At 32.5% G+C, this 121,896-nt stretch overlaps 10 protein-coding genes and 1 non-coding gene across 20 annotated transcripts in view; 4 read left to right on the top strand and 7 right to left on the bottom strand.

The window, feature by feature from the left end:
* Positions 1 to 206: 206 nt before the first annotated feature.
* Positions 207 to 2,764, bottom strand: LOC125810113 (uncharacterized). The gene is made up of 2 exons (XM_049489642.1): positions 2,328 to 2,764; positions 207 to 786 (listed from the first exon to the last, which is right to left on the bottom strand). The coding sequence occupies exons 1-2, from the start codon at positions 2,762 to 2,764 to the stop codon at positions 207 to 209; spliced, it is 1,017 nt and encodes a 338-aa protein (XP_049345599.1).
* A 6,467-nt stretch (positions 2,765 to 9,231) lies between these two features.
* Positions 9,232 to 14,104, bottom strand: LOC125810096 (indole-3-acetic acid-amido synthetase GH3.10-like). Its single transcript, XM_049489617.1, has 5 exons — positions 13,754 to 14,104; positions 12,631 to 12,732; positions 12,160 to 12,551; positions 10,892 to 11,347; positions 9,232 to 9,780 (listed from the first exon to the last, which is right to left on the bottom strand). Exons 1-5 carry the CDS (start codon positions 14,071 to 14,073, stop codon positions 9,242 to 9,244), a joined length of 1,809 nt encoding a protein of 602 aa, XP_049345574.1. The 5' UTR covers positions 14,074 to 14,104; the 3' UTR covers positions 9,232 to 9,241.
* Positions 14,105 to 28,034: 13,930 nt separating this feature from the next.
* Positions 28,035 to 33,089, bottom strand: LOC125810107 (pentatricopeptide repeat-containing protein At1g03560, mitochondrial). 2 transcript variants are annotated; one of them, XM_049489635.1, is made up of 2 exons: positions 30,660 to 33,089; positions 28,035 to 28,475 (listed from the first exon to the last, which is right to left on the bottom strand). In XM_049489635.1, exon 1 carries the CDS (start codon positions 33,043 to 33,045, stop codon positions 30,910 to 30,912), a length of 2,136 nt encoding a protein of 711 aa, XP_049345592.1. In that variant the 5' UTR covers positions 33,046 to 33,089; the 3' UTR covers positions 28,035 to 28,475; positions 30,660 to 30,909. The 2 variants fall into 2 exon arrangements, with proteins under 2 accessions (XP_049345592.1, XP_049345593.1); XM_049489636.1 differs by having other exon boundaries at positions 28,035 to 28,359.
* A 467-nt stretch (positions 33,090 to 33,556) lies between these two features.
* TRNAQ-CUG (transfer RNA glutamine (anticodon CUG)) lies at positions 33,557 to 33,628 on the top strand. Its single transcript has one exon. It is a non-coding gene; the product is annotated as a tRNA-Gln (tRNA).
* Positions 33,629 to 34,254: 626 nt separating this feature from the next.
* LOC125810183 (protein SYM1-like) lies at positions 34,255 to 38,792 on the top strand. Its single transcript, XM_049489716.1, has 7 exons — positions 34,255 to 34,666; positions 35,604 to 35,744; positions 35,903 to 36,016; positions 36,105 to 36,278; positions 37,171 to 37,286; positions 38,434 to 38,518; positions 38,608 to 38,792. Exons 1-7 carry the CDS (start codon positions 34,295 to 34,297, stop codon positions 38,611 to 38,613), a joined length of 1,008 nt encoding a protein of 335 aa, XP_049345673.1. The 5' UTR covers positions 34,255 to 34,294; the 3' UTR covers positions 38,614 to 38,792.
* Positions 38,793 to 40,051: 1,259 nt separating this feature from the next.
* Positions 40,052 to 43,325, bottom strand: LOC125810185 (probable protein phosphatase 2C 1). The gene is made up of 5 exons (XM_049489717.1): positions 42,908 to 43,325; positions 42,482 to 42,826; positions 42,281 to 42,398; positions 41,974 to 42,197; positions 40,052 to 40,602 (listed from the first exon to the last, which is right to left on the bottom strand). Exons 1-5 carry the CDS (start codon positions 43,163 to 43,165, stop codon positions 40,135 to 40,137), a joined length of 1,413 nt encoding a protein of 470 aa, XP_049345674.1. The 5' UTR covers positions 43,166 to 43,325; the 3' UTR covers positions 40,052 to 40,134.
* Positions 43,326 to 65,786: 22,461 nt separating this feature from the next.
* Positions 65,787 to 66,431, bottom strand: LOC125810112 (uncharacterized). Its single transcript, XM_049489641.1, has one exon. The coding sequence runs from the start codon at positions 66,429 to 66,431 to the stop codon at positions 65,787 to 65,789; it is 645 nt and encodes a 214-aa protein (XP_049345598.1).
* Positions 66,432 to 95,390: 28,959 nt separating this feature from the next.
* On the top strand, positions 95,391 to 98,635 carry LOC125810151 (uncharacterized). The gene is made up of 6 exons (XM_049489671.1): positions 95,391 to 95,970; positions 96,063 to 96,283; positions 97,018 to 97,237; positions 97,743 to 97,828; positions 98,168 to 98,259; positions 98,396 to 98,635. Exons 1-6 carry the CDS (start codon positions 95,881 to 95,883, stop codon positions 98,632 to 98,634), a joined length of 948 nt encoding a protein of 315 aa, XP_049345628.1. The 5' UTR covers positions 95,391 to 95,880; the 3' UTR covers position 98,635.
* A 4,984-nt stretch (positions 98,636 to 103,619) lies between these two features.
* LOC125810103 (uncharacterized) lies at positions 103,620 to 109,681 on the bottom strand. Of its 8 annotated transcripts, XM_049489631.1 has the most exons (11): positions 109,459 to 109,583; positions 109,219 to 109,267; positions 107,468 to 107,570; positions 106,715 to 106,824; positions 106,442 to 106,510; positions 105,541 to 105,656; positions 105,146 to 105,200; positions 104,902 to 105,022; positions 104,252 to 104,299; positions 104,073 to 104,167; positions 103,620 to 103,740 (listed from the first exon to the last, which is right to left on the bottom strand). In XM_049489631.1, exons 1-11 carry the CDS (start codon positions 109,581 to 109,583, stop codon positions 103,645 to 103,647), a joined length of 987 nt encoding a protein of 328 aa, XP_049345588.1. In that variant the 3' UTR covers positions 103,620 to 103,644. The 8 variants fall into 8 exon arrangements, with proteins under 8 accessions (XP_049345588.1, XP_049345582.1, XP_049345583.1 ...); XM_049489625.1 differs by lacking the exon at positions 109,219 to 109,267 and having other exon boundaries at positions 103,628 to 103,740; positions 109,459 to 109,681; XM_049489626.1 differs by lacking the exon at positions 109,219 to 109,267 and having other exon boundaries at positions 103,628 to 103,740; positions 107,496 to 107,570; positions 109,459 to 109,681.
* An 8,526-nt stretch (positions 109,682 to 118,207) lies between these two features.
* LOC125810153 (uncharacterized) lies at positions 118,208 to 121,561 on the top strand. The gene is made up of 5 exons (XM_049489674.1): positions 118,208 to 118,324; positions 118,415 to 118,626; positions 118,742 to 118,912; positions 120,757 to 120,992; positions 121,176 to 121,561. The coding sequence occupies exons 1-5, from the start codon at positions 118,255 to 118,257 to the stop codon at positions 121,420 to 121,422; spliced, it is 936 nt and encodes a 311-aa protein (XP_049345631.1). The 5' UTR covers positions 118,208 to 118,254; the 3' UTR covers positions 121,423 to 121,561.
* Positions 121,553 to 121,896, bottom strand: part of LOC125810152 (lanC-like protein GCL2) — a 3,443-nt gene continuing 3,099 nt past the window's right edge. For both annotated transcript variants that reach the window (XR_007441846.1, XM_049489672.1), the window contains 2 exons: positions 121,689 to 121,896; positions 121,553 to 121,578 (listed from right to left, as the gene is read on the bottom strand). The exon at positions 121,689 to 121,896 is cut by the window's right edge. Coding sequence is in view for 1 of the 2 variants with exons in the window: in XM_049489672.1 (XP_049345629.1) it covers positions 121,738 to 121,896 (159 nt within the window). In the remaining variant the exon portion in view is untranslated. The remainder of the gene's footprint in view (positions 121,579 to 121,688) is intronic.

Here is a 121,896-nt window from a genome sequence, read left to right as displayed (position 1 = left end):
TAGACATGTCGGCAAGGTGTCAAATTAGCGTGTGGATTTTCTAGTAATCAAAACAATTTTAATTAGTTATGCAAGCTTTGAAAGAAAAGTCATTTGCCTTCAATGTATCGATTGTCAATTCTATTTTCTATAAGAAAATAATAGATACTTGAATTCATAATTTTGACGATTATGTAATAATAGTGCAAACAAGCCAAGATGAATAGTCAAGTATCCAATTTCATAAAACAAGAATGGCTACAAAGCTCTTTTCCCCCTTGTTCCTCTAATGGTTCAATTAAACTTCTCCATCCATTCCCATTTGTGGTTGTTTCAAAAACATGTACTTCACTTCTTGTTCTTGATATATAATTATCACCCAACATATTCCTATAACCAGCCAAAAAATACAACTTTGTTCCTATAGGAGACATAGTGCAAAACATTCTTTCCAAATTTGGCCAATTATTTTGTGTGTCATCTAATATAGAAATTGGTGAACTTGAATCATCCACTATGTACCATAAATTGTGTTTCCCATCATAGGACTCAATATGTCCCTTCCATGTGTTTAAGCAATCACCTGAGCTATAAAGCTTCCCATCAATATTCACTATTTGATTAGGTGGCACATCTAGGTCCCACATCCTCGCCATGTAATCCCATGTGTCGCGTTCTGGATCGTACACCTCAGCAGAACTTCTTTCCATAATATAGGGTCCTTGATGAGTGTCAGTGTTTTCTCTTCTGGCAAATCCCCCAACCACATAAAATTTCTCTTGCCATGACACACCAACACACTTGTACCTGTTAAGACATAATTTAATCAAGTAACCTTTTTAATAATAATCTTTTTGATAAGATGGTTACGCAATTCAACACGCATGATATCAAGATTTTCACTCACCTAGCGATAAGTACCATTTGTAACCATCGTGGTGCATGTATACTCATTGTATAACAAGTATATATAATGATTGTATACTATATATACATTGTTGATAATGTATATACACATTTTATGGAATGATTATACTGGCTAAAATTTGTAAAAAAAAAGAGAAAATACATAGAAACCCCCCTAAACTATGACCCTTTTTTGAAAAAGACACTTAAACTTTGTGGGGGTCCTAATACACCCCTAAACTAGTTTAAAGTGAAATTTTTAAACCCTTTTTCGACATTTAAGACAGAGAGTGTATATAACTTGCCTGAAGAGCGTGAAAACTAAAAAAAATAATTAAACTTTTTATTTTCAATATTTTTTATTAAATATATAAATAAAATTTATTTTAGAATTAAATTTTATTTTTTCTTTCTCCTTCCTAAGAGTTTCACCATTGAAAGAGATGGCAATGACTTCAAGGATTTTTTTTCTCTTTTTTTTTTTTCATTCTCTTTCAATGGCAACTAGTTGATTTCCTCTGCAATAGCAACGCCGACTGATTTTGCCGTTTCATCCTTAGATTTCTTTTCTTCCTTCTTCGCCAGCGAAAATCTTCTCCTCCTTTTTGACCAGCGAGGTGAGAAGTGCGGGAAGATGATGGCGACGTTAAAAAAAGAATCATCGGCGTTATTTCAAGTGACTCCTAATCAATTACGGGGCTGAAAATCGTCTTCACACCAAGAAAAAATTGTCCCATCCAAGCTCGGAGAAAGAATTTCCGTTTTTCCAGATACAACCGTGTTGATTGCAAAAATCAAAGGCAAAGTTCACAAAATAATATTTTGATAGAGATTTTAATTTAAGAAAAAAATCAATTTGCTAGCTGATTTGATTTTTCAAATTTAGGGTTTAATCTTGATTGATTGATAATAAACACAGTGAAAATGGTGTATAGCATGTCAGTGATGGTGAATTGAAAAAGGAAAAGAAAATAAAGAATTAAAATTTAAAAAAAAAACTGTAAATAAAAACAAAAAGTAGAAAATTATATAAAATTTACACATGGCAAGCAACAATTGGTGCGTGCTTTCACCTTCTTTCTTATAAGTGGGTTTGACCGAAAAATGGGGTATTTATATTACTTTCAAATTGTTCAGTGGGTATTAGGATCCTTGTAAAGTTTGAGTGTCTTTTTAAAAAAAGTGTTATAGTTGAATGGGGTAACTATGTATTTCCCCTAAAAAAAATAATGAAAGATTATATTGGTTTTTGTTATGGTCTTTGTTAGAACTTAGATATGTTGTGTAGTGAAACTCCAAAAAGTATTCCATTTGGTGTATCAAAAAAATTAGGTCTATACAAGGAGTGTTTTGAGTCAAAATATAACACAAGTAACTAAAAATATAGTCAGTTCGTAACAACTTAAGTCATTTGACGAGATAGTCACACACTTCAATCGTACCTCGTGGTGCTCATGTTAGGTAGTTGTTTCCATTCATCTTGGATAGGATCATAAACCTCAGCCAAAGAGGTACCCTTAGCACCATCAAATGTTGTTTGTCCACCAGCTACATAGATTTTGCCCTCTTTAGAAGTCATACATGCAAAATTAAACCTTGGAGTTTCTAAAGGTGCACATTTAGTCCAACAATCTTTACCAACATTGTACTTAAGGACCGAAGGAAGAATTTCTATATCAATTTCGTGAACGTTATTAGTTTCCGAACTACCAATTACATCCTTGTAACATTGTCGTCCTCCAATTACAAAAATTTCCTCACCAATAACCATCATCGCGAAATTCTTGAGGACATGATTCTCCAAAAGACCTGGAATCGATGTGACATAAGTATTCCATGAATTCGTTGAAGGGTAGTAACATGATATCCAATTCGACATGTTATCATTAGGATCAGTACTACAATTTTTCCCAAGAACGAGACATAAACACGATAGCAATTTATGTCATTTTGTGAATCATGAGAAGAAATGGAACTCATAGTGTTGTTCTTCATTTTTTATTTTTTTTGTACTATAAGACAATATTGGACTTAGGAAGTGGAGGAATTGTATATTGTGTAATGAAGTGGAATATATAGGTAAAAAATTTAATAAATTAAACGGAAAGTACTAAGATTTTGTAGGGGGGATTATTTCTATGGATTTTCTTGTTAACTATGAATCTCCAATGCTTTGAATATTCACTTTTTGATTTGTTTATTTCATTATTTTTTATTGTTCAACAAGGATATTTTTTTTGGTGAATCACGAGGTAAGTTTAATATTCATAAAATAATTCTTAATTTTTTTTAATAATTATGATAGCAAAGCACAAACTTTAGTATTTTTGAAATTCATTAATGTGGTAATAATATAACAAAAGTACATTATCTTAATCAAGATTTTGAAAACGATCAATAATAGCATCATCGCAGTGAAGTCTGTTGGAGGGTGGGGTAGACACAATCAACGTGAATGTCATTTGTCAAATTTGTTTTCCCTACTTTCACTAGAGAAGTCATTTTCTTCATCTTTAAAGAACATGACCACATATTATTTTCTGAGAAACTTGACCAATCGAACTTGAGAAAATTGAAAAAATATTTTTCTCCCTATCGAAAACACCACATATTATTTAAATCCATCATTATAATTTAACATGTTATACCAAATTACTTCCTATTTTTTTCGTTACCATTCAATTCTAATAGATATAATTACATATTAATTACTAATTAACTATGTAAACAACTTTTACACTATTACTTCATGAAAACAATTTTATGGTGGGATACAACACAACTAGATTTTGCATATGAATGGGGCCTAACCCATTTACAATAGTAGGGCTTCTTGAAAAAAAGTCAATATGAAAAGCCCAAATGTAAAATTAAACTCGATTTTCGATCTTGAAATCACAATTAAACTCGAAATTGAAGATTTTGAATAGTTTTTTAAGTGGGTGTGGTTAGGAATCACCGGGAGCACGAGGCTATATACAAACGTTAAGGAGCATTGCCGGAGATTTCGATGAGTATAGAGTCGAAATTTAGACCTAAATCGATCTGGAAAACATTACCTCGACAATGTATATTTGTAGATCATATATACATTTTAAATTGATATACACAAACATATACATGATATATATACGAAAATAACTTTAATACTTTTGTAGTGATCTAATTGTGAAAATAACTTTTACGTTGTTAGTGCATGAAAATAATTTTATAGTTACCCGTTACTAATATAGAACTTATAGTAGTTTAAATAATGTTTTTAATTATCTTAGTAAGTTGTATTACTTAAATCTAGAAAAATGAAAATAATTAATTTGGTCATGAAACACGACAAATAGTAATGTTTGATTATTACTCCTTTTTTTAACATCTAATTATACGAAAATATTCCAGCTGTATGATCAGATAACGAACATCATCATTATGAAATCTTATCAAATAATATGACAAAAATGTATTTAAAATCATTCAAAATCAATAAAGTTGTTTGTTGGTGATAAATCCTAGTTTTCAAGCATCAATGATTGAATTTTCTGTGTAAATTAAAACGAGTTTCACAGTGCAAGAATAACTATTCATTCTTTTTGTTTTTTTAAGAAAAAATTGATAGGATATGTGATACCAAATTGTCCACGTTTTCGTTTTTAATTTTTTTTTTTTTTGCATGGCTATGGATATTTTGTCGTGTAATATTTATTTATTTTTTAATTTCGAGTTCCGAGTATAAAAAATATTTAAATAAAGTGTATTATCTTTTCAACCATTGACATTTAATTGAAGTCTGATTAATTTGAATAGAGAGTGCTTTTTTTTCAATTTATATTAAAATTCAATTTATTTGAATTCATTAAAAAAAGTATATAAATAAATATAAAAAAATATAAATTTAACATCTACTATATATAAATAAATTAATTTTGACGTAACCGCTTACGCCTTCTAAATATGCACCGTCCATATCTTTAACAACGTGTACTTTTGTCTTTAATATTTTTTTCTCATTTTCTCCCTCATTTTAATGGTGAAGAATGATTGGATATTCAACTTTCATGAAAGGTTTTTTTTTTTTTTTTGGGAAAATTACGCTGTTAAATAAATTTAGATTATTTAATTAGTTATCATAATTATAATTTGCTATAATTACCATTCATGACTAACATTAACCATTAATTACGTGGGTTGACTTCGAGTTTGTATAATTAGTCGTGTTTGTATAATTCGACACATTTGTATAATTCTCAACTAATAATTCTTCTTTTGATTTGTATTTGTATACAATGGTTTGTATTTGTATATGACGATGATTTCCTTTGGTTTTTCAGTTTTATCACCATATACATTCAATCTTTTTGTGTATAACTTTTTTAAGTTTGTATAAACGTGTAGATTTTCGAATTTTGTACAATATAATTTATATAATGTAATTTGTATCATATAATTTGTATAACTGTTTAAAGTTCATATGTTTATGTCTGTATCAATTCATTATCTTGTGTTTTATCATATTTATATAATTCCAGACTTTATATTACTCAATTATACAAAAACACGCGAATTATACAAACGTACCCGCGAATTATACAAACGAGATGTGAATTATACAAATTATTGCACTCTCTCGCTCGCCTCTTTCCTCCCTCTCCCAATCTCGCTCGCCAGATATACAAATACATATGTATACCAGTTACATATAGACAATATCTAACCGATATACATATACAATTCACCTCTCTACCATTCTCTGCCCTCTCTCGCTTTCCTCTCTCCTCCCTCGCCCAATCTCGCTCGCCACTCTCCTCTCCATAACATGTAGCTACAAATTGTAATTAGCAAACTATAACTATAAAGCGTAATTAAGCTATTTTTGAGTGGTTATATGTGAAAGTTTCCCTTTTTTATTATATTTTTTATTTCTATTATTATGTTATTTCTTGTGTGTTTGAGTTCTATTATTATTAGTACTATTCTCGCATTATTGTATCGTTATTCTAGATTATTCTGATTATTATGTAATGTTTTTCTATTATTTATTATATCTGATCTACTTTTGTACTTTTCTTTTCAAATAGCTTTACTTTATTTGAAGCGAGCTCTATTTCTACAAGATATTAATAAGGTCTAAGTACAATTTAATTTTCTTAGACTTTATTTATAGAATAACATTAAATATATTATTATTATTATTATTATTATTATTTTTAATCTTAAACATAAATTTACATTAATTTTTTTTTTTGTAAAATTGTAATAAAAAATAGAGTTGATCCTTAAATATAAAAGTATAAAAAGTTTGATATTTAAAATTTTAAAAATAAAATTCATAAATTTTAAATTCGAAATTTACTCGACTTCATCATTTAACTGTTGGGACCTAGATGCGTTGGCAGCAACTAATTAAGTAGTTTGTGAATTCATTATTTCAAAAAGCAACTGTATGATTGACTTTTTTCATATTTGTATAGTTGTATTTATTGTATTTATATTAATTGGTCCTAACAACTTGTAATTGTGTTGTCATATTCATGCACCCTCCTTTAGTGTCGTATAATTTTTATATATGTTGTTATTTAATTGAATATTGAAAAATATAAATAATTTTGTTTTATCGTTTTTCATAAATTTATTTTCATTTTTTTTATATAAAAAGATATTCTTACACATAAAAGATCTTTGTAGGATTTTTTAAAATTCAAATTATAAAAAATCATGTTACACTCATTTCAGTAAAAAAAAAAAACTTATAAGGAAGTGCAACAAAATATAGATTCATGACATTTTTGTAGTAGTAGGCACCTAAGTACGTAGGTAGACATTGAAATTTACAGGATTTAAAATAATATTTTACGAGGTGAGTTAAATTTATTTTCAAATTTTAACGTCTTTTAGAATTTTTGAAGACTATTCTATTCTAATTAACTTAGATCACGCTATGTAAAGGGGTGCTCATTCTCTTAAAAAGATATCTTGAATATTTTGTTAAAATTGGACTTTCTTTAAAGAGATCAAGATATCAAATATCGTCTTTCTCACACTCGGATTAAAGTATTGTCTAATGTTCTTGGTGATCAAATACATCACAAGAAAGTTCAATGTTTGAAAAATATGCTACTAATTATAATGATCCTCAAATCTAAAAGAAAATTTAGAAAAGAAGAATCAAATGAGTATATAGATCTATTTCTTTTGTGATTGCAATACATTTTTTGTATTTATAAAAATTTATTGCAAATTATTCTATTTATACAATATAATTTTTAGACGAAAGAGATTCAATTGAACTACATCCTTAAATACTAGTTTCAACCTATAGTTAGAGATTCAGAATTTTCATTAAAAAGAGATTTGGAAAGTAAAAAAATATAGTGCATAGAGTTTGAACTTTAACACGTCAAGTAGATTTTGAAACCCCCTAAATCATTAAGATAACCTTTAATTTTGTCTATCTCCATGGAATTTAAAATCTATATACATACAATTTTATTTTTATTTATGATACTTTAAAATTTTAAAATTGATTACTATTATTTAAAATGTAGCTATTTAATACTATAAAAAAGTTTAATAAAATTCTTTAAATTTATTTTAAATTAGACAAATAAAATGAAGAATTTATTTTTAATATGTATAAAGTTTAAATAATATGAGATCAAGAAAGTACATGTGGTTCAAAGTTCAAACCAATTGTGGTAAGTGATGGATAAGCTTTTTGGGTCTACAATCCCTTTAAATGTTCACATTTAATTTGGTCCCATAATTGGTCCCATAATTAACAATGACATGTCCATCAAGATTGGACTATTCATATCACTTGTTGAGTACTCTCTCCGTCCATATTTACTTGTACACTATATTTTCTTTATTTTTATTTAGTTATCATTATTTTAAATTTTACGTCCTTAAAAAACTAGGTAAATTTATTATTGTACTCTTATTTAATGTTCTCTTGAAGTCAAATTTTCAATAAATGAACATGACTTAATTTATTTTGATTAATTAATTTGACCAATGAACATGAACTAATTTTATTTTTTTTATATTGGACAAATTTATACTTTCAAAACTAATACTCCCTCTGTCCCTAATTACTTGTCTACTTTTTCTTTTTAAGTGTCCCTAATTACTTGTCCATTTTGATAAGTCAAGAAAGGACAATTTTTTTTACCTATTATACCCCCAATTAATTACTTTGAAAAAGATAGATTTTCTTGAAAATTTTAAGTTTTTAATTCATCCACTTCATAATTAATAGGGGTAAAATGATAAACTCACTATGTTAATAATTGTTTTCTTAATGGTAAAATATGAAGAATAATGTCATTTATGCATTGATTTTGTGAAATGACAAATATTAAGGATCATCTATTTTTAGTAAGGACGACATATAAATACTGTCTCCGTTCACTTTTATTTGTCACTTATTCCTAAAGTAGATTTTCATTTTTACTTGTCATTTTTGACGTATCAAGAAAAGACAATTATTTCATGTTTTACCCTCAACATTAAATACTTATCCTCCAAATCATTTTCCAAGACCTAATGCTAAACATCATTTAGTAGGGATAGTGTGGTAAAATACATATATCAATAATTGTTTTCTTAATGGGTGTGTCAAGTCAAACAATGACAAGTAAAAATGAATGGAGGGTACTATTTTGGGTATTAAATCACGACAAATTAAAAAAAAAGATATATTTTTATATTTATGTGGTTCTCTTTTAGTTTTAAAATACAATAGAGTAGAGCTGGGCATTCGATAATTTGGTTCGATTTTCAATTTCTGAGATTGTTGTTCGAACACTGAACCGAATCAATTTGGTTTGGTTCGATTTTTTGTGAATCAGTTTAGTTTTTTGTAATTCGATTCGGTTTATTAAATCCGATTTTAATTGCCACTAAATATTTTTGCGGCAATAAATATTACCACAAAAAGAAAATCTATTGTCACTTAACTTAATGTCTCCTTTAATTTAGTTTAGTCGACAAGTAAAAGTGTACGAAGGTAGTACTTAGCTTGTCAAGTACAAACTAGTTAGTACTTCCTCTAGACAATTTTACTTGTCATATTTTTTATTTATACGTCCCTTAATTCATCTTCAATAGATAGAAAGAAAGTTAATCTAAACAATCACAATATTTAAGTATGTGTATGTGTTCTTCACTTAAATTTTCTACACTAATTAGTTAATGTTACTACTTTCAAGAATAATTATTACTAAGAGCAAAATGAGAAAAATGTACTCAATTAGATATATCTTGATTTTTTTAATAAGGCAACTGTTTTGAATCATTTATTTTTAATAAAAACGACAAGTAAAGTAGATATCAATGCAAATTCAATTATGTTACAAACATTCTATCACCCATAGGCTGTGCTATAAAACCTTTTAATGGTACATACATTAAGGATTCTTAATAGGACTTGGTTACTAGTGCATCTAGGAGTCTTAAATTGGCTCAATGCTGCTCCATTTCCAATAAAATGTTCCAAAATCTTCTTGAAAGTACCTCTTTCAACAATGCAAAGTTCCAATGGTCCAATTGAATTGGTCTTTCTTGATACAACATATCCATGATCAACAAAAGAAGCATCCATTTCCCTACAACACTCTCCAAGAACATTTTCATCAACATCTCCTTTGATTTCCCAATAGATCACATAATGGCCTGGTTTTTTTGATACATTTGCATGGCTTGTGAAGTCTACTAGCTCAGCTCTTGACTTGCTTATTAGTATTCGAGAACCTCTCTCCACCACTAACTGGAGGTCTTGTTCAGTATTCTTATCGATATTTACTGTTAATATCAACTTTCTCCTGCATATAAAGTTGAGTTTGGGGGTCTTCTTGTGAAAACCGGCAACTTCTACTACATCCCCTAGTCTATATCGATAAAGACCTACATATAAAGGTTTAGTTAGTTAAAAAAGATTAAATTTAAGGTATATGCACTGACATATGTGACATGATGAATCAGATTACTTGTCTTATTTGTTTTGTTACTATTCAAATTATTATGAACAATTATTTATAGTTATCATTTAGTGATTTTGTAATTTATTTCTCAAGTCCCCCCACCCCCACACAGTCACACACCCCCCACCCTCCTTTTTTTTTTATAGGGAAATTTTGTAATATGAAAAGGACAAGATAAATCCCTTGTTCTTGGAATCTCAGACACACCATGTTAGTATTTAACTGGATGATATACTCATTGCCCATGCCACTACAAATAATTGATGTATGGTGCTTGATGTAGTCTTAATTTAGAGTTCAAGTACTTCCATATATACTGACATTATAAAGAATTTTGTTATATCATCAAGTCTTCTAAAAAAATACAATAAGTTATTTAATTACTATAACATATTAAAGTAATTTATATATATATATATATAAAATAATTTAATTTATATTCAACAAAAAAGTCATCCAAATATCTAACTTATATGGTTGGTGGTAAGTAGAGAGATATTTTCATGACAATGACAAGCAAAAACGAATTAATGCTAAATGTATGGGGCATAAATAGTTAGAATATATTGGAAAAAGTTAACAATAAAAGTTGGTCACCATGTGTTACGATGGAATGTATAGAATATTTTCACCTTTATCAAAGGTTCAGGTTCTAGTCTTGAATGTAAAAAAAAGTATTGATGGAGAGTTATTTCCCTTTGATAGGCCTCATGTGATACGAATTTCATTAGTCAGAACCCTAAAATGGATACAGGGTAGACCAAAATGCACAAATATCCTATTTTAGTAAAATCACTTGAGTCATACTCACAAAGCATAGAATGTACAAGTTCACCAACTTCAAAACAAATCTAGACATTTTTGTCTGAAGTTAGGCTTGACTTCAGATACCACATATTTCAAAGTTGGTAAACACACAAAGATTTTAAAAAAGTGAGTATATGTTAAATAACAATGTTACAAATAATATACCCCACAAAACATTTTACCACAAGAAAAAAAAGAAGTAAAAGTTAAATATTAGAGTATAGTACCTGTGAAAGTAGTGAGGACAATTTCATAGTCTTGTCCTATCTTGACTTGAGATAAGGGAACAGGCTCATCTTCAATAAAATCATCATTGGCTAGAAGATTAGCATCTTTGTGGCTATTATTGAAACTTTGTGACTTACTTCTATGTAGTGGTATGAATTCAAAGTAAGAAAAAGTGGGTATAATTGCAAAAGTTACTTTCTCTGGTGGAGATGAAGGTTCCACATTCACTCCAATCCAACTCTCTGTGGACCCATAATCAGCACTAACCAAAGGCAAATCCCCACCATAATGTCTCAATTTGTTTAAGTATGGTTGCATTGAGCCAGTCATTATTGTGTAAACATATTTAACATTTGGCCATAATTTTGGGATTATACTAAACCAATCTTCCCTTTCTACTTCTTCACATATTGATTCAATTCTTGATGCCAACTCTGGATTAGGGACAATGATATCTGTTGAAGACATAATGAAGTAATTAAAAGCATATTTTTTTTTGGTAATACATTTTAACATTGATATCAGAGCAGATAGATGGTCTTCTGTTCAAGTCACACAATTACTCATTACTAAAAAATAATTTTCACGTGCTAGGCCAAAGAATAACGAGGTAGACATGTGAAGGATGTGTTGGAGACATAATGAAGTAATTAAATGTATGTGTCATCCTTAAAAGTTCAAGTTTTTAAATGAGATGGTAACGTATTCCAACACTATCATCAGAGTAGGCATATGGTATTTTGTTTAAGTTACACAATTACTCATTATTAACCAAAAAAATATATTCACGTGGTAGGCCAAAGAAAAAAGAGCCAAGGCACATGAAGGGCCGTGTTGAAGATATAGTGAAGTAATTAAAAATATACTCTTTCTAACCGTTAATTTTTTTTTAAATGAGATGATTACATACACACTTCAACATTAATATTGGAGTAGGCATAGGGTTTTCTGTTTAAGTTACACAGTTACTCAGGCCAAAGAAAAAAGAGTCAAGGCACATGAAAGGCCGTGTTGAAAACATAGTCAATTAATTAAAAATAAACACTTTCTAACAATTTTAAACTTTTAGATGAAAATTAATATCGGAGCAGACAAATCCAGAGAATCTGATATTCAAGTCTCACTACCGCTCATCACTAAAAGAACTTTCATGTGGTAGGCCCAAGAAAAGAAAAAAAAAAGAGTCAGGCTCACACGTGAGTTGGTGTGTGATGAAGTAATTAACTCTTTCAAACTGTATAAACTTTTAGATAAGATAGTAACATACCTAAGACGACTTTTTGAACTTTGGTTATGTTGATTCTTGAACTAAGTGTACCTTCTCTTATATCATGACACAATTCCTTCCACAACTCTTCAAATGATCTGAATGCTTGAACTGTACTATATGCAAAAGTTGATGTGACAAATTCAATTTCATCACAATAATATAAGCCAAGAAGGAGATGACAATATGTTGATTGTTTATAATCTCCACTTGAAATAACTTCCTCAGGGCTACAAGTAAAAGACTTTGTGTGTTGTTGTTTAATCTTGAATTCTTCACTAGCATAATAATGTGTTGTGGCTGTTCCTACTATTAATCCCCCTTTTGTTTTGTATTGTTTGCTGCTATATATAAATTCAAGAACTTTTCCACCTTCTCTTATTGAATAAATCCTGTTTTATTAAAACAGAGGAAATTTGTTATAAAAAAATAAAAAAAATTTGAATATTTTTCAAGATTTGAATTATATACCTTGATCTATAAGCTGCTGCCAATTTGAAAATTTGAAGAGTTGTTTGGGAACTATGGTGAGTAAATGGTACAAATTTCTGTCTTCCCTCTGTGGTTCCAGAACTAAAAAGAATAAAAAAAATAATCATTATGTCTCAATTCCGAACAAGTTGGATCCGATATATGAATCAACACTATCCATATCGCTTGACATTATTACATACATAAGATGAAAAAATATTCCGTACTATAAACTATTTCATTGCCAAAAGGGTGCTTCTTCAGTGCTATTCCAATATTTTTGAAAAATAAAGAAGAGTTTAACTTCTATACACTTAAGAAACTTAGAGACAGATTCAGAGTTTATCCTAACGGGTTAACTTTTAAATCTTACAATTTATACATTATATTTTTAAAATTATGAGTTCAAATTTAGTATCTTTTGACATCTAGTGATTTTTCATCTTACAAATTATGTACTAATAATATCCAAGATCTAATATATATATGTATAAAAAAAGTAATTTTTGACGTATGAACTGGTGTTTAGCCGACCACCTTTCGATTTATGTGGCTCCGTCACTACGTGCCGTAAATGATAGATTTAGTTAAAACAATCAAACACATGATACATCTGCCTCTATATACACTGATAATATAAAAAAAAATTCAATCAAAATTAGTGGAAAATATGGCTTATAGTGGAGTGTAGCTCAAATGATTAATATATATATATATATATATATATATATATATATATATATAAAGTAATTTCCGATACGGTGAACAAATATTTTACCAACCATCCTTCAATCTATATAGCTCCGCCACTGAGTCATCAGTGTCGGAAATGATATTGTTCCATTAAAACCATCAAACACAAGGTATATCTACCTCTATATACACTAACAATATAAAATAAATTCTATAGAGTCAAAAATTAGAAAAAGATGTGACTTGACATATAGTCTGATGTAGCTTAGTTGATGAGCTACCCACACCATCACTCTAGTGATAGTGATAGAGGTTCGAATCTCACTGTATCCACACACACCCCACACCCCACCCCCCCAAAAAAAAGAAAAAAAAGAAAAAAGAAGAGGAATGTATTGTGGTTTAAGAAACAAGAAGTATAGTACTTCACCTTAAGGATAAAGTTTTCATAGGGTCTTGAGTGAGTAAAGGAGCTTTTTCACCATCAGCAATTCTATGTATATAAGGCTCAAAATCTGCATGAGAAGCAAGAGGAACCATAGTAGCATAAAGTGATTCCATAGCATTTTCATCTTGAAGTCTAATATCTCCAAGCCATTTTTTTAGGTACTCAACACCATGGTTGAGTTCAAGAATCCGCCGAAGCGTCTGCCGCTGTACAGCGGCAGCATTTTCAGCGGATTTCTCGAACCAATTGATCATCTCATCAGTGTCAGTGTAATAATTGGACTTATCTACTGATGGTTCCATTTGCTAGGCTAAAAATGTAGTCACCACAAGATATATAATATATATATATATATATATATATATATATATATATGAAGTGTTTTGGGCTAATAGTTGGTGAGATTGATGTGTGGCTTTCATGTTAGAAAATGACACCTCATTGTGAGGTTCAAGTTATTTGTATGTCACAAGTATCTGGTTGTTGAGTCCAGTGGCGTACACATAATTTTTACATAAATAGTATTGATATTTGATGATGTGGACAAATTAATAAATTTACTGTAGTAACAAGTTGTGTTGTTTTCTCTATTTATAAATATACTAAATATTTACATTTTGCTTTGCTCCAATGGTAAGTACCTAACTCTCACCTTCAAATTCTAAGATTGTAGGTTCGAGTCATGGAGGGGGGGGGGGGGGGGGTTGTTTCCAAATTCGGTGTCTGATATCTGTAATGAAGTTTGATTAATGCAGATTTACATCAGGTTAGGCTTATTCGACAGTAACACTCCCTACCAAAAATATTTCCATACCAAGACGTAAAATGATCAAAATTTTTAATTAAAGAAAAAACAGTTTCATTCGCTATAAACAACGTATCCTTTGGTGGAGCCATGATATCAAAAAGTTAAGTATCCACCAAACTTTATCATACTATTTATTATTTCATCTAGTTCAAAACTTTTTCTTTTTTCAGTTCCTTCCGTCCAAGGAAAAAAACACGTTTTTTATATTTTTATATTTTTAAATTTCATACTTAATAGTAGTTAATATCATACTCTTATAACTATATCATTATTGTGCTTAAAATTACAATTTTTTTTAAGTATCTTTGATACAAACTAGAAAAAGTATTTCATGCATAACTAACTCTACTCTTATGAATTTTCATAATGTTGTAATAAGATACTGAGAATAAAATATTTCTCAATATTTTCAAATTAGTAAGTGTTTAACAAATTTTAAAATAATGGAACATGAATAACAATCACAAGTAAAATACAAAGAAATATATTTTTATTAACAAACATTGTAGGTACTATTTTATTACTCTCATAATTCTTGTTTTTGAATTAATTTCTCTATGATAATTGATAGGAGTGTTTTTCAGTTACATATTTCTTAGGATGATTGAACTTTTTTGAGATTTATTTGATTGAACTTCTTTGAGATTTATTTGATTTGATATAAAGAAAATTTTGTCGATCTTCTTGAAGTATTTGACTGTCAAGATATGTTTTTTTTGAGGGGGATTTCTTATTCGAAGTTCAGTATTTATGATGGAGTCCGATTAGTAGGGATTCGTGCCGAGTAACGCCCATTCAAGATAGCGTTCCTTACAAATGTTTTTTCCATATGACTAATACTTTTGATTAAGGGAGAAATAATTTCATCCACTACCCCAAACCTTTTGATAATACTATGTCACAACATCAAGTTAAGTATTTATCCAACTTTATCATGCCATTTATTTCATTTTATTCAAAGCCTTTCTTTTTGGGCCCTTCCCTAATCCCTCTTAAGGAAAGAAACATATTTTTTTATATTTGAATTTGATTTTCTTTTTTTAAAGGTTTTACACTTGATAGCTAATTGTTAGATTTGACAAGATTCAAAGATGAATTAATGTGAAGATTTGATAGCTAGGAAGATAATTCTTCATTGGTACAAAAGTCAAGATAACATCTTTTGTAGGTGAAATTTAGGTGAACCATAAAATGGTTTCACAAGGTAAATCTTGACATTTTGACACATTGTGATGTCATGGATGACATCAATAGGAAGAATTCACTCCTATAAATAGGTAGTTCCTAATTCATTTGTAACACACCTCTCACTTGCCTTCTCATCTTCAAAGACATTTGATCTTCTTTCTCTCTTGTAGTATTTTCACTTGTACTCTTTTGGAGTGAAATAAATATTGGTTGGTTGTGTCCGAGGAGTAGGCAAAAGAAAACAAAAATTTGCCGAACCTCGTTAATTCCTGGTGTTCTTTTTATAGTTGTCTCATCTACTATTTATTAGCTACCTTTAGATATAGCAGTTGTGATTTCATCACTCTATATATTCGGCTTCCGCAACAAAAATAACACTCTTATAACTATATAATCATTATTGTAACATGTCTAAACTCACAAGTTCTTTTAAGTATGTTTGATATGATTTATTGATTCGGTGCAGTTTATCAATTTTCCTTGAACATCTCTAATTTTTGGGACTGCCAAGTGAAATTTCATAAAAAATATTTGAAATTTATTTACTTCCAAATTAATCTAAAATTTGACTTTAACAAGCTTAATTCAAGTATACATGTCTAAAGCTAGATTTATGTTTGATCGATATTTTAAAAACTTTAAAATTTATGCGTTTGATGTAGATTTTAAAATGACTAAACTTGTAAAAATTTATGAATTTTTTACTATCTCTTAAAGATGATAATGAAATCGGCAATGCGAGCACTTCTCCTATTTTTTTTTAGTTTTATTCATTTTTCAGGACTTAAACTTGAGATTTCTATAAAGATATACAAAAAATATTTTAAAACTTCATCTTAGATTATCTTCCTAAACAAGTAGGTATAGTATAATTAACTAACACATATTTTTATCCCAATTTATTAATTAAAAGAAACTATGGCTTATAATCTATATATATAAACATCGAGTGTACTTAAATTTTGTCACAAGAAGAGTGATTTTAGTACGATGGTTTATACACCACACAAAGGTCTATCATCTATTAAGAGGAGACAGATAAAAGATAAAAGATAAAGAAATGAAAATCATTTTTTTTTTTTGTATTTGGTATGTAAGTGAGTAAAAAGTAGTATTAGGGAAAATTACAAGAATACACTATTTAAAACTTTAGTTAAATATACATATACTCTTTTTTATTTACAAAATTAAGTTTTTAATTACAAACATAACAAAATATTTAATTTTTTATTTGTTAAAAATATAGTTGGTATCCGTATCTATTATCTTTTTTAGGGGAGGTTATGTGCTAATTTTATGGGATTGGTAATTATTGTTTACATTTTTTTGACTTTTTCAACAACAGTTTTACTCTTTTACGTTACTTTGTTTTTCTATATATGATTTTCTCTCTCTTAATTTTTTATTCAATCAAATCATATTATTAATGGAAGCCTTCTCTCACATTTTTACCATTATTTTCATCTAGGTAAAAAACATGTAGGTTTCATCAAGTATGCATAGTGCTTTCACAATTATAACTGCATCATAGTTTCACCAAATATGCAACCATGTAATATATAAACATACATATATACCAATTATATAACCATCATTTTACCAATAATTATTTTACTACTATATATAAATATATTATTTTATACCAATAATTATTACTATTTTATACCTTTTAAATATACTACTATATATCAATAGATATTGCATAAATATTTTGAAAATCTTTATTACTGTAATAGGCTGAACAATAGTTTTCACCACGTTTGTTTTTGTATCCGATAGCAACAATTGCATGAGTATAAGAAATTTCATCATGTTGAAATTTTTCACAACTACATATGTCATAAACGTTTTAGCACGATCTGTAAATAAATGAAGATATTATTAATATAATTACTACAAAAATTCATATACAAAGTTCAATTTAACCATTACAAAGTCTTATTCACCAATATATACTCAAATATACATAAAACACTTTGGTGTATCTAAAGTTGATTTTTTGGTGTATTTTTCAAAACTATGAATCTTCAATGGTGGGAACGGATCAGTCACAACATATTTGAGTTCCAACTCAAAAATGATCGTGTCCACACCTAATTGAGAAGCAATAGTATTAATCAAGTCTTGGTAATTGGTGTCCACATCATATCACTCCTTCAATCTTGAAATTTAGATACTTTCCTGCGACATTACAAATATTTGTTAGTCAAAATTCAAAAAAAATTGGTGGCAGATAACAAAAATACTCATTAACAACATATGTCTAATACACCAATATAAATTGGACCAAAAAATACACCAACACATACATTAGGCTATAGCTTGGTGTCAATTCGTAGCAACAAACCATCATATGTACCAACATACCAATCCAATTTTTCAAATTGATACATACATCAGGCAATTAGTTTGGTGTCAGTTCGTAGCAACAAATATACCATCATATGTACCAGATCACATACAAATTCAAAATTTTTAATTTTATATTTTATTAGGATACCACCAATCAATATATGAACATTTTTTTCTAATTATTATATTATATACACCAACTTAATAACTATAATACGAACAATAATGTAACATACTTTCAAAACAAATCATATGAAACGTAAACTTTAATATAAAAAAAATTGACACTTCAGTTTACAACCAAATCATATGTAGTTATTGTAATTAAACCAAAATTTCGAGGATCCAGAACATAAACCAAATTAGATGAATTCAATTTCACCAAATTAGACAAACTAAACCAAACAAATAGCTCTCGAAAAGTACAAAATAGATATTTGTGATAAATCATATATAACCACGTAATAAAACACCATGCGAACTATTTTATACAATTACCTGATGAGTCCCATCGTCCGTTGTGTTGAATTGGAATTGAAAAATTATTGGTATTCATTTTTCGATAGTTATTCTTATCAGAGAAGGGGAGTTTTGTTTTGATAGGAAACCTCTATTGGAAGATAATATATAACAAATTTGAATAAATAAGGAAGGTAAAATAATTAGAGAAATTTATGGGAATATTGATAAGCGTGGCTGATTTGGAAATCTTTTTTTTTTAATTTAAATTCTACTTTTGAAAAAAAAAATTGCTATATGAATGAAAAAAAAAATGTTTCTATTTTGGTGTAAATACGATTCTTAATTTGTATACTAAAAAAATCGGCCCAAAGTATTATACTAAAAGAGATCGTATATAAACTTGGCAAATATTGTTGGGGGTGGGAATGGTGGGGATAGGGGTGAGGGTTACGGGAGCGAAGATGAAGATGAGGTTCAATTGAGGGTGTAAAGACACAATCAATACGTGACCTTAGTTGTGAAATTTATTTTATCTACTTCGACTTAAAAAGTTATTTTTCTGTTTGAGAAAATATATTTCTAAATTTTGATTATTAAAACATGAAAAATATTTTTCAAATGTTTTCGTGTACAAAATTGAATCGAAAATCAAATCAAACCGCAAATCGAGAAAAAAAATTCGACTAGTGGTTGGTTTGACTTGAAAAAAAAATCCGACTATATTTGGGTTGGTTTGATTTTAAATAAAAAAAATCAACCTGAGACCAAACCATCAGACATTATATATATAATTTTAAAATTTTATTTTATACATAAAAAAATTTACTTTGATATAATTTTTAAATAATTCTTATACTTTTTCATACTTTTTATCTTTTAATATATTATTTCAAGTTTGAAACTTAGAATTCTGAATGGTTCAATATTTGTTTTACATGATTTCATTATTATTATTATTTTTGTTCAATATTTTAGTGTCATTACCCATATCATATTTTGTGTTATTTTCCTAAGAAACACCTTAGATAGTTGTATTTTGGTAGGACTAAAGAAATATTTGAAGTACAAATAAATTATATGCTTGTATGAATACTTTACTGGAAAAACCCAAAAAAATCCGAAAAAACCCGAGGTTGAAAAACTCGAGTTTTATTGGTTTGGTTTGGTTTGGTTTATAGATTTAAAAATCCGACACAAATGTTTGATTTGATATTTGAATCTGAACTAACCCGATCATGTACACCCCTATGTTTTCCTATCATTTTCACCTTCTATTTTCAAGTATTTTTCACATCAATCATCTGCTGAGTTCAAACTCAAGTCATTTTACAAGAAAGACAAGCTTAAAGTAAAGGGAAAATTACCTTTCGTATAATGTACAAATTATAAGTAGATTATAAGTCTGAGTCATAAAATTCGTCACTAATATTTATATCGACATACATTGTCTATACTACACTCTCTTGAAATATAGACCTTTCCCGAACTAGATGCAGAGCGAAAAAGGGGGGTGGGGTACAAAATAAATCATAAAATAATCAAAAATCAAATTCCATAATATTTATTTATTTTTATTTCTTAAATTTTGTTGAATTGTAGTAAATTTAATTTCTATTGGTACAATAGTGTCAGGATAAGTTGGGACCTTTATTGATTGTTTTGCTAAAGAAAAGAACAAAACTCATTTGAGTTAAAAGAGAGACAATATGGATTAGGAAGAAGTTACCCTCACCATACATTGTGATATTCTAGAGATAAAAAGGGAAAATTGTCGTTTTTTTTTTAGCGAAAAAGGGGGGTGGGGTACAAAATAAATCCTAAAATAATCGAAAATCAAATTCCATAATATTTATCTATTTTTATTTCTTAAATTTTGTTGAATTGTAGTAAACTTAATTTCTATTGGTACCAATTGTGTCAGGATAAGTTGGGACCTTTATTGATTGTTTTGCTAAAGAAAAGAACAAAGCTCATTTGAGTTAAAAGAGAGACGATATGGATTAGGAAGGTTACCCTCACCATACATTGTGATATTCTAGAGATAAAAAGGGAAAATTGTCGCTTTTTTTAACGAAAAAGGGGGGGTGGGGTACAAAATAAATCCTAAAATAATCGAAAATCAAATTCCATAATATTTATCTATTTTTATTTCTTAAATTTTGTTGAATTTTAGTAAACTTAATTTCTATTGGTACCAATTGTGTCAGGATAAGTTGGGACCTTTATTGATTGTTTTGCTAAAGAAAAGAACAAAGCTCATTTGAGTTAAAAGAGAAAGACAATATGGATTATGAAGAAGTTACCCTCACCATACATTGTGATATTCTAGAGATAAAAAGGGAAAATTATAGCTTTTTTAAAAATAAATAACAATAGATATTTGTGTAGTTATAGATTATCGAGAGACGAGAGATTTTTTCTATATACACAAACTAGACCATAATTATACTCTCTCTGTCTATTTTTAATTGTTATATTGTACTTTTCGAAAGTCAATTTAACTAATTTTCAAAGTTAAATTAGATTACATTAATTCGATATTTTAAACAAAACATTTAGATATTCAAAAACTATACGAAAAGTACAATAAATTGCAATTTTTTCCATATTAATATGATGAAAAAATATATCATAAAAATATTAGTCAAAGTTCTTATCGTTTGACTCTAACAAGGAAAATTATGACAATTAAAAGTAGACGGAGGGAGTAAAATATAACAGGAGATGGAAACACTCAAATCTGCTACACTTAGTAAGTCTTATTATGTTTGGTATATATATACAGAGGCGTATCCAAGAATTCGTCAAGATGGGTGCACGAATACGAAAAAATGTATCTTAAAGATAAATTTGATAAATTTGACTTTTAGGTTATTAATATGAACCATTAAATTTTAAAAATTATAGGTCCAAAATATATAATACTATTAGTTTTAAATTTTAATATACACATTTGATTTAATTATATAAAAATCTTATAGTGCAAAGTTTTTAGGAACTTTCAATGTAAGGCACTTGAAAATTTTGAAAGATTAAAGGAAAAAAACAAAAGAAAAATTAGTTGAAACGTCAAAAGTATAATCGATAACCACTTGGGGAGGTGTTACTCAAAAGGGCAAGATAGATATAAGTAGAGTTGTCAAAAAGGGTCGGCCCAGCTCCACCTGGCCCAAGCCTCGCAGGCCAAGGAATTTGAAGGGTTGGGGCAGGCTGGCCCTTTATTTGAAAAGGCCTGAATATGCTCAATCCAACCCAACCCTTGAAGGGCTGAGGGCTGGGGCGGGCTAGCCCTTCTTTTTTTTCTTTTCAAACTTATAATTCTATAACATCAAGAAAATGAAAAGATTTTCAAATCAAATATGACAAACAATGGTGTTGTTTTAATAACACTAGCAAAAAATCTAGTGTAATTAGCATGTATCTCACATACCAGATACACGAGCGAGATAAGTAAGTGATAAGCAAGATTGGAGGGAGGCGAGGGTGTGAGATTTTGTCTATGCATCCTAAGATACATGCAGATCTACTTTGATAGAGTGTATCTATAACATATTAACCTAATTTTAAGTCCATATGTTCCGAGATATATGTATCTGGACCAACCAAAATCTGATAAGATTCATAATATTACAACATAGCGTGTATTTAAGTAATTAGATTATATACTAATTAGATTATTGTAAGTTACCCTAATAAAAAGTTTTGGCCCATGGGCCGACCCCAGCCCGGCCCCAATCAAGCCTCAAGGGCCAAGGGATTATATGGGTCGGGCTTATAAGCCCTTGTTTTAAAAGGGCTTGAAAAATTCTATCCCAACCCTACCCCAATAACGGGTTGGGTTGGGCCGGCTCCATGGGCTAAGCCCATTTTGACGACTCTAGATATAAGACTTAAATTTTTATCCTTACTTAGAGAGGTGCACTCAATCATTATTGTATTATTATATGATACTTTAAACGTGGATTTACACATCTATATTTAAATATTTTTTAAAAATATAACACTATTATATATGATCTAGAGAGGGGAGTATGGGTTCACGTGAACCCACGACACCCCCTCTAAATACGCTCCTATATATATATTTTTTTATATATATAGGGTTTTATTTAGTCATGAGGTATGTTTTTTCTAAATTATTTCAAAAATAAAATAAAAGCTTAAAAATCAATTTATTTATTATAAAAACATTACATCATTCTTTTTGATACAAAGGAAATATGACAAATAAATTAAAATAAAGGCAATAGTTAACAATCTTAGCTAAAAATAATTCTTTATATTTGATTAGGGAAAAAGAAAATTGCATCTTCTTTGAGGATATCGAAGTAAGTTTACCTATAGCATAGGTTGTAGTGCAATGAAGCCTTGGTGAAACTACTTTACCCTTAATCAAAAGTCTCAACCCTTAACCAAAAGTCTCAAGTTCGAGCTCTAAATATAGAGAAATCTTGTTGGAAGCATCATCCCTTAAATGGACCCTATATTACGTAATACACATTTAATCGGAGCTTCAATGCACACCAACTAATTGATTATGACTTCAATTCATTGTACTTGGAGCTGATAAATATGTCCCTCCATAAATAGGTTAGTGTGGGTAGATATTCTTTTCCTCTTTTCCCAATACGCAACGAGCTTCATCGAGAGTAGAAAAACTTATATGTACCCAATGTTTACACTATACTATATTAACTTATTATGACTATATAACAAAATGATGTGAGAATATATATTAACTAGTAAAATTACCCGCGCTTCGCGCGGGAATTTAATATCACAGAATTTATAAAATAATACTTAAAATCTATCAGGCATTAAAACTAAAACATTATATTATCTTACATACAAAATTACGTAGTAACACACATTAAAAATATAAAGGAAAATGAAAATTATTACAACTCATCATTTATCCTTAATAACATAAGCATAAATTAATGATTGTATAAATACATACCATAATCTGTAACATAAGTAATAGTGTCAGTGAGTCACTCAACAGAAACAAAGTACACAAATATTTATTTAATTGTGAAGAAGATGTTCAAAATTTTCGTTATTTTAAAATGAGAGGAAATCCCTCTATTTATAGACAACAAAAGGTAGTGTGAATAAAAATGTTTATTGTGCCTTATAAAAAAGGTTACAACTATTTGGAAAAGTTACAACCCTTCGGAAAGGTCATAACTTTTCATAAAAGTCGCAACTCTACTTTTTATAAAAATTACAACTTTTCATGAAAGTCACAACTCTTCATTAAAGTCGCAACTTTTCATAAAAATCACAACTTATCATATATATATATATATGATTAAAACGAGTTAATCGATAAAATTTTAGGTACAAACTCATGTCATGCAATTACTAGTGTGTACAAGCACATCTTTATTTTATGTGGGGTAGAAATAAGAAGAATGATTACTCATACTAGGGACCATGCACTTAACTCTTGCTGCACTAATTTCAGAACCACTAGGCTCAATTGTATTTCATTTACTAGAATACTCTAGAGATAAGGTCATGTATATCTGACGTTGAGAGGTCACACACACGACTGAACTTCATGCATATGTGGCTAAAACTCAGACATTTTTGCACGAACCTCAAGCACATATGACTGAAATTCAAGCAATTTTTTTGCATAAACTTTAGACATATACGACCGAATGAAGTTTAGGCGTTTATGTCTGATGTTTCAAATGGGCTCAAATTTGAGATATAAGTTTCAAATATCATAAAGAAACAAATCATAAATTATCAATTTGTCAAAACTAACTCATTTTGCAATAATGATGATTCCCCAAATGATATAAGTTTTTCCAACAACATCTACTTGATTTAAACTTAACTTTCATATTCAAGATTCAAGACCACTTCATCAAACTTCTTCAAAGCTTTATACTTCAATTGCCATAGATTCAAAAAAATTACTATTGAAGAAGAAGAAGTGTGTTTTCTGTGATGTTTGCCACAACTGTGTACACGTTAAATAATTCGAAAAAAAACTTAGGTGCAAACTGAGTACAACATGAAATTTTAACGCGGGAGTGAGCACAAAGAGGACGGAACAAATCCATGAAGATCCAAGTAGCTATTCAGGAGGAAGCAAATGACAAATGACTGTAAATCAATTTCAGGAGGTCACTGTCCAGAACAATACAATCAACTAAACATTGTCCCATACCATAAAGAACTAAAGAGATAAAATATACCAAAATATATACTAAAAGTAAGGTATTTCCCCATATATTCTTAACTCTTTTCTTTTTTATGACAAGGGAACCCGCAGTTTTCACTCCTGTGAAATAGTTAGCAAATCACACAGGAGAGGTAAACCATTTGTGCCCCCGTTATGGAAGTCCCAAGCCAAACCATTTGAGCCGGCCCGAAGGGTATATATTCTGAACTTTTATTTGGAAGTAATACTTCCAAATTATCACATTATCATGCAGCAAGATTTCAATATCCAGCAGAATCTGATAAGGATCAAATTATGTTGAGACTTAAAACGCAGTACTAAATCCTCTCTGTCTCTCCAACATTGGTTATTGAGGGGAGATTTTTTTTGTTTCTCCTTTGCCGACAATCAATGAGCTTTGTCCAGAAAAAAATACTTACCCACATGAAGTTATAATGACTTATTGCAGTTGTATGATACATAAATGACTATTCATAATAGGGACCATGCACTTACTCTTGCCAAAGCACTAGTTTCAGGACCACTGGGCTCAATTGTAATTCATTGACTAGTGACGAGTGTACTCTATGGAAAAGGAGTAGGGACGCAGCCCATCATTTCTGAGTTCCAAAGGTAGTTGTTGGTCCCAGACCGAGAAAAAACACAAGACTAGCATCTGCATAGTTCAAGTGGAGAACAACATTTACAGAAAAAATCATACTCCATATGTAGACGCTGCCTAATTACAACGTTCTCCCCATCCTAGAGGCAAATTAGAGCAGATGATATCCCCAATCATGTCTAGATTGTCCAGTAAATTCCCAAATATGCAACACTACACACAACAGGTAACACTTGCACAGACCCCGTCCCCCTTGAAGGAGTGGGGGTAAAACAAGAAGAAACAAATACATAAATATCTCTCTAAGTAGCTAATAAATTTATTCAGGAGGAAGCAAAAAGCAAATCTAAAAAAAATCTGCAAGTGGCCTATAAATCAATTTCAGGAGGTCACTATCCAGAACAAATGCACATATTTTTTTTAACATAAGACAGAGTAATCAACTTGCCATTGTCCACAAAAAACTAAAGAGATAAAAGATACCAAAATCTATACTAAAGGAAGGAATTTCCCCATACATTATGCATTTCTTTAGAGGTAACATCCAAATTATCATTCACCAAGATACAATGATCCAGCAGAATGTGAAAAAGATATCTGCTCTTTTCAAGATATATATGGTTTAGCTTTCACCACTATTGAAAATTTAGATACCGTATATTTCATTTTGTGATCCTAATAAAAAGTTAATTCACAAAACAGATACTCCTAATGATAAGCATCTTTCTTGATAATGAAATGTATCTATATAATAAATAAATACAGATCACGATGGCTCGTCCATGTTCCAATGTACTCCATACAGCAAGCACTTGACATGGACACATCTTTCTTGATAACAAGGAGCTTAAGGCCGTTAAAACATGCCCCTCCGTTTAAAAAAGAATGACCTACTTTCCTTTGTAGTATGTTTAAAAAAGAATGGCCCCTTCACTTTTTTAACACTTCAATTTCAATTTTTCACGTGACATGTTTAAGGCCACAAGATTAAAGGGTCTTTTGTACATTTGACTTAACTTTAATGTAGGACCACAAGATTGAAAAATCTTCTTTATTTTCTTAAACTCCGTGCCAAGTCAAACTAGGTCATTCTTCTTCAAATTGAGGGAGTATGAAATATCTGAAGTTGTGCTAAAAGATATATGCACACCTGAACTCATTACTTTTACCTATAAATCAAAATTGTCTTTGGGATCAAGGAATTTATGTTGCTCGGACTCTTCAAAAATATTTCCACGTGCATGTAGGATCCTCCAAAAGTAGTTCATTTTGGGAGGATTTGACACAGATGCAACCATTGTTCAGGAAAGTGAGCGCTTCCTCGCTTTAAGCGATGAAGCGAAGTGAGGGTGAAGCAAGGCATGTGAAAGAAGTGACCGCTTCTGGGCTTGAAGCGCGATGCACCAGAGGTGGTGAAGCGAGAAAAGCAACACTTTTATATTTTTTAAGTAATAAGTGATCGATTTTAAAGAATAAAAAGAGGCATGACTTACCTAGTTCTTCTTCTTCTTACTGGTGCAACTAGCCTCGAATTTTCCTTCTTTTTTTCCACTTTGTTTTTATTCTGTTTTCCTTTGCCCTGTTTAGCCTTGATTATTTAAATTATATATCGCTGATTATTTTTTTCCTCACAATGATTAAAATATACATTGCTGAATTGTTTTATTTCTTAACAATGACTAGAATGTAGTTGATTTTTTTCTTAATAGTGATAAAAATATAATGTTAGATTATTTTTCTTAAATCTTATCCGTGTTTACAAATGGCTGACCCGGCATGAGAATATGGGAAAAAAGTTAGTGTGACCAATAGGACAACAATTGTATGTCTATTTTGTGATAAGACAACTAAAGGGGAACCTTTTTCTAGTTTTTTAATATGTATTTTTGATTATATATTTTGTCTCTATTTATTTTGCACTTTTTTCTTTTAAATTGTGCTTCCCTTCAATGAAGAAAGCACTTCGCTTAAAGCGTGAAGCGGGACCTTGTCGCTTTTTAGCGCTTTGCACTCCCCTAAACACTGGATGCAACAACATTTTCAGAGAGTGTGAGCACATAGCAAGCAAGCAAATTTACGTTGTGATTACCAAATATTGTCTTTGGCATATCCCATCAAATAATAATTTCCATATGGTGTGGCTGAATAAATATGAATGGATCAGTGTTATCAAAAGCAAAAAGCACAAAATAAACTCTAAGGTCAGTTGAGGTTTTAAGCGCAAATATTTGAAAATAAATTACAATAAAGTAAAATATCAATTGTTTATGTCGTCTCTCAGAGAGGCGAATTGGAAAGAAAAAAATATGCATTAGAATCTTGATGACCACACTAAAGCGAACATTAAGCAAAGCAAAGCGCTCTACACGTTTTGAGCCTCACTTCAGGGCTTAAGCACGCCTTTGACAAAACTGGAATGGATAAGCAATAGAGGTATGTACCAACAAATGTCACAGATGGTAGAACATGCAAATTGGTCCTATTATAGTAACTGCAGTTGCACACGTGTTTAACTGAAAAGCAGCTCCTTCGAGTGATGCTAGTCGTTAGAACACGAAGATGACTGAGCACAGTGCAAAATTCTCTTTGCCACTCATCCCATGTACTAAAACAAACATACAGCAGTGTAAAAAGGACAACGTGCAGGCATTATTTTAAGTCTCAATTTCCTGCTGTTACTTCTGTATGACTGTCCCTCGTAATGTTCTCATATGTGCCAATAAATTTAATTAGCCATCCAAGATAAAAGATCTCAAGAACATTTTACCTCAGAAATGGCTTGGAAACAAACAAGTTGGTCACATTGCTCCAGTCTTCATAGGTGCACCAAGGGTCCACTCCAAGTTCCAAAAGAGAATGTATCTTTACTTGTTGTACAGGAAATGCCTGCTGAAAATATTAGCTACATCTGCTGCTGGGTTTTAGCTCCCACTTCCCTATCTCCATATCAAATGATTCTTCTTGCATGCGAGCATCTGTAAAGAAGCAAATTCTAGGTCATCCGTGTATGCGGACATCTTCCTGGGCCCAGCAATAAGTGATAAATAAATTTACAGCAACTGCAAGTACATATTCCCCAAAAGGCTACATCCTGATTGGAATTGAGACATTTAGATAAGTAGCTTCTAACATATAAGCAAGATTTCGATAAACAAAAGCATGGCTTGGCGAAGGAAGAAAAAATATAGCAACTAAAACATGAGTGTCAAAGTGCAACTAATTACACAATTGATGCCGTAAAGAAGCATAAAGACAACAGAATCAATTGCCTGCATATTATCAAATGGAGCCATTAATCAAAGTAAATGTTGAAACTAATCCCAAGGGTGTGGCCTAGCAGTCAATAAAGTGAGATGAAAACAATCGAAGACCAGTGTTCAAATTGCACCAGAAGCAAAAAAAAAGAAGGTGATTTCTTCACATCTACCCAAGCTTTACTAGCAGGTATACCGTGAAAAACGAATCGACATCTCGATGTGATAAATCCTTTCAATTTTAGTTGGGAAAGAACGGTGAATTACTTCAAGTGTGTGTAAGCTGACAAGGACACTACCCTTGTCAAAAAATAAATAAAATGAAGTGTTGAACAGCGAGTGCTGAAGAACAAGTGAATCAGCATTACAGAGAATCAAAGCCAGACACTACATTACTATAATTGTATAAAACAAAAATGTAGAGAAAGAAAATATGGAGGATACTAAATGGGACAATTCCAAATGATAATAAATCATATGTTGAAGCCACACTGATGTAGTTATCAATCATTTGTTGTAAAGAGGAAATAAACCACATATGTTTAGAAGACAAAGCTGACTCTGTACATAACTTGAATTCAAGTGCTTGTATGTAGTCACTATCTGATGTAATCTTCAGAATGTGTATGAAGTGGATACCTAGTGAGATTTCCGACCTCACTACAGGATTAGTTAGGACTACCTGACTGAGTCAGTTTTTGCACACTCCCATCATATCTTATAGCTGGTTTTTGTAATTAGTAATATTCTTGCTGAGTTATCAAGAAAAAATTTACATTGCTTCTGAGACCCCTATTGGAGAAGTGAATTTAGTCTTTTGTCTATGCCCATTACTCTTACCGGATATGAATATAATTTTACAGATAGTCAAGATGAGTATCCAACACACAGCTCACATCCTAGCCTTCAAAATTGATAAGTGAAAAATTGGAAAGGAAGGAATTATGCTCAAAATAGAAGAATCCATAGCGCTGCTAGGACACCCATTAAAAAAATGGTGCAACCACCTTTCTGAACTCCTGATTGTCAATTATTAACCCAATTCACAATAACGGAGCAAGAAACTGAGGCAAATATTGTTGCAATAGAAAAGCATTCTCTGATATTGACCAGAAATAGAGCCCCTTACTCCAGGCAAGTAAGCAGGTTTCTATTCCTTCTTCCGTGTTCTTTATTTCTTTGAATAGGTAGGTAAACATTTATCAAAAACAAAAGCAGAAGGAATCCTGCTCTACAAAAACCCATTCCTGTAAAGGTTCTATGAATTTTAACATGCTATGTTCATCCTTTGTATTATACATATTACACCAACAGCTACAAACATTTGAATTTCAGCATCTGTGTAGTATCTGGCAAGGTAGGATGTCCTTAAGTTCAATACACGGTTTAAGATTGTTCATCCTTTACATCATATATATTACACCAAAAAAGCCAGCAGCCATAAGCATTTGAATTTCATCTTCTGTGAAGTATCTGGCAAGGATGTCCTTAAGTTCCAATACATGGTTTAAGATTAAGGCACAGTTATTGTGTGTATGACTTACCACCTCCACGAAGAAACATAAGAATTCTACCAGCAGCTTATTACTTCAGCAACTGGAGCTTGGAACTGTGATAGTACTCTTTTAAAACAAATATGAGATAAGTTGTCTGGGAGTACCATATTTGAATTAATTGCAAGAACTGCTGAATCAACTGATAGAAAGCATAAGGTGTAGGCATAAATCTTATGAGAAGAATCTTTGAAAGATAGTAACTAATATGAGTGGTATATAATCCCATCCATCAATTTTAGTTGTCACGGAGTTTGATAAAATATTTAAAATCAACAGAGGGGGTCGACGTCTTCAAATATCGCTCAGGCTTAACCAGAATTACGGAAAAGATCGCACTTCAGAATTTGTGAGTTGACTGTCACGCTACTCTACACTACTTCCACTTTCAACAAAAAGAAGGCAGATCTAACGCAAGCAAGATGAATTGTCAGACACTCTATTGACAAAATTTTCAATCAACTTTACCTCTTGCTTTGCTTGTTAGAACTCCATAAAGTGGCAGATATGCATAGCTTTATCAAATGACATGTTCATTGCTTCTCTGGTCACGTCTTTGTCTATTTTGCTTCAGAATATTTCACTAATAACCAAACATGACAGCATAATAGCATACTTGAATGTCCCAATAGTAACCCCAATATCCAGCTTCCATCTCACCTTTCAACCAAAGCTCGAAACTTTACTCTCCTTTTAATGCTACCCTTTATCCAATGCCTCAGCTTTCAACCAAAACTCGAAACCTTACTCTCCTTTTAATGCTACCCATCCTGTCATATCCAATGCCAATCTTACTATGCATCAACTTCACTGCCAAATCAGCATTCCCTGTCTTCCTCAATGCATTAATCAAAACAGTACGAACTTTTCCAGGAATTTCTCGACCTCTATCCACAATCCCATCAGCTAATTTGCAAGCTTCTTTTATACGACCTGCCTTGCATAGAACATTTATCATATCTTCAAAAGCTGTCTCCAGGATAACACCCATTGGTGCCAGCTCATCCAATATTTTACATGCTCTTGCCACCTTGCCAGAAAGACAAAGGCCAGTTGAAAGGGCTCGAAAAGAAGCAGCATTTGGAGTTATACCCTTATCAATCATCATATGCCACAATTTAAGTGCTTCTTCATTTTGATGTTCTTTAAGCATGCCGCTGATCAATATTGTGTATGTATAAACTGTTTGATCACAACCTTCATCTTCCATTCTCTTAAAAAGCACCAAAGCTTCATCGATTTTCCCATTTTTGGCCAAGGCATCGATAAGCGCATTATAACAATAAGAATCACGTGTACATCCCTTCTCAGCCATCTCCTCAAAGAGTTCTCTCGCCTCATCAACTCTCCCTGCCTTTCCTAGACCATCAATAAGACTTGAATAAAACATGGCGTTGATAGCTACATTGTTATTTTTACAGTACTCAAGCCACTGCATGGCCTCATCCAACCTCTCACTCTTGCATAAACCATTTACAATAACCCCAAATGTTACCTCATCCGGTTCAAATCCTTCATTCTTCATTCTATCAAAAAGTCTCATAGCCTCATCCAAGTTTCCATGTTTCATGTATGAATCAATTAGAGCAGTATAAATTGACAGATTAGGTCTAAAACCTTTCTTGATCATATTTTCAAAAACAGTAAACCCTTCCAAAACCTTCCCCATTTTACAAAACCCTCCAATCACTAACGTATAAGCGTGTGGTGGAATATCTAAGTCCTTTTCCTCCATTTCGTGATAGAGTCCCAAACAAGAGTCAAAATCTCCCTCCGCGTAACACGTTTGCATCAGAGTCATGTAGGTAATCTTGTCAGGCTCCACTTTCCTAACCTCCATAGCTCTAAATTTCTCCATTGCTTTTTGAAGCTTCCCAGATCTGCAGTACCCCTTAATCATAGTATTATACGTAACAATATCCGGATTAACTTTCCCGCTTTCCATAACCTCAAAAACGCGTTCAGCAGATTCAATAAACATGGAATTCACCAGTCCATTCATCAAAAAGTTATAGGTATATAAACTAGGCTCAATACCATTTTCTTTCATTTGTCGCCACACAAATAATAATTCTTCAACCATCCCAAGTTCTCCAAAACTCCTAATCAAAGAATTAACAGCTGCCACATTCATCAAGAAACCTTTATGCTTAAATTCACTAAACACATGCTTAATCCTATCCAATTCACGTGAAGCAGATAAAATCTTAACTAAAAACACATAGCATTCACAATTATGAGCATACCCTTTTTGCTTACCAGCCCAATAAAAGAAACGAAACGCGATATCGGGTTTACCTGTAAGGTAATCTGACTTCAACACATATGCAACAAAACTAGGCGATAATTTGATGAGAAATTTGCAACAATAAACATCTAAATTCTGCTCCATCAATGGTGAATTGTCTAAAAGATTCAAAATTTGAGACACCCATGGCGACGGTTTGAGATCTTTGCGGTCTGTGACTAAGTCAGAAAGATCAATGAATGGCTGCACCCATTCTGGAGGTGGAAGGTTAGAACCAGTGTATACCCATTTGGGTTTTGAAGTGAAATTTACATAAAAATACAGTTTTTTGGATTTGGGAACTCGAAAAAGAGGAAAATTCACCCATTCTGGAGATGGAATGTTAGAATTAGTGAATACCCATTTGGGTTTTGAAGTGAAATTCAAGTAAATACATTGTTTTTCCGATATGGGTATTCGGAAAAGAGGAATCTTTTTAATGGAATGAGTCTGACTAGAGCGAAATGGATACAGAGGATTGATGTAATCGATCCCAACTTGTTTGAAACTGCGAAGTATTTGATTGAGTGATTGGTTGTGTGAAGGGTGAAAATTTGTTTGTGCCATTGCTGAGGTTAGTGGTGAATCTTGGAGTTGCAGCAATGGCAGAAAGGGGTTTTTTCTCACTTCTCAGTTTGGGGAAGATGAAGATTTTAACAATTTTAATTTCAATTTCAATTTCAACTACGCATCTTAACTTATTTAAAAGTTACTTTGTTTATATTCTAATTTTAAAAATTAAACAAATATTTTATTTTTTTTCCATCCAATGTTTGAAATCCACATTAGAGTTCCAAATAAATTCGAATCGCACATCGCAAGGTACATTTGAGGGTGGACTTGCCAATCGAATTTTCTCCATACAACACTCAAATCTGAGACCCCTTGTTAAGGTGAAACACTCCCATAAGTGCGAATGTGCGATTCTTCAAATACTTTTTTATTACATCTATGATTATCTATGTCAAGTTTGAAAATTTTATTTAAAAAATCAAAGTTAGAGATAAAAGTGTGCAATAAAACTATTTTGTCATGTGATTATTATTTGATAAAAATGTTATAATTTGTAGTCAAAAAGGGTTTTATGGTCTAGTGGTTAGGACATTGGACTCTGAATCCAATAGCCCGAGTTCAAGTCTCGGTAGAACCTAAATATTTTTTCCAATTTTTTTGGTGAAACACTATTGCATTTTTTTGCAAATAAATGTACATGAAATACTTATTTAGCATAATATATAAACTAAATCTCTTAATTTTTTAAAACTGGACAAGTAAACATATATTTTTAGTATTAAAGAAAATAGGGGCAAAGTTAAAATTTGAAATTTATAAATTTAATATACATATACTTGCTCTTTAACTTGGTTTTAGATGGCATGTATATTATCCAACTTTGAATGTGCATAAGTAGGTACTAGAACTTGTATGAAATTAAATAAGTAGACGCACACGTTCTATGTGGCAAAATATACATAGAACACCCAGTAAGATGTGAATTGCTACATAAGACACAATGCGTCCACTTAGTTAACTCTATATAAGTTTTAATACCTACTCCAAAGGCATAGATATCCGTTGACACCATGTTAAAGTACATATTTATGTATTAAATTTTGAATCTTAAAATTTTTAAGTAAATAATTTGTACATGATGAATAAATTTTTTTAAAAACAAATATATATGTTTGAGCTAAAACCTTATTACATTTTCTGGTTTTTTCTAGGAGTAACACCACCCCCCTCCCCCCAAATACCTACAAAGCAAATTATTTTTCCCTTTCAAACTTTTTTTTTCTTCTGCAATAACAAACCAATCATGTCAGCACTCAACAATTTTGCTACTCATATCCTCTCTTCTTCCTCAAAGAGATCCCTTCAAGAATCCAGAAAGACTCAAACTTTATCCATCAACTTTTCTCCAACTTTCACCATACAAAATATACCAAAAACTCCATCAAGAATAAGTCTTATTTGTCCAATAAATGCTGTGACAGAAGATAAAGAAGCAGAGGCCAACCAAGAAAATGAAAAGAAAGAATCAAATGGAACTGAAATTGAAGAAAAAATCAAGAATAGCTTCTTGTCCATTTTGTTGGATAAAGATAGATTTTTTAATGCTTCAATTGTACTTGGCGCTGGTACACTTGCCATCACAAGGTTACTCACCATAGATCATGAGTATTGGCATGTAAGTTCTATCATTTTGATCTTGTTTGCTTTTGGATATTTCATATCAGGAAGGGAAAAAAAAGGGGTGGGGGGTGGGGTGTGTGGGGGGAATTATTCAAGTGCCCCCCTTGTGATCAATTCAGAGTCGGAACTAGGATTTGAAGTTTATGTGGTCTGAATTTGCCACCGAACCCATAGCTTGTGTTTAGCTAGTTAGTGGATTTTAATTAAATATGTTTGTTTCGTTTTGACTTGACACGGAGTTTGATAAAATAAGTAAGACTTTTGAATCTTGTGGTCTTATACTAAAGATATGTAGATGGTATCAAAATGTCTTTCAATCTTGTGGTGTTAAATATGTCACGTAGAAAGAATTAAAGAGTTGATGAAGAAAAGAAAGAGCATTCATTTTGAAATGGACTAAAAAGGAAAGTATGCTAAACAAATTGAAAAGGAAAGATTATATATATTTTATGGATTTTCTGTATAAGCAAAAGTTACTCGGTTCGTCTGAACCGGGTACATAGTATTGTAGCTTTACCCCTGGTGATCATAAAGGTAATGGTAGGATTGGGTTTGTCACTGGGATAGATGATGATAAAAGGAATGAACTAAGTTGGATGGTCATTACTGAAGTGATAATTAAGTAAATAGAAGTTTATACTTCATAGCAATTTAAGCTTTTAGATGAAATAGTCACAAAATTCAACATGCTAACAAGGCTGGGTTGAGGTCCAAATCTCACCGCCACCCTTTATCGGAAACAACTTTTGCGTCCTTGAACCGTGGAGAAGAATCAGGTCTGGATGTGAGGGCGCGAGTTGAAGATATATAATTAAGTAAATAAAAGTGTAGTGTCTCTGACAACTTAATCTTTTAGTTGAAATGATCGCACAATTCAACATATAGCAGCCTGCTCCCCTGTATGGTTTTAATTTTCTTGATTGTGTACTCAGGGATGGACCCTTTACGAGATACTGAGGTATGCCCCGGAGCACAACTGGATTGCATATGAAGAAGCACTGAAAGCAAATCCTGTGTTAGCTAAAATGGCGATTAGTGGTATTGTCTACTCTGTAGGAGACTGGATCGCTCAAGTAAGTACCATCTGAATAGTTACGTGTAGTTATCTTTTAGGTGATTTGATAGTGTAAAACTTTTGTGTACCATTAGTTTATGGAAGTTAAACCTTCCAAAATATTGGTAGCTGTTTTCATTAGTCTAAATTGTTTCATTTTGTTCTGTTAATTTACAGTGCTATGAAGGAAAGCCTCTTCTTGAATTTGACCGGACTCGCATGTTTAGATCTGGTCTTGTTGGATTTTCACTTCATGGTTCCCTTTCCCACTACTATTACCAATTTTGTGAGGTGATATTTCTGGCTTGTATCTTGATTGATCAACCATATCTTTTGACATATTTTGATGAAACCTAAAAGGTTTAACTCTAATGTACAGGCTCTTTTCCCGTCCAACGATTGGTGGGTGGTTCCAGCTAAAGTTGCTTTTGACCAAACCATTTGGTCAGCAATTTGGAATAGCATCTATTTTGTGGTCCTTGGTTTCTTGCGTCTTGAATCTGCATCCAATATTTTTGGCGAACTCAGAGCCACGTTTTGGCCCATGTTAACAGTAAGGAATTCTTTCGGTCTATCTTAAAATGCTTGCAATATTTAATGATCTGAAGTTGAATATAGCTATAACGGGAATAACCGGGTATTAGCTCTAGATTTTGAGTTGGTTTTCACTGTTTCAGCGGAAGTTAGTCCATGTTTACTGTTTTATCTGTTAAAATTTGGTTCGATATGAAGCTGAATATATATCTTCAATGCCAATATATTGTTGTCTTTTTTTTTTTATGATTTATCCTTTTTAGCATTGCCATGTGGTACTGGAGATTCTAAGAATGATGATACTGATCAATGCTACTCGTGAGATCTAATAAGGCCTGCATGTTTCTAACAAAGAAAATGTTTCAGCGGCCTAATTTCCATCTTCCAATCCACCAAAAGGAGTAAAGTAAACTTTTACTACTCATAAAAGAAAGAAGAAGTTTGGCATCATGAGCACAGAAAGTACTCCATGTCTTTTCATTTACCTATATTAGTGTGTAAAGCTATTTAAATTTGAAGTTTTGGATCGATATATCATTTCAGCTGAACCACAAAACGTTTCAAGACTGTTCTTCTCTTAGACCTTGCGCCATTTCAAATGTGTTCTATACAGATTATAGTGGTGTCCTTCGAGGTCTATACCCGTCTTCCTTGAACTGTTTACGAACTTTCTTGAACTGTTATCAATTTGTGGACAATACATTATGAAAAACTAAACACTTGTGCACACGTTGGACTGGACAACACCGTCAATTAAGAGAGAGAGAGAGATTTGTATTTGTTAGACTATTTCACCAACTAATCATAAATTTCTTTTAATACAACTCTTTGTTGTTCTGGTACTTGTATAAATTCTAGTTTAGCAGAGATGATTTCTTTGAGAATACTAAATCAGTTCTTAATTCTTTCAGGCAGGGTGGAAACTTTGGCCATTTGCTCACCTAATAACTTATGGCGTTATTCCTCTTGAGCAAAGACTCCTTTGGGTGGACTGTGTCGAACTGGTTTGGGTTACTATTCTCTCAACGTGAGTTTCTGTTTCTTTTTTTTTTTTTTTAAATTTAAGCCATCACCATCACAGCTTAGAGCTATTAGGTGTGGGGAGTTTCTGATTCAACTTTACAATTTCTTTCATATAACCAGTGACAAAATTAGTTGTGGAAATTGTTTGTATTCTCATCCTTACCAATATTAAGGACGAACTTACAAGGACATTATATAGACACACCGTAGATGTTGCTTGTGTTTCTTTTCAACTTCATCTATGGACATTATATAGACACACCATAGATGTTGCTTGTGTTTCTTGTCAACTTCATCTATGGATTAGACAGTCGTCTGGGAAACTATGTATTATTTACCGGCATAATACATATTTGACACACTTGGCCTCAGCTGGCAAATAAGCACTCCAACTTTGAGAGTGCACATCTAGACACCTCAACTTAATCTCAACTCACAGCTAAACGTTCCAACTCGTCCCCATTGTGTCTCGTGGACACCTAATGCTGACGTGGTACATAAATTTTGTCTAAATGATCATTTTGTAAGTTGGAGTGTTTGACTGACACAGTAGAGATGAATTGAAGTGTCTAGATGTGCATACTCAAAGTTGGAGTGTTCACTTGCCAGTTGCAGCCAAGTTTGAGTGCCTGCGTATATATTATGCCTATTTTATTTGTCTTATTTGCCATATGTATAGACTGCTTGTGCTGCATTGGATCTTTCTGAAGTAGAAAACCTCTCGAAATAGTGTATGAGCAGAATGATGTATCATAGTTTTGTTTGCGGTATCCACCTCCTGTCCATCAGCGGAGGCATATATGTTGTTTTTTACAAGAGTCTGACATTATAGAACGATTTGCAGATAAATGGCTTTCAGGTTAAGCGCTAGAACTTAAGTCGGAATCTTCAATACTTTTCTGTGCTAAGGACCGAGTTTAAACTAGAGAAGGGAAGGGGTGGGAGAGAAGTGAGGACATCCATGAGGTAAAAAAATAAGATAATATGAATCTAGAAACAAGAAGTTCACAATTTTTTCCCCTCCTTTCCATTTCGATCATTGTTGATACTTCGCAATGCTAAATGTCTATACATGTCATATTATATACACTAAAACGTCATAGAAAAGACATATATAATATCTTCCTGACGCTTGAACTTCATATTTGCAGCTACTCAAATGAGAAATCAGAGGCGCGGATATCTGAAGAATTATCGGAAGCTAAATCTGATTCATCATCGAGTAAATTGCCCGAGGTACTAGTCCAAACTAAACTGCCCTCTTCAATCTTGAAGTTCCCTCACTTTTAATGCACTAAAGTTTATTCTTCTGTTTGCATTTGCAGGATTAATCAAGCTAAACAACTTAAGAGATTTAAGTTTTATTATCAAGTTATAGTAAATAATTAGCCAGCCTTTGAGAAAGCTATTTATTTAGGAAATTAAAAGTGTATATATATAGCCAGTATGTACTCTCCTTGGCCTTACCCCTTGGTGAATGGGGGAAGATATAAAAAGAGGAGTTTAGTGTGTGGAGAGTAACTCCATGTAATATAATTCAGTCAAAAGCATATTCATCATGTATACAAATTTATATTGCTTTCTTTTTTTCACCTGCTAAGGAATCTCTCTATCTTCACGAGGTAGGGGTAAGATTTGGTACTGCCTTCCTTTTTTACCTGTCGGTTAGCTGAGGGTTTTTGGAAACAACCTATCTAGCTTTACAAGGTAGGAGTAAGATGTGTGTTCACACTAAACACTACCTCTTCTTATTCAACTAGTGAAATTACACGAATTTGTTATTGTTGTTGTTTGAAGTCAACCAACTTGATTTTGGAAAATTAAAAAAGAAATATTTTCTAACTCTAAAAATTTTCAAAGGAAAAACAAAATTATTTAGAAGAGTTTCAAAAGAAACCAAAAAATGGTTTATCAAAAGTATTTCGATTTCGAGATTTCTGGTCAAGGATAAATTCAAGCCTACATGGTCTTGTTGTTACTAAGAACAAATATTTGGTCAACTCAACATTGAGGCGCGTTTTGAAGTATGAAAATCATGAAAAGGCCAGTGATATTTACTCTGTTATAATTTGTTTGTCTTACCTTTTTTTTTTTAATCCATAAATGTTCTTCATATATTCAAATTCCAGTAGATCTCTTGGTGTATTTGAGATTATTCTTTTATTGCTGTGATATGGCTATGAAATTTTGAAACTCAATTTATAACTATTATTATCATCTTCATGATCTTGTTAGTTAACCAAATATGAAGGATTGGTCTTATATCCATACTTGAACTATCACTTCTTTTTTTTGCATATTTAATTGAGCTCTGTATTTTTAATGCTAAGAACCTTAAGCTTAAGATTGAATTCATCAACTAAGAAAATTTAAAATTTTGAGGTGTATTTTGTCTCAAACAAAAATTTACAACTACTACAGTAATCCTTTTTCCACCATAACTATTACTTATAATGTACTATATATCTCAAATTAACATTTGAAACTTTCGGCTCAAGGGCAGTTCAGTGCACAAAGTATCTTGAGATGAAGCCAATTTAGTGAACGAAACAAAGCCACAAAAAACAACACAAACATGCTAAGATAAACATCGCTTACCCCGTGTATGAAAGTGATCTCTATCAGACCAAGAGTTGGAGGAGGGTGGACATATACACGATCTAGAATACAACAACAACGCTTCAATCCCAAATAAGTTGGCGTTAGCTATATGAATCCTCTATGTCTAGAATGTTGCAGCAAGAATATATTCGCATGGAATGTAGAGGATGGAACCAATGCTACTTTCTCTATCGACACTTTGAGACGAAAGAATTTGTATATAACAACAATCATGATTGAATAACACAAAGTTAAGGTCCTTGCCTCTCATCGGAAAATCTTGGAAGCTGAACCAGAGAGTTGACTCGCGTAACGCCTTCCAATCCTGACCATTTCTGATCTTCTGTCATTGCGGTTTCTTGATCTGCTTCAGCTACTGCTCGTTTATAGATATCGTTCTCTTCAGCTGATCTGACAGTAGTGTTTCTCTGTAGAGATGGCTCGGAGTTGTGCCCGTCATCCGATTCAGCAGCAATACCAGAATGGTTACTCTGAAGTGCAGCAGATGAGAGACATTGCTCCTCCTCATTGTCAGATTCCAAGTCCATCTTTCCATCCAAGAATAAGCAAACAACAGCACAATCATCCATTTTTGAAGTCGGATATTTGATTTTCCATTCGCGTGCAGCACAGTCAACTAGGATTCTGGCAGCTGATGACCGTGTAGGCGCTGATGACACTATGTCGACCACTTCCTCGTTGCTCAAGACATCCCAAACCTGCAATCAAGAGTTTACATTAAATCACTAGGAGTTCTTTTCCCATGATAATCTTTGTTTCATCAACTACAACAGCAATAACTATAAGGCAATCTTAACCAAGCTAGGTTGGCTATATGTATCCTCACTGATCATGTCGCTCTATTTAAGTTCATCTTAGACTAATATTATACAAAATCAAATAAAAATAGAAAAACTACTAGATGTTCTCTATATTGTCTACCAGTATACACATCTCTAACCGAACTAAAGGACTTATAAAAACATAAGACCTAAAGCAAACGTATTAACATGACTAAAACATATTCTAAACAGCTCACTGGTATCTCCTGTATAAATCGTTTTCTTCCATTGTGTCCTATTTTTGCTAGATTGCATAGATTTTAAGAGCATGTAGGTCTTTCGAGATAACTTCCTTTCATGTGCTTGTAGGTCTATCTCGTTCCCTTTTAACACTTCACTAAACATGGCTTCATACCCACGCACTGGTACATGTGGAGGTCGATGCATGAGATAGATAAACCATAGGCAGACAATGTAAAAATAAATGTCTCTGAAGCCAATCGTCACAGCCACTTGGAACAGACAGAAGGGTATGAAAGAATTAGAGTAACTATGCCATTAGCCTTAAGGAAACTGAGAGAAGTTCCTATTATCCTTCAAGGTGCGAATAACATGACTAGCACAACTCCATTATGTTAATATTGTAACACTCAATTCGAGCAACTATGTATTAGACTAGTGATGCATTTAACCATAGTGATAAAGAAATCAATAAAAGGTCTTTTGTCATGCTATAACGACTTGGCACACACAAGTTCTTCAAGCTAGCTTCAATTTATAGTTTCTTGTTAAGTACTAAAACAATGTTAATGATTATTAAGATCGACTATTATAGCAAGATCGGAGATGCAGAAAGTAACACTAATCAAATCCTCCTCCTCGGCACAGACATAAACACCTACTATTGGATCTTCCAGATGCATGACAACCTAAATGTCTTTCTAATCCCCAAACCTGGAAAGTTACATAATAGACAATCCACCGTAATAGTTTGACGGAATATCTTTTTTCAAGTACTTATGAAGAAAATACTTCACACCTAACTTCACAAGTGAAAATGATACTAGTTCTTTAGCCATGTGGTTACCAGTCAAAATTGATGCTTGGAACTCACATTGGTAGATTATTGTTAATGAGTACGTAATCTCCAAAATCTTAACAAGGAAGCAACAATAAGTGACCGTATATGATTAATCAACTTTCATGTTCATTCATGTAATTTAAGTGACCATTTCAGGCTGGCTTCAGCACTTCTACAAGTTAATTTAAGGTAGCAACTTATATAGAGATTCAGACAGCTTAACATACCCCGTCAGAAGCAAGAACAATGAACTTGTCCCTCTCTGTAAGAACCCGGTGAGAAAATTCTGGTACAGATATTACCCCATAGTCCTTCACACAAAAATCGCCAAATGCTCGAGCCATTGCTAATCCAGGGGCATTATCAAATGGCAACCAAACTCTCTGCACTTCTGGCTCATCTTGCAATGCAAAAACCCGACCTTTACACTGTTTTATCCTCTCAGCTTCCTCTGGCAACGAAAATACTAGATTATCTAATAGGGACTCTGAAATGGTTAAACGTTATGAAAGATTCACTATAAAAGAGACATACTAGGTAAATCAGGCTTCAGATCAACAGTCAACTGGACTGCGACCATCGAATCATTGTCATCCTTTGATGCCAAGATTGCCCGTGAATCACCAATATAGCCCATATAAAGGTTTGAACCCTTAAAACAGAAAAGAACAATAATAAGCTCAGAAATGGAAAAAATAGCATGAGGAAAGTAATGACTAATGTGACTCCACCTACCTGTTTTACTAGAGTAATAGCAGTGCTACCACTGCAAAAGCAATCTAAATTAGGTTGGGACCTCAATTCTTTGTCCATCGCCTTATACGATTGAAGAAAAGCTTCTCTCCGCTGAGTGTCCACTTTATCCGCGTTCACTTGATCCTTATCAGGATCCACAACTTCCGATCCTGGATTCTCATTGCAGCAATCGGCAGCAGAACCATTGCCCTTTGATTCAACTGACTGCAAAAAGGACATTAACTTCAGGGGCAGTGCATCCCTTACTTTGCGAGCAACAAGATGACCATGTGGACCATGGCCATCAAATACCCCACAAAAGGTCACATCTTCCGCCATGAAATCCTACATAGGGTACATTCATGTAAAATATCAGATTTTTGAAAGATGCAAAAAGGTAGTTCTATGCATATAAGCACGACTTACTTCCCACACAATCATCGCATCCTGGTTAATGCCTTTACGTCCTTGTTGTGTGTATATGCAAGAAGTGCGGCTCTTGCCATTAGTAAAGATCCGATTGGGAATTGAACTCAGATGCTTCAATGCAATGACATGATCAGAAAAAGTTCTTCTACTCCTTTTTCGGCTAAACATGCTTATTCCTAAACATTCAGGTGAAACTTTTTCTCCATTGCTCCTGCTACTACAAGTACTACTGCTCGTCGACACACAACCCCCCATTTTGCTCAGACTGACAAAGCGACCATCTGATTGACAGCAAAGCTAATAAAATGGATCTCACAGGATTCACAGATCAGATTTATGATCAAGCAAAGCAAAACAATGTTGAAATGACAAGATTCCAGCAATGCAAGAAAGGTGCTTTTGGACTTAATGGAGATAACTAAGCTCTCTGTGTCCTTGGTCAAATGTCAATGCAGTCAACTGAAAAAACAGCTAAACAAAAGAAGAAGAAGAAGAAAATATTACTTAATGCAATTGTTTATTTAAAAGTACATAAGAAGATGGAAATGCCAGCAAGTATAGAAACCAGACTAATCAACCAAATCATTGTTTAAAGGGAATTGCATGTGAGCTATGAATATTATACTCCCTCGGTTTCATTTGTTTGTCTTACTTTCCTTTTTAGTCCGTTTCAAAAAAAAAAAAAGTCTCGTTCCTTGTTTTGGTAGCTCTCTAATTCTATCTTTCCACATGACATGTTTATGATCAGAAGATTAAAGAATATTTTGGTACATTTGACATCTCTTTTTTATTTAAGATACAAGATATTTTCTTAAACTCCGTATCAACTATCTCTATTTATACAAGTCAAATTGATAGAAATTATGGACTCATTCATCAATAAAAAGACAATGAAGTTATGAAGACATAAAGCATGGAACTTTGAAAAAACATTAAAAAAGACAAGAAAAACAGGAAACAATATGCCCTCATAAGTTGTCAAGGCTTCACACTTTTCTATAGCTCAATTTCCAAAAAATGAGAAGTAAAAAGTCCTAAAGATAAGCTTGCATTTGGCCATAGATTTTGAGAGTAGATTTAAAATATTATCTTCAAATATTTGTCTGATCATGAAATTTCATCATATTACTTCAAATATTTTCATGTTCTCAAAAACTAGCTCAAACCAGTTTTCGGACTTTGTTGACTTCCACTCGTAAAACTTCAAATTGAATTTTTTTCAAATAAAATACATGTCCAAACAAACTTCAAAAACTCAAATTTTTAAGTTTACAACTTTAAAATCTACTGTCAAACGGGAGCTTAAGGAATGCTACTATAAAGAAGAGAAATATAGATTCTGTACACAAATGCAAAATTTTAGCCTTTTCAGATTGGGTAAAAACTAAAGAAAGTGAAAAATGTAAAGATAAAGAAAAGAAAACAGAATCTTTGGGAACACAAAAATGTCAAAAGCTCCAAAAGCAAAGGTACACTAAATTAATCAAAGCATTATAACAAACAAAACAAATACAAATAAATCTAATCTCAGCTACACATCACCAAAACCAAGTTGCTAAAAACCACAAAACAACATAAAATACAAAATCATTCATGGGATTTTACCACATTAAGCAAAAAGCATTGACACCCAAATTGTAAAAACTGGAAAATAGAGCATATAAAAGAGATAAAGGACCACAAAGTAACTTTTAATACAAAATCATTTCTGGGGTTTTGCAGATTAAGCAGAAAGAGTTGACACCCAAGTTGTAAAAACTGGTACAGATGAGAAACAAAGGTGAAAAAAGATGAGATTTTTAAACCTAACAAGCAAAATATGAGTGTACGCATTGAAAATTTGTGGCTGCAAGATGTGTTCAATTTTAGTTGGGATTCTACAAGGTTTATTCGATTTCAGTTAGTATTCTTGGAGGCTATTCAATCATAATCTGTAATTCATGTCTATATAAAGGGTAATACACATCTCGAATATTCCGCAAATTTATGAAGATCCAAATCATCCTCGTTCGAGAAATATCCATCTTTTATGACAGAACAATAAGGAGGAACAAAATTGTACTCACAATCTCGATCAATAAAATTATGTTTCTTAGTATTTTATTTATGATTGCAATTTATTTAGAAATTGAAGAAAATATGGATATATTAGTAATAGTAGTACCTTTTGAACTTGGTTCTGCTGAAAATTCAAGATTTCTGAAACATAGGGATTCAACAATGTAGTTCCAATTAGCATATGAATTCTCTCTTCTTCTTTTTTCTTTTTTAACAAAATTTTCAAAAAAGTATGGAGAACAGTAATATAATAATAGTAAGAAGCAAGAGAGCTGGCACATTAATTGCAAAAGTAGAAAGTAGGAGAGATTTTTAGCTCTCAATTTTCTTCACTTTCCACCAGGAAATTATGATTCAATCTTCCTCCAATTCCATTTTTGAGGGATATAACACTTTGTTATTATGTATTGTTTCATAATATATTGTATTATATTATATTATTTTATTGAATACAATGTTTGAATAGATTGTATCATTTTTCATCGTTAATTGGATGATGTTACATATTCATAATTTCAATGATAAATCTACAAAAAATTATAGTGTATGGAATAGAGATACTATGAAATGGCATGGTAAATGATAGTAAAATAGAATTATTTTTATAATAAGTAGAGACAAAATGAGAAGAAAATATTAATGTAACAACGCGATACCATTATATATGAGTCGTTATATAAAATGGATTTTTTCGTTGTTACGTAACGATGAATTTAAAAGATACGATACAATAGAATTTAAGTAACAATCAAAACAAATATTATATTTAGACTAACAATACAATATAATATAACGAGTAACAACCATCAAACAAGGTGTAATACTTCCTTCATTTTAATTTGATACAAAATTTAAGAAAAAATATTATGATTTTAAATTAAAATTATATAGAATATATTAAAATGTCTTAATCTTATATTTTTAAATATGTCGTATGAAAAGTCATAATTAAAAAGTTATGACATTTGAATTCATGCATTGTAGGATTTATTCTAGCTATCTCCGGATCTCATAGCTCTCAATCACTTTATTGATCATCAAGACATACCATGAATGTTGAGTGAAGGATTCTTAATTAATAAAACTTCAAAAAAAAAAATCCTTTTGAAAAAAACTAATCAAATATAAATATAAATATGATAGAAATGGATATGTGAATTTAGTCATGTAGCAATAATGACCTTCACAAGTATATATTTAATTTTTGGTCCAATTGACAAGTGTATTATTGTTTTTTTTTGGGTCCAATTCACATTCACAAGTATATTGTTGTCCAACCACAAACCCCAGAACTACTCTCCATCTATGAGCTGTGTCTATATATTTTCCGTCTCAAATTATTTATCATTTTAAAAATTTAAAACAAACTAATTATTTATTTTATTTTATTCTATTCCTAAAATTATTTACTCTTGAGTACTACAATCACTTCGATAAAATAAATATTTAATGAAGAAAAAATTTACTCTACTTAACTAAAATATAGTTTTAAAAAAATTTATTTAAGAAATATGTAAAAGAAAAATATAACATATAATTTGACACGAAAAGAGTAATATTAGTGTGACATTGGACAACTTGTAGCTGTCTAGCTGTGGCCATTTCTTGTGTGGACCAAAAAAAAATAAAAATCCACTTAATACATTCTTTTTTACGTTATTAAATCATGATAAGTTAAAATAATTTAGTATAAATACTGACAGATAATAAAAAAAATTATCGTTGTTATTGTTTTTATTAATCATTATCTCATAACAATCTCTCCCCGATCCAGAGCCTCAGAGCCGACCCAAGCAAAAACTAACACTTGATGAGGACCTGAGTTTTGGGCTTGCTTGGGATAGAAACTTGGAGCGATAGAGCCGATCCAAGTGAAGATCACCACTCGAAGCCCGGAGGTTTGAGGAGCAACCCGAAAAAGGGAAAGCCATGGAAATGATAAACTCGCTAAATATTACTGAGTCCCCAGAAAAAAAAAAAAAGGGGGGGGGGGGGGGGAGGGGACTAAATTGTTGGGCTTGCTTGTTACATATTGGACTGGACCAAGTTTTCATGCTTGGGCTAATTTCTTGATTTCCAGTCCAAAAAAAATTGATATCCAAACCTAATCCTAACATAATCTATAAGACCACTTACTCTTGAAAAATGCCTAATAAATAATGAGTTCAATCCATTCTGTTTAACAAAAATATGAATATTCCTTGCTCATTTGCAATGGAAAAATTAATTTTTATCATCCAACCCATGAATAATCATTTCTAGCTTTGCTCAACCTTATCTCTTCTAGAGACGTTTTAGTAACACATTCTATAGGAATCAAATAATCCTATCTGATCAAATATCTAGCGACAAATTTTTATATTATTTTAATTACGATATTCCTTGCATAGATTCTATTAAAACAGGTGTCGTAGCCAGAGTAGAGTTAAATTTATATGAAATTAAATATAAATAGAGAAAAGGGAGAAGAAAAAATTGGTCAAAAAGATGATGAAATAATTATACATTGGAACCCAAGATTTGTAAATTGGACTGATTCTATAGTCAAAATCTGATATCCAAACAATTACCTAACATAAATACATAATATGTAAGACCACTTCCCCTTGACTGGGAAACCTTCTCAAAAAACATTTTAAAAAATAAATAAATAAAAATAATAAAATAATATAGGAGATTTAATAAAATGAGAATCTTATTCCCTTAATCTAGTCAATAATCTTATCTTTTTCTTCAAGTTTCTATAGCAAGAATATTCTTGTTTTAATTGTCCTTTGCCTTTTAATTTATACGATATATTTTTCCTTTTATAGTTTATCTTTAAAAGAATGTTACTATATTATTTCACGTAGAAATAACTTAATTTTAACATAATAAATTTATAGTCACACAAATATTTATAACTGGTTTTAGATCATATATTTTAAGTCTTTATTTATTTTTCTTCAATGTCATGCTAGTATAGTACCATTACACACTACAATAATAAAGGATTTTACAACAATAATATAATTGCCGCCAATATTATATTTAGAAACAATAATAAATATAAATATTTATAATCAACACTTTATATAAATATAGTTAGAAGTTTTAGCGACTTTGGATGTAATGACATGCTCAAGTGTAATAATATGTAAGCCACACTAAACAAGTTTTGCGTGACCAGTTCGGACAAAAAAAATATGCAGGATATTTTTGAATCTGTGACCATTCAGGGGCGGACCCACGTGGGTTCCAAGGGGTTCACCCTAACCCCATCGACAAAAACTTACACTGCATATAAAAGGTAAATTTTCTATATTTATGTAGATATATTAGTTTTTAACCCTCTTATGAATAAAAAGCAAGTTGTAGCGTAGTGATAGATCTCTTTTTAAATTGACCCTTGCGTTCTTGGGTTCAAATCCCATTGTAAACATTTAATTTTTTTAGCGTCTCTTTATTTAGTTTCAGGATCAATCTTTCACATTTTTATTTTTTTTTAAATAATGTTTTTTTAAGCTTCTCTTCATTTAGTTTCAAGACTAATTTTTCACTTTTTTTTTTTGTAAAAAAAAAGTGCTAAAAGAGTAGATTTAAACCCAAAAAAATTCAAACATGCTAAAAGGTCTTTTGTAACGGAACTAACTTTTTGTACCTATAAACTATATACTACTACTTTTTTGGAATTGTGTTTTGTTGGCTTATTCACACATTTATACTTTTATTTTTTAAACCCCCTGAATGAAAATTCTGAATCCGCCTCTGCCATTGGTGACCCTCATTTGAGAGATTACATGTATGTTCAACCGACGCGATTACCCTTGCAAAAAATTATATTATGTATATAAGATTAAAAATTACCTCTATATACTACTAGATGAATCTATGGATGAAAGAATTATTGATTCATAATAGTCTTCCCTTGATAATTTTCTAGGACAACAAGTGTTCTAAAAATCATCAAAATATGAGATGCGCGAGAAGTAACCTAGATATCACTTATATTAGAATAAATACATTACGTAACGATAAATTCATAATTTTATAAGTTTAGAATTTTATGCTTTTTAAGTTACTTGTGATATTGAATTAATTATTCGTACACTTTAGGATTTGAATGGGTTACCTAAGACATTTTAGTATTAAAAACTAATACAACACATGCTAAAAATCTATCAAGTGGCATGTTAGTTAGGTTTAATAGTTAAATTATATGCAGTTAATTAAATGGAATTAGGACATCACCGCACCATGTTACATGTCCTATATTGAATTGTTTTCTTTATTTTTAATACAATCTTGAGCAATTTTTATCCACTATAAGGAAAAGAAAAAACTATAACATTCAATAATAACCTATCACTAAATAGTCTGTGAGGATGATAGAACTCTCGCATAATTTAAGTGTGTAATAGATAATTTCATCATAATAGTACTTATATGTTGTCTTCGTCTGGAGCTTTCCGTCCCATCTTCGGGGCATTAGTAGCGTAGAGGGACTATTGGGCGGGATTTTCTCAATCACAACTTCTCGCTTAATCAACTTCGCATGTTATATCAAAATTTCGTAAGGACATATCTCGGAAACTCTATAAAGATTGAACTGAATTTCAACGAATAAAAAAAAGTAATTATTAAAATTATCGTAGTTAAAATGGATAGAATTACTCAAAATTATCGTAAAAAAATATACTTTTTAAATTTTGAATCTATCTCAACACGTGATATACTGAAATCCTTTTAGGATATGATTCATGCACCTAAACAGTAGAGCTTCACAAGGAGTATATCCTATATAGCAGACAAATTAAAGTTTACATTTTATTATGTAATGCCAAAAATATGTCTCTGTGACTATAACTATATTTGGTAATTTTCAGCTTTAATTTGTAACATTTGTTTTCATTATTTTTCAGTATCTGTCAGAATCATCATGAATCATATAATAATACCAAAGTGGGTCTATGAGTCTTTATTTTTTTTTATTTTTTAAAAAAAAGTATTTTGTAAAATATACAAAGTATAGAATAGAAAAGGAAAAAAGAAACACATAATTAAATTAAGATCTTTCTAAATGCAATAATCCATAAGTGTCACTAACAAAAACAAAAAGAAAAAAATATTTTTGCTTCTAAACTGTTGTGTTATTTTACTTGTTTGTTTTGAAAGGTATTTCTTTTTTATTTTTCCATTTCCCCTTTCCAAAACCTTGCAATAGCCCCCACTGAACCATATTATAAAAAATTATAGATATATCGTGTGTGAAAATAAACGTGTTCTACAAATAGAAAAAAAAACAAAAATCAAAATATCTCCAAATTATTATAATACAACATGTATATATACCATTGTAAAATGACTACACAAAAGACAAGAATTCTCATGGCTGTAGTGGGACATACTTTTTCATTTTTAATCAAAAATTTCAGATTTATACATTATAAATTTGAATTCACATATCTTTTTACTTATTGAGCAGTTCAAATATATCATTATATATATTATATATATATAGAGAGAGATCCTTTTCTGGTCACCTAGAACTCTCATATAGCTCTATCAGATTAGTGAAGTTAGAATTTTTCATTAACGAAATTCAAAATACAAAAAAGTAAATATGCAAAAAATTTAAAGGATTCAACAATTACTATATATAGAGAGAGATAGATAATTTATTTATTTATTTTTGTACTTTTTGACCCCTAGCTTTTGCAATTAATAATATTGTCCCCTTATTATGTGAGGAAAAACGTGTTTTTACATATAGATAAGATCCTATTCCTTGCCAAGTCATTTTTATAGGTCCGTTTTGTACAAATCTCATGTTAAATCTTATGTACCAAAGAAAACAAATAGAGAAAACATATATAGTAATAATAATAATTATAGTGGGAGAATGGTCCCTAATTTAATTTGTCTCGACGTTCTAACACTTAATAATCACACATATATTTTAATCAGTTGGTACTAGTGATTTATTGTAAGCCATATGGATTTTTATAGTGACAAATTAATTATAATATTGTCGTAGGTACTGTTAAGTTTCTTATATCTTATTACCAAAAAAAAATGGTCTCTTATATCGATGATCAATGGATTTTTTTTGTCTATTTATGCGTGTAGACATTGAAATTTTGTGAGACTCTATAAGACATATTCAATTCGAATTGAGACTCTAGAAGGTGTGTTCAGTTTCAATTAGAATTCTTAGAGGCTACTCAATAAACCCTAGTTTATGCCTATATAAAGGGTATTAAATTCTCTTAAGAGGCATCTCGAAATATTCCACAAACTCTTGGGTATTTTTAGAGATCAAGATCTCAAATATTCCGCAAATTCATGAATATTTATAAAGCGATCAAATCCAAATCATCTTAATTCGAGAAGTTCGCCACTAACGGCCCTCGAATTATAGAAATCAAGTCCAAATCATTCAAATTCGAGAAATACGGCACTAACATCCATCGAATCATGGATAAATCTTAGGAGAGTAAAATCAAGGGATCAATAGAATTGTACCCGCAATCTTGATGAATAAAATTATGTTTCTTCATTTTTTGTGATTGTAATTTATTTTCTGTCACTTTAAATATATTGCAAACAAATTGGCACACCCAGTGGGACCAAATCTGCCCTTCATCTCTTCTCTCATAAATTAAATTTGAAAATCTGAAGTTGCAAAGGTGGAAGAATGAGTACTTCAAGCCTCGTCTCTAAGTTTCATCAAGTCTACACTCCGACAAGCCTGAAGCAGGGGGCATTTGTAGACATTGAAATTATATGGGACTTTACAAGACGTATTCAATTCGAATTGAGACTCTAGAAGGTGTGTTCAGTTTCAATTAGAATTCTTAGAGGCTACTCAATGTCGCAACCTATTTCGAACCAGTCGAAACAGTTCACAACATAATATGACTGTCACTCTGATTTTGAAAAAAAATTGTTTTTAGTTTTAGAGTCGCCACCTAAATTTTAAGGAAAATATTAGGAAAATCATTTTTTAAATATGTAAATGTAAACTCTGAGATTCTGAGTAAGAGTTTTGGTTACTCGAGGGGAAGGTGTTAAGCATCCCTCAGAGGCTATCCGAAGATAGTCCTTAAACTCAATTTAGGAAAATATGATTAGGAAAACTTGTTTATTTATTTTTTCTTTAAAAATCAATGGTAAGTAAATTTTATCATTTTAAGAAAAGAGTAAAATACAAGGTACGACGTATATATGTCTATAAAATTAATAGTAGTATGTTTATCATACGGTAATAAATAAATAAATAAATGTATGATAAATTCATATGTAAAAAAAAAAATAGTTGTATCATAATAAACTTATCCTAAAAATACATAGATGTTGAATTTGCAAAATATGTCGTCTTATTAAGACGTGAAATAAGATAGTAGTTGGGTGTAAATATGTAGTAATATGTGACGTGTAATTTGAATGAAAATATATAGAATGGAGTTTTCTAAAAAAAATAAACAAAAAATAAATGATACTAGATGTTAAAATATTATATAAAGGTTTGTGATCTTAAACATGTTTATTATAAAGTGTAGTATATATATGTAAAAGTTTAAAACATGTGAATGTTTATTATTTTTATTTACATGTAAGGATAAGTCAACGATAGATTAGATTTAGTAAAATAATATATGTAAAGTGTAGGAATAAATTATAAAAAAATAAATAAATAACATTCGGGATAGTAGATTAAAAAAATAGTAGATTATATAGAGAAAAATATAGAATATATACCTTTATGTGTATGACATATATATGTATGTACCTTGTATTTGAACCTGTTGTCATATCTAAAATTTTGAAATAGCATGTTAAAAGATTAAAATGTTTTTAGCAATGTTTGATTTAAAAAAGTGATTATAACATATATGTATATATATATTCATAAAGGGGTGATGTAGAGAATATAAAATAGGCCTAATTATTGGCGTCCCTGTAACACCCCAGAAAATTTTCGAACTAACACTCGAACCGTTCTTCGTAGTGAGTGAGATTTTACCAAGAAATTTAAAATTTCGTAAGTGTTAAGGTCACTAGATGTAGCACCTTGAGTTTCAAAAAGAATTAAATTGGAAATAGCAAAATCTGAAATTTTGCAAGATATGCTTAAGTATGAGTTTTGGGTCGACTTCAAGTGACCATAATTCCTAGCTCAGGATGAATTAGGTGTGCTACCAGATACCGTAGGGAAGATATTTGAATTATCTTTCCAACGCCGCTGAGTTTGCTAAGTTTCGAGGTCGGATGAGTGAGATATGACCTTTTGAAGTTAGGTTGTCCAGTTAAGGAAAGTTAGCCGAAAATAAAGAGGGGTATTTTGGTCTTTTCCTTACCCAACCAGATTTAATTCGTTTTTAATAATATTTCAAGGGTCTAATCCTATTAGGTTCAGTTTTTTAATCCTAAAATACGCCTAGGGTTTTAGTTGAGAATTCAAGAAGAGAAAAGAGGAGAAAAGAAAAAGGATGAAAGCGTTCGTCGAGATTCTTGCATCTTGTTGCGGATTTTCGCCATGGGTTTGATCCCTAAGAGGTATGTAAGCTTCCATAGTGTTGGGTTCTTTCACCCACACGCCAATCATGATTTATTCAGCGTAATTTCGTTCTTGAAATTTAAAGATTAGAGTTCTTGATGAGTTATTGATAAGTGTTCTTGAAGTTTCATTAAGTTTTGAAGTAAGATTCTGCTTAGGTCAACTTTAAACGACCATATCTCTTAAAATATTAAGAGTTACGTGAGCCATAGCCTATCCAATTAAAGGTAATTGAATCTACTTTCCAACCCCACCAGTTTCACGTCAATCCAATATATGAGTAAAAAGTTATGACTATTTTAGTAACCTATACAGTGCTGTTACGAATTAGCCGACGGGAAAATATTTAAAAGAGTCATTTTTGTCTTTTTACCTCCAAGAAACCATAAATGAAATTATTGACTAATAAAAGGCTCAAAACAGTCAGATTTACATCTTCATTCATGAAAATCATAATTTTTGGCTATAGAGATTTTAATAAACTAACTCGAGAATCTCAAGAAAGGTCTTCTTGATTGTTTACCTTCAAGCTAGGGTTTCAAGGCTTCTAATCAAGTTCTTCTTTAAGATTATTAAAGATTCTTCAAGAATCTTGTTCTTCTAGGTATGTAAGGCTATCATAGTGTTGGACTAGTTCGTCCTCACGCCCTACATCTACTTTCAGATCAGAAAAAGAGTAATCTAGGATACTTTCCCTAGATTGAGTATTCTTGAGATAAGTTGATTTTGAGTTCTTGAATTCATGTTTCTTTTAAAAGTTCTATTCCTAATTATCGAATATCTATATTGTTATTGATATCCTTCATATCATGAATCATAACTCTTAAATTCATAATTCAAATTCAAGAGAGAGTTAAGAGTAGAGTTCAAGAAAGCCTTTGAGTTCAATTGTGAATCCTTTGAGATCAACTATCGATTTGAACTAAGATTTGAGGAAGCAAGTCAGAGAATGAGAAGAGTCACATACATGAGTTTCATAATGTTATGTAGACTTACGAGTCAAGTCGTTCATGCCCAAAATTCCGCATGAACTCCAGAAGTTGAGTATCTTTGAGAGGAGTAGTATCTTCAAGTTCTAAGTCTTGAATATTGAGTTCCTAATCCCCTTTGAGATTATATTTCTAAGCATGGGACTATTACATGTTACCCATAAAGTCTTTGAGTTGAATTGTTCATGCCCATAATTCCGCATGAATCCTATAAGTCGAGCAGTCTTGAGAAGAGAAGTATCTTTGAGTCCTTGAGTTGAGTCGTTCATGCTCATAATTTCGCATGAACCCTCTGAGTTGAGCATTCTTGAAATTAGTAGTATCATTGAAGTTCTTGAGTTCCAAGTATTTGAGTTCTATCTATGGTTATTGAAAACCTTGCATTTAGTAGTTCATGTCCATAATTCGGTATGAACCATATTTTAAGAAGTCTTTTACAAACGTTTTAACTTTGTTTAAAGACTTAAGTTTTGAGTTCAGTAAAGAGTAAAGAGTAAAGTTTGAAGTCCTTTTCTTCAAAAGTATATGGGGACTAAGTATTCCCAAAGAGTTTATAAATGTTTTCACATTTAAATAAGAACGGAAACTGAGATTTCCAAAGGGCTTTCGGGCTAGTTTTCAGAAAAGAGTAATAGCTTTCTAAATGAAGCAAACAGGGAAACTGAGATTTCCAAGATAGCCTTTGAGCTAAGTTTTTGAGCAATTATCTCAAATCAGCAGAAAAAAAGTATGTTTTTAAAACATAAGAGCTAGTATATTTTGGGAGTAGTATTGAGCACCGATATGGGGGAGAGTTCAGACAACTCACAGCCCCCATAAACCATGTAGCCATCATGGGTAGAAAAGGGTCATACTTTTTAGATGAACCTTTTTCACATAGACTAGTGGATCCATTAGTAGTTCAGGTCCTATACCTTTGGCCGGGTATAGGATGCGCTGGCAGCGTGAGGTAGATCGTTGTATCATCACTATAGCTCTTATGTGATGGTTGTCGGTTAGAGAAACTCCCACAGAAGTTATTGTATTTTTATATACATCAGTTTATTGTATTTTTATATACATTTCAGAGTTATGTTGTATCCTTGCATACACACAGATTTGACAGCATGTTTTTAAACAGTTTATTTCTTTATATTGCACTTGTTTTAAATTGCTTTATATTGAAATGAGTTCAGTCATATTTAGTTGAGTATTCAAAGTTGAGTATCCAGAGTCGAATATCATATCTTTGAGTCGAATATTATATCCTTGAGTTGAGTATCTAATCTCGGAGTTGAGTATCTTATCCTTGAGTACTTCTGAGTTGAGTAAGTTTGAGTAGTTTTGAGTACCCTTGAGTATTCCTTGAGTTGAGTAAGTTTGAGAAGAGGTAAGTATGTTTCATTTCTATCAAGTTTCAAGCTTATGTTTATGTTTTAGAATTCCTCTTACATGCTCGTACATTCCACGTACTGAGCCATTTGGCCTGCATCTTTTCATGATGCAGACACATGTATTCAGGATCATCAACAGGAGCTTTGTTGATACATCTGAGAGTTCGTGTTAGCTATGGTGAGCCTCCTTGCTTTCAGAGGATTTCATTTACCTTTCAGTTATATCAGTTGTTAAGATGTCGTGGGTCTTGTCCCGACTTCCATCTTTATCAGTTAGAGGCTTCATAGATAGTCAGTACAGTTGAGAAGTCTGTATCATTTATTTTATTAAATGTTTTAAAGACTAAAGTTGCCTTTTTATGGCGAGTTGTATATATTTTATTATACAGAGTTTTCTTTGGACTTAAAGTTTATATTTAAGTTTTATGAACTTTTATTTCAGTTTTTAAGCTTTGTATGCTTGAATCAGTTTTCCGCTTGTAGTAAGCCAGGATGAGGGTTCGCTTGGGGACCAGCAATGGTCTTCGAGTGCCGGCCACGTCCAGGGTGTAGGCTCGGGTCGTGACAGTCCCATCCCCAAATCTTTATTCTTCTACCTTTAGTTTTAAAAGGAGGTAAAAAACTCGCCTAACCATTTCAAAGATAATGAATTAGTGCATCTAATATTAAATTAAATAATGCTAAAGTAACTCTTAATGGTCTATTTAAATTATGTAATTCTAGGCGAGAGATTTGGATTATCCTAAAGGGAAAGGTTAAGAATCCTTTAAGGAATTATTAAAACTAATAAATGTCAAACTTAGGTTAATAAAGATAACAAAATGAATAAATTTGTATAAGTTTTTTTTTTTCACGAGCCCTTTTTTTTAAAAAACCAAGAAAACAAGTTGGGAAATTTATAATAGCATGAAGAGCAATTGTGCTAAAAAAAAATGGAAATGAGTAGTGATAAGTAAGAAAAATATTCTTTTTTTTTGCGAATTTGAACTTGAAATACTTTGGTCCTACTTTTTAAAAAATGAGCTAAGTCGTATGTATCTTTAAGACAAAAGTAATAATTTTAACAAAACTATTAACATTTGTGTTGGCCCTTTCTAAAATAATGTTTCTTTTCCTTTTGAAAGTAATATTTTAAAAGGACTTTTTGGACCTAAACTAATGCACTTTTAAACTCTCAAAGTATGTATTTTTAAACTTAAACTTTAAACACTTAGTTTATAAAATAGGTATTTAATATTTGAAATATTACTCAAACTTAAACTTCTTTGAAAAAGTTATGCTTTTATAAATAAGAAAAAATATTAACGAATAACCTAATTGAAAAGTATCGTCTATGTTAAATAATTATCAAATGTATGAGGGGATATGAGAGATGTAAAAGAATATGAAATAGGCCTAACTAATGCAACTTAACTTATAATTTACATTATTTTTTTTTGGTTAATAAAATATAAGGGCCTACTTTCCTACTTGTTTTTTAAAAATATGTATTTTCAAGGGTAAATATCTTAGCCATGAATATATTTCTAAAGGGTAATTGCTTTAGCCTTTAAACTAGTTTCAAATTCATTTGGAGGTCTAAGCGATGAATTATGCCTAAACAAATATTAGTTTATCCCCTTTGAAACTTCATTTGGAAACTTTTAAACTATAAGCCCCCTCTTTTCAACTTAAAAGACCTGAAAGAATGTTATAAGTAAAAATGCTAACCCATTTTTTAAGAAAATATTTTTTGTATCATTTGTTCTAAAAGTGTTTCAGCTAAATCCATAAACAAATAATATTAGCTCACATAAGTAATCTTCAAAATAAAAGACAAGCAATATATCAAAAACTTGTAAGTAAATATTAGCCAACATATCAAAACAACATAAGTAGGACAATGAAAGAAAGACTAAGAAGACATTGGACTCCTAATTTGCGAGACTCCAAGCGTTACGATGATACTAATTGTTGTTGGCCTAATATCTTAGGCTAATAATGAGTTCCAAAGTAGAAACTCCAGCTCTCCCGTTGTACATGAAACATAAGAAGACGAAAAGAAGATAAATATTAGTGATCAATTAAATGGTGCAATAATGTGAATATACAAACAAACATGAATACACACAAGACAGTGATATCAACTTTTATAAGACCAACAGTTTCATAAACTTTAGAGACAACTCCACTAGATCCTTCGGAGTAAAAAGGGGCACATGACATTTAAACTGTTGAATCAAAATAAGTAAAGAAGGGGAAAGGGATGGAAAAGTCATTTAAATTTATTTTGACTAATACAACTAGGTGTAGGCTTAAGTATGGTCATAGTACTGGTTTTGTTTTACTATGTACATGTTTCCACTTTGGGATGGAAAGTAGCCAAAAACCAATATGAGACAAGTATCTCTGATTCAATTCACTCACTGTTTGAAATTGATTTGTTATACATACCATAAAGTTTCATATACCAAGTTCGTTAAATTTAAAGATATAGGCAGCCAAAAAAGATCATCCAAACACTCAATATAACATATTTAGAATGGAAAATCATAGCAACACCGCAACATGACTGCTGAGAATGTTAAACCAAATGACCACGAATTTAGAATAGACAGGAGAGTCGACTAAGAAAGTAAAAATATTAAAACTACAACATCAAACAAACGCTTTTCATAATCAAAATTAAACCAACACTTTTCGAATTTAGATTAGGCTATATTATGGTCGAGAAAGCTTAAATGATATTAACATTTCAGCCATCCATATATACCTATCATATCCAAATCAAAGCAACAACAAAGGTAATATATATATATATATATATATATATATATATATATATATATTAACGAAAGAAAAAAGAACTTCACTATACATAAAAGTAGGAGACAAGCAGATTAACAACCCATTTTTAATTGTCGAAAATCAACCCAAAAAAGGGAACCAATTGGAATCTGAAAAAAATAAGGGCGAGGTACAGTACCTTTCTGGGGGCAGCAAACAAGGGCTCTAACGTCAAGGATTCCGATCACTCTTCTCCGGACTCCAATTTAAGGTCGAAAGAGAAGGACCAAAAGATGAAAAAGTTTTGAACTCTAAAAAAAATTAAAGTATGTTTTAGCTCGATCGATTTTTGAATTATTTTTGGATAATTTCGGATCCCTTTTATGAGAACCAAATGGTTCCCTTTTCTAGCTAATTTGGGCTCCAAGAATTCAAATTTTGAATTCTTGGAAACGCAACTCTCAGAGGAAACAACAAAGAAATCATGCAGGGGGAGAAAAATCGATCTTTTCAGGTCGATTTGAGAGGGTTGAGTGACTGATGGGGGCATTTTTCCGACGGCCCAGAGACGTTCTCTGACGAAAGGGATGGGGGAGCACGTGGGGGCGGCCATGGAGAGGAACCTGGAGCATCCGATTTCTCGAAAAATGAAGATTGTTGAGGTGATCTTTGGGGAAGATGACAGGGGAGGGTGAACGTGATCTCTGGGCAAAATACAGAGTATATGAGGCAATTCTGGGAAAGAAGAAAGCATAGGGGCGGTGGAGTCTATTTTGGGAAGGCTAAAAGGTCTTGGTTATTTTGGGCCGTCTGATCGTTTGATCGGACGGTCAAAATTAATCGAGAGTTATATATATATATATATATATATATATATATATATATATATATAATAATAATAATAATAATAAATATATATATAAATGTTGAATTAAATTGGGCCCTTAGATTAAATCGGACGGATGAGATTGAATTTGAAGAAGCACAATCCATGTGTTTCTTATGTGGCATGCATGGATTGGCCGAATTAAAAGACTTGGATTGCTCAAAACTTGCTCAAATTAGGTCCATTTAAACTATAACCTCTTTTTATTAAATAGCCATAATTTATTAAATTAAAAAACAATAATTTTGCAAGACTAGCTTATTTGATAAAATTAGTGATTAAAAAAAATAAAATTAATATAAATTAGCAACTCATTAATTAATTAAGTCTTCCTAGTTTTGAAAAAAAAATATCGAAAAATATTTATCGCTATAATAGAAATTATATTTAATTAGAAAAGTCGAGTTTACCCTTAAAAAAACAATATTTATTTGACGTGAAATTTGAAAAATGAGAAAGTAAGTAGTAATATAATATTTAAATTTTTATATAAAAATAGTATTTATGAAATAAATTTATCAAATAAAATAAATAATTAAAAATCTTTTTTTTATTATTCCTACAAAAATTCATAGCGTGTGTGTGTGTATATATATATATATATATATATATCCTTGTGTAGTTCCAGAGTGCAGGAACATAGCAATTTTTTGTTAAAAAATTTACCTCAGTATCGAATTATGGTAATACAAAAATGTTTTGGTGGTGAGGTTTGAAGAGATTAACATGAATAGAGGGACGAGATATAGTTCTAAAGAACATGAATGAGAAATGCTCCGTAGCAATTTTTACTGGAGACTTATGGTAGAGGGATGAATTTTTAAAAGAATGCCCCAGTGTCAGGTTATAATGAAGTGAGACCTGAGAGAGTTATCTGAACTTTTGAAAATTGACTCGAGTTGAGTTTTGAAAGTGAATCCTTGACGTAGCTAGTGATGCTTGACATTGCACTAACTTGCCCTAGTTTGCTGCTTAGAGGGAGTTTCTTGTTGTAATGTGTTGTCCTGCAAAACATGTAAAAAGGTGAAAAGTACATATTGCGGTTCAAAAATTATAAATTGAAATTGGAATATAAAAAGTAGAGTGTAGATGTCCAAACGATTGTTGATGCCCCCGTTTTTTTGTGTTGTAAATGTGATGTAGGTAAAGTAACTTGTAATGTAAAGGCCCTTGACTGGCGGGGCTGTTGCAATGTAAAAGCCTGTATCCGGCTGTGTAAAACTTGTAATGTAGACCTCCGCTTGGCGGGGCTATTGTAAAGTAAAAGCCTGTATCCGGCTTTGTAAAGCTTGTAATGTAACATATTATTGTTAGTGTATAAAAGCCTCGTCGTTCTTGCATTCCCCCGGTCGGTGGAGCATTGGTGACGTCACAATGTTGTGGTCTCCGATTGACGGAGTGTTGCTTCTTTTGCTTTTATACAGGCTCCGATTGGCGGAATTCGATCGATGTTTGCTATGTATAGCCTCCGGTTGGCGGATTTTGATGATGTTTGCCATGTACAGCCTCCGATTGGCGGAGTTTGACGATGTTTGTTATGTACAGCCTCCGATTGGCGGAGTTTGACGATGTTTGCTATCTATAACCTTCGATTAGCGAAGTTTGACGATACAGTCTCCAATTGGTGGAGTTATTTTGACATAAAGCTAATTATTCTATTTTCCGACGAGGGGACCCTCTCTTTAATATTTGGTCTGGATCTTGAGTGTACCTGCAAAAAATGAAATGTTCTTAGATATAAGATGCAAGTTGAAGTACATTCGAGAAATAAAGTAGGGAAATAGTATTTTGGCTCATGATTGTAGAAGTCGAATGGCGACTTCGGTCGTGCCCCAAGACTTGATGTTATTTTCTTGATTCCTGTGTTCTTGCGCTCAAATAAAAATTTTAGTTTGGGAGGGGGTGTTGATTTGTATCGATTTTGCGGACTGAAGCCTCGTCACTGGAATCTTTCGACGTTTTCTTAGCCTACACATAGTTTCTTAACCTAGAGAATTGGTAGGTGGAAGAATAGAAAAATCTTTTGAAAAGAATTAGCTTGTTCTTTTTCTTTAGAAAATAAGTATATTACTTATATATTAGGTATATATATATATATATATGTAGTAATTCTCCAGCACTTTTTAGATTATGACATGTTCCGAAGTCCATCGAGCTTTCCATTTTGTTGACTATACCCAACATAGTCTTCTTGTAGGTTTTACCCTCATGATGAAGCTTGTCTAACTCTTTTGTAGACACTGCGACGATCGAGATTCTTCGTATTCTGAGGTTATGCTAACTATGAGGAAGTGTTTCCTATGGGTAAGAAAGAAAATGGAAATTCTGCAGTGCATTGATCGAGCCTGATTCAGGCTGCCTATGTATCCCCAAAGTAGGAATCAGATCGTAACATAGTTCGTGTAACACCCGATAATTTGGAATAACTATGAAGAGGCTTAGAATTGGAAATAGTCATTTTTGGAAGAATTCAAAATCTGGAAAATTTGGCTAAGTGTGGAAATCAGTGAGTTTTTGACCAAATTTGAGCAATCGTAACTCCTATCTCAGGATGAGTTAGGAGTAGTTCCAGTTATGGTTGTGAAGCTTGTGGAATGATCTTTCCAACGCCGCCAAGTTTACTCGATTCCGAGTTCGTATGAGCGAGTTATGCCCTTTGAAAGTTGGGCAGTTGGCAGGGAATCCGTCCGGAAATTTTAAGGGCATTTTGGTCTTTTCACTAACAAATTCCTTTGGTTATATTATTGTGTTAGGCTGAATTGTATATCATTTTTGTCCCATTTTAAAAGAGTAAGAGTTAGGGTTCTTAAGTGAAGAAGAGAAGAAGAGAGAAAGAAGAGAAGAAGAAGAGGAGATCAAGGAGTTTCCGTCAAAGATCATCATGGAAACCGTCGGGGGTGATCCGTAATAGGTATGTGAGTCTTTAGTGTTAGGTGATCCTTTCCCCCACACACAAAAATCATTTTTATTATTGAGGAAAGATTGGATTTGTTGTTGAAGTTGTTGAAGTTGTTAGTTATTGTTCTTGTTGAAGTTTATGGTTGTGTTGGTTGAAGTTTGTGGTTGTATTGTTGAAGTTTCTTGTGGGTTTGGTGTATGTTTCCGGTGGATTTTTTGAGTTGAATCTATGGTATATTGAGGGTTTTAATGATTCTAAGTGATTTGGGGAAGAAACCATTCGATTTTAGGTGAAATAAGGTGAGAAAACGAGAAAATGAACTTGCTGAAATTTTTGGGTTGGGGGCCTGGCACGATGCGCCTGCCAGAGCGCCCCAAACTCACCTCTGAAGTTTAGGGGCTGGCGCTCCGCGCCACCCATGGCGCCAGGGTCACTTGCCCCATCTATTTGTCGTCGGTTGCCCCGTTTGAGTTCATTTAAAGTGCACATTCACTCCTTTTCGATTCTAACTACTCTAAGCTACTTCTAAGCACCTAAAAGTCATTCCTAACATGATTAAAAATCTTGAATTCATAATTCAAATTCAAGGTGGAGTTGAGAGTTATGTTTTGAGAATTCTTTCGAATATTCTAAGGAAATCCCTTTGAGTCTTTTTTTAGGAGTCGGCTACAATTTCGGGTAACTTGTTTCAAGACTCGAGCAAGTGAGTAAGAAAATGAGAAGTGTCGTAAACATGAGATCATTACCCTTGAATCCATAATCCAATTCAAGGTGAGTTAGGATCAAAGTCAAGTGAAGTTAGAAGGCAAGTGAAGTTAGAAGTCAAGTGAAGTTAAGAGTTAAATTCAAGAGTTAAGATGCAAGTCAAGCAAGTCTTCAAAGTTATTCAAGAGTCTTCATTGAACGTTTTAACTTCATTCTAAGGCTCGAGTTCCAAGTTAAGTATAAGAGTTCCAAGTTAAGTATATAGAGTTCCAAGTTAAGTATAGAGTTTCAAGTCAAGCAAAGAGCATAGAGTTTCAAGTCGAGTAAAGAGTATCGAGTTTCCAGTTAAGTCAAGAGTTTCAAGTTAAGTCAAGAGTCAAGAGTTGAGTTCATTTCTCAAAAGTTATGAGGGAACTAAGTATTCCCAAAGAAGTTTATAAATGTTTTCACATATAAGTTAAGAGGAAACTGAGATTTCCTAAAGAGTTTTGAGTAGTTGAGTACTATCTCCTTTTGATAAAAGATGAGTTTTGCGAAAGAGCTTCTAAAACATGATTAGTATGACAAATTGAGTATGTCATCAATGTTTAAACAATATGGTCTCTAGATATACCATAAATGTTTAAGCAGTATGAATATCCCGAGTCATCAATGATCATATTAAAAATATGGTTTTGAGATGTTCTTTTTAGAAAGAGTTTTCAAGAGCCTTTGGGCTAAGTTTTGAGTAATTATCTCAACTAAAGAAAGAGGTGTTTAAAACACTAATGAGCTAAGGTATTTTTGGGAGTAGTCTTGAGTACCGCATTGGGGACACGAGTTCATATTAACTCAACTCTCCATAAGAGTCATGTAGCCAAACATGGGATTTCTCGGATCATACTTTTTAGATGATCACGAAAGTTAAGCTAGTGGATTCATTAAGCAAAAGCTAAAGTTAGCTTCCTATATCACGGCAAGGTATAGGATGGTCCTTGGGCAACGTGAGGTAAAACGTTGTATCACTACTTAAGCATGTAGTGGTGGTTATCGGTTAGAGAACTCCTACAGTAGAAAGATCTTGGTTCCTTGAGAAGTTCTGCTTAGTGTGGATAGGGGTATGAGACTTCATTCATGCATTACACAAGTAGACTTCGAAAGGAAGCATGGTATTTTCATGATATTATAAATATGATTTTTACGTCATGTTTTAATAGTTTTACAAGCTTTATATATTGCATGTGTCTTATTGCTTTATATATTGAGTTCAGTTATTCTTGAGTTAAACAGAGCCAAGGTAAGTTCTCTTTTGCATCTCTTTTCAGGCTTAAGTTGTTGTTTAGCGGTCCAGCTCGCATACTTGTACATTCCATGTACTGATGCCAGTTGGCCTGCATCGTCTTATGATGTAGACGCAGGTACCCAGGATCAGCATCCAGCACGCTGTTGATCCAGTTGAGCATTCCAGAGTCAGTGGTGAGCCTCCTTGCATTCCGGAGGACTCAGATATTTTGTGTTCCTAGTTTTGTTTTATTAAGATGTTGCGGGGTCTGTCCCAACATCCATCTCAGTATTTTAGAGGCTTCATAGACAGTCAGTCAGTCAGTCAGTCAGTTAGTTTGAGTCTCTCTTTTGTGTATATGTATAAATATTCTATTTTGAGACTCGAGTTGCCTTTTTGGCCAGTTCTTATCAGTTGGTTGTTTATAACCTTCCATTGCATTGAGTTATGCTTTTGAGTTAAGTTTCCGCTGAGTTAAGAAAGCCAGGCCAAGGGTTCGCTTGGGGCCAGCAATGGTCTCCGAGTGTTGGTCCCGCCCAGGGTGTAGGCTCGGGCCGTGACAGTTCGAATACAAGTGAGAGAAATAAAAGTATGTAATGCAATGACCGAGCTTGACTCAAGCTACCTACATATCCAAATAAAATCAGGTCATAACGTAGTTCAATTACAATAAAAGTCGGAAAAATATGAAGGAAAAGTAAGAAACATGTAATGTAATGACCGAGCCTAACTCAGGCTGCCTACGTATCCAAACGGAATCAGGTCAGGACATAGTTCAAATACAAAAGGAAAGTGATTAATATGAAATGCAATGACTGGGCCTGACTCAAGCTGCCTACTATCCAAGCAGAATCAGGTCTGACAAGGATTGCCTACGTATCCAAGCGGAATCAGGTCTGACAAGGATTGCCTACGTATCCCACCGAGGGAATACAGGTCGAGCGTAGTTCTGAATACATGGTAATGATTATTTTGGGTTTTCTAAGGGAGACTGAATTCGATGTAGGTTGCCTACGTACCCCGCAGTGGGAAGTCAGATCTAAACGTAGTTCTGTTACATAAAAAATGCAAAAGTACAAGAAATAAGCACTAATCTTGAGGTTTTCAGATGTAGTATTTCTTGATAGCGTCTAAGTTGATTGGCTTTGTGCTCACTCTGCCATCCATTTCTTCTAAGATTACCGCTCCTCCAGAGAGTACTCCATGAACCATGTAGGGTCCTTGCCAATTTGGTGCAAATTTTCCTTTGGCTTCTTCTTGGTGAGGAAAGATCTTCTTCAATACTAACTTTCCTGGTGTGAACTGTCGAGGTTTGACTTTCTTGTTGAATGCTTTGGTCATTCTGTTCTGATAGTGTTGTCCATGACAAACCACGTCCATCCTTTTTTCATCGATGAGCATCAATTGTTCATGCCTGCTAGTATCCATTTTGCATCATCTAGACCAACCTCTTGGATAATCCTTAAAGATGGTATTTCTACCTCGACAGGTATTACTGCTTCCAAAGCATAAACCAACATATAAGGAGTTACCCCAGTTGATGTTCTAATTGTGGTGCGATAACCGAGTAAAGCATATGGTAACTTCTCATGCCATTTCCTGTGACTGTCCACTATTTTTCTTAAAATCTTCTTGATATTCTTATTTGCAGCCTCAACTGCTCCATTCATCTGTGGCCGGTAAACTGTAGAATTTCGGTGAGTAATCTTGAACCTTTCACAAGTTTCCTTCATAAGATTGTTGTTGAGGTTGGCTGTATTATCGGTTATGATTGATTCTGGAATTTCAAACCGACAAACTATGTTGTTGTGAACAAAGTCTGCCACTACCTTCTTAGTCACTTCCTTGTATGTCGAAGCTTCGACCCATTTTGTGAAATAATCGACAGCTACCAGAATGAAACGATGTCCATTTAATGCGGGAGGCTCTATGGGTCCGATAACATCCATGCCCCAAGCGGCAAATGACCAAGGGGAACCCATCACATTGAGCTCATTCAGTGGGACCCGTATAAAATCTCCATGCACTTGACACTGATGACACATTTGCACATACCGGATGCTATCTCTCTCCACGGTCATCTAAAAATATCTAGCTCTTAAATCTTCTTTGCTAAAGTGAACCCATTCATGTGAGGTCCACATGTTCATGCATGTATTTCTTCCAAAAGCCTTGTCGCTTCTGCGACGTTGACACACCTCAGCAATCCTAAATCTGAAGTTCTCTTATATAGGATTTCTTCGTTAAGGAAGAAATAATTGGCATCCTCCTCAAAGTCCGTTTCTACTTGCTTGTAGCATTTTCAGGATATTCTTGTGCTTCTATTAATCTTCTAATATCATAGTACCAGGGTTTTCCATCCAATTCATCATCTACATGAAAACAGTAGGCATGTTGATCATGTAACTCTATATCGATAGGGTCGATGTAATTCTTGTCTGGATGTTGAATCATCGAGGATAATGTTGCTAAAGCATCGACAAACTCATTTTGAGCTCGAGGGACATGCTTGAACTTAATCCTTGTGAATCTTCTACTCAACTCTTTTATGTAATGCAAATAAGGAATGATCTTGACATTCTTAGTGGTCCATACTCCTTGCACTTGATGAACCAACAAGTCGGAGTCTCCTATCACCAAGAGTTCTTTGATATTCATGTCTATGGCCATTTTGAGTCCGAGAATACAAGCTTCATATTCTGCCATGTTATTGGTACAATATAACCTAATCTTAGTTGAGATTGGGTAATACTGACCTGTTTCCGAAATTAAGACTGTCCTATTCCAACTCTTATAGAGTTTGATGCCTCATCAAAGAACATTCTCCATCCATCATACAATTCTGATATTTCTTCTCCTACAAACAACACTTCTTCATCAAGGAAGTAGGTCGTGAGTGGCTTGTAATCCTGGTCCACCAGATTTTCTGCGAGGTGATCAGCCAAGGCTTGTCCTTTGATGGCATTCTGTGTCACATACACAATATCAAACTCGCTCAACAAAATTTGCCACTTTGCCAGTTTACCCGTAGGCATGGGCTTCTGAAAGAGTACTTTAGTGGATCTATTCTTGAGATCAAGTACGTGGTGTATGCAGGAATGTAATGCCAAAATTTTTGCGCAATCCAAGTCAAAGCACAACATGTTCGTTCCAACAAGGTGCACTGAAATGACCCAAAAAGTTCTTTAAAATGTGCTTCGGAAGTTACCGGAAACTTGTTTAGCTATATAAAAAAAAATCCGTTTCGTTTTTTGAAAATCCGACTTCATATTCTTGTTTAAGGGGTCAAATTGAGTGGGAAATGGGTCTAACCCAAATTTTAGAGCAACCGTATCAAAATCCAAAATTTCCAAGTGAAGCCTTTTTCGAGGGTCTACTTTGGAGGGTCATATCTCCTAGCACACAAATAATTGGGTGTCCCATAATATATCCATGGAAAGCCCTTTAAGTTAGCTACCTAACGCATTTCATTTCACCTCATTTGGAGTTCGGACGAAGAAGTTATGCTCATTTTCGTAAAATCTGTCCGGCAGGAAATGCAAATTTCCAGTGACCGAAATTACTGTTCACCCGCCTCATTTTTTTTTCTAAGTGTTGGACCATTTTTCCAAAGGACATATGTTATTTCCTATATACCATTAGTTCAATTCCCATCTCTAAAACATTTCTCAAAACATCTCTCCCATACTTAGACACATTTTTCCTCAAGAACCCTAATCCAAAACCTTCCTCAAGATTGAAGAGACTCTTGCTCCAAGTTCCAAGCTTCCATTGAAGACACTCTCAAGACCTTCATAAGAACTCAAGGTATGTGGTGTTGAACTCATGGGTCCTTCCACCCATAGTGCCTAGACTTTATTCTAGTCACTAATTCATTGTTTAAGTTAAGATTCATAAATTAGTCTTGTTCTTTGTAGTAATTTCCTGCACATTGAATTTTAAACATGAAAAGTGATTGTTTTGAGCATGTTGTGACTCTAGAACTTGAATCTAAATTTGGAATGGATGTGGATATTTTCATATGGTATTGTGGGTGTTAAAAAGGGTGTTGTTGTAAGTTGTTCATTGGTTTGGCTGCATAATTACTACCATATTTTTCATGCTCTTTGATTCCACTATATGCCTTCAAGGTGTTTGACAAAATGTTCAACTATGGAGAATTGATGAATCGATGCTTTAAAGCTTGAGCTATGAGATGTATGGAAATCCAGAGATGTGTTGATGACAAACTAAGCTTGTGTATATGTTCATTCCATACGTGAGATTGCATTAGAGCCTAATGGAAATTTCCTATATAAAGTGTTGCATGACCATGCCCGGTCCGGGGGAAAAGAACCGGACAACCATGTGAGAGGTTTATATCTCACCACCTAGGATGCTTGGGGTGTGACCAACATCAACCATGTGAGAGGTTTATATCTCACCACCTAGGATGCTTGGGGTGTGACCAACATCAATCATGTGAGAGGTTTATATCTCACCACCTAGGATGCTTGGGGTGTGACCAACATCAACTATGTGAGGGGTTTATACCTTGCCACCAGGGTGTTCGGGTGTGAACGGCATCCCCCATCCTAAGTTGGGGTTATAGATTGGTTGGATCATGCATACACATATGATATCTACTATTAGTATAGATTTACTTAAACATGTTTTGACTTCACTTTGATCATGCATCCTCATATTGTTATTCATAATGCCTATGAAACTATTTCTTGTATTTCGATTGTGTCCTTGTCTATTGTTGTGTTGCACCCCGCATACTTAGTACATTCTAAGTACTAACGCATATTTTGCCTACATGATGTCACCATGTAGGGACCGGAGCTACTCTTGATCCTTCTCTCCATTCACATGGCTAGTACGACGCTTATCCGAGTTTGTTGGTGAGTCCTCAATGATTCGAGGGCTATGTTATGTTTCCTACTCCTATGTTTTGAGACTTTAGCTTGCAATTGTATTTTAACTATGAGGGGAGCCGGTAATATGTCATGGCCCCCGTCCTATCTATGTATGTAGAGGTGTGCGTTGGACAAGTATTTTGTAAATGAGCTTGACTCTTGTTCTATGATGTCATTTTGAGATGGTTTGCCCTTAGTCCCTATTTCCCGTTAATTAATGTTGAATGTACTTTCGCGACCGATGAAGTGTGATGACAAGTTTGAGAGGCTTGTTTGGGGTCCCTTCGGGTTCCTCATTCGTCATGTCACGTCTAGGCCCTAGGCTTGGGTCGTGACATGTACCTTGCCTCGTATGGTGTGAACTTTTTGCTCAAATAGTATATAGTTTGCTCTTTTCTACTCGTCTCATCATGCTGCCCCAATACACATCCAAATGCATTATCCATGACAGATAGATACAATAACAAAGGGTTTTCAGGCTCTGGTGGGACCAATACTAGTGGGTTGGACAAGTATTCTTTGATTCTATCAAAAGCCCTTTAGCATTCCTCGGTCCATTTCGTGGCATCATCCTTCTTCAGTAACTTGAATATGGGTTCACAGATCACCATGGCTTGAGCTATGAATCGACTGATGTAATTCAGTCTTTCCAAGAAACTTATCACGTCCTTTTTGGTCTTGGGTGGAGGTAGCTCTTGGATTACCTTTATCTTTGATGGATCCAACTCTATGCATTTTCTTCTAACGATGAATCCCAATAGTTTTCCAGTGGGTACTCCAAATGCACACTTTGCTGGATTCAACTTCAGATTATACTTACGCAACCTTTCAAAGAACTTTCGTAAGTCATCCAGGTGATCTAAACTTCTTTTGGATTTGATAACGACATTATCCACGTACACTTCAATTTTCTTGTGGATCATATCTTGAAAAAGGGTAGTCATGGCTCTCATATATGTCCTTTCCTTAACATGTAGACAAATGGGATTAGTCGGTAATTTGTGCGAGATAATATTAGTGCTTAATCTTGGCATGTCATCATAAGACCAAGCAAATACGTCAACATACTGCTTAAGCGATTCTATTAACTCTTGCTTTCTTCCAACCTCCAAATGTATGCTGACTCATGTCTCTTTCACGATTTCCTTATCTCTTAAGTTGACAACCTTTGTTTCATCCATATTGGGTTTCTTCTGACTTTCAACCTGCTCGATCTCTTGTGGCAGATTTTCAGACATTATGCTTTCATCATACTCTTGTGATCTTGTTCATCATTTTCACCTTGCTCGGTGGATTCGTTACATGTCATAACCGTTGAACGAGGATTTTTATTAATATGAGTGCTGAAAAGTGCAAAAGGTAAGTAAAGATAAATATATATTTAAAAAAACGAGAAATTTTTAAAGAAAGTACAGACTTTTTATTTCAAAGCATTCTAGCTTTTTAGAAGATGCAAGCAACAAAATATTAGGCTTGATTCAAGCCTCAATTTGATCATGCGAATTTTAAATTAAGACTACTTTTCCACAATACCAGGACTCTTGTTGAAATAGGGACGTGCTGGTGGTCCAATTTTGCAAGATTTCTCTAGGTTCGGCATCACGAATAACCAACTTGTTGAGATTTATCCATTTCTCTTCTCCAGTCATGGCCATGAACATATTGCATATTCCTTCTATAGTGTCATCAACGCCAACTTGATCTGGAATCAAAGTTTGTTCTGGTACAGAGATTGTATCGCTTGACCCGTGACGGTCTCTTCCCGAGGCAGGCTCATACTCGAGTCCGTTGGTGCTTCTCTGATGCTTCAGCTGGATCGACTCAACTACGTTATTGGACTTAGGTCCAAGTCCATTCTTAGGCTTATATCCATACTTCATTATCTTTGACACAACCATTTTCGCTGCACTTGACAACTTTGTATTACCTGCTTCTGCTTCCTCACCGATCCTTATAGCTTGCATAATTTCCAAAGTGTGAAAGGTAGCTCCGTCTAACTCGTCAGTGACTGGGATAGAATTAACAGAAAGGATGGGGTGACTGAGCTCTCCGTGGATGGTAACTTCTGTGCGACCCCACTCAAACTTTACACATTGGTGAAGAGTGAAAGGAATCGCTCTTGCCGTGTGAACCCATGATCTTCCCAGAAACAGGTTGTAGTTGGATGATACATCCATCACTTGAAATAAGATGGGAATTTAGCCGGCCCCACTTGCAATGTGAGATAGATCTCTCCAATGACACTTCTTTGCGCTCCATCAAATGCTCTAATTTTCACACGACTTTCCTTTATCTCTCGCACATTAACACCTAAATCCCTCACAGTGCTAAAAGGACAGATGTTGCATCCAGAACCACCATCAATTAGAACTCGAGTCACCACATTATCACAACACTTGACTGTGATGTGAAGCACTTTGTTGTGCCAAGCCCCTTCTGCAGGCAACTCATCTTCATGGAAAGAAATCTTGTTAGCTTCCACTATTCTTCCAATCGTTGAAGCTAAGGTTTCACTGGTGGTCTCTTTTGGAATATTCACTCTGTCTAACACTTCCATCAAAGCATTCCTATGAGCTTCAGAACTCATAAGTAGAGACAAAATAGATATGTGGGCAGGCGTCTTCTTTAGTTGTTCTTCGACTGAATAGTCTTTAGGCTGCATCTTCTTCCAGAAGTATGCGGCTTTAGCATCGGTAACATTCTTCCTGGGATTCTGTTCATTTCCAAGAACTCTTTGATTTAGGTCCTCTGGGGCATAACACCTTCCCGACCTAATCATCTCTTGAGCCACGACAATGTCAATCATTTTTCCCTTGTCGCGTGCTCGATAGTCCTATAGGACTGCTTTGGTGTCATATTCAGACTTTTTAGCAATCAGAGTGGTTACTACAACTCTTGGGAGATATGTTTGGACAGTTAGAGGTTTCCTTAGTTGAACAGTGATAACAGGTTGCGCCGAAGATGTCATGGCATCTGGTTCATCTACATCTGGACAGTCAGGGCCCTCATATTCTTCGTCTAGAGTAACCATGTTGACTTCCCGATTCTCATGGTTTGGCACGGGGTTGTTGTTCACATTGGGAGGTGTTGTAGTGCATTTGATTACTCCTTTTCTGATCAAAGACTCGATCTGGTTCTTTAACCCATAACAATCTTCTGTGTCGTGTCCTTAGATTCCCGAGAGGTAAGCGCATCGTTTGTTCCCATCAAAATTACGAGGGATTGGATTAGAAAGTTTTCCTTCAACTGGTTGCAGCACTCTCATTGTCCTCAACCCCTCAAAGAATCGGGCATAGGGTTCGGCAATCGGTGTGTAAGTGCAAACATTTCTAGCTTCAAGATTTGGACGTGGTCTCGGTGCATATGCTGGTCTATTTTGGTGGATTGGTGCTTGGACAAGGACATATGGTCTTAGAGGATTTTGGTATACTGGTGCTCAGGGTGGATTATAGTGTGGTTGGGTATTATATATTGGGTATGGGACGTATGAAGTATGCGCATCGATTTGGGGATTAGTGGGGTATTGGTGGGACGATCCTCCTTGTTGGTAAGTGACAGCTGAAACATCCTCCCTTTTCTTTTTGATGCCGCCAATGGAACCCGATTGTATAGACCTACTTGCAGCCTGCAAGGCGATCATAGACTGAATCTTCCCAAATTTAACACCCTTTTCTATAAAGTCTCCCATCTTGACCAATTCTGTGAACTTCTGGCCCATCATTCACATCATCTTGTCGAAGTAGACACCTTCTTGAGCTCAAATAAAGTACTTCAAGAGCTCACTCTCATCTAGTGATGGTTGCACCCTTGTGACCTCAGTTCTCCAACATCGTGCATATTTCTAGAAATTCTCAGATGGCTTTTTCTGTATATTGGCCAACGAGAATCTGTTAGCAGTAATTTCAGTATTGAATCTAAAACAAGTCATGAAATCCTCAGTCATTTCCTGCCAGTCACGCCATTTGCGAGGGTCTTGGCGGGTATCAGGTCAATGCTTATCCAAACAGACTCTGGATGAACAACTTCATCCTCAGCTTCTCATTTCTCCCTACACCGACTAATTTGTCACAGTATGCCCTTAAATGTGCGTGAGGGTCACCTTTTCCATCGAACATGTCAAACTTCGATGGTTTGAACCCTACCGGTATGTCCATGTTTGGATGGATGCACAAGTCATCATAATCCAGACTCTATGTTCCTCTAGTAACTTGTAAGCTTTTCAATGTCTTTCTTAGACCCTGGAGCAGGGCATTTATCGATGCATCTTCTTTTATCTTGGTATCTTTCTCCATTTCTACATATTGATCGACCTCATACGAGAGATTAACCATTGTTAGCATTGTTAAAGTAGGAGCTCGAGCGGCATATACGGGTGGAACATGTGGCTTATAGGGAGCGGCGACATGTGCCCGAAGTATTTGTTGTATTGTTGGTATGGTAGGGTCGCGATTGGAAAGGTCGGAAACGGTCCTAACTGCGGTTGTAGAAGTTGGTGGAATTCGATTGTGAATTGGAGCGTGTTGAGTTTGTTCTGGCTGATTTGGCAAGTCAGCAGAAGGAAAGTCAGCTTTTGCGAAGTAGATAGACCTCTTGAAAGTAGGAAAAATGGTAGCCGACAGTAAGGCCCAAGTCTCGTACTTGGCGTAATTCTTCCCTCAAGATCTCGAGTTCTTGCTCCATGCGATCCATTTTCTCTTCATTTTGGATGTCTATCAGTTTCGAGAACCTTCGGGGTTCTCAATAGGTATCATTATGTTTGCAGCAGCATTGAAGTCGTCTTTATCAGTCATCTTTCCTTTTGATCGAAGGTTGTATCATGAGTCAGCCAATTTGCAAGTCGACACAAATCAACGTACTTTTGGGGGGAAATGATGAAACAACTAAAGAAAACAAAGAAAAAAAAAGGAAACTATGTTAGTTTGGAAAATATTGAAAGATGTAAGAAAAATATAAGTGTAACACATATATACGCCAATTTGGAGACATTCAAAACGCGTCTTAATGTAGAACCTATTTTTGCATAAGGTAGGCCTACGTTGCAATTAGTTTGATAATAAATTATCCATTCAAACATATTTTAGATTTGGAGCAAACATAACTTCATTGTTTAAGGTAGTCTTGGATGTTACTTTGAGGTAGGCAATCATAAACCTAAGAAATGAAAGTACGAAGGGCTATAAGGCATACAAGAAGGATAAGCCACATGGCACTTTGAGGAGCTTATGAAAAGAGTTCAAAAAAGAAAGACAAATCTACGGCCAGGTTGGAGCATCGTCACCGTCATCGTCCCTGTCATAAAATTACTCTAGGTGGATCCCTCGGGATTCGTCGATCTTTCATTCCCAATTGTTTGAGTCTTCCCCTTCATCAAACCCTATGGAACCATATTTCGAGTGAGCATCTTCTTCTGTTGGAACAGGTTCGTCCTCTATGTACATCACTCCTCCATCTCTAGGGTCATACAAGTTAGGGTCATGCTCTAAATATCCTTCTGAATCCCCTTATATCTCCTCAGTTAGCTCTCTAGGATCCTCCTCTGGGTCTTCATCTATCTCTTCAATTTTTTCATCATCAACTACATGTATGAGATGGTCGACAGACCGTGGGGTCATCTGATGATACATGGTTATAGTGATGTACATGAGGTTCAATAGCTCCGTGCCAATTTGATTTGATCTTTGGGTGTCTGTGAATCCCAAAATCTCATCACAGTTGGGCCTTGCTAGAATTCCTCCCATCATAAACCAAGTATAATATTCAGGAGTGCACTAGGACTCAACCTCCATGTCTAAGTCAAGAATGTCATACCATTCTTGTATCAAAGTAGAGATCATCTCGATCGGTATCCTTCCTTCATAATCTACCTCTACTAATGTCATATTTGACCACAAAGGAACACCTTGGGTAATTCCAAACTGTCGGAGGACTCTTAGAGGTGCGTAAGGCTGGAAGCCTTCCAACCCAATCAACTCAATGAAGTAGGCATGGTTGGTTCTCAACAGAGCTCGGCCATGGACCCATGGTAGTCGTCGTTGAATACAATTCCCTGTGAAGTGGGTCAGGAAAAGGTGCCAACCATCTTCATTATTTGGGGCATCCCACATGCTCAATCTCGCCGCATGGCTTTTGATTTTGTTGTGTAAGTCTGCTTCAGCGCCATTTTCTGCTTGTCTTTGATAGTTCCAACATCAAAATCTGTAGCAACAGGTTATTTCACGTAAAATGGTCATATCCTCTAGAGCAGATGGATAATGATCATAATATTTCTGCCAAGATCATGGGTACGATGGTCACTCTAACAGGTCCTCTAAACATGAAGATAATCATAGGCAGTAGGTTGATGTCAACACAAACCTTTTTCTTTGAGAAGATCATAATACCCAAAAAGGTTATCACAAAAACAATGGACCTGTGCATTTCCCAACCAACGCTAGAGATGAAATTTTTTTGCTGGAATCTATCATAGCTATCTCGACGACCGAACCTTTTAAACAGATAATCCAACTTGACCCATCCCTCATCAACTCGTCGCAAGCATGGGCCTACCCTCAAACCCAAAGACTGGAGAAAGTCGATTTCCGATGTAATGAGCGGGACCAATGGTGCTCGACCAGCCAACGGTAAATTAGTAATGTGACTTATTTCTTCCAAAGTTGGTGTGATTTCAAAATCTGTGAACTGGAAAGTCACTGTTGCTGGTTGCCAAAATTCAATCATTAGAGTAATAAGTGACTTATTTGCCTCCACATTCAGTAGATCAGTTAATGACCCCAAGTGTGGCATAATATCATTTCCGCATGCCACTCGAATGTTTCCCTACCACTCTTTCAAAGTTCGGGGGACCTCAGTCATCATCTGAAAGAAAGATAAAAGGATATGATGAGTTTATTTGCTCCAAATCCGTTAATTGTTTAAGTTTGGATAATTTATATCAATTTCACACAAAATGTATGTTGTCGAGTTTTAAAGAAGAAACTCATTGATATTTGGGTGATTTCCTAAACGCAATGACAATACAATATATTCTTGCTTAAGGATATGGAAGATGACCTATTTTAAGAGTAAGATTTTTTCCTAGACGATTGAGAGTGGGACTTAGTAATTGCGAGAAGGCGCACTATCTTAATTGCACCAACTCTGAAACTAAGAAATCTAAAGAGAGTTTCGAAAGAGTGCAGGAACACCCCTCCGTGTACAGTGTGTGCATGTACGGCCAAAGACTCGATAGAATGTGCGATTGACAGTGTAGGGAAAACAGTAACAAATAGTGTTTTAAAATAAATAAGTAACACAAACTTAGATTTCACTTGCGACATTTCAATCAAAACAATATATCAATTCGATAAAACAAACAAGAAAAAATAAACAAGTAATCACAAATATTATTCCTAAATTAAGTTTTCTAAGATTAAAACTTAAGTAAGTCCCCAGCGGAGTCGCCAAACTGTAGCATTCTATTTCGAAACAATTCACAACATGATATGGCTGTCACTCTAATTTTGGAAAAAAATTGGTTTTAGTTTTAGAGTCGCCATCTAAATTTTAAGAAATTTGTTAGGAAAATTATTTTTCAAATATGTAAATGTAAACTCTGTTTAGATTTGTGAAACCAATGAGAATCTAAGTAAGAATTTTGGTTACTCGAGGGGAAGGGGTTAAGCATCCCTCAAAGCCTATCCGAAGATGGTTCTTAAATTCAATTTAGGAAAATATGATTAAGAAAACTTGTTTATTTATTTTTTCTTTAAAAATCAATGGTAAGTAAATTTTATCATTTTAAGAAAAGAGTAAAAAATACAAGATACGACGTATATATGTCTATAAATTAATAGTAGTATGTTTATCATACGGTAAAAGATAAATAAATAAATGTATGATAAATTCATATGTAAAAAAAAATATAGTTGTATCATAATAAACTTATCCTAAAAATACATAGATGTTGAATTTGCAAAATCTGTCGTCTTATTAAGATGTGAAATAAGATAGTAGTTGGTTATATATACGTAGTAATATGTGATGTGTAATTTGAGTGAATATATATAGAATGGAGTTTTCTAAAAATAAATAAATAAATAAATGATACTAGATGTCAAAATATTATATAAAGGTTTCTGATATTAAATATGTTTATTATAAAGTGTAGTATATATATGTAAAAGTTTAAAACACGTGAATGTTTATTATTTTTATTTACATGTAAGGATAAGTTAACAATAGATTAGATTTAGTAAAATAATATGTGTAAAGTTGTGTAGGAATAAATTATAAAAATAAATAAATAACAATCGGGATAGTAGATTAAAAAAATAGTAGATTATATAGAGAAAAATATAGAATATATACCTTTATGTGTATGACATATATATGTATGTACATTGTATTTGAACCTGTTGTCATATCTAAAATTTTGAATTATCATGTTAAAAAATTAAAATATTTTTAGCAAAGTTTGATTTTAAAAAGTGATTATAACATATATATATATATTCATAAAGGGGTGTAGAGAATATAAAATAGGCCTATTATTGGCGTCCCATCCCCAAACCTATATATATAGGGGTGATATAGAGAATATAAAATAGGCCTAATTATTGGTGTCCCATCCCCAAATCTTTATTCTTCTACCTTTAGTTTTAAAAGGAGGTAAAAAATTCGCCTAACCATTTCAAAGATAATGAATTAGTGAATCTAAATATTGCATTAAATAATGCTAAAGTAACTCTTATTGGTCTATTTAAATTATGTAAATCTAGGCGAGAGATTTTGATTATCCTAAAGGAAAAGGTTAAGGATCCTTTAAGAAATTAGTAAAACTAATAAATGTCAAACTTAGGTTAATAAAGATAACAAAATGAATAAATTTGTATAAGCTATTTTATTTTTTTTCACGAGCCCTTTTTTTAAAAAAACCAAGAAAACAAGTTGGGAATTTATAATAGCATGAGGAGCAATTGTGCTAAAAAGAAATGGAAATGAGTAGTGATAAGTAAGAAAAATATTCTTTTTTTTTTTGCGAATTTGAACTTGAAATACTTTGGTCCTACTTTATAAAAAATGAGTTAAGTCGTATGTATCTTTAAGACAAAAGTAATAATTCTAACAAAACTTATAACATTTGTTTTGGCCCTTTCTAAAATAATGTTTATTTTCCTTTTGAAAGTACTATTTTAAAAGGACTTTTTGGACCCAAACTAATGCACTTTTAAACTCTCAAAGTATGTATTTTTAAACTTAAACTTTAAACACTTAGTTTATAAAATAGGTATATAATATTTGAATTATTACTCAAACTTAAACTTCTTTGAAAAAGTTATGCTTTTAAAAATAAAAAAAAATGTTAACGAATAACCTAATTGGAAAGTATTGTCTAAGTTAAATAATTATCAAATGTCTGAGGGGATATGGAAGATGTAAAAGAATATGAAATAGGCCTAACTAATGCAACTTAACTTATAATTTACATTTTTTTTTTTGGTTAATAAAATATAAGGGCCTACTTCTCTACTTATTTTTTAAAAATATGTATTTTCATGGGTAAATATCTTAGCCTTGAATATATTTCTTAAGGGTAATTGTTTTAGCTTTTAAACTAGTTTGAAATTCATTTGAAGGTCTAAGCGATGAATTATGCATAAACAAATATTAGTTTATCCCCTTTGAAACTTCATTTGGAAATTTTTAAACTATAAGCCCTCTCTTTTCAACTTAAAAGACCTGAAAGAATGTTATAAGTAAAAATGTTAACCCATTTTTTAAGAAAATATTTTTTGTATCATTTGTTCTAAAAGTGTTTCAACTAAATCCATAAACAAATAATATTAGCTCACATAAGTAATCTTCAAAATAAAAGACAAGCAATATATCAAAAACTTGTAAGTAAATGTTAGCCAACATAACAAAACAACATAAGTAGGACAATGAAAGAAAGACTAAGAAGACATTATTGGACTGCTAATTTGCGAGACTCCAAGCTTTGTGATGATCCTAATTGTTGTTGGCCTAATATCTTAGGCCAATAATGAGTTTCAAATGACCACGAATTTAGAATAGACGGGAGAGTCAACTAAGAAAGTAAAAATATTAAAACTACAACAGCAAACAAACACTTCTCATAATCAAAATTAAACTAGCACTTTTCGAATTTAGATTAGGCTATATTGTGGTCGAGAAAGCTTAAACGATATTAACATTTCATCCATCCATCTATACCTATCATATCCAAATCAAAGCAACAACAAAGGCGATATATATATATATATATAAAAACAAAAGAAACAAGAACTTTACTATACATAAAAGGAGGAGACAAACAGATTAACAACCCATTTTTAATTGTCGAAAATCAACCCAAAAAAAGGGAACTAACTTGAATCTGAACAAAATAACGGCTAGGTACAGTACTTTTCGGAGGGCAGCAAACAAGGGCTCCAACGTCAAGGATTCCGATCACTCTTCTCCAGACTCCAATTTAAGGTCGAAAGAGAAGGACCAAAAGATGAAAAAGTTTTAAATTCTAAAAAAAATTGAAGTATGTTTTAACTCGATCGATTTTTGAATTATTTTTGGATGATTTCGGAACCCTTTTATGAGAACCAAATGATTCCCTTTTTTAGCTAATTTGGGCTCCAAGAATTCAAAACGCAACTCTCAGAGGAAACAACAAAGAAATCATGTACGGGTAGAAACAATCGACCTTTTCAGGTTGATTTGAGAGGGTTGAGTGACTGATGGAGGCATTTTTCCGGTGGCCCAGAGACGTTCTCTGAAGAAGGGGATAGGGGAGCACATGTGGCGGCCATGGAGAGGAGCCTGGGGCATCCGAATTCTGGAAAAAGAAAGATCGTTGAGGTGATATTTGGCATGGGAGGGTGAATGTGATCTCTGGGCAAAATAAAGAGTATAGGCGGCAAATCTGGGAAAAAAGAAAGCGTAGGGGAGGTGGAGTCTATTTTGGGAAGGCTAAAAGGTCTTGGTTATTTTGGGCCGTCTGATCGTTTGATCGAACGGTCAAAATTAATCAAGAGTTATATATATATATATATATATAAATGCTGAATTAAATTGGACCCTTAGATTAAATCTGACGGTTGAGATTGAATTTGAAGAAGCACAATCCATGTACTTCTTATGTGGCATGCATGGATTGGCCGAATTAAAAGACTTGGATTGCTCAAATTAGGTCCATTTAAATTATAACCTCTTTTTATTAAATAGCCATAATCTATTAAATTAAAAAACAATAATTTTGCAAGACTAGCTTATTTGATAAAATTAGTGATTAAAAAAATATATATAAAAATTAGCAACTCATTAATTAATTAAGTCTTCCTAGTTTTGAAAAAAAATGTCGAAAAATATTTATCGCTATAATAGAAATTATATTTAATTAGAAAAATCGAGTTAACCCTTAAAAAAACAATATTTATTTGACGTGAAATTTGAAAAATGAGAAAGTAAGTAGTAATATAATATATAATTTTTTATATAAAAAATAGTATTTATGAAATAAATTTATCAAATAAAATAAATAATTAAAAATCTTTTTTTTATTCCTACAAAAATTCATAGCGTATATACATATTTTATTATTATTATTATTATTATAAATAATAATAATATTAAAACTTTAGTTAAATAAATGTGGAGAGCCAAAATTGGGTGTCAACACTCAACCCTAAGCCCTAGTTTATGCCTATATAAAGGGTATTAAATTCTCTTAAAAGGCATCTCGAAATATCCACAAAAGTCTTGAAATATTCATATATATAGAGGTCAAATCTAAATCATACTAGTTCGAGAAATACGTCACTAACATCTCTCGAATCATGGATAAATGTTTGGAGAGTAGAATCAAAGGATCAATAGAATTGTACCCGCAATCTTGATGAATAAAATTATGTTTCTTTATTCTTTTGTGATTGTAACTTTAAATATGTTGCAAACAATGTGGACTTAGATAATCCTCATTTTACCTGTTAACTTTAGTTGAGCTAGATTCAAGTGTTATTATATATGTTTATATCTATTATGATATTAAAGTCAAATTCATCACAATTCTTATGCTCCACTAACATCTTTCGTGCATGATTCACGCACCATAGGCTTCTAGTCTTATATATCTGTGGGGGATAAGTCTTTTTAGTTTCCTTATCTATCAGGAACATAATTTATAAAAATAGGTTTTATTAGTATATATGATTGTACAAAATTATAAAATATTTTCTCTATAGTATTTATGCTAAAACTAAAATGTTGTGAAGAAAATCTAATATTAAAGATATTAAAATTAGGTTAGATGTCTAAAACTGTAATGACCTGATTTCGTCGTTAGGGAAAAGTCAATGGAGAAAGAATTGGATCAGAAAATTTTTTGAGTAGTAACTTGAAATTTCCTAGCCTAGTCTAGATTTGCACGAAATCGAAGTCAGGTGAGTCTAGGGAAATCTGGTTATGAATAAGAAGTGTAATAATGAAATTGATTGCGTGAGTGGATAACTAAGACGTTAAGGAACCCGTACGACTTTACGGAATTGAATTCGGGCGAGTAGAACTCCCAAAATTGATCTTAGCGTGAATGGGTGTTTTCTGAGTGTCGTGGGATGAAAGTGTGTTGTGAAATGAGGGTTTGGAGCTCTTAATTCAACATTCTGTTTTTGCGCAAGCCGCTGTGGCGGGATTATTCCCGCCAGGGCGGGACCACTGTGGCGGGACAGTCGTAATTTAAGACAGAAATAAACCCCAAAATTATTTTATTATCCAAGTTTCGACTTTGAGAGCTAGGAGACGACCCCAGGTGCTTTCTTGATAGTTTTCCACCATTCTTGAGGCTAAAGGTAAGGTTTTAACTCCCCGAATTCATTTTTTTCAATCTGTAGAATGTAAATTTGTGGGTGATTATCGATGGGAAAGGGTTTTAATCTGGAAATCATGGTGGAAAAATCCCTAATCTGAGTATTAGAATCTTGGGTTTAGTCTAGGGTTATTGGATTTGTTATAATCCGGATAATTAGACATTTGATTATTTATCCTTGTGTATATTAATTGTTTGTAGACCTAGAACAAGCGGAAAGAATCCGAAAATGGAAGATTCAAGTGCCTTAGGGGATTCAAGCTTGGATTCAAGGTAGGTGATGGTTGTGATTTCATGTTGGAGTGATATATGTTTGTAATTGCTCATTATAATGCATGTATATATGCAAATCTTGCATTATTGATCACCCTAATCGTAAATGAGGATAATTGAATAATTGTATGTCATGAATCACCTCTTGTTGTATGATTGTGAGAATATACATTATGATTGTGATTGTGGTTTGTTAAATGGATCGGGTGTTACGTTTCGATACACTAACTTGGATCGTTTGCGATGTTTCGACATAAATATGGGATCAATTTCCACGTTTTGGCATAAATATGGGATCGATTGTCACGTTCCGACATAAACATTGGATCGGATAGCATGAACCGATACACTAACTGTTTAGGTTTGGATTCCATGAGAGGACCATTGAATTGAGTTCCGGGAGAAGACCATTGAATTGTGTTGTGTATCTATTTGTGTTGATTACGTTCATATCTAATGGTGATTGAGATTGAAAGACTGTTTGTTGCTCTAAATGATAACCAAATTGTATATTTTGAAAATTGTGAAATGTTTCGTTATTCCTAAGTGATGTTAATATTGTATATGTTCGGTATATGTCTGTTTTATAATGTTGTGGTTACTTGCATGTGTTTCACTTATTGAGATAGTCGCGTGATCCTACCAGTACACTGTGGTTGTGTACTGATACTGCACTTGTTCTTTCTTTATTGAGTACAGGGCATCTTCAAGCGGCTATTGGCATACCTCGTTTAGAAGATCAGTGATCATTTGAATTCGTGGGTGAGCCATTTCTTCTGGGCTGCAATGAGTTATCTTTTTGTTTATGTGCACGTTCCGGACTTAGACTAGTTCTCTAGATTTTTTATGCTTAATATGGGGTTGTACCCCTTCTTGTGTAGACTTATGGTTGAACTTTAGATGTTTTGATATATTGATTTTCAGGTTTTAGGTATTAGTTGCGCAATGTTAGTTTTGGTTGTTAGACTTTTGTTGGAGTTTATGGGAACTCTCTATCTTTTCCTTAGCATTCAAATTTGCTTTCGTACCGTAAATGCTTTAGTATTTGATTAAGTTGGTTAGCTAATTAGTATGAATGGTTCTCCCACCGGAGAGTTAGTGTGGGTGTCAATCACGATGATCTGGATCGTGACAAAGTTGATATCAGAGCCCTAGGTTCGTTGATCTCATTGTACCAAAATGAGTCTAGTAGAGTCTTGCGGAACGGTACGAAGACGTCCGTACTTTTCTTCGAGAGGCTATAGGACTTTAGGAAAAACTCACTTATTTATACTCCTTCGTGCTATCACTTGAATCCAATTGGTATCTAGATGATATAAATTTGTATCATTCCTCCTTCACTCTATGGTCCGAACTAAAGCAACAAAAGTGGTAACACAATTACTAGCAAGAGGATGTGTATAGACTACCGATAGTTGAATAGGGTCACAATTCAAAAAAAGTAACCAATACCTCGGATAAATGATCTTTTGACCGGTTGGATGGTGCATCAACTTACATTTTGCTTTTGTACTTGGAGACCGATAATGGTCATCTATGGAACAAACTAATTTAGAAATCGGGCTTGTTTGTGAGTTGTAACTTGAAAACTGTGAATGTGTGTTCCTTATTGCCTGAGTTAACTATGAATGTAGAAGTTATATTTCCTTGGACGTAATGACGTGATCATGCACACAATAAGTGTGGGTCTGATTCTTGATATGTGCAATACGATAGCAGAATTGATTGAAACTATGCAAGTTGTGACTGTTGAGTATCGTGAAACTTGTTGTGAAAAGAAAGTCACAACTAAGTTTGATGCAAGGGTCTAGATAATGTGCGAGGTTATTTGTAAGAAAGATCTGGACATGTCTTACGCTTGAGTAATAACCGCGTGAGTGTCTGGGTGTATCATGGGGATGTGTGAGTTATGGTATTGAATTAATGAGAATGGGTTGGATTGTGTATAGTTGGATTGACTCAGGGTAGACAATGATTATCCTAGTTCAGAGGATTATCTTAAATTTCTCAGTAAAGCTGGAACCCGTTGGGAGATTTAGAAAAGAGAAAACCCTAGAAAAACTTATTGTTTGGGCACTGTTTCCGTCTGAGCCGCTGGGCCGGGATTTTTCCACCAGCGCGAGCTGCCAGAGCGAGACAGAACCTCAGGCATGAATCCTCTGTTTTTCCCAGGTCTCCTTATAGAATTCAAATCGAATCCAAACTAACCCTTGCAATCCAATCAGTTTTCAGCAATCGAGGATAAACTATAAAACTTTGTAATAAAACAAATGTTGTCAAAAACAGCAGAAAATCTGGCATCTATGTGATTACAAAAACATAAGGGGTGTGCGAAATTTTCTAAGTGTGAATTTAAGTTGACTCCGGTTGCCTTTTTGGGGCATGTAGTTCAAGGAAAGGGGTAATGGTAGATCCCCAAAGGATTGAAGCAGTCAGGAATTGGGTCCGACTTAGTTCTGTGACTGAAATTGAGAGTTTCGTAGGGCTCGCTAGCTACTATCGTCTCTTGTGAAGGGATTAAGGTCAGATTTGTAGATTCAAGTTTATAGGTGACACCATTCAAGAAATTTTGGTAAGGGACGAATAGATAATGAACACCATTACTTTGGAAAATGCATTAAGTATTGTTGTCATAACATGTCTGGGTTGTTTAGAGAATGATGAAATTAAGTCATGTTATTTGAGGTTCGAAGTTATACAACGATTTTATGAATTGTTTGTATATCAAGAAGAGTCAGGATACGACTGCTCCAATAATAGCGAGGTTTACTTGGTTAAGTCATTAAGTGTGTTACAATTGTGAAAAACCTGGGCATATGAAGAGCAGTGCAGCCAGGCAAGGAGGTTGTCTGTCGAGATGACATGACTCAGTTTTATACCTTTTCGGGCAAAACCGAGGTTGAGGCGTCAGATGCAGTGCTCACATGTACTATTCTTATATGTGACCGGATGGCTACAATTTATTTAAATCCAGGTTCTACTTATTCTTATGTGTTTGTGCAATTTGTCTCTGAATTTAACATGATTTGTGATATATCTGATGCCCCTATCCATGTTTCTACCCCAGTTGAAGAGTCAGTCATAGTCACCCATGTATATCGTGTTGTCCTGTTGTGTTTATGAATTTTCAGATTTGGGTTGATTTGGTTATGCTGGATATGACTGACTTGGTATAATCTTAGGCATGAGTTGGTTGTTCCCCTATTATGATGTGCTTAATGGTAATGCTAAGTCGGTAACTCTAGAGATCTTGGGTAGGGAAAGGCTAGAGTGGGAAGGGGGTACAAGCCTAAGTCAGCTAAGGTCATATCTGTCGTGCGGGGTAGGAAACTGGTGGGGCGGGATTGTTTGGTGTGATTGGCTCATATTCAGGATGTTGAGGTCGAATTCCCCTCTATTGAGTCTATTCTTGTGGTGTCAGAATTGAGAGAGCTTAAAGCTCAAATCCAGGAGCTTCTTGATTAAGGTTTCATCCCTCCTAGTGCTTCCCCGTGGGGTGTTCTTGTCTTATTTGTTAAGAAGAATGATGGTAGTATGAGGCCTGTTGATTTTATCTTAAGCCATAAAAAGGGTGGATTAATACCAAAATAACAAGCTTATGAATAAAGAAAGTCACATTGAGTATACTTGGGTGAAGGCAATTGAAGTATTTTAGTAAGAAAGTGCGCATAAAAATTGGGTTAGTCCTTTGAATTTGATGGGTATACCTGAGTTTGAGGTGTCGTGTTGATGAAAAGTTTGATTTGGTGATGATAGTCAGGGCTGACTGAGCATAAGGGTAATAAGAGTTTGTGATGGAATGCAACTATATCATAAAATTGGTTGGCAACTATTGAAAATGATTTGAGAAATAAGTGAACAGACATTAGCTCGAGTGTGATGATAAGTGTTTGGTTCTTGTATTTGAGTTTAGTAATAAGTATGATTGAAATTTTAGTGAAATATATTGTAAGATTGATAGAGATGCGATCAATGATAAATGGAGATCCATGAATTCATAAAAATATTCAAGGTACAAGCTAATGTTGATAGAGAAAGGGATTGTGTTATACGGTGGAAATTACAATTCAGATTTTTCATTGTAAGTCTACATTCATGGTGATGTATTTTGTCAAGGTATGAATTGGCAAGGTGAGAAATGATCAATTGTATCCGGTATTGAGTATTTGAAAGGACTTACACCTGGGTTGAGTTGTAAGTTTACTACTATTGATTGTTAAGTACCTAAGAAAGATTTCATTTTTTAAAAGTGTTGGTTTATAATAAGGTAAATAGTCGGAGTGTTTATGATGGTTGTTAGTATTGTGAGTATGATTCACTAGCTATGCTCTAGTGTGTTTTCATTTTTGTGGGTAGATCCCTAGTGGTGGATCAGAGGTACTAAATCCTGCGATGTTCTCTTGGTTGAGTGGAAAGATTTGGTTATTTCGAATGACATAATTGGTGTTGTCTTGGAGTTGTTAAAGTATTTTAGTGGTTCGACATGTACCACTTTCTTATGAGAATTCATAGAAGAGCTACATTGTGTGATCATGGTTGTCCGACAATCTTAATATTCTTCTAGTCATCGAGGTCATGTATTGATTGTGTGTGGATGAATGTAGGGATTATTAGGTCCAATTATATTGTTCTTAAGGGTAATCTACGGTCATAATTGCTAAATCTAGCATTCGATAGTATGGTTAGAGGGTTGTATAATTGAACATATCCCTCGACGAGTATCTGATGTCTAAATATCAAATTTTGTAACTTAAGCTCATGGAAATTTATGTTGTGAGAAAGAGATGTTGATAAAAACTATAATTGGTTGAGTATTACGAGTGTGTGTTGGATTGGTTCAGGTCCACCTCTAATTGTAGCGAGTATTGATTTAGAATTTTATCATGGTTATGTGAGAAAAGATTAGTCCTGATGATTGTGTCAAGGTCCTTGATAACATGTGATAGACGTGAGTACGATCAACTTTGGTGGTTATTGAGGATAGCTTTTGTAGTAGTTAAGTTTACATACAACAATAATTATCACTCGAGTATGGTGATGACTTCATTGAGACAGTGTATAAGAGGATGTATAGATCACCCATAGGGTGGTTTGGGGCGAAAGATGTAAAACCTTTGGGAGTTGATTTGGTGAAGGATGTTCAGGACAAGGTGAGAAGTATCCAAGCTAAGCTTTTAGCAGCACAGAGTCGATAGAAAAAGTATGCGGGACAAGTATCCCCAGTGATTCAACTATTCAGATACTACTCTACTCTTACTTTAGCCAGTATTTCCTAGTTGATCACTCGGGACGAGTGATGGGTAAATTGGTATCTATTGTAACGACCTGATTCCATCGTTAGGGAAAAGCCAATGGGGAAAGAATTAGACCAGAAAAACTTTTGAGTAGTGACTTGAAATTTCCTAACCTAGTCCGGATTTGGACGAAATCGGAGTCAGGCAAGTCTAAGGAAATTTTATAATGAATGAGAAGTGTAATAATGAAATTGATTGTGTGAGTGGATAACTAAGACTTGAAGAATCCGTACGACTTTACGGAATTGAATTCGGACGAGTAGAATTCCCAAAATTGATTTTAGCGTGAACGGGTATTTTCTAAGTGTCGTGGGATAAAGATGTGTTGTGAAATGGGGGTTTGGAGCTCTTAATTTGACATTTTGTTTTCGTGCAAGCCGTTGTAGCGGGATTATTCCCGCTAAGGCGGGACCGTTGTTGCGGGATGGGGGCCGTCATACCGGGACAGTCGTGATTTAAGTCGAAAATAAATCCCAAAATCATTTTATTCTGCAAGTTTCGACTTTGAGAGCTAGGAGACAACCCCAAGTGCTTTCTTGACAGTTTTCCATGAGGCTAAAGGTAAGGTTTTAACTCTCTAAATCCATTTTTTTCGATCTGTAGAATGTAAATTTGTAGGTGATTATCGATGGGGAGGGTTTTGATCTGGAAATTATAGTGGAAAAAACCCTAATCTAGGTATTAGGATCTTGGGTTTGGTCTAGGGTTATTGAGTTTGTTATAATCCGGATAATTAGACATTTGATTGTTGATCCTTGTGTATATTAATTATTTGTAGACCTAGAACAAGCGGAAAGAATCTGAAAAGGGAAGATTCAAGTGACTTAAGGGATTCAAACTTGGATTCAAGGTAGGTGATGGTTGTGATTTCATGTTGGAGTGATATATATTTGTAATTGCTCATTATAATCATTGTATGTATGCGAATGTTGCATTATTGATCACCCTAATCGTAAATGAGGATACTTGAATAATTGTATACCATGAATCACCTCTTGTTGTATGATTGTGAGAATATGCATTATGCATTGTGATTGTGATTGTGATTTTTTGAATGGATCGGGTGTTATGTTCCGACACACTAACTTGGATCGGTTGCCACGTTTCGACATAAATATGGGATTGGCTGCCACGTTCTGGCATAAATATGGGATCAGTTGCCATGTTCTGGCATAAACATTGGATCGAGTACCACGAACAGGTACACTAGTAGTTTGGGTATGGGTTCCATGAGAGGACCATTGAATTGTGTTGTGTATCTACTTGTGTTGATTACGTTCATATCTAATGGTGATTGAGGTTGAAAGACTGTTTGTTGCTCTAAAATGATAACCAAATTGTATATCTTGAAAATTGTGAAATGCTCTGTTGTTCGTAAGTGATGTTGATATTGTATATGTTTGGTATATGTCTGTTTTATAATGTTGTGGTTACTTGCATGTGTTTCACACCGCGTGATCCTACTAGTACACTATGGTTGTGTACTGATATTGCACTTGCTCTTTCTTTGTTGAGTACAGGGCATCTTCAAGTGGCTATTGACATACCTCGTTTAGAAGATCAATGATCGTTTGAATTCAAGGGTGAGCCAGTTCTTCCAGGCTGCCATGAGTTCTCTTTCTATTTATGTTACATTCCATACTTAGACTAGTTCTCTAGATTTCTTATGCTTAGTATGGGGTTGTACCCCTTCTTGTTTAGACTTATGGTTGAACCTTAGATGTTTTGGTACATTGACTTTTAGGTTCTAGGTATTACTTCCGCAATGTTAGTTTTGGTTGTTAGACTTTTGTTGCAGTTTATGGGAACTCCCTATCTTTTTCTTAGCATTTAAACTTGCTTTCGTACCTTAAATGCTTTAGTATTTGATTAAGTTGGTTAGCTAATTAGTATGAATAGTTCTCCCACCAAATGGTTAGTATGGGTGCCAATCACAGTGGTCTGGGTTGTGACAAAAACCAATCATTATAAGAGCAGATAAAAGTTTAAAAAATAAAAGATATTACAGTAATTATTTAGCGGTAATAATATAATATAATATTTATAACCAACATTAGGGGCGTAAGAACATGCAAGTCAGGGTGTCCAATTGGACACCCTTTCGTCGGAAAAAAATACTGTATATACAAGTAAAATGATACACGAATTGATTAAATAACATATTTTGGACACCCTTCATATAATAGGTTGTTGTAGCCTATTGTTTTTGCACCTTTTTAATGGGTTTAAAACACCTTAAATGAGTTAGTGGTCGCATGTTCGAATCTCACTAGCAACAATTTTTTCCTTTTTTTAAAAAAGATCTTTTGTTGTGCAATTTCTGGACACCATTCGTGAAATTCCTGGCTTCGCCATTGACCAACATTCTATATAAACATCATTAAAAGCTTTAGCAATTCTCAATGTAATGACGTTACCTCAATTACTGCTAAAGATAATTAAAATACTAAATATTGTCATTAAGAAGAAGTTTTTTCCCACTAAATATCTCTTTTATTACTATGGGACGAAGTTTATCTTAAAGTACGTACGATGTTGACAACTTAAATGAATGTTAGATTAGGAATTTTGGATTTATTAGTTTTGTACTAGTCTAAAAATAATTTGATAATAGGACATACTAGATCCTATCTCATAAATTTAAATTAAATTAATAATACATGTAAAGTTTTTTGAACGACATAATTTTACAGAGAATTATAAAATATACACTTGATACTGAAGATATTATATACCATATATAGAGAAACTTATAGTATGTTCGGCCAATTTTAAAATTTTACTTATTTCAAATTATTAAAGTTTAAATATTAAATATATTTAAAACAAATATCATGCATTATATGTTATTGGTTTTCTTAAACCGAGTCTATCAAATGAAAAAAAAAAAATATAACAATAATTATTTTAAAAAAATAAATATAAATAGATAGACAGACCTTACACCTACCTCAAAGATAAAGAGAGTGTTTTCAATAGATCATCGACTTAAAGAAAATTAATCCAAGGCAATCTAAAAAAAAGTAACAGAAATACAAGAAAAAGTAGATAGTAGCAAAAAATAATACACAGTAAAAAGGCAACAACTACAAAATGATAGTTAAAGTACAAAAAAAAAAAAGTAGTAACAGATATTAAAAGACGAACAACTACCGGAGCAATCCTACAACTACTACCTATTACCCTTCTAACTTAATTCGTACTCTCTACAACCTTCTATCTAAAGTCATATCCTCAGCAAGTTGAAACCGTGTCATGTTATTTCTAATCATCTTCCCCTCTATGTTTCTTTAGTCTACCTCTGTCTCTCTTGAAACCATCTTGATTAGCATCTCACTCGTTGCACTGGGGCATCTGTACATCTTCTCCTCATATGTCCAAATCATCTCAATCATTGCGTTCAATCTCTTGTCCTCCATCAAAACCACTCACAGTTTGTCTCAAATATCCTCATTACTAATTTCTTTTCTCCTAATATGCTCATACATTTATTGCAATATCCTCATTTCTTTAACTTTTAACTTCTTAATATGAGAGTATTTTGTTCCCGATGTAATTAACAATTAAAATAAAATTCTTTGTTTTGATTGTTACCAGAAATTTTTCTAGTTATTGTTCATTAGTAAAAAAGTTTTCAAAAGGCTATAAGTTATCTCATTCTTCTGTCCTTAACAAGAAATGTTAGGATTCAATTTTTTTTCTAGGAGAGCAATTTCCTTCTTAATGAGCCTTGAGTTAGTATAAGTTTAAATTAGTCAGAACTCTAAAAGAACGTTGGAATTGATCAGAAGTAATTAAAAAGTAATCAAAAGAACGCACAATAGCAATCTTTTATCATTTAAAAATAATTGGTTTAAAACTAAAAATTTACAATTTAATATTTAAATACAAAAATATAATATGAAATTAATGATATTAATAAATATCAAATTTTGTATAGAATATATTGTAATCCTTACCAAATTTGGAGAGTATGTTTCTAAAATTAGTTGACTTAACTATGGTTATGATATTTGCTAATATAATATAATCTTGACCTTTAATCTTTAAATATGACACATATCTCTAATCTAGACGTGCACTTGACGAAATGGAGGGAAGGGAATCAGGGATAATGGAGGGGAGCCGGATCCATATAATATAGGTTGGACATTGATCATCAGAACCCACACCCCACCCACCCACCCACCCCAAAAAAAAAAAGAGAAAAGAAAAGAAATTGAAGGATTGTTTACTCCAATTATTCAATCAATTTGCTTTGGTTTTTGGCAAGATTCGAAGAATCAATAAAAGGAAAGGATTCCAATATTATTAGAGAATCAAGAGAAAAGCTTTTCCCCATTATGTTCCATCACAAACAATTCTGTGTATAATTGATAGTATTATTTTGTAAGAAAATAAATAAAATTATCACTTTAATTTATTTTTAAAAAAATAAATTATATTTGATGTGTAGAGATTGTTTGTACCATATGAAATGGTTATCTTAAAGTATAATAGTTACTACTATATATTGTTAATTAGTAAATTTTTATAAAATTATGTGAATTTGAAATTTTGTAATCATTAATATTTATAAAAAAGTATACGGAGATATGTAATTTATTAATACATTGCCTCTGAATATTTCAATATCTTATTATATGAATTATGATTTATTCATTTGGTAAAATTGTATATAAATTAGGAAAATTTCGATAGTTTACATAAATGGTGAGGTTTTCATGTTTACAAGAGAAAATGCAATTTAAAACTTATTGTTGAATACTAAATGTTTATGAAATTATAAGTATCTAAAAGTTTGTAATAACACACATTTATTTATGAAAGAAACAAAGAAATATGTTATTTAATTTATCAATGTAATATTTTAAGATTTCTCAATATCTTATTTATGAATTATAATTTGCTCATTGATAAAATTGTATAAGATTTTGAAATTTTTTACAACTTATAAACTTCTCATATTTACAATAAAAAATACAACATGAAAAATTGAAATTTTATATTCAAATAAAATTTTTAATTTCAAATCAAACTGATTTTAAATCCGACAAAATAGGCCTAAATATCTCACACAAATACAAAGGCGTTTAAAACATGTCAACAAAATTACATTACTTTTTATTCAAAAGAATTTGTTACTAATATAAAAAAGAGAGTATTTTATTTCTTGTCTCGTTTTTTGTGTTGGCCTAAGTTAACCAATTTTAAATGTAAAATATTTCTGAATTTTTAAATTGCCATTTTAAAAATAAATAGATTAAGATTAAAAACGTGGGAAGGTGAAATTAATGTGCTTTATGTATAGTTACCAAAAAAGAGTGTTCTATACTATGGTAGGTGAAGGATAATTAAGCACGATAATATTTTCATTTATAAAGTTCTCAAAACATAAGTTTATGGGTGTGTTCGATAAATGAAAGGTAATTTAATAGTTGTTGAATTTATATAAATTCGTAAATGATCTTCTAGATCTGCCTTTATATAAAAAATAATGTAATTACTTCCCCATTTCAAGTGATTTTTTAGCACTTTCTAATTTATTAGCTAAATAGTATTTTTTTTTAAATCAAGAAGATATTAAAAATATTCTACAATTATCATTGTTTAATAAATGTTAAATAAATTTCTAAAAAGTATTTCTTTTTTTTTTTCATTTTTCTGTGCATAATAATATACATTAAAGGGACCTTTGATAAAAAAATTATTAAATTTATATTATTAAGTTTTTTTTAGTGAATGTGTTAAATTCTTTAAAAATACTTTAAAAGGAAATAGAGGGAATACGAAATATTTGGTAAAAAGATTTTCTACTTTATGCTATATTTCAAAAGTTTCCAAAAGTAATAATAATAAAAGAAATAAAACCATAAAAGAAAGAAAGAAACAAAAGTATAAAACAAAACATTCATCAATGATTGAAATAGACATGCACTAATTAACATTAAATCTTCAAAACTCTCGTCTTATTTACACACACAAATCATATAATTTAATATACTTGATCATCAATTAATAACAATATGTAATTTAAAATTTTAAATTGTTATATTTTGACCATAATTGAATATATTACCTTTAAATATGAAGTAAATGTATCAATTTTACATATCATGAATGATTAAATAGTTAATAAATATTCGTAAGTAAGGAAGTTAAAAATGTAACTAAATGTGTCTAATTTAAGGGACCAAAAATACTAGTAAATCAAATTGCCTAATCAGTCAAAAGACATAGTTGCCCTTCTTATAGAAGCCTATAGGTGGACGTTCGGTTCGGTTTAATCAAATTTTGGTTTGGTTCTTCGGTATTCGGTTTTAGAAAAGTGTGCACCATATTTCAAACCAAACTAGATCGGTTCGGTTCGGTTTTTTCTACTTCGGTTCGGTTTAGTTCGATGTTTTTAAATCGATTTTTCGATGTGAATAAAAATAAAGAGAGAATATGATAAAGTAACAATTGTTGTTCACTTCACACTTCAAACTTCAAAATAACAACTAACAGTCTAACAATCAAAAGTAATAACATCAAAATAGTTTTGTTTAGGCTGTGTGCCCTTTACTGTTTTGAAGTGTAAATGATAAAGTGTGCCCTTCATTGTTTTGAAATGTAGATGATAAAGTGTGCCCTTTACTGTTTTGTTTAGGCTCCAAAATTTAAAATTGAAATGGACCAGGTAAATATTTTGAGTCAAAATATATAAGTATTATTAAATAATATAATTTAAATGTTTTTAAATTTATTTAATAAAGCTTCGGTTCTTCAGTGCACCGTAGTTTTGGGACCCTTACACTGAACTCCGAACCAAAGAATCAAAATTTCAAAATAAAAGAATTAACACCGAACCGAAACACTGAAGAACCAAAATAATTCGACTCAATTTAATTTTTTAATTTTTTTATATTTATGCCCACCCCTAGAAGCCTAACATATTTTTACAAGCCTATGAAAATGAACGAGCTATAATATAACTAGAGTCAATAGAAAAATTTATATTGATCCAATATGATTTATGAGTAATTTTCAAATGTTTTATACATAACATTAAATTTTGTCAGTTTGTCATAATTTGTGTGATACTGCTATTAAACTTGAAACCATAACAATTGAAAAGAGTTCGTAAGTTTGACCAACATAATAACTATAGATTGAATATAGGGTAAAATCTTATTGATTTATTATAATTTTCACGTCATAATTATCAATATTGTTTTACTATATTTGACACTCAACTAAGGGCATCTCCAACCTTGAGGATATTTTTAATTTCAAATTTTATCATTAAACATAAGAAAAATAATTTACAAATAACTTTTAAATACCAATACAAAAAAGAATATATTTATGTAAATCCCTTCTCTTCTGTATATCGTTATTTCTTATTTTCTGTTCGATATTTATATTAAAATTTAAATTCATATTAAACATTATAATGCTTCCAAATAAAAATAATATTTTTATATAAAAAAAAGTTAAATTTAAAACCTTCAATTATAAATTTTAAAATATACTTATCATTGTATCTCAATACTTATGATGGATTCCTTTCCTTTTAACGAGTCTTGATCACACTCATTAGTCATAAGTCGTTTTTATCCAAGCAACACTCTCTTGTCTTAACGAGTCGTACTCATCATCCCTTTATATTAGAAAGAGTCCAATAAAATTTTATCTCACCACCTTAATTTCCGCTGTTTTTTTCGCGTCACACAAATGTCTTCCTAAAGTCCAAACTTTTTTTCATTTTCTTCTTAAATCTATTTGCCGGAACTCGTGGGTAATATTTTTGCTTTGTGGGGTTGTGTTAATTTCTCTGAAAATCAAAGAAAAGTCTCTGTTTTTTCTTGGGTTTGAGTAATCTTGAAAAGTTTTAGCTGAAATTACTGTTAATTTTAGCTTGTGGGTTTTGACTGTTGTCAGAAAATCTCGCCGGAATCATCGGTTTCCGGTCATCGGAAGCATAAAAATCAAAACTTTATGTTATGTTTTTCCATATATAATACATAAAATCCCGTTTTTATCTCCCCTCTTCTCTTACCCTGTTTTTTTTTTTTTTTTTGTCTCTGTTTCATTCTTTGGTGAGAGAGAAAGAGAGAAAAAGTTTCTGTTTTTTTTTCTTTTATTTTTTTCTCAATTTCTCTCTTTTTTGTGTTTTTCTTTTGTATAATTAATGACAATGGAAAAGGGTTCAATGCAATCAAATCTTGATTGTTTTCTTAATTGTACAACCCCATTAGTCCCATCTCAGTTTCTAGCCAAGGTTTGTTTTTTATTTGATAAATTTTATTTCTTGATTGTGTGTATAATTTTGTGTTTATATGATTATTAATTTTTTGGTTTTTGTTGGTGTAGAGTGAGATTAGAAACCTGAATAAGCTATGGCATCCATGGGAAAGGGAAAAGGTGGAATATTTCAAGTTGGCTGATCTTTGGAATTGTTTTGATGAATGGAGTGCTTATGGGGCTGGAATACCTATTAGATTGGATACAGGGGAAACTTTGGTTCAATATTATGTTCCTTATCTTTCAGCAATTCAAATATTTACCAGCACTTCACCTGCAAACTTTTTAAGGTATACCCCTTTTGTTTACATTCTTGTTTTATCTCAATTTGATCATAATACTAGAGTTTGGTTGTTGTTTGGGGGTGAGGGGGTTGTTGCTTCTTTAAATGTTTTTCTAAGAATTGGAAAGCTTGATCACGAACGGAGTCAGGTGGGGCCGAGGGGATTCATCTGAATTTTTATATGTAAATATAGTATATGTTGAACCCCTTTGTGAAAATCCTAGCTCCACCGCCAAGGTTAATGCTTATGAACTATGTTGAGCTGGTCAAAATTTGGACAAGGTGGTTTCTTGATTTCTGTTGAAGTTTACACTGGTTTTAGAATTGTTGTTTATTTTGGTGATCATGTGTTTCTTGAAGTTTAGTCCTTCATAAGTTTGTTGATTGTAGCACTAGAATTTGGTTTGGGGTGGGGGTGGGGGGGGGGGGGATGGAGGGTGTTTTTGCCTTTTTAAATATATTTCTAAAAGTTGGAAGGTTGAATGTTTATGCACTATGTTGAGCTGGTCAAAATTTGTAAAGGTGGTTCCTTGCTTTCTGTTGAAGTTACACTGGTTTTAGAATTGTTGCCTTTTTTTTGGTGATCATGTGTTTCCTGAAGTTGACTCCTTCATTAGTTTGTTGATTACTTGGTGAACCAACTAAGGTCAATAATGGTTATGCAGAAGAATGAACAGGTAACTGACACTGTTATAACACGTCAAATTACAATGATTTTGTAAAAATGTGTGTTCCTTTTAGGGAGGAGGCCGAATCTGTTTGCGAGATGAGGGATTCTTTCAGCGATTCGTTAAGTGATGAGAGCGAGAATGAAAAGCTATCGAGGTGGGACGGATGCTCCTCTGAGGAAGGTGTAGTTGAACAAGATAGCTTAAGCAGAACGAATGATAGATTGGGCTACCTATATTTTCAGTATTTCGAGAGATGTACTCCATATGGAAGAGTTCCTCTAATGGATAAGGTATCATCTTTACCAGATCATGTCATTTTTGTGCAATAAAGAAATCTATATAGAGTTATGGAGTGTTACCATGTTAGGTGTTAGTTACTTTTCTCGCTTCTTATAATGTACTTTGTGAAATTATGTGGTAGAATCAGATAAGTTTGTTGTAGTTCATCATGTAGAATGTTGCAGTTTCTTCTGCTTCTTAATTTTCTTCCTTTAAGCCATTAGATTATAGCCTATAAATCATAGGCATAAAATGGAATATTTGTTTTAATTAGTATAATCAACTAATAAACGCCCTCTATACAGTTTTTTCCCGAAACCATCAGTAGCATAATATCATATCATCTGATATATAATTAGAAGCATATGTTCTTTCTTTATGAAGTTAGATTAATGTAATGCTGTTTTATGATGATAAGAGTATTAATTCCATGTGAAATATGTGGTTTGTATGTTCAAAATATGTTTCTTTCTTTTGATTGACGTGAGTCTAACACCAGCTCATGCTGCCTTTCAGATTAATGGCTTTGCTGAAAGATACCCTGGACTAATGTCATTGAGAAGTGTAGATCTTTCGCCGGCTAGTTGGATGGCAGTTGCTTGGTATAGCAGCCTTTACTCTCTGTTTGCAACTTATGATCTCGGAATCTGTCGTTAATCTATATGACTTTATCAAATTGAAGTGATTTAGATGCATTAAACTATGTTTCCATCCAAGTACTTATATAAGGTGACGTAAAATTTTATATTTACCTTCCGTTAGTGGCCAAGAAGAATCAGGCGATCATGTTTTCTCTGTAGCATATCCTACATGATACCATGTCATTGATGCTTTATTCTTTTATTGTTTCTGTCTTGCTTCTTTCTTTGTAACCATCAAATATGGAAAAGGGAATAAAGGAATGATCGGGTCACTAACTTTATTGAGGTGAAAAAATGTAGGTATCCGATATATCACATTCCCATGGGGAGAACCATTAAGGACTTATCGACGTGCTTTCTCACTTTCCACACCCTTTCTTCTTCTTTTCAAGGTATTATTCCTTTTGTCCTTTGAACAAGTGAATTCACCATTGCTTATATTCCCTTTCAATTCCAAGCTTTTATTCTTTACTCTACTAGTGTCTATTCGGAATATTCTTTACTCCATATTCTTCATTTCTTGTCCAGATATGGACCTTGAAGATGACATGGAGAATGGTAGTAGGAAAAGAAAGGAAGGGGAGAGCATCTCTCTCCCACCTTTCGGTTTGGCCACTTACAAGATGCAGGGTGACGTGTGGATTTCTGATAGAAACGGAAGGGACCAAGAAAGGCTGATGTCACTTTTTAGCGTGGCTGATTCTTGGCTAAAACAATTGGGGGTTCAGCACCATGACTTCAACTACATGAGTATTCGTCGTGGTTGATGAAAAACTTGAACGATGAAATCATCTTTGCACGCTAACAATGGAATTGACTACCGGAAATCCTTTTCTACTTTGGAATCTTGTTTTGTCACTTGAAAGCATGATCAGCCTTTGAACTGAGAATCGTCAATGCATCTTATGTAAAGGCATTAGGCTTTTATGCAGTCCCTTCCTTTTCCTAAGTCGAGGATCGCAGTAATCTTATGCTTGTGATTTCTGTGACTACTTTTTTGTATAGGAACGAGCCTAGCTTTTACGCGATAAAACTTGAGATGAAGCATGAGACGAGCTGTAGTGGCTCGTTGTAACTGTGGACTAAATCGGGGCACATCAGATGTCAATGAAGTCCTTTCTCTTGAATGCAGTTCTTGCAACCCTTCATTTGTTTAGTTGGTCTTGTGCTTTGTAAAATTGTTATGCTAAATATGTGATGTTTATACAGAGAAAGAACTAATCTATTACTCTAGTAGTTGATCTAATTGCAATGCAGACAAATTGCAAGAAAAGATAACACTATGAAAAATCATGGTTCAAATCCTATTTACACATGCCTAAACATTGTTGGGAGTGATGGAGTAGTAAGTATTCATTCATCCTTAATCACTAGTCTCAAGTTCGAGCCTCAGGTATGTAGTCATATTTATTAGAGAGTATTTACCCTCCAATGTGGAACTTCCTAGAATAGATTTGAATTAGAGTCGAGTTTTGATTCATCCTTAATTATAGAGTCTTGGATTTGAGCCTTAGATATGGAATCATCTTTATTAGAGAGGATTTACCCTTCAATGTAGAACTTCCAAGCATAGATTTGCAATTAGTCGCGTTTCATTTCATTCTTAATCAGTGGTCTCGAGTTGAAGCCTTAGGAATGTAGTTGTCTTTGTTAGGGAGTGTTTCTTTTCAATGTTGGACTGCCAACGTAAATTCGAATTTAGTTGAGTTTCAATTCATCCTTATTCAAAAGTTTCTGGTTTGAGCCTTAAGTATGAAATCATTTTTGTTAGGGAGTGTTTCTCTTTAATGTAGGACTTCCTAATATAATTCGAATTAAGTCGAATTTCAGTTCATCCTTAATAAGAAATCTCGAGTTTCTGTCTTAGGTATGAAGTCATCTTTGTCAGAGAGTGTGTCTCTTCAATGTAGGACTTTCACACGTAAATGCGAATTTAGTCGGATGCCAATGCGAATACCAGATATTAGTAAAAAATCCAATAGACAAGTACCACAAATTTTAATGAAATAATTGATGTGCGCACAAATTGACTCGACCGATACCGGTATTCACATTGAATGAGTTAGTTGATACTTTAATTGATCTCCCTAAAAGTCTAAAACCTTATGTGGGCTCCTCTTTACAAATTGCAATAAATAATTCAAACTTGAATGAAGTAATAGAATGTTGGTTATATACTCTATAGAGTTGAAAAAATATTTTTAAATTGTCCATTATAAGGTAGGGATAATATTATGTACACTATTTTTCTTATTATAAAATTATTATTAAATATATTATTGTTATATTTGTGTGAATTGAAATAAAAATCTAGACATAAGTTTGCTGGGGGGGGGGGGGGGGGGGAGGTTTTTTTTTAATTATTTGATATTCAAAGTTTGTTGATCTGATCAATTCAGCTTCACACACAAAACAAAAATGGAGATCAATGAAAGTGATACTATAACAAATAAATGATTTAACAGTAATAATATAATTGCAGATATATTATAAATATGAATATCTATAACCAACATTCTATATAAATACTGTTAAAATTTTTAGTGATTTTAACTGCAATGATATTAATTATCGTTAAATATTTTTGTAACAATAAATATTGTTGTTAAAAAAAAATAATCTACTACCACTAAATATATATTTTGTTTAGTGTTAACATAAGAGATCTTAGAAATTAATACAAAAAATCTTCTTAGGACATTATCTTATGTTCACATGAAATTATTTCCTCTTTACTCTCATACAACTAGTGGCAAAAACAGATGCACATTGTCAACAAAACTGTCAAATCAGAAATGGTGATTGTAATAAGATGGATAAGATTTTTTTAATTTTTAATAGAGGCTTTAAGTCTGAATCTTTGATATATATATAAAAAAAATTTGTTAGGAAACAAAAATTCTTATAAATAAATTTCACACTGCATGAACTTATATTAGCGATCAATACTAAAAATAAATAAATATCACATCACTGATTTATAGAGTAGAAAAGATATACTACCATCTGTAGTCCATTTTTAAGTGTCCTTTTAGTCAAATAAATTTGGTCCAAAATAAAGTACTCATCACTTTTAAAAAATTAAAAAGCATTAATACTTTTTTTCCCCAAATTTTACCTTGGTCTAATTAATAATTTATACAATATTCCAAAAATCTTCTCAACAGTATTCACTCTTTTTTTAAAACCTTAAACAATATTTAAAGTTGTCTTATTCTGCATTTCTTTAAAATGTCTTTTTTTTATAGCTTAAACTCGTAATCTATAGTTACTTAAGAATAATTTTATCAATCACGTTAAAATTATTTTTTCACTAACTTAATGCATCAAACTGTTTTTTTTTAATTTAAAACTATGTTTAAAATGGACATGAGGAAACATGTAGTTTAGTACACTATTTTAAAACTATGTGCTTGTACTAAATTTTTATCTCTTGTAATAAAATACTATTAGGTACTCACTTACATTCTTAAATTATCTCACTACACAAGTCATGATTTGGAAAAAAAAATAAAAAAATTTGAGGTAAAATACAAAAATGTCCAAAATGAGAGATAGATTCTAGCCATCAGTGGTTGGATTAGCCTTCGGACTTTTTTTTCTTCTATTTTTATTGAGAAAAAAGAGATCTAACTAAAGTTGAACATTCATCATTGTCATGATGATGCGATTGAATATTTATCGATCTAACATCCGACCAATCAAATATATTCTTGAGTTCGATTTTAATTTATAAGTAATTTCCTTCTCGAAAGAGAAATAGTTATTAGGTCAAGAATGAAATGTGAAGAAAAAAGATAAACAATTAGTGGGAATCATCCGTTGTCGGTCCATATTGGATAGTTTACTCAACTAATCTTGTCTTCACATCCTCTAATCCTTAATCTATCGTTTAACTTTAATATACTAAATATTTAACAATCAACACAGACCCAACAAATTATATTAAAAGTGGTCTTATATATTTTTTCTGTCTTGGTTTACTTAACACACTTATCTTTTTAGTCTATTTTTTAAAAAAAAGCGTCTCAAATTCTTATTTGATAAATATTTATTAATGTTATCAATATTTTGACGTAGAAGTTAAAACTCAACTATAAGTGAAAAAACATTGGTAAAACACATTTAAAGTATAACCATTGATATTTCAAAAATATCCTCGACATATAACAAATATATCAACAAAGAGGTTTAAAATTACAAAAATGTTCTCAACATAACGCAGACACATCGATAGAGAGGCGAAGTCATTCAACACTTTAAGAGTTAGGTTTCGACTTTTTGCGTCCATTAATTATCCCATTGGAATTAATTATCTTGGACTTTTACCTAATATTTTGTTCCTAGGATGATGTACAAACTACAAAGCAGTATTAATCAAGAACTTAATTGTGTGTCCAATTTATTAACCTTGACTTGTTGAGCATAAGAAAGGTCCACTTTGCAAAATTATGCCCCTAATTAACGAATGAAAGCTCATAATCTAGTGTTGCGTATGAAAGTTTGAAATAATTCAAATTCGTGTATTATAAGACACATTTTTTACGATAAGATTTTCAGTATAGTTTTTTTCATTTTCAAAAGTTTGAGGTACCAATAATGCTACTATTATATTCTTACAACAATAACATATTCGATGTAATTTCATAAGTGAGGCCTAAGCAAAATACATAACCTTTTTTCCTATCTTATAAAGGTAAAATGTTGTTTTTCGATAGATCCTCAACTCAAGTATAACATAATAAAATTATATATATATATATATATATATATAGATGAATTTCATTTTTGGAGACAAAAAACATCATGTTATCTTAAAAGCACAACTACTAACCATATGACAATTGGAGAAATTTTAGGCAAATTCCCACCAAACAACTTATATCTACACATGGGGCATGTTGTTGCATTTTCAAGTAGAATTCAATTTAATTTCTAGAAGTGAGAATGAAAAAATTTCTACATTATCAAGTCATTTAAAAAGATAATTATTGATATTCGTTCATAAAATAACTTGACATTAATAAATTAAGTTTTCTAGTATAACAAGTTGAAATACATTAATAAAAAGATTTTACGATCGATTTTTGTGGTCCAATGACATGACAACATTATGTTTGTAGAAATTCCAATAAAGTTTGGTATTTAATCCATCACTAATTGCTAAGAATTTTCCACACTGTGACTTTTTGGATGTGTTAGGCATCATCGCATTGGCTAATTTATTAATAGTTTACTAAATTTGTAAATGCAACGTATTACAAATGCAGAAAGTGGTTAGATTTGCAAAATGATCTATGAATGAAAAGTAAAAGCAAAACATGCCACATGTCACTGCCCTATTGGATCATCAGAAAGTTTTAGTAGCTCAGTTGATTGACGGAAGGTTCGATTCCCCAGAAACTTAACAACCACTTCTTTTGTCTATTCAATAACGTTTAAGTTGAAATTGACCATATGAATCTTCATTGTCTATATCGTTGTATTTAAACTAATCTCAATCCAATATTATACAAAACAAAATGAAGAATAAAAGTTAAAAAAAAACCACTACAATTTTTCTATATTTCATATTGAGTAGCCAAAACCATCACCTTTTGTACAAAACTCTTCAGGTTTTGGCTATATCTAAATCATTTTATTACACTCTGCCTATCTTTTAACTTATGTTGCTCGGATACTACAAAAATGTTGTCGTACCAGGTCAGATCCTTTCCGACACACACCACCTGTCGACATTATTGAAGAATCCGGGGAACAAGAAGTGTGTTTACTTACTATATCAGGTTGAATGCTGGCAGATCTTCTATTCTTTGTATATCATCTAATGATAGTTCCCTCTCTAACTGCATCCTCGTCGCTTGCAAAACGTTCTGATGGAATGAGACACAAAAACAGTTTAGTAGAAAACATAGAATAGAGTGTAAGCTACCAATTCATCTAGATAACAACAGATCAAACTGCTCGTTTCGTTTTCATATGCCTTGTTTCATCGGAGCCTTTTTCTTTTGCTTGTGTTCGATTAGAAAATAATCAGCATTAACATTTTCTAAAATCACACACGTTGATCTTAATCCATAAGCTCGTGACATGCTCCTCATATGGTCAACATAGCCTATGTGTTACTTACTGAGAGAGATGTGCGCGCACACATACATACAGAGATAGATAGACAGAGAGAGAGAGAGAGAGAGAGTGTGTGTACATTAAACTCCATGTATGAAGCACGCATAGCCAGCCACTGCGCATCCATCATCGCAAATGCTATACAGTATAGAACATCAAACGCCTCGTCATCTTCTGCAGGTTTTTTTTTTTCAGAAAGCAAAGTTCATCTAAATAGAACAGTGATTCACAACTACTTCAATTAATTTTCTGGCTTACCTCCTATCAACTTAACAAAATTTAATCCTGGAAGACACTTTGGTTTTTCTGCAAGAGAAAAAGAAGTATTAATGTCTGTTCATATATGCTAAAATGCCGACGGTTTTTAAATTCCAAGCATAATCATAATGATCACCAGCTGAAACTAGTTTACATACTAGTAGAGAAAACGAAAACTCAAAGAAAAACCAGCCATAAATCAGTGCAGAAAAAAAGAAGATAAGATGATATATATTGATATCTGAAAGCAGAAGAGATGGTCTATGTTGCTTGTACTCTCCAAAAATGTTGTTGGGTGTGAGTCGAATCCTTCAAAAGTAATGCATTTTCGCAGGATCCGATACGAGTGCAACAACATTTTGGAGAGTACAAGAAACATAGGAGATGATATTTAGTAAGTACGAATTACTCCCTCCATTTAAATTTGTTTGTCTTACCCTCCTTTTAGTCCGTTAGGGACATTTTGATACATTCTACATATCTTTACTTTCTTAAACATCGTGTCAAGTCAAGACCAGACAAACAAATTGAAATGGCGAGAGTACTTAAAACTTAAGAGAATCTTCAGTAGAATTGTCAATGTTTAGCGTTTCTGATTTTTGAAAATCATTCCAATGAGCAGTTACACAAATTTGCAGCAAACTATTCACCTGAGAATAAGTCGAGCATCTGAATCAACATGAATGTAACATTAATCCCAGCAACTGCAAATGGATACTCCCACGTTGCTCTCAATCCACTTTGCTTGAAAAGCAACCTATGAAAACAAGCCTTGATTTTGAATATCCACAATTAGTTATGTTATTATGTGACAATCATACTACGAACACCTAAAGAGAACACCAATTTTACGGAGCAGCTTAAGCTCTTTGCAGAACAGCTGAACAATCATACCGGATATCTTGTTGCAAAATACAGCAAATTCTCGAGCGAAATAAATCCACAACCCCTGCAACAAGAAGATTTTACAAATGAGATAAATATCTCACTATCTCAGTGTTACTTTACATTGGTTAAAAGTGAACAAGACGATGAATCACTTTTCTCTAATCCTTAGTTATCTACTCATTGTTATAGAAATGCAATTAGACAAGCGTTGCAAATGAATAGTTGGATACCTTCTTCCCTAGAGATGAAAAAGAAACACTACTCATGTTAATTAATACAGTTGAAAAACATAAACGATCTCCTCCTTCCAAGAGGTCTTTACACATTTCTTGCTACGAAAAGCGACCAAAGTATCTACATGTCTTGACAAAACATTTAACATCTTAAAGGGTGAACTTGACCTGAAGTCAGTTGATGGGTTTGCTCCTTGCCAGCCCATATCTTTCCATTGCTCGGAGATCAAACTTTTAAGCTTAACATTTGGAAATGCTGCATTCCATAAATCTCGAAGAGCTTCCTGAAAATTGGAGTTAGTTATGTTCTAAAATACAGGTTGTAGCCAGAAAAACATAAATGAGATTATAATTCGAAAGAGATGCAGGTACAGATAGAAACAAAATCAGAAGAAAAATGCTGAGGTACAATCTTTTTCAACTTTTATAAACTAAGTTACTACTCTGATATGATCATAAATACTGATATATCGTTAAGATAAAATGTAATAACATAGAGACGTCGGTGCTTTCCATGAAATTAGAGAGACAGAATGTTTACGTGATTTCTTACAAAATTTCAGCATATTGAATTAATGAGAGTGACTATGGACCATGCAAATTTTAGATTTGTTTCGAGAACTAGTGCATAGCTTGTTTCGGTCTGCAATATCACTAGTTATCTGAAAACATTTGTCCAGCATAATACTTGTAACCGATAGTAGAACACCAATCAGACAGGATTAGAACTTCATAATTCCTATAAAGTTTCAATATCTTGTTGTATGATCCTATGACTGGACAAAACGGTTATGGGAATTTTACTAGTATAACATAATTCTTAATCATTCTGAAAAATACGTCTATCTAGTATAAACGATTTTCATATGAAGTGTACACAACTACATATCTTTTTAAAACAATATGATAGATAACTTGGATCAATAAATATAGTATTCCAAGCCCCTTATGAAAAAATGCCTCTACGTGACAGTAGCAATTGCAATTTCACTATCTTTAAAATATTGTTTTATGGTAACTAAACCAAAATTAGCACGATATAAAAATAGAACAAGCATTTTGGAAATACTTGATGATCTAGGCGTGCTTCATCAAAAGGTACTCCTAGCCGTTCTTGAAGCCCGTGTAAGCTTTGTTCCTGGAAGAAATTAAATATACATGCAAAAATTCACAATGTTAAGAAGGTATAAATTACAATGGTAAGTAAAATAAAATATCCAAAACAGTCTCAACAAATTTCTACCAACAGAAAGAACCACTTAACAAAGGAACTGATTCAACCAGATAGGACACGAAACAGAGGTAAGATAACCTCAAATGCCAATATGGTTCTTTGGTTTACCTGATGAGGAGTTAAAGGGTAGTTAAGATATTTATCGCTTCCAAGTCGTTTATTGCTCGAGCGGTTGAAGATTCCTCCTATCCATGCTCGTGGTCCAACCATAGCATTAGCTACAGCCATCAAAGTCTGATAAGTGAAATGAACAAATAACAATGGAAATGTACACATATCGCTTTATATATTAAGTAAAAGGAACAACAGCCCTAACAAAAAAGAATCTAAGAGGTGCTTCTTGAAGTTTATATTAAAGTGCTTCTTTTCACTATGCTTCACGTTGTAGTTTACTCCATGGACTAGTCTATCATATACCATGCTCATTGGCTTATCCTAATTAGGCTGTATACTTGCCCCGTTGTGCTTATCCAGCCTCTACAACTAAATTATGAAGACTTCTTTCTGGATAGTGATACTGGTGATGGAAGATGCTCAGCCTCACATATATATAGCGAAAAAGAGACTTGACGTCCAGAGTGTTTTGTTGTAAAAAAATTACGGCACATGGCTTTTCAAAAATAAACAATTTGTATTTGGACCATCCCGAAAATTGCAGTGTATAAGAAGCACAGACATTATAAAATCACATATTTGTTGTACTATGAATTTCACAAAAATAGAAAGATTGAAATATTAAAATACACTCCAGTTGCACTACCTAGGAGAAACTTTTCCGAACAGTAGGCAAAGATAATACAGATGCAGACACCATCAATGAAATCATTTAGGTGGTAACTTAGAAAAATAATATGCACTCACTAAAGCACTGAGCAAACTGTGAAATTACGTGTGGAGGATTATGTGACCATGCTGGCTCCTCATCTAGCTTCTTTCTGTGCCAATTACTTTCATCTTCATCAGCCTGAATTCATACGTTCTGTGAGGTAAAATTAGAATAGAAGTGCATTCTGCTTTACTATAAATTGCTAATGGAAGTAAATGACACAACTAAATGAAAACATGACAGAATTCAACCATCTACTTTGGCTATCAAACTCTGATTTCAGCAGAAAGTTGCAAGTTAATGCTCTTAAAGTCAACCTGTACAATTTGGGATGACAATTCAATCATCTAACCTAAGATCTATATCTTATACAATCTAATAGAATGATAAGTTGTTCTACAGTCAAAGTAGAACAAAAGTTTTAAGCACAGGACTTCAAGATCAAATCTTGCCTGATGAAATCTATACTTCAATTCCACATGGCCAAAGGATTCAAGAATGGCAGTGTGAACTGATGAAACCTATAATTCAGTCCTATCAACTATGCCTCACATTCATTAAAGGAAACTACTACACTTCAATCCCAAACTAGTTGGGGTGCGCTAATACAAATCATCAAAATCCATTTCATTCAATTTGACCCGTTTCACTCCACTATGTTTGCACTTAACCAAGCTATAAACAACCAAACTTTCAGAAAACTGAAATGATGCCAAGAAAAAGAACAAGAAGAAAGAGGAAGCATTGTAGATATCAAGATCAAATCTTTCCTAAGATAACCAAAACAACTAACACACTGCCAACGGAATTCAAGAATGGCAGTGTGAACTGATAAAGCCTATCATTCAGTCTCATCAACCTGTTTTGTTCAACTACACTTGCATTCATTAATGAAAACCACTACATCTCAATCCCAAATTAGTCGGGTATACAAATACAAATCATCAACATCCCTTTTTGCTCAATTTGGCCAGTTCTGTTCAACTATACTTGCATAAATAAAGCCAAGCTACTAAATAGCCAAACGTTCAACCAAATACAAGGATTCTAAGAACATGAACTAGAAGAATGAGGATAAAAGAAGCTTACTTTGTAGTAGGAGGCACAAGAAAGAATGCATTGGCTACGCCTTAATCTCATTAGAAAGAAAAATTGTTGGGAGATCAAAAATTTTCCCAAAGTTTCAAACAGAAACAAAAAAAGGTTAAAGAAGAATGATAATAAACAGTTGTTCAAATAATTACACTAACCCATGCTTCCTTCTTATATTTTCAAACTATCATCATTTCAATTCTCACTCTTTACTTCCAACCACCAAAATTATGTAACCCCAAAAAGGGGAAATAAAGGAGAAATGTGGGATAATTACAAACAAATTAGAGATTAACACCACAATCAAAGGGAACTTTTGTTTAAGTGCCTTCATTACAGGTGCACAATTATGGAAAAAGTTGTTCTCAAAGGTAATCTAGATACTTCCTCTCTTTTTTTTACATCCAACAAATAACATCATTACATACGACAAAAAGAATATAAAGTTTGCAAATTGCATGCACATACACAACAAGAAAAAGTGGGCACCACCTTTAATTAGCATATAATAAGAGAAGTTTCTGTTCTTGTTTCAACAGTTCTGGGTAATGATGACACCCAAAAAAAAAGACAAAGTTCGCAAATTTACAGCATACATATAAAAAAAATGTACCACCCTTTATATATTAAGAGAAATATCAAATATCTGTTCTTGATTCAAACCCAAAAAAAGAGACAAAGTTTGCACATTTACAGCATACATTTGTGTAATTAGAGAAATTTGTGTTCTTGATTCAACTGTCCTGTGTAAGGGTGAAAACCCAAAAAAGACATAAAGTTTGCATCTTTACAGCATCCATGCAAAATAAAAGGTATCACCCTTTATATAATAAAAGAAATTTTTGTTCTTGAATCAATGGGAAATAATGAAAACCCCAAAAAGACATAAAGTTTGCACCTTTGGAGCTCACATAAAAAAAAAGGGGGCATGTACCTTTTATGGCATAGATAAAGGTAAATCCATGTTCTTGATTCAACTGTTGATGGCAGACAGCAGAAGTGATGGAGAAGAAGGGGGACATCAAAGGAGAAATCAAGAAACACATTTTTGGCTTCCATAGCCAGACATGTTGCTAAAACATCGCCTAATTTATAGCTATTTTTGCAGATTAATTTACAATTTGCAGATGCTAAAGACACTTTTGCTAATCAAAGACTTGCCTTTAAAAAAAATGAAAAAAAATAATATAAATCATTCTTTTAAAAATCATTTAAATTAATTGAATGAGTTTATAGGTATCAATAGTTGTGACTTGTGTCTTGATTTTCTAAAATTAAGTGTTTTTTTTTATGTTATTCTTAATTGAGTGATTACGTGATTATCTCGCGTTATAAGGTAATTTTTAATGTATGTACAAGTATGATTAAAGTTACCAATTGCTCTTCAAAAAAAATTTCATTGTATTTGTAGAATGTATTTTGGTAAGTATATATATTATTTTAGAAACTATGCAATGTATGTGATTTTTAATATACTAAATCAACCATTGTACTAATACACTATATTCAAAATTATTTATTTTACACCCATCAAATGATCCCTTAGTACTTTTAGTTTAGAACTTATATTTATATTTAAAATTTTATTTAAATATATAAATAATTAATCAAAAATGACTTAAAATATCTTCGAACTATTGAAAATAATACAAAATTATCATTTATCCACCAATGAAAATTCTTGATGCTTATGAAGATGGACTCTAGAGAAAAAAAAAAAGAAGAAACAAAAGTGAGTCATCATTGAACAAAAAACAGATCATCCAATGGTGATGTAATTGGTTCTTCCAATACTTATGGGGCGGGTCTAATTAGAAATGAATGGATTTCTTAATTGATTTTATTTATTTAAAATGTGACTAATAGAGAATTGTCACGTATTTAAAGATTATTTAATTGAATGGTTGTTAAAAAATGGTCAATGTTGAACCCAAAGTTGGATGTGAAGAGTATTTGAGAGCTAATAGGTAGATGAAAGGTAATTTTATACAATTTTCAGTAGTTCAAGAATATTTTAGATCATTTTTTGATAATTAATTAAACACCTAAATAAATTATTTTAAAAAATCAACACATTTTATATTTAAGAATGTGATTTGTTAAGACCAGACTTCTCATAATCATAGCTAAAGTTTGATTACAAACTGCAAATATTTCTTCCTTTCTAAAATAAGTGTTGTTTTAACTGAAAAAAATTGCCCAAATTAATTATCGGAACAGAAATTCAACACGAAATATTAGGTAACTCTTCTTTCGTCCCAATTTATAGGGCATAGTTGAGATTTTGAAAGTCAATCAAATTTTTTTCATTGAAATTTCTTTATATATTTTAAAATTTTAATTTATTAATTATTACGATTTATAATACTTGTTATATAATTTTCAAACGTATAAATTTTATTTTTAAAAAATTGAAGTTTTGATGTCCAAATTTATGGTAAAAATATAAAAATTTGACTATCAAAATTCTAATTACGCTACATACATGGGAACATAAAAAATATTTCCAATTATATTTTTACTAGACATCAGAGCCCGTACTAGCATGGGCCCAATATGTATCATTTTTTGTTTCAATTTATGTGACAAAGACAAAATTAAAGAGTTAATCAAACTTTAATATTAATTTAAAATAGTTTAAATTTTTAATTATTGTTAACTATGGTAAAAAAAAAAATTATGTCTTTTGACATTCTAAATTGCTAATTATTGTTGTATGATTTGTAATATCTTTTACGCAATTTTGAAATAATAAAGGTTATTTCTTCTTTCTCAATTTATGTGGTACTAATAAAATTTCGAGATTCAATCAATTTTTTTGTCTTTAAAATATTCTATTGTTAATTATTGTAAATTATTGTACTTTCTAAGTAATTTTCAAATAATATATATTATTTCATTTGTCCAATTTATGTGTCACCGATAAAATTTGAAGAGTTAATCAGATCTTTTACATATTTTTATATCTTTTGAATATTTAAGTAAATAATTATTGTGATTTATAATATTTTATACAATTATTTTAAAAAAATTAAACAACAAACAAAACGAATTCATCATAGGAAAATTACCAAAGCATCCTTGAATACATCAATAATGGGTCTCACTTTTTGTTTTAAAAAATATGCATATTGGGAGGATATTTTTGTCCAAAGTGGAAATAGAATAGGTATAAAACATTAAAGTCTTTTAAAATTTTAAATTGTTAATTCTTATTGTATGATTTGTAATATTTTTACACCATTTTCAAATAATAGAGGTCATTTCTTCTTTCTCAATTTATGTAGTACTAAATTTTTTTTGAGATTCAATCAAATTTTTTTGTCTTTGAAATATTTCTAGATGTTGATTACTGTAATTTATAGTACTTTCTAAGAAATTTTCAAATATATATTATATCATTTGTCCTAATTTATATGTCACCGGTAAAATTTGAAGAGTCAATCAGATCTTTTATATATTTTTATATCTTTTAAATATATAAGTAATTAATTAGCGTGATTCATAATATTTTATACAATTATTTAGTATAGTAAAATAAAGTTAAAAGAAACAAACAAAACGAATTCATCATAGGAAATTACCAAAGCATCCTTCAATACATCAATAATGGGTCCGACTTTTTGTTTTTAAGAAATTGCACATTCGAAGGATATTAATGGGTCCGACTTCAAGTATCAATTAATGTTTTTTCTCAAAATCTAATTTACTTTCGTAAATAAAATTTTTTTCTCAAAATCTAATTTACTTTCGTAAATAATGTTTTTTCTCAAAATCTAATTTACTTTCGTAAACTATGTGTCGGATCAAATCAGATTAACAAATTCAAAAGGAATGAATAATAAATAGTTCATACAATGACATATTTATTATTTAACTAAATAATAAATATGTAACTAAAAATCTTGTTAGCTTTTGGTTGAAAGCTAACAAGATAGTTACAACATAACTAAATAGTTTATATATATTTGCATTGTGGCTTATTATATATTACTAGATAAGTATTGCCCGTGCTAAGCACGGGCCCAACGTGTAGTCTTATTTGTGATATAAAATTGATTAATATAAATGAGACAATCACATATAAACACCATTATATATAAAGTAAATAAAAATACTATTATCTTGAACAAAATATAGTAGTCAAACGTGTTATCTATATATTTTGTGAATGCCTTTCTATTGAATGTTTGTTTTCAAAGTGAAATATTTATGTAGTTGAACATTATACATATGGGAGTACTAATTACATTTGTATATAACTATTTATAAATCAATTACTAATAGATATACATCAAAATTGATCAAGTACAACCTCAAATTATTCGAGGTCAATTTTGTCTCATTCATACTAAAGGTTTTTAAATAATTATTTTTTAGAAGCAACTTTCGTAATTTAGCGCGGAGTTCTGTTGATTTATTTATTGTGATATAGCTACAAATACTACTATTACTACTACAATTCAAATATTAACTCTGTTAGTGGCTTTAAAATTATGTAAAACAAAATATACTGGCATTATGGAACAAAAGATTGTGTCATATTTGTGGAAGTATGAGTCTTCACATCAAAGGGTCCTAAGGCCTGCAATCTGCACAGTTATATCTGTTAGTGACTTTAAAATCACGTAAAACAGAATACACTGGCATTATTTCGTTGCAATTCAAATGACCCTACGACATAATTTGTTACTACGTAGTTGAATGTAGTTAGTTGATATACTTCCTATGATATATCAAAGAGATGAGGCCATGTTGGTTGAGGAACAAATTCAAGTAGCAAGTTTATAGAGAGCGCATCCATACATTAACCCTCATTATCAACTCAACTAATTTAAATAATAAAATCAAATTCGGAGAAGCAAAATAAGTAGCTTCTAGTTGTAGAGCATCAAAGAGAGACTACAGTTATTTCCGTATTATCAAGAATCCCTGCTGCATCAGTTGCTGATTTGATGAATTTTTTCTAATATCATTTGAAAAATGTAGATTGGAGTCTCTAAAATGTATCAAAAGTTTTAATAATTGTTGCCCCTTAAACATAATAATGACAAATTTCAACTAAGTTCTTGACTAAGATTCTGTCTTCTTCATAGTCAAGAGTGCATTAAAACTGTCCTTCCAAATAGATCGTTGTGGCATGAACCAAGTGAAGTTAAGCGGAGTCTGCTAGGATAGAAGATTACATTTAAGAAATTATACAAGCAGTAAACTAACAATGAACGTAAAAAAAATGCCAACATGACCAGAATAGACACATTATTGATAACTGGGCATTATTCTATATAGCCCATAGTAATTATCCTAAAAGAAAAAACATCAATAAGCAGTGGATCAAATGAATATTAAAATCTAAAATTAGGTAACAACGAAAACTTACTGATAAGAGCAAAGGAGTTCAGAAGAGATCAATTATTATTATTTTTTGCACGAAAAGTAGAAATAGGGAACAACAGAGAAAATGAGTTAAATCTGAAGTGTCGTCATGGAGAAACTACTCGGGCAAGAAAGATGTTGAAGAGAAAGGAACACGATAGACCATAGTTGCCTAGATGTTTCTATATGTTTAAAGGTGGATAAAATATCTTAATTGTCAGAGTATATTAGCTGTAAAATTACGATGCTAAAAATAGCATGTAACATACAATAACCAATAGATTACACTACTTATCTTGTGCAGTGAATTGATGTTGGAAGGGCTGCAATATTGAATCGTCCTTCTGAGTCCAAATGGTGGAGTTGGAGGCATTGCAGCCTTGCGTAACCACGTATCAATTAAATTTCATATTTTTGTTGCCGCTGACAGCAATGGCATTGAAAGAGGTCGTTCCTAAGTGTTCTTGAAAGTTGAAGGAGAAGAACTGAAAAAATATTTTTTCTCAAAATGTCAGGTCTAGCTCCATAAGAGCAATCATTACTGCAACTTACAGTTCTATTTCATAAAACGTTATTGTGAACATCTCTTAACTGGAGAAATCATTTGAAGTCTCGTTTCTTTATCCAGCAAAAAGTGAGATTCGCTTAATACAAATAACAATGCACAAATAGAACTACCTTTATAATTAAACATGGTAAGCAAAATCAAATATGACGAAGTAGAAAATAAGACATGATATGGTACACCACCAACCCACAGGAACTTTTAATATAAAAAGAGACCCTACTCTCCAAAGAAAGGATCAACATCTATGCCCATGCCACAATTTCTTATCGAACAAATGCTCAACCAACTTTATACTTCATTTCGAAACAAAATAAAGAGAGAGCATCCCCTTCAATTTAAATTTTTTTCTTAAAAAAATAAAAACGTTAGCTTCCCCTTCATTTTTTTTTCTCATCTACCAATTCATTTTCTGCTTTTACTTCCTCAAAGGATTAAGACAGAAATATTACAAGAAGAAAATTATCTAGAGTCCATTCTCCAGGAGATCACAAAATCCTACCAAAAACATAGTTTAGGATTACAAACCAATTGATGCAGAGCCTGAGAAAGTACTTACCTGAAATGAAGTCAAACAATGAACAACTCTAATTGCTCGAGATACAAGCATAAATGAAAACTGTTACAAGGTAATAGAGTTCCCAAGTGACCACCAAACAAATATGTGAAAGTAACGATGAATAAATGAAAAAATGAATAGCAAGTGTGAAGAGAGGAAAAGAAAACGAAGCCATTAGATTTAGTATTTACCTTGCCTCCTCCAAAGAATATATATGTAGCTCATACATAACCCCAAGAAGTTTTATGTCTAAAAGTCCAAATTTCTAAATATATGTTTAATAGAATCCCTTGGAGACTAACTCATCCAGTCAAAATTCAATTCCACTCCTCATTTGGACGGATTTTATTAAATTCTACATTCCCAGTTTGAAACAAATGAAGTAAGCACATTCACCATTCAAGCAGAGAAACTCGGTAGCAGACTTTCAACTTACTTGTTGCTGGTGAGTTCCATATACTGGATAAGCCCCATAGGCGGAAGTATACATCCCTGAATCGTATGGTGGTGGGAATGCATAGAAATGCCCTACATAGTATGGCCTAGTCCACTGTTCCCAAAATTAGATCGCGACTGCATAGATAGAGACACAATGAAGAATTTGTCATATAATAGCTTAGTTGGTGCCAGGCGCAAGTTATCTGAGAGTATAACAGTTTAGTTGGTGTCAGATGCATTTTATCTGAGGTCATTTATCAATACCGTCCCAACCACCAATAGTTATTTCACAACCAATGGTTCTCCATATAAATTGCTTATATATACGAAGGTCATTTATCAATACCGTCCCAACCACCAATAGTTATTTCACAACCAATGGTTCTCCATATAAATTGCTTATATATACGAATGTTATTTCACTGTGTCAATTGATGAAGGCTCTTTTTCTTTTATTATTAATAGATACTCCCACTTCTTCTACCAATAAGCATAACTTAGAGTTTCTTTAATCAAGCAAATGTTGGATACAAGAAAACCTATTGAGACATGTCAAATTGTCGATCAGGTTGCCCTCCCAGCAAGCTTGATATCGCGGCACAACACAGGGTCCTCCTTACAACTCTTTTAGACACAAATGGCTAGCCAGTGGTCATAACTGTTGAAGTTGCACCATCATGACAAAATTGTCCATGAAATTTAGAAGCAGCCTCCATGTTAGGCAGAATTCATGAAAGACAGTTAAATAGTTGTTGCCCTTCAAGGCATATCAAGACTTCAAAGCTTTGAAACAATAGAAATTATCTCACCTACAAAGCACAACAACATTTTTCAGCATCAAGCGGCGCACATGGATCATTAACATCATAATGCCATACTCCGAGTTTCACAGTACAAGGCAATTTGACAGTCGGAGCTGCAATCAGAGAAGTAGTTATCTCTGACTGGAACCGACTCATAAAAGGTTGAGAATCGCTCTCACCATTTACAATGTTAATGGGAACAACACTATCACCAAATCTAGCAATAAGTATTGCTCTAGAGCATGAAGAATGGTGCCGAGAATCATATCTTTCAGACCTTGGATGATTCCTGTTTGAAATGACTGATGGAACTGTAGGAGGATGTTCTACTTCACCATAAGCTGAATAATTAATGCAGAAATTTTTTTTTATCATCATAGAACATGCTACAATGTGCAGATCAAAGACATCTTTAGTTTATCTCTCCAAAATTCTACATACCCCAATTAAGACTTCTAACTTTCATATATTTAATTTTTCCAATCAATCTGATTTCTAACAACCTATCTATGAACCATCATTTTAGTAGAAATATTCCTATATGTGATAATAATTAAATTTGAAGAGAACTTAAAAAACAAAAAAAGAACAACAAAGGGAAAAGAAACAGAAAATTTAGGTAAAAACTAAAGAGAAACATACCTGCATTTGTAAATTAATCGAAATGATGAAGAGAAGCAAGACAAAGCCGCTTGGAGTGGAAAAGTGATGGGAGTGTAATTGATCATCAACCATGAAATTGGGGAGTGGGGAGACAGTACAATAACAATATCATCTATCAAGTTCAGTTGTAAAATAGAACTGAAAAGGAATCTAAGCAAAAAAAAAAACCCTCAAATTGGAACACCCAACAGTGAAAAGGAAGAGATATGAAAGAACAGTCTTTGAAAGCCTTGAGATTGAGAACAGAAAATGCTTAGAGCAAAGATTGAGATAACTGACCTGTAATCCAACATCATATGAGAGGAGTCTTTTTGAGTCGATGATTTTCTCTGGAACTCTCTACCATGGAAAGGCGCCATGGAATATAAAGAGTCCCTGCTTTCTAGAAATTTCATTACTCAGGTCGGTTTAACTATCTTGATAACTTAATTACTATTTTGCCCTTCCTTGAAGTCAGATTTTCTAATATGCCCTTGGTCGTCTTGGTCGGCTTCGCTTTTCTATATAGTAGAAAATATATATAGATATTAAAAATAACCATATTTAATAAATAGGAATATGGAGTACTATAATAGTCAATAAAAGTAATCTAGGAAGCTACATAGTTTATTTGTCAAATAATGTAAGCTACTAAGTTTAGACTCCCTCACTGCAAAGAGACAAGCAATCATGTGAAAAATATGGTGTGCACTGTGCAGGATGATTTTGAACACCTCAAAATGAATTAAATTAATAAATTTAATTCATCTAAATATTGTTTGAATTGAAATAATAATACACATATCTTGTTTTTTTAATCATTAAAAAATGTGGTAAGATGAATAAGATATATCTCATTATTCTTAATCTGAGATTTAAGATTCCGTCCTTGGAATGAAAAAAAAATTAATAGCTAGGAGCACTTTCCCATTTAAATAGTCTTATGTGGTGCGAATCTAAATTAGTTAAGCTCACAATTTTCAAATATTATATAGTATTTTTATTTTCTTACTTATTACGTTTCATTTACGAGAGTCAATTGACTAATCTCTGAAGTTAAATTGAATAAGATTGATTTAATAATTTAAATATAGATATTAAAAAATATATACAAAAATACTATAAGTTAAAATCATTTTCATATTAATATTAAAAAACATATCTTAAAATGTTAAAAAAATTACCTATAAAAAACGAAACATGACAAATATAAATGATAAAAATAAGTTATAGCAAATAAATTCCACTTTATTTAATGTAATGTGTCCCCACAACACACATTTGACTTATCAATTTGATTCTCTTTATATATGCAAAATCCCATCACACCTTCCAATCACACAAAAAATGGAGAAAATTCATCACAATTATGTGAATGTAAGAGGACTCAAGCTTCACTTTGCAGAAATTGGAACAGGTCCTAATTAATATTCCATAATTTTATTTTATTTTATTTTATTTTTATCAAAAATTGGTTCTGAAATTAAAATATTTTACATTTATATAGGTCCTGTAGTAGTATTTCTACATGGATTCCCTGAGATATGGTACTCATGGAGGCATCAAATGATAGCAGTGGCAGATGCAGGATTTCGAGCCATAGCTCCTGATTTTAGAGGCTATGGTTTGTCAGAGTTGCCTACATATCCCGAGTTAACGACATTCAAGGACCTTGTTGATGATTTACTTGATATGATTGATTCATTAGACATCCATAAGGTGAAATTACATGATTTTCACTAAGATCGTTTATCGATCTCCTGACTCTTCCTTTTAACTCCTTGTTTCGTAAATCGATCACTTATATTGTTCTACTATATATATTTTTATGTAGGTATTTCTTGTGGGGAAGGATTTTGGAGCTAGAGTAGTTTTCCATTTTGCACTCCTACACCCTAATAGAGTTTTAGCACTTGCAACACTTGGTGTCCCATTCCTTCTCACTGGTCCAGGAACATTTCCTCAAGATCTCCTTCCAAAAGGTTTCTATGTGTTGAGATGGCAGGTAAGAATGTGTGTGTTTGATACGATGAAAGTCATTTTTAGGAAATTATTTTGTGTTCATAGATGGTAGGTGTTAGTAGTTTTGGGTAGTGGTGGAAGAAGAAAGGTTGAGGTTGATGTGGTGAGTTGACATGTCATATATGGACCAATAGTATAACACTAATGAATATAAATTAGGGGGTTGGGGGGGGGGAGGGGAATAGACCAGACGTAACACCGTTAATTTTAGTATTCCATCTGTCTCAATTTATATGACATATTTTAAAATTTGAGATTCAAACAAATTTATTTTTATTGTGACTTTAGTTTACCAATATATAAATTTCATTTCAAAAAAATTGAAGATTTCATGCGCAAATTCTCGGGTCAAACTTAAACTGGTTAACTCTCGAAAAATGAAATGTGTCACATAAATTGGGACGGAGGGAATAGTATTTATATAGTATCTTATTCTTCAATTTTTACTATTGCATGTTGCCTCTTTGCATTGTTCATCTTGCTATTTTGTTATCGTTTTTTTTATTCTTTTAATCCTGCTTTGATTTGGACTTCTTTTGAGTTGAGGCAAAGGATGGTTGCTTCCAAGCTCACCTTTCGGTTGTCATCATTCGATCACTTGCTTTTTTACTAAGTGATTTGCTATGCTTAGGGAACTTTGGATTTTAGCACCCAAAAAATCTATTTGTGCAAACAATGTAGACCTGTATTCGGAACTTCCTCTGCCAAAAACCTCTATACTCCACAACTGAGGGATAAGATTTGTGTACATCTTACCCTCCTTAAATTCCACTAGTGGGATTAAACCGCGTATGCTGTTGTATGGACTGATATAACATTAAACTATTTCAGTAGTAGAGGAGCAAATACTGAATCGAAAATCGAATCGAACCACAAATTGAGTCAAATCGAACAAAAAACACGACTAGTGGTTTGGTTTGACTTGATTTGGTATTGCAAAAAAAAAACCCCGACTATATTTGGATTGGTTTGGTTTTAACTAAAAAAAAACAACCCGAGACCAAACCAACCCGACATTATATATGTAATTTTAAAATTTTATTTTATACATAAAAATATTTACATTGATATAATTTTGAAAATATTTCTTATACTATTTCATAGTTTTTAACTTTTAATATATTATTTCAAGTTTAAAACTTAGAATTCGAAATGGTCCAATAAAGATTATAGTTCATAGATGTTGATAATTATAATAATAAAACTTAAATCAAAATCAAATTAATATTAATGCAAAAAGAAAATCAATTCAACACTAAAAATGACAATAATATTGAATATTTGTTCTTTAGTTTTACATTGGTTTAGACAATTAAAATACATAATCTAATTTTAATTTTCCTTAAATATTTAGTAATGTAACTAATACTTATTAAACTCATTTTAGCATGATTTAATACTTTTAAATTATAATCATTTTCATTATGACTTTGCAATATTTATTTATATGATGATTTCATTATTATTTTTTATTGAATATTTTAGTGTCATCACTCATCTCATATTTTGTGTTATTTTCTTAAGAAACACCTTAGATAGTTATATTTTGGTTGGACTAAAGAAATATTTGGAACACAAGTTAATTATATGTTTGTAAACTTTACCGAAAAAATCCAAATTTTATTAGTTTGGTTTGGTTTATAAATTTAAAATTTTTTATACAAATGATTTGATTTGATATTCGAAAAACCCGAACCAACCCGGTCATGTACACCCCTACTTCATATTACTAGCTTTGTCTAACACTTGCACATTTTATTAGTCGTTATGCTAAAGTCCAAAATCCATAAAGTTGAAATCTGGCTTCACCTCGCCTATGTTTCGCAGGAACCAGGGCGAGCTGAAGCGGACTTTGGGCGTTTTGATACAAAAACAGTAGTTAAAAACATTTATATATTATTCTCTGGAAGTGAATTGCCAGTAGCAAAGGATGATGAAGAAATTATGGACTTGGTTGATCCTTCTACACCATTACCTGCCTGGTTTACTGAAGAAGATCTTGCAAACTATGCATCTCTTTATGAAAACTCAGGCTTCCAGACTGCACTGCAGGTGCCTTACAGGTCAGTCACTTCTATTCAACTCTAGTTGTGGTCATATTTAGAGCGTCAGATTAGGATAGAAGATTAGTAGGTAGTTTGATGGTTTCTCACTTTTCGATAGGATTAGGCTTCGTGGTAGTCTAGAGCACCGTGTCTGTCGTAGTATAAAAAAAATATTAAGGTGGTTTTTTTTTTTTTTGGCAGGGCTTGGCTAGAAGAATATGGAGTTGAAGATATCAAAATCAAAGTTCCATCTTTGCTTGTGATGGGGGAGAAGGATTATGCCCTTAAGTTTGGTGGATTTGAGCACTTTATTTCAAGTGGAATGGTGAAAGAGTATGTACCTAATCTTGAAATCACATTCTTACCAGAAGGAAGCCATTTTGTCCAAGAGCAGTTTCCTCAACAGGTCAATCAGTTGATCATCAACTTCCTCAACAAGCTCGTTTGACGAAAATGAGTCGAAGCAATGCTTTTCCCTCTTTGAATTTGAATGCTGATCACATTTTCGACATATCTCTACTTGTATGTTGATCAATAAGCGAGGCAACGGTTTTGGATGCCTCGGTTCTACATTATGTTTCCACAGACTTTACAGCAACATTTCCTGTTATACTTCATTGAATCATTTTGAATCTGGTCTAACATGCAAATGGGATAAAAGCAAACGAAATAGAAGAGATGTAGGTGCATATCACAGAAGAGAGTTTGCTATACACGTAAGAGAAGTGCTACTATGCCCTGCTCTCTGAGTGGGATGAAGTTTTCACTCATAGGCTGGAAATCGGGCGTTTTTTGGATCTGTCATGTCTAGGAAAAGATAAGCCATACCCGCAATACCTTCAAAAAGGGAGTATGGGGTATCTCCTCCATGCATTTCTCCTTTCGCTATTAGCTTGTGAGCTCTATCAAGAAGGAAGCAGGC

This window comes from Solanum verrucosum, unplaced genomic scaffold (assembly GCF_900185275.1).
Source record: "Solanum verrucosum unplaced genomic scaffold, falcon-dt-bn FXZP01000281.1, whole genome shotgun sequence".
NCBI lineage: Eukaryota > Viridiplantae > Streptophyta > Magnoliopsida > Solanales > Solanaceae > Solanum > Solanum verrucosum.
Note: the sequence above shows the minus strand (reverse complement) of the source record. Positions and strands in the feature narration are given on the sequence as shown.

Excerpts from the sequence above, each read along its gene's own strand:
- LOC125810113 (XM_049489642.1), bottom strand. The coding sequence starts at position 2,764 with ATGTCGAATTGGATATCATGTTACTACCCTTCAACGAATTCATGGAAT. Across the intron at positions 787-2,327 it reads CCTAACATGAGCACCACGAG|GTACAAGTGTGTTGGTGTGT; the intron begins GTACGATTGAAG and ends ATGTCTTAACAG.
- LOC125810096 (XM_049489617.1), bottom strand. The coding sequence starts at position 14,073 with ATGGAACCATCAGTAGATAAGTCCAATTATTACACTGACACTGATGAG. Across the intron at positions 11,348-12,159 it reads AGTTCAAAAAGTCGTCTTAG|ATATCATTGTCCCTAATCCA; the intron begins GTATGTTACTAT and ends TGTCTTCAACAG. Across the intron at positions 9,781-10,891 it reads TGTCCTCACTACTTTCACAG|GTCTTTATCGATATAGACTA; the intron begins GTACTATACTCT and ends CTTTATATGTAG.
- LOC125810107 (XM_049489635.1), bottom strand. The coding sequence starts at position 33,045 with ATGGCACAAACAAATTTTCACCCTTCACACAACCAATCACTCAATCAA.
- LOC125810183 (XM_049489716.1), top strand. The coding sequence starts at position 34,295 with ATGTCAGCACTCAACAATTTTGCTACTCATATCCTCTCTTCTTCCTCA. Across the intron at positions 35,745-35,902 it reads TAGGAGACTGGATCGCTCAA|TGCTATGAAGGAAAGCCTCT; the intron begins GTAAGTACCATC and ends GTTAATTTACAG. Across the intron at positions 37,287-38,433 it reads TGGGTTACTATTCTCTCAAC|CTACTCAAATGAGAAATCAG; the intron begins GTGAGTTTCTGT and ends TCATATTTGCAG.
- LOC125810185 (XM_049489717.1), bottom strand. The coding sequence starts at position 43,165 with ATGGGGGGTTGTGTGTCGACGAGCAGTAGTACTTGTAGTAGCAGGAGC. Across the intron at positions 42,827-42,907 it reads ATGCGATGATTGTGTGGGAA|GATTTCATGGCGGAAGATGT; the intron begins GTAAGTCGTGCT and ends TACCCTATGTAG. Across the intron at positions 42,198-42,280 it reads TCTGAAGCCTGATTTACCTA|AGGAAGCTGAGAGGATAAAA; the intron begins GTATGTCTCTTT and ends TTTCGTTGCCAG.
- LOC125810112 (XM_049489641.1), bottom strand. The coding sequence starts at position 66,431 with ATGTGTCATCAGTGTCAAGTGCATGGAGATTTTATACGGGTCCCACTG.
- LOC125810151 (XM_049489671.1), top strand. The coding sequence starts at position 95,881 with ATGACAATGGAAAAGGGTTCAATGCAATCAAATCTTGATTGTTTTCTT. Across the intron at positions 95,971-96,062 it reads CATCTCAGTTTCTAGCCAAG|AGTGAGATTAGAAACCTGAA; the intron begins GTTTGTTTTTTA and ends TTGTTGGTGTAG. Across the intron at positions 97,829-98,167 it reads AGTTGGATGGCAGTTGCTTG|GTATCCGATATATCACATTC; the intron begins GTATAGCAGCCT and ends GAAAAAATGTAG.
- LOC125810103 (XM_049489631.1), bottom strand. The coding sequence starts at position 109,583 with ATGGAAGCCAAAAATGTGTTTCTTGATTTCTCCTTTGATGTCCCCCTT. Across the intron at positions 106,511-106,714 it reads ACCCTTTAACTCCTCATCAG|GAACAAAGCTTACACGGGCT; the intron begins GTAAACCAAAGA and ends AATTTCTTCCAG. Across the intron at positions 103,741-104,072 it reads CTTCATACATGGAGTTTAAT|AACGTTTTGCAAGCGACGAG; the intron begins GTACACACACTC and ends TCATTCCATCAG.
- LOC125810153 (XM_049489674.1), top strand. The coding sequence starts at position 118,255 with ATGGAGAAAATTCATCACAATTATGTGAATGTAAGAGGACTCAAGCTT. Across the intron at positions 118,627-118,741 it reads ATTCATTAGACATCCATAAG|GTATTTCTTGTGGGGAAGGA; the intron begins GTGAAATTACAT and ends ATTTTTATGTAG. Across the intron at positions 120,993-121,175 it reads GCACTGCAGGTGCCTTACAG|GGCTTGGCTAGAAGAATATG; the intron begins GTCAGTCACTTC and ends TTTTTTTGGCAG.